This window comes from Meles meles, chromosome X, assembly GCF_922984935.1.
Source record: "Meles meles chromosome X, mMelMel3.1 paternal haplotype, whole genome shotgun sequence".
NCBI lineage: Eukaryota > Metazoa > Chordata > Mammalia > Carnivora > Mustelidae > Meles > Meles meles.
The window spans coordinates 35,769,800-35,911,206 of NC_060087.1; the positions used below are offsets into that span (position 1 = coordinate 35,769,800).

At 54.7% G+C, this 141,407-nt stretch overlaps 1 protein-coding gene across 14 annotated transcripts; it reads right to left on the reverse strand.

Annotated features, from left to right (window-relative positions):
- Positions 1-10,566: 10,566 nt before the first annotated feature.
- BCOR (BCL6 corepressor) lies at positions 10,567-100,768 on the reverse strand. 14 transcript variants are annotated; one of them, XM_045995115.1, is made up of 16 exons: positions 100,646-100,768; positions 41,438-41,563; positions 40,055-40,133; positions 36,212-39,052; positions 35,470-35,523; positions 34,799-34,985; positions 28,812-29,072; positions 28,069-28,413; positions 27,134-27,459; positions 26,598-26,852; positions 22,051-22,217; positions 20,727-20,872; positions 20,183-20,260; positions 19,832-19,988; positions 18,309-18,596; positions 10,567-10,660 (listed from the first exon to the last, which is right to left on the reverse strand). In XM_045995115.1, exons 2-16 carry the CDS (start codon positions 41,521-41,523, stop codon positions 10,639-10,641), a joined length of 5,292 nt encoding a protein of 1,763 aa, XP_045851071.1. In that variant the 5' UTR covers positions 41,524-41,563; positions 100,646-100,768; the 3' UTR covers positions 10,567-10,638. The 14 variants fall into 14 exon arrangements, with proteins under 14 accessions (XP_045851071.1, XP_045851067.1, XP_045851077.1 ...); XM_045995111.1 differs by lacking the exon at positions 100,646-100,768 and adding an exon at positions 61,593-61,643; XM_045995121.1 differs by lacking the exon at positions 100,646-100,768 and adding an exon at positions 60,783-61,582 and having other exon boundaries at positions 28,069-28,311.
- Positions 100,769-141,407: the final 40,639 nt, after the last annotated feature.

Below are 141,407 nucleotides of genomic sequence, written 5' to 3' on the forward strand. Positions count from 1 at the left end.
TCAGGGGCCTCAGATGGAATGATCCAGATGACTGGGACTCCTTGGGTATTTGTCTGTGCCTCTAAGCAGTATCCTAGCATCTCCACGTGCTCTGTCCAAGCGAGCTCTCTCTCCATCACAGCAGCCTCTGGGACGGGGGCTTCATACATGGTGGCTCACAGCTCCAAAAAGAGTGCTCTAGAGGCGCCTGGGGGGCTCAGTGGGTTAAGTGTCTGACTTCGGCTCATGATCTCAGGGTCCTGGGATTAAGTCCCATGTTGGCTGTCTGTGGGGAGTCTGCTTCTCCCTCTGCCCCCACCCCCACTTTCTCTCCCCCACCCCCAAAATGTATTCCAGAGAATAAGGAAGAAGCTGCCAGGCTTTTTCTGACCCAACCCTAGAATTTCCAGAATGTTGAGTGGACAAAATGGGCAAAAGGGGTCACAAGATACACACTTATAGTTATAAAATAAGTAAGTCAGGAAGATATAATGTACAGCATGGCAATAGTAGTTAATAATACCAATACCGTATTACGTGTTTGAAAGTTGCTGAGAAGTAAATCTTAGGGGCGCCTGGGTGGCTCAGTGGGTTAAAGCCTCTGCCTTCGGCTCAGGTCATGATCCCAGGGTCCTGGGATGGAGCCCCACATCGGGCTCTCTGCTCAGCAGGGAACCTGCTTCCTCCTCTCTCTCTGCCTGCCTCTCTACCTACTTGTGGTCTCTCTCTATCAAGTAAATAAATAAAATCTTTGAAAAAAAAAACTCAAAAAAAACTATAATAAAAAAAAAACTCTTCTAAGAAGTAAATCTTAAAAGTTCTCATCACAAGAAAAAAAACCAATTTTTTAAGAGATTTTATTTATTTATTTGTGAGAAAGACACAGTAAGAGAGGGAACACAAACAGAGGGAGTCCGAGAGAGAGAAGCAGGCTTCCCACCGAGCAAAAAAAGAGCCAGATGCAGGGCTCAAACCCAGGACACCAGGATCATGACCTGAGCTAAAGGCAGGTGCTTAACGACTGAGCCACCCAGGTGCCCCGACAAAAAACAATTTTGTAACTATACAAAATGTCACAAGATGTTATATAGACTTATAGCAGTTTCCACAATACATACAAGTATGACAGCTTTGTGTTGTACATCTGAAATGAATATAATGTTATTGTCAATTGCACTTCAATTAAAAAAAAAAAAGTTCCAGAAAGTCCCTTGTTCCATGTGCTATTGCTCGGGCAAATCTCTTTCCAGTCAGCCTGGTTACAGACTCTCAGTGAGGGACGCGTCAAAGACTGTGGTCGCAATGACTCTATCACAGATTTGTGGGGTTTTGGTGTTTTTTGTTTTTTGTTTTTTTAAGATTTATGTATTCATTTGGCAGAGAGATAATGCAAGTGGGGGAAGGGGCAGAGAGGGAAAATATCCAAGCAGACTTGCGCAGAGCACAGAGCGTGACACGGGGCTCCATCTTACGAGCCATGAGATCAGGACTGGAGCCAAAACCAAGAATTGGATGCTTCACCAGCTGAACCAGCCAGGCGCTCCGTGTTCCCCTTTATTGTACTCACTAGAAGCCAGCTACCAAGTCTAGCCCACAGACAAGGAAAAGAGAATTTGGCTCTACTTGTTTCTTTCTTTCTTTACAATTTTATTTATCTGAAAGAGAGAATGAGTAAGAGAGAGAGCATGAGTAGGGGGAGGGAGAGAAGCAGGCTCCCCACTGAGCCAGAAACCCAATGTGGGACTCGATCCCAGGACCCCGGGATCATGACCTGAGCCAAAGGCAGACACTTAACTGACTGAGCCACCCAGGCGCCCCTTGGCTCTACCTCTTGAAGGGGGAGATGTTAAAGCATAATTTGTACACGTATTTTTTAAGCCATCACAATTCTCTACCTGGACAGAAAAGCACGTAGTATTAATATAACGGATTAGTTGAGACCGTTTTGCCTCTTCAACCATCACATCCCAAAGCTCTCTTATTCAAACTCCCCACAAATCTTTGACATTAGTGATTTCACTTGCGCTGCACCGAACCTAACCCCCGATGCAGCTTTCTTTACCCACTGAGTACTTGGAGACCCTATACCTTCTGTGTGGAAATTTTATCCAAAATTACAAGTACTCATTGTCCAACCATTAGGCTCTTTTTTCGGTGTACATTTGTGACCCCCACAACTGACCCACGGACGGTTGCTTTTTTTTTTTTAAGAGTATTTATTTATTTGACATAGAGATCACACACAGACAGAGGCAGACAGGGAGAGAGGGGGAAGCAGGCTCCCTGCTGAACAGAGGGCCCAATGCGGGGCTTGATCCCAGGACCCTGAGATCATGACCTGAGCCGAAGGCAGAGCTTTAACCCACTGAGCCATCCAGGCACACCCCCCCAACTGTTGCTTTTGAAAGCAAGCTTTAGTGGCCTTATTCAGGGACACCTGGGTGGCTCAGTCTCTAGGGCATGCGACTCTTGATCTCGGGGTCATGAGTTCAAGCCCCATGTTGAGTGTAGAGCCTACTCAAGAAAAAAAAGAATAGAGACCACAGTTTGGACACTAGGATTTCTAAAGGGGCACAGAATGCCCAGAGTCAAGGCTGTGTAAGACTAAGTTCTCATCCATGGCATATAAATGGAGACGTTGGAGATGACTTCTGGGAGATAGATATCTTACAGGAGGCAGGTGTCACTCGTCCTTTTCTTTCCCCTGTTGTCTGAAACGTGAATATGATGGCCAGCACTCTGGCAGCTTCAAGGAACCATGAGGTAAAACTGATGTGTGGAGAGAGAGCCAAAAGCTGGTATGGCAATACAGTACTGCTTACCTCTATACGTCCTTGATGTTGAAAGAGATTTAAACTTCGATCTTGCTAAAAAAAAAACAACCCCAAAAAACAAAAAACCTTCTATCTTATTTAAGCCACTCTTATTTTATTCACATGCTGGTGTTGTTCACGCTTTTGGTTTGGGTCCTCAAATCCAAAGCTAGTCTTACTGTTAGAGCGTTGACTAAATACAACCTAGAACAATGGAATACCATGTCAACCATTTAAAATATTGAGAAAGAGGTATATTCATTCATACTGGAAGGTGTTTGCCACATACTGTTTTAAAAGCTGCTTATAAAGCACATAAAAAAAATTTTTTTAAAAAACCAGATGCGCAGAAAAAGAAAGTTGAAAGCGTGATCACGCAAACCTTGCCTCCCCCCACCCTCGTGGGCCTACAGTTCATCTGTATAATAAAAAATTTAAAATTTTTAAATTAAAAGAATTTTTTAAACTCCCGCCGTACACTGGATTCACTTATTTATTTATCAGGAAATTAACCAAGACCCCAGGCTCACGGGCCTCACTGCACTGTTTCTCTGGGGAACATTCGAGGCAGAGGCCCTTGAAGTGGTCTCCTTGCCCCTACGCAGGGGACGAATCATCCAGACCCAGCACAAATCTGGAAATTTTTAGGCCGTATTTTTGTGTGAGTGAAAAAAGCCTGCAGGCCATACCCCAGAGTCTGCAAACTGGGGAGCTCAGGGCCTCACCAGGATGCTTTTATTTGGGTTACACAGCGTTCTCATCAATGTCATGAACGACTGTGAGAGCCCACACAAAAACCCGGATCACTGGCTTCTCTTCTGAGAAGTCCGAAGACATGGCAACGGTCAGTGGCACCGGCTCCTTTCCCCAGAGTCCTGCTCAGCCCACGGGTCACCTCAGGACAGGCCCGCACGAGCACCGAGGCCCTCGTGCAGGTTGCTTTGTGAGACATTACAGCCCTCCAAAGGTATTTCCGTGAGGTTCCTTGCTTTCCACGCATTCAGGGATTTCCCACCTGCAAAGATTTGGAGGTGTGTGGGGCAGAGGAAGCGTGATGGCTTTAAAACATGCCTCCAAATTCTTTGACACTCTTCCCATAGAGGATGGAACCTAAGCCATCTCTCTTTTTTTTTAAAAGATTTTACTTATTGGGGCCCCTGGGTGGCTCAGTGGGTTAAGCCTCTGCCTTCCTCTCAGGTCATGATCTCAGGGTCTTGGGATAGAGCCCCACATCAGGCTTTCTGCTCAACAGGGAGCCTGCTTCCCTCTCTCTCTCCACCTACCTCTCTGCCTACTTGTGATCTCTCTCTCTGTGCCAAGTAAATAAATAAAATCTTTTTTAAAAAAGATTTTATTTATTTATCTGTCAGAGGGAGAGTGCAAGCAGGTGGGAGCAGCAGGCAGAGGGACAAGCAGGCTCCCTGCTGAGCAAGTAGCCCGATGTGCAACACGATCCCAGGACCCTGAGATCATGACCCAAACGGAAGGCAGCTGCCCAACCGACTGAGCCACCCAGACACCCCCTCTACTTCACATTTGGAAGCACTACCAAACTGTTCTCCAAAATGGCCACATCCTTTTATGTTCCCATCAGTGGCGCACAGGGTTCTAATTTCTCCATATCCTCGTTAACACTTGTTACTGTCTTTTGATTACAGCCATGCTAGTGGGGGCAAAGCGGTAGCTCACTGTGGTTTTGATTTGCATCTTCACGATGACTAATGAGGTTGAGCATGTTTTCTTGTAGTTATTGGCCATTTACATATCTTCTTTGCAAAGATGTCTATTCAAATCCCTTACTTGTTTTTTTTAAAAGGTTGGGGTTTTTTTTAAGATTATTATTTATTTATTTGACAGAGAGAGACACAGTGAGAGAGGGAACACAAACAGGGGGAGTGGGAGAGAGAGAAGCAGTCTCCCCACTGAGCAGGGAGCTGGATACGGGGCTCGATCCCAGGACCCTGGGATCAAGATCCGAGCCAAAGGCAGATGCTTAACGACTGAGCCACTCAGGTGCCCCAAAGGTTTTTATTTATTTAAGTAAGTTCTCTACCCAACATGAGACTTGAACTCACAACCCCAAGATCAAGGGTCACCCGACCCTCCAACTGAGCCAGCCAGGTGCCCCACCTTTACCCATTTTTTAATTGGGTAATTTAATTTGTCTTTTTATTATTGAGTTGTGAGAGTTCTTTATATATTCTGGATAGAACTCCCTTATCAGATGTATGATTTGTGAATATTTTCTCACAGCGTATGGGTTGTCTTTTCACTTTCTCGATGGTATCATTTGCAGCACTAAAGTTTTTCATTTTGAAAAAGCTCAATTTATGTTTTCGTTGGTTGCTCATGCTTTTGATGTCATATCTGAAAAATCATTGCCTAACCAAGATTGGCTCTTGATTTTTCCTTGAAGTTTTACAGTTTTGGTTCTCACATTTAGATCCTTGCTCCATTTTGAGTTAATTTTGAGATACGGTGTGAGGTGGGGGTCCAGCTTCATCCTTTGTGCATGGATTCAGTTTTCCCAGCATCATTTGTTAAAAAGAGTATCCTCTCCCCCACTGAACAGTCCCGGCACCCTTGCCAAAAGTCGGTTAACTATCTGTGTGAGTGTTGATTTCTGGGGCTCTCTATTCTATACTATTTCATTGTCCCATATGTTCTTATGTCAGTATAAGCTGTAACATTTGGGGGTGACCATTGTTTTATTCAACCAGTCCTTGATTAATAGTATGTGGGCTGCTTCCAATCTTTTGCTTTTACAAAAACTGCTACAGGGGCACCAGGCATCCTAAAATCCTGAAAACAAAACAAAACAAAACCAAAAAACTGCTACAAAGTATAGCTTTCTGCATATATCTTCTCATATATTTTACAGTAATATCTTTGGGATGAGTTCCTAGAAGTGTGATTGCTGGACCAAAGGGTAAAAGCATATATAAATTTGCTTGCTGTTGACAAATTTCCCCCTATAATGGCTGGACCATTTTGTATTCCAACCATCAATATATGAAAAGTCCTATTTCCATACCACCTCACCCACAGAGCACGTTGTCAAGCTTTTGGGCTCATGTCCATGTGACAGGTAAGAAGGGGTAACGTAGTAATTCACATTCTTCTTATTATTAGCAAGACAACATATTTTTGTATGTTTAAAGGCCATCTGCATTAATTTCTATGACCCTTCTGGTTACATCGTGTGCATTTTTCTTTCACATTGTTGACCTTTTTCTATCCTACTTTCAAAAGAAGGAGCTAACGTGCTAGAGGAGGACAACAGGCACATCAACAGAGAATTACAATAAAATGTAATAAGATGGGGTGACTTTTATGCATCTGTCATAAGTGGAACAGGGGCCAGCAGGAGGGGGAGAATGGGCAGAAAGAACAGAATGAGGGGCACCTGGCTGGCTCAGTCAGTAGGGCATGAGACTTTTGAACTTGGGATCGTGAGTTTGAGCCCCATGTTGGGTGCGGAGCCCACTTAAGAAAAAACTTTAAGGGGCGCCTGGGTGGCTCAGTAGGTTAAGCCTCTGCCTTCAGCTCAGGTCCTGATCTCAGGGTCCTGGGATCGAGCCCCGCATCAGGCTCTCTGCTCAGCGGGGAGCCTGCTTCCCTCTCTCTCTGCCTGCCTCTGCCTACTTGTGACCTCTGTCTGTCAAATAAATAAATAAAATCTTTAAAAATACAATATTAGAAGAAATCAAGTGGAAGATGGGGAAAGAGAAAGGCAGTGAAAGGAAGGAGTGACAGGAACCTTCCTTGCTTCTTCCACTGAAGAACTGAAATCCAAGGGTGTAACCCAGCCACCAGGCCAGCTTAGAAAGTTCACATCTTTTTACCCTGAAGCCTTTGGGTGGAAGCATTAGTAGCACTTAGACAGACCTTGCAAATTCAGCGGAGTTGGGGGGTGGGCAGAGGCAGAGGCAAAAGTTAAGCCTTGGGACAATTCCCTAGTCTCACGGTTGCCTCCAAAATGTGTTCGGGGTCGAGCTCCTGCCTGCCAGCAAGAGTAATCTGCAGAGAAAAGCCATGCAGATAAGAGATCATCGCAAACTCTTAGGATTTTCCTTCCGGGATTGTAGATGTGCCCAAAGACCAGAAATGGTTCACGTCTGTTATTTTAAGCACCACACAAGTTTTAATCAGAAGAAACTTCTGCTTCCAAAGTTCATATCCTGACCATGCTTGCTCGCTAACTTTCTCTTTCTTTCCTTCCTTCCTTTCTTTTCTTTTGTTTTTCTTTCTTTTCTCTCCCTTCCTCCCCCTTTCCCTCTTTCTTTCTTTCCTTCCTTCCTCTCTTTCTTTCTCTCTTCTCCCTCCCTCTCTTCTTTTTCTCCTCCCTCTCCTTCCCCTCCTTAACCCTCCTCCCCCATCTGGTAACCATTTCCCTCCCTCTACTGCCCCCCTAGGTGACAACTATCCTGAATTAGGTATGTATCACTCCTCTTCTTGTTTTTATATCTTTACTAACTAGTCAGAAGCCCATTAAGACTATAACGGGATTGTGCCTGTCTGCAATGTTACATAAATGTGTCATGCCATGCGCATTCTTCTGTAAATTACCTTCTATTTTGATCAGTTACGTCTGTGACATGCATCTGTGTTGGTTGCCGTAGCCGGCGTCTACTATCTTGCTGGCTGACTGTAAGCCAATTTATTTATCCACTCCTCTGCTCAAACACCCCGTCCCCAGAGAGGCCTTCCCTGGTCTGCCCATGCATCTCCAGCGAGCCAGCCTTTTCTTTCTTTTTCCTTTTCTTCCTCTCTTTAATATAAGCGTACGGAGGAAAAACACCAGCCTCCGGAAGCAGATCTGGGCCCTGCTAACCCTGGCCCCAGTCCTTTCTCATAGCATGTGGGACAGAGGGAAAGTGTGTTCCTTTAGGTCAGCCAAGAAGCAGATGCAAGGTGGAACGGGACAGGAAAGCGCAGACTTGGGGGATGAAGCAGGAGAAGGTGAGGGGAGGACAGGTGGGACACTTGCAGAGGCGGGGCGGGGGGGGGGGGTGACTATGGATGGGGTGCGGTTCCAGTTCAGCCAGCCCTTGGGTCATAAGCGCAGGTACCCATTGGAGGAGCCCCACGTCTTGCCAGAATGAGTCGGCCGCAGCCCAGCTGCTGTGCTCAGTCCCTGGATGGGAAGAGCCGACAGGAAGTGTGGAACACTGAACATGGGGCAGGATCTGGGAGGGCGGGCACCTTGGGGCAGTTGGGGACCATGCCCCCAGGGGCAGGTATGAGCAGAGCGCTCTCATGGAGGGCCTGCAGCCCTGACCAGGGGTTCGGCTGTGGCGGCCTGGGTGGAGCCGTGGAGGCCCAATCTATCCTCAGAAATCTGTTTGTGCAAACCAGGGGGCCCTGGGCAGGGGGGCGTTAGGAACTGAATATGCGTGTCCCCCGACTCCTGCCCAAATTCACCTGTCGAAACCCTACCCCTGATGTGAAGGTCTTAGGAGGTAGGACCTTCGGGGAAGTGACTGGGTCATGAGGGTGGAGCCCTCACAAACGGAATTAGGGTCCTGAAAAAAGAGGCCACAGGACTGGAGGGTTACTTTTCCACCATGAGAGGACACGGTAAGAAAACAGCCATCGGGGACGCCTGGATGACTGAGTCAGTGAAGCCTCTGCCTTTGGCTCAGGTCATGACCTCCGGGGTCCTGGGATGGAGTCCAATATTGGAGCTGGCTCCCTGCTCACCAGGGGCGGGGGTGGGGGGTCCACTTCTCCCTCTCCCTCTGCCCCTCCCCCTGCTCATGCTCGCTCTCTCACTCAAAACAATATTTAAAAAAAGAAATCTCTTGGGGCGCCTGGGTGGCTCAGTGGGTTAAGCCTCTGCCTTCGGCTCAGGTCATGATCTCAGGGTCCTGGGATCGAGCCCCGCATCAGGCTCTCTGCTCAGCGGGGAGCCTGCTTCCCCCGCCCCCCCGCCTGCCTCTCTGCCTGCTTATGATCTCTGTCTGTCAAATAAATAAAATCTTTAAAAAAAAAAGAAATCTCCGTTGGTGAGGAGCTACCACTCTAGTGTCCTCGGTTATTACAGCAGCCTGAATGAATTAAGACGGGGTGGGAGTGACTTCACCATGAGGAGGAGAGACATCCCCCTTCCCCAAATCCAGACCCACACCCAACCCCCCCCAAACTCTGAACCTGGGCTTCAGGAGGGGCCTTGGGGGAGAGGAACACGAAACCTCTTGGGCCTTCTGGTTTTGGCAGTATCCTAATATCTTTTAGAAAAAAGAAGAGAAGTGACAAGGTAATAAATGTTTTAACCTGCCTTTCTCTCATCTTTCCCTCAGGAAGCCACTTTAAGAGGCGTTGAAAAAAAGCTGAGATGAAAATTACAATTTTTTTCCTTCAACTTAATATTTTGAAAAATTTCAAATCTATAGAAAAGTTGAAAGAACAGCTTAATATACCCTTTACCTCGATTCACAATTAGTAATATTTTGCCATGCTTTTGTTATCTGTGTGTGTGTGTGTGTGTGTGTGTGTGTTTGTGTGTGTACTCTTTGCTGAACCATTTGCAGGTAAATTCCGGATGTCATGAAAATTCACCCCTAAACACCCTAGCATATATTGCCCCACACGAAGAACATTTTCTTACATAACCGCAATGCCATAATCACTAAGAAAATTTATGTTTATACTCAATAATACCCTCTAATTTATAGCCTTTCTTTCAATTTCCCATTTAAATCTATAGTGAGAAAAATCACATCAGTGGTTGCCTGGGGTGAGGGGATCACTGAAAGCAAAAGGGCACCAGGAAGCTTTATGTAAATTATACCTCATTAAGATTGATTTTTAAAAATTTCCCCAGTAGTCCCCAAAGTGTTTTTTTTAATACTTTTTGAAGATTTTATTTATTTTTAGAAAGACAGCAAGAGAGACAGAGTGCAAGGGGCAGAGGGAGAGAGAGAGAATTCTAAGCAGACTCTGCCAAGTCTTCTCTCCCTGATCTCATGACCCCAAGGTCATGACCTGAGCTGAAACCAAGAGTCAGACACTTAACTGAGTGAGCCACCCAAGTGCCCCCCCAAAGAATTTTATAACGACTTTTTCTGTCCTAGAATTCTAGCAAGTTTCATGTGTTGCATTTGATGGCCTTGTCTCTTCATCTTCCCTAATCCAGAACATTCCCTTCTGCGTTTGTTTTTCATGACATGGATTAAAAAATAAAAATAAAGGAAGGCGGGCACCTGGGTGGTTCAGTGGGTTAAAGCCTCTGCCTTTGGCTCAGGTCATGATCCCAGCATCCTGGGATTGAGCCCCCCATCGGGCTCTCTGCTCAGCAGGGAGCCTGCTTCCCCTTCTCTCTCTCTGCCTGCCTCTCTGCCTGCTTGTGATCTCTGTCTGTCAAATAAATAAATAAAATCTTAAAAAAATAATAAAAAAAAATAAAGGAAGGCTAGGCTAGTTGTCTCCACATTCTGGATTTATCTGTCTCCTCATGATAGGATTCAGGTTACACATCGATGACAAGAACACTATGGAGATGATGCCGTGTCTGGACTCAACACACGTGTCAGTCTGTTCCTCCACAGGCAAGACTCACTTTGTAGGCTCCTTGCTACAGACTCTGGGGCAGCTATTTCTTCAAGCAGTTCCTGGTTCTTGATGGAGAATGGTATTTAGAAACCAAGAACTTGCTACTAGATGTGCTCATTGTTACTGGAGCATCAGTGTTTTTTCAGACTTTTTAGTAGACAGAACTTAAAAATCCACATCATATTTGTTTTTATTTAAATCTTGAGTTGACAATTCAAATCCGACATCGCAAGGTACTTCCTCTTTCCTCCATTCTGTTCGTATTTCCCTTCTCACACAATGGTTTCCAACATCACCGATGTCTTTGCTTTGTCCTACAATGCACACAAAATACATTCAGAATGACAATACAAATACCACTATAGGAAAACTGCTAAGTAGAGTTCAATGTAACTGTGCAGTAATTTTCTTTTAAAGATTTTACTTATTTGACAGAGATCACAAGTAGGCAGAGAGGCAGGCAGAGAGAGAGGGGAAGCAGGCTCCCCTCTGAGCAGAGAGCCCGATGCGGGGCTCAATCCCAGGACCCTGAGATCATGACCTGAGCTGAAAGCAGAGGCTTAACCCACTGAGCCACTCAGACGCCCCAGTTTTAAGACTTTTTAAAAAAAATTTTTTTTTAAGATTTTTTTTTATTTATTTACTTGACAGAAAGAGGTCACAAGTAGGCAGAGAGGCAGGCAGAGAGAGAGAGAGGGAAGCAGGCCCCCCGCTGAGCAGAGAGAGCCCGATGTGGGGCTCGATCCCAGGACCCCGAGATCATGACCTGAGCCGAAGGCAGCGGCTCAACCCACTGAGCCACCCAGGCGCCCCTAAAAAAATTTTTATTTATTTATTTGAGAGAGAGAGAGAGAGAAGACAACATGAGCAGGCAGAGGCAGAGGGAGAAGCAGACTCCCTGCTGAGCAGGGAGCCTGACGCAGGGCTCAATCCTGGGACTCCTGGGATCATGACCCTGAGCCAAAAGCAAATGCTTAACTGACTGAGCTATCCAGACACCCCAAGATTTTTCTAAGTAATCTCCACACCCAATGTGGGGCTCAAATTTACAATCCCAAGTCACATGCTCCAGTGGCTGAGCCAGCCAGGCACCCCAAGTGTCCAGCTTTTTTAAAAGGAGGAAACTAGGGGCGCCTGGGTGGCTCAGTGGGTTAAGCCTCTGCCTTCAGCTCAGGTCATGATCTCAGGGTCCTGGGATCGAGCCCTGCGTCGGGCTCTCTGCTCGGCAGGGAGCCTGCTTCCCTTCCTCTCTCTTTGCCTGCCTCTCTGCGTACATGTGATCTCTGTCTGTCAAATAAATAAAATCTTTTAAAAAATTAAATAAAATAAGAGGAGGAACCTAAACATTTATCCAGTGCCTACTATCTATTGGGCATCGTGCTTGGTGCTCTACATATATTATCTCATTTAATCCTGACAACTCTGACAGATAGGTACTGATGTTCATTTAAAACATTTTTTGAACTTTTTTTTTAAGCAGGTTCCACACCCAATGTGAGGCTCGAACTCACAACCGCGAGGTCCAGAGTTGCATGCTCTATCAACGGAACCAGCCAGGTGCCCCATAAAAAAATTTTTTTATTGTAGAAAATTTCAAATATAACTAAAATGAGAAAAAGAGTATAATGGAAATAACCCCCCATGTACCCATTACCAGCTTCAACAATTATCAACTGATGATCAGGCTTGTTTCATCTATACCTCTTCTTTGATACAAATCCCAGATATCTTGTTACTTCACTTATAAATATTTTAGCATATAGTACTAAAAGATAAGGACTCCACCAAAAATGTTCAGTGTTTCTATTTCCCTGGTTTTCACAAATGTATCTTTTTAAAATTCTATTTAATTGTAACAATTTTATTTATTTGAGAGAAGGAGAGCAAAAGAGAGAGCACAAGTGTGGGGTGAGGGGCAGAGGGAGAAGAAGACTCCCTGCTAAGTAGGGAGCCCGATGTGGGGCTATGACCTGAGCCGAAGGCAGATGCTTCATTGATTGAACCACCCAGGTGCCCCAATTTATTTTTAAGTAAACTCAATGCCCATCATGGGGCTTGAACTCAGGACCCCCTGAGATTGAGAGTTGTGTGCTTATCAACTGAGCCAGCCAGGCACCCTGGTTTTCACAACAAATACTTCTTTAGTTTGTCTGTTCAAATAAGACTCTGAGATCCATATTCCACAACTCTTAGTTTTTATCTTAAGTCTGTTAGCCTGCAGACTAACATGTTTCCTCCTAACACTTTGAGGAAACGGAATCGTGTGTCTTGTAGAGCCTGTCTGACTTGTGCTGAATTCATGCCCATAGCATCCTACCATGTTCTTCTGCCCCAGTATTTCCTGTAAATTGTGATTAGATCTAGACCTGCATTGTCCAATATGGTAGCCACTAGCCACATGGGCTATCAAGCACTTGAAATGTGGCCAGTTGAAACTGGAAAGTGGTGTGTGTGTGTGTGTGTGTGTGTGTGTATGCGTGCACAAAATATACATTGGGTTTTTTTTAATGGTTTATTATTATTATTTTTTAAGATTTTATTTATTTGAGAGAGAAAAAGAGAGCACAAGCTGGGGGAGCTGCAGGCAGAGGGAGAGGGAGAAGCAGGCTCCCTGCTGAGCAGAAAGCCCCGACATGGAGCTCGATCCCAGGACCCTGGGATCATGACCTGAGCCTAAGATAGACACACCCAACTGACTGAGTCACCCAGGCCCCCCTCACATTATATTTCTATTGGGGACCACTGCTCTAGAGCCTTGATCAGTCTTCAGGTTCAAATTTTTGGCAAGACAACTTCAGAGGAGCTGAAATGTTTTCCCTTCGGGAGGCTCACAATGCCTGGTTGTTCCTTTTTGTACTTTCCTTTCTTTTTGGTAATTTTGGCATTCGTAAATGATCATTGCCCAGATCCACTGTTTCATGAAGGGTCGTAAACTGGTAACGTTCTGTAATTTCTTCAGATCCTGGCTGGGACAGTCATAGAACAAAACATTTCCTTTCATTTAGGAAAGGCAGGGAAAATGCTCAGTTCTTTCCCTTTGCCAATTTTCAACTGATGAGGTTCTCCCCAGCGGGGTTTGGGGGGGGGCGTTCAAGGAGTTTGGTTTTGCCTACCTTTATGAACTCAAAATGGGAACATACTCATGCTTATTTATATTCGTTGCAGCTATCCCCACTGACGCTCAAAGCAGCCCGTATTTATCCTATCGGGGGCTACTCCAAGTTGGCTGCTGTCTTCCTGATAAAGCCCCACCAGCTTATTGTGTAACCCATACTCCTCTCCAACTGTCTCCCTCCCCAAACTGCAGTCAACCATTGCTCAAAGGGAGCTCAATTCTTTGTAGTGGGATAAGGTATTTAGAAACCACAGTCTGGGACATAGTGGTGCCCATTTCTAAAGGTCATTTTTCCTGGGCCTTTTCAGTAGACAGAGCTACGATATATATTTTTGGCATGAAATATATTTCTTAAATATTTTATTTTTAAGTAACCCCTGCACCCAATGTGGGGCTCGAACTTGCGACCCTGAGATTGAGAGGCACGTGCTCTGCCAACTAGGCCCGCTGAGCGCCCCGATATATTTTTAAGATAAAATTCATCACGACTTCATAGTGATACTACTTCTAATTCAGCTTCAGGACTGTGTAATTTGTATTCAACCTCACCAATTGTACATTTGCATCTCCTTTCTCCCTCGCTGAAAATCTCAGCTCTCAACAACAGATACTTTTCTGCTTTATCTCACAACACAAACAGGACCAGCTCAGAATAACAATGCACATGCCACCACCAAGGATAGGATTACTGAAAACAAATTTGAAATGGTTTTTTTTTGCCCTTTTCTGTCCTCAAGGTAAATCCACAAAGGATTATATAATCAATTGATTGTGTTCTAAAGTCACTTGAAATCATTCTTTCCCTGTGTGGTTGTGCTACCAACTGGGGTTCAAGTTAGGTTTGCTTCCTCTTGCTTTTTGATTTGCAGGCATTGCTTACAGTTGAAAACTACAGAAACTCTAAAGTCAAATCTATACGATAAGGAAATTCAGAGATGTATAGCTCCCATCCTCTTTCACTTGCAGCCAGCTCTATTTTCCCCAGACGTAAGCATTTTTTCAAAGGTGTTTCATTTTTAAAATAACAGATAGGTGTCTAGGGTTAACTCTCCATTCCCAACTTGAATAGCAGGAAACCATGTGTACTTTTCTTCACCTTGTCTTTTCATTGAACCATCTACCCAGAAAACCCCGCTGACGGAGACTTGGATGTCTCTGGTCCCTTACTATGAATAACTATTAGGACAATTTGCCAATAGAGAACAAACTCAAAGTTCACACAGGTGGGAAGTATATGAAGGTGAGATTTGGGTGGAGTAGTAGAACAATTCAAAATTAACAGTGGCCTGGCTCGACATCATCACTTCCTTGTCTCCCACATAAAAGCCAGGCAGGGGAGGGCAGTTCTGTCACACCACAGCCTTGGGGACGCAACACATGGAGAATTTGACTCAGGTTCCAGCGGTCACAGCCACAGTCTACCTGGGAGAGGGAGGACAGGACACCTTCAGAAGCAGAAGGAACCATACCGCTGCCCTCTGTCCGGGGTGAGCAGTGAGTGACTCACTCTCCCTGTGGTCTCACCACAGCCACAGGGGTCTCCGTGTCTTACCCTGCATCTTCATGGTCTACACCCGTGTCCCCTTGATTCCCACAGGGGAGCTTCTAGACCTGTGCTATCTCCTCTGTACGCACGGTCAATGCTTTGGCCCTCCTTCATCCGTGTTTCCACACATGCTGGTGGTTCAATCCACGTTCCTTATGCTAAGGCTCCTCCAGCCGCGGGAAGCACCGCCTCCAGTGTTTCCTGAACCAAGCGCATTACTCCCCCATCCATCCCTTAAACTTGGGGCTCCCACCTGTTTTCTTGGCCTGATTACGAAAAATGTCCCTCATCTGGGATGGAACCTCAGCTGGCCTTGAGCCCTCCTTTGCCTCTGGCCCAAATATAAAACTACCTTTGTAGTTAGTTTAACCCAAACTATTATAGAGCTGAATGCCTTGGCATTCTTCTTTCCTTTTGTTTGGGCTCACTGGTCCTCTTGTGCTTAAAATTACTTCCAAGGGCCTAGGTGCCGGGTCTTGCTATTTGTTTTTACCTTTTTGCCACTCACCTGCTGTTGGAAGTGACGTCCTAAAACACAGTAACTCGGCAAATGCTTATCGGGTTGTTTGTGATAATTGAGTGGGAGATGGGCAGAAAAGGTGGCTGGGAGGGAGGACGGGAGCCTGTATTTTTGAAATGTGTGGTTTCTTTCTATCCTTCCTCCCTCCCTCTGTTTTTTTTTTTTTTAGAAGATTTTATTTATTTATTTGACAGAGATCACAAGTAGGCAGAGAGGCAGGCAGAGAGAGACGGAGAAGCAGGCTCCCTGCTGAGCAGAGAGCCCGATGCAGGGCTCAATCCCAGGACCCTGGGATCATGACCTGAGCCGAAGGCAGAGGCTTTAACCCACTGAGCCACCCAGGCGCCCCGCCTCCCTCCGTTTTTTTTACTGCCCAAAAGAACTTTATTTATGGGGGGGGGGGGCTTTTTTTTTTAAATGTTCAGTTAACTAGCCAAAGGCATGGATTGTTTTCTTAATAATGAAAGTGGATTTCTTTCTAAATGGAAGCGTTAATGATTTTTATTTATTTATTTGAGAGAGAATGCGCATGCACACGAGCAAGAGCAGGGGGAGAGGCAGAGATAGAAGCAGGCTCCCTGCTGAGCAGAGAACATGATGCAGGGCTCCATCTCAGGACCCCAGGATCAGCGTAAGCTGAAGGCAGATGCTTAAACCACCGAACCATCCAGGCGCTCCTGGAAGCATTAATAGATCAAAACCACTTGTTGGCTGCCTTTTGTCTTCAGGACCCATCCCAAATGTTATAGGTACTCCAAGCCTTCCCCCACAAGAGGCTCTCTCACTCCACACACCAGGCTATCCTATCCGATGGTGCTAGATGTCCCCCTTCCCAGCTCTGCCTTGCTGTCCCCGCCTACTGAGGCCTGCCGACGCCACCCTTTGCGCGCTTCGAGGCCCCACTCCACCACGTCATTCCCGCGGCCTCTTCCCAGCCCCCCGCGCCCCCGTCCATCTGCTCTACTTTTGCGTTCTCAGTATTCCATGTAGGCCCAGAAAGCACTCAGGGCATTCTAAGCACCAGCAGATTTGATGCAAGGAAGCACATGCTTACAAAATCTTTGGGAGGGACCCCTGGGTTCCATTACAATCCACCAGGGTTGTCATCCGGGCACTGGCAAGCGGCCGCCACAGCCCCAACTGCTTTTGAAGACTCAATGTTGGAAGGCTGGTCTAGTCACGCCAGCCGGCCAGTGTGTCTCGATGAGCTCTCCAGGCTTGTCGGCAGCTCCTAGAGCAGGAAGATGCCTCTCCCTCCCTCTGCCTTCCAAACCAAACAGACGCTGAGATCCGAGCTGCAAGGGAGTCTAGCAGCTCTCAGCTTTCCAGCCTCTGCAGTGAAGGAAGGATGTAAGAGGACATGGGACAGAAACTGCGCGCCAACCGAGAGCGCCCAGCGCAGATACTGCTGGAAAAAGAAGGGCGGCTGAGTGTCAGGGTGGTCAAAACTGTAGGTCTGGACTGCAAAAGGTAACAAAAAGACATGAGGTCTGGAGGGAGAAGGGATGCAACTCCCCCGGTTTCTGGAAGGATCGCTCCTTAAAGACGAAGGGTTGGCCACGATGAAATTATAGTTCGCCGTCATGGCCGAAGACAATGTAAGGGAGTCCCTGGGCATCAAGAGAAAAAGCTGGGAAGAGAAGGAGCCGAGAGACATCCAAATGTATTTAGAACAGGCCTCAAAACTTTGTTCTGAGTAAACTCCCCTGAAATCTTCCATCTGCTTTGGTTTCTAGGCACTACAGATTCCTCTGAAGTTCTCTGTGGGGGCCTGATCATCACTGTCGCTTAAAAACCATCTGTGACAACAGTAATGTTGTAGGGAAACATGGGACACAAGGTGCTTCCGTTTTCTCCTTTCCTCAACAGGTTTATTGCCTTTTAAGAAAATTTTTGTAAAATATAAATACAAAGGCAGAGAATTTACTTACAAAGTTAAAACACAGATTTCAAACATAAACACACAATTCAGAAAATTTTAGTTTTATGTACATTTTCAAGCAACCTCAACATATTATGTTAGTTTTCAATATTTTACAGGGTACAGAAAAAAATAGCTCAAAGTCTTCTTTAAATAAGAGCATAAAATGTTTAAACATATAAACAATCCGGTTTGATGCGTGAAAACTAATTTCACAGCTTTTAAATTAGGATATAAAAGTTTCATACAATTAGTTGTTGTGTGTGGCTATGGTCTGAATTTATATTACACGCTACTGGATTACATCCAATAGCATTTCCCTGGCCTGAGCAGGTACTCTGTAAACATAACATAAAAGTTACAACAATTGCCAAGTGCCTTCACCCAATTCACGCTCCCAAACCAACCACGGGGTTGTGGCCACACTTGAAACCATGGTGGTCGCGGTCACGGGAGCTTTGTGGGACACTGAGTCCAAGCGTGCAGCTCCTTTTCCTCATATTTTTGTTTTCCTTAAAAAAGAAATGAAAAGAAAACTAATGTTCCAAGTAGAAACGAACATATCCCAGAAGCAGGTGTGCATTTGAAAAGTAAAGAGACATTGTAACAACTTCATATAAACCGATGGAGAGGTTTAAAAAGGAGAAAACAAACAAACAAGAAAACAAGAGAAAATCAACACAGAGACAGAAACAGAACATGTTGCTAAGTCCTTCTGACTGTGGAGTTTCTCTTATATAAAGAAGAGATATTTTCCTATGTAATAGTGTCCTTTCTTTACAGAAATAGTCGTATTATGACACATATGCACAGAGATTGACACTATGACACACTGTACACGGCGGGCCCAGCCAGCTCACCAGTAGTCATCTGACGCCCCATCGCTCGGGTGCAGCCACTCCATGGACGAGCCCAGCAGAGTCTGCAGCTCGCTGGTGAACTCCACCAGATCTAAGAGCTCCTTGCTCTCGGGGTTAAAGGCCTCCAGGTCTTTGGAACAGGAGAACAGGAGACTGGCCGACACCTGCCGGTAAAATTCGGCCTCGGCGATGGTGACAACTTCCACGTTGGGGAAATTGCAGCGGAAGATGCGGGAGGACATTTTCAGCTTCTTGAGCACGTCCGAGAGCAGCAGCCAGTTTCGAGGCCTGCAGATGAGACAGGAGAGTGGCTCGAGCTTCTGGGCCAAGCTGAAGGCGCCTGGAGCTAGGAACCCCCACGCGGATGGGCCGGCCGCTCCTGTGGGGACCCTGCCGGGACCCCGCCCCTGGGTCTCACCATCCCCAGAAGAGCTGGTGAGGAGGTGGCATGTGTCTGATTTGTGAAGTGACCATCGAGAGAGGACCGGCCGGACGTAGACGGGAGCAGGGAGAGCACCTTGAAAGGAGCCTCATCTCGGGGAATCCTGGGGCGGCCAGAGGCTGACAGGCGAACACCTGCTCACACAACTCCGGCCACAGCTCTCAGGTGACCCTTCTCCAGGGCGAGCACCTCACTCTGGTCACTGAGGGAAGCCTTCTGTATCCCAGCCCAAGCGCCGCTCACAGAGGCCCCTCGGGTCTCTCCTGTCCTCTGCCCCGACCCTCCCGAAGGGAAGCATTATCAACACAACACAGAAGACAGAAGGCGGGCAGGCTGGCCTTCCCTTCCCGGCGCCTGCGCCTCCACCCCCACCCCTCGGGACTCCTGGGAGTGTCGCTTCTGAGAAGGAAGGTGTGACATTCCTCCCAGATACCCTGCCAGGCTTTAGGACTTCTATCACGAGTAACATGTCACTGAAGCAGCATGCGTGTTTACGACTTTGGAATCTGAGGAGGAGGTTACTCATTAAGCACCTGTGTCAACACGCAGCCAGAAAGTCCCCTGTCGCATACACACCCCCAAGGGACTGGTCATCTGCGGCCCCAGGGCCCAACCATCAGGGCAAGGCTGGGTCTAACCACATGTCCAAGGACACTCAAGATCCCAGGTACCACAGAATTTTCTTTTCGGTCTTACATGAGAAGGAGGTATTATCAGCAGAGGCCAACAGACCTCAAGTGTCTTGGAAGGTCCCTACAGTGGCATGATATGGGGGGCTCCCGAAGAGGACCCCTTTCCAAGTTTAGTGACTTAAGGATCGGAGTTGCCCCAACTCTTCTGTGAAATTCCAGTCACTGAATTCAATGTCTTGGGGGTGGGTGTCCCTGATAAGGGCAGTTAGACCATGCTATTCCCCCCCGCCCCACATAGCTTTTCAAGAAAGATCTACTGCATTATGGGGGGTTCACGGCATTCATTCACCCACCCACCTTCACCTGCTGAAAGGGGTTTCTAACCACTGCCCCTCCCCCCTCCCCCGAGCAGCCCAGCTAGTTCTCAGGCACGTGACAGCCATGCTCACCCCTGAGCGACGGACACTTGGATGTTGTAACACGGTAAGAGGGGGCTTTCCGAAAACTCAAATTCAAACACATCGCTGTAGGCCTCATCATCGTCATCCTGGTCCTCGGGTCCTGGGGGGTTCGCTAAAACATCATAGCCGCTCTCGTCATCTGGTTCTAAGGGAGGGCAGACGAGACAGAAAGATATCAGCAAGCAGCCATGAGAGGTCAGCTGTTGTCAAAAGAGGACTCTGAAAAACTTGCCCAACTCGGTCCTGCTTACAGCACCCACTGCCCGCCAGCCCTCGCCCTCACTAGAAAGTTCTGTAACTCATTCACTTGCCACTGAACGGAAAAGGACAACTGCTCACCACACACAGAGCTGCCGTAGAACTCCCAAGAGCCACTGGAGTCTTCGTCACTGCGACCTTGTAGGTCATTTAAATAATCTGGAAGGAGAAAAACAAGATAAAACCCGCTGTAGGGGAATGAAACGCTAGCCAAGGTAGGGGGCATTTCCCTGGGAGGGCTGGCATGGCCCTTCCTGTCTACCCCACAGTGCTCCCTCTTGGGCAATGCTTCCAATTAATTCCCTGTTCTCAGCCACGTGGGCCCAGACCTACATACCTGTCCACCTGCTTTCCGGACAGATGGACTACCCTCCCTGCCCCTGGCCCACCAAAAAGGCTAGATGGGTAAGCGAAGAATTTCCTCAGCCCTCATAGGCAAAGACAGTAACATATCTGTCCTCTGAATTACGTATCTGTTCTCGGACAGACTAACTTTCCCCAGCAGGTGTTCCTTAAAGTGAAGGAGAGTGGGCCCCGTGAGAGGGGCAGTCCCCAGACAGAAGTGTGTGAAGAAACCGTAGAAAACAGCTAGACTACTAAGACCATCTCCTGAACTTTGTCGTACCTGTTAAAAACTTTTCCATAAGTTCGCTGTGGGTCATTTTCATGATGGTTCTACCTGAGTACGTAGCCAAAGTGGGGTCAGCACCATAGGAGAGGAGCAAGCGGACAATTTCCAAGTGATCGTTCTCAACGGCATCATGGAGAGGTCTAGGAGAGATGCGTAGTAGGATTAAATCTGTGCTCACCACTGGACGTGTGCGCGTCAAGCCTCCCAGGCACCCTCTTCACCAAGGAGCTATGCCGCTGCCATTCGGGACAGGGAAATGGAGGCCCCGGGAGTGGCCCAAGGTCAATCAAGGATTTACTCTGCTATTTCTACACATAACCCTTTCCGAGGCAGGTGGGAGGGCCAATTTCAAGCCTAATTCCCAAATGCAAATCTATTTTAATCCAGGGCCCAAGGAGAAGCTCAAGCTAAAATGAAAGTATTTTCAATGAACTTGAAGTAGTGACACAGACTGGGAAAAAAGAATTTAGGGCGGGGGCGGGGTGGGGGTGAGGGACTCACACCATCATGGAAGCCAAAAAGCCAAGCAATTGTTCTACCATAATAATAATAATAATAATAAAAGTAATAAAGGGTAAATCCTACTCCTTTTTAAAAAAAGAAAACTAGAAAAAACTAGGTGAGAAGTGGGGCCTCTCCAGAAAGCTCGGAGATGAATGAGCCCACCTCTGGCCCAGAAGCAGACTCCCGGGCGGGGCAGGGGCAGTGAGATCTCAGGAGGGTACAGAGTCTTCTGACCCCTCTCCACTGGGGTCAGAACGCTGCCCACAGTCCCATCTTGGGGGAATCCTGTTTGGAAACCACGAGACACCAAATACCTTGCAGTTTGGCTAATTTTAGCCCTGTCAGGAAAGCCCCAGGCCCTGTCTCCCGGCTGCATCCCATATGGAACCAGCAAAGATGCTAGCACTGACTTCGACCTGGGCCTCTGACCTGAGGTCAAGGACAGGGTAGGGGACAGGCGTGGGGATGCCAGTGGACATAGCAGGTCCTACAGAGCCAGTGGCCGTTGGTCCTCCGTCTGTATGTGTTCCTGAAACTACCCATTCACACGTATTTCACACACGGTGATTTCACAGATGCTGACAAAGGGGGCAGGGGTTAAAAAGCGACACCCTCAGTTATCACACAAGCTCTGACATCTTCAGGACTTTCAGTCCAGGGCAGCCCTTAGTAATTTTTAGAGTTCCATCTACGTTTGCCACAAAGGTCTGCTTGATTCCGTTCTGGAAGACTCCACCATCGACGTGCTTAGGTTATTGCTCTCCACCTTCCCTTCTGGAGTATTCCCCATGCCCCGAGAAGCAAGGCCACTGACCTGGTTCCATCCTGGGCACTGCAGTTGACGTCCGCACCATATTCCAGAAGGTGTCGTACGATGTTGAGCCATCCCCGTGCACAAGCCTCATGCAGGGCGCAGTAGCCCGCGTTGTCTCGATGGTTCACATCACAGATCTTGTTCTCCAGGCAGTACAAGACCACCTCCTGTGGTGTTTGGGGGGGGGGGGGCAGAAGGGGACGCCATCAGACCCCTGTGCCTACAAGGGTGACCTCTCTAGAGCCTGGCAGTGCCCACTCTCAGAGGTGCACGCGCGTGCCCCTGGGTCCCTGAGCTCAAGAGCAGTTCGGGCCGGCGGGGGCCATGCTGGTGAAAGTGGCAAGAGCACGTATGGCAGAGTCCGTGGGTGCATTCAGTAGGTGGTAGTGGAGAGAAAAAGGTAAAAAGTGTGGATGACCGATGCACAGAGATTAAATTAGCCAGAGAACACTCCTTCACACGGAGAAGGAGGGGCGGTGGGTTAGGTTAGCCAAGTCCTCCCGTGCTCCTGCTTGCGGGGTAAGCAGGGTCCAAGAGAGAGGTTCTCTCTGCACCACTGCTGAACACCGAGAAAGGACGGGACACACTTCAAGATAACCCCAGCCTCTCCTTCACCTTGCGCCGCCCCACCGGGAGCAGAATCAATATGGGATATTTGCATAGCTACTTAAGTTAATAAAGACAGAGATCCGAAAAGCCGCACGCTACAACCTACGCGCCTCGAGAACTAAACAAAACAAGTCCGCCCTCCCCGCCTCCCCCCGCCGTCTCAGAAGGTATTCTGTGTCAACGGTCTGCGTTAGAATCACTGTTATTAATCTGACTCTTTGGTGTGTTAAAATATTAATATGAACCGCTCCTGGTAAGCAGAGCAGTAATTTATTCAATGTTTTATTACCTTGATTAACAAAGTTTTCAAACACACAGAACAGCGTCTGCCACCAGAAAACACACGGCCCTGCTCTCCTACAAGTCATGCCCAGCAGAGAGCTGTCAGGCTCCCAGAGCTGGGGCTGCGCGGGGCTGGCCTACACACGGTCTACTTGCCAAGGGGGAGCTGGATGGGGCCCGAGCAGGCCTCCCTGTGACAACTTTGAAACAACTCCTCTGTTAAACCCCAAACAGGGGTCATTCCAGCCACCCGCAGATGTAAGCTGGGATCTACAAACCTTTTAGGCCCTTCCCAGGCCCCATCCAAAGCGACCACTTATTTGGGAGCTAACTAGAATGTTCCACACGCTCACCCCGTGAACCTCATGTGGCATGCCGGCAGAGCTGGCCATCAGTGTCCTGTGGCTTCAGGTCACACCACAGCAGCTCCCCTCCAAAACAGGAGGCGGAAGAAAGAAGGCATGCCCACAGATGCGTTTCTCCGTTCGGGAGCCCAACCTGCCAGAAAGCCCACAATCCTCTGGGCTCCCAGGCCACCTGCCCCGAGCCCTCGTATCCAGGATACCGCATGAAGCTGCTGCTCTTTTAGCAGGCCCTCACTAGCCAGACTCGAGTGGACGGCTGCAAGCTAATGAGTTGTGTGCCCCAGCCAGGGAGAGGCCTCGTCACATGGCTCCGGGATCAGGTCCGGGCGCCACCGACTGCTGTGCGCAGATCAATTTACCCGGGTCCCCGCGGCCTGCCTGGTGTCCTATCAACCAGGGTTTATTTGCTCTGACAATTATGGCCTTCACCTGGAAACCCCCATCGCTACCAGGCTAATGTCGAGGTACCCTCGAAAGGTACGGCCAAGGTGATGGGTAGATAAGTCGACTCTCTTCTCCTGGAGGGCAGCAGGTAGGGCAGCAGGTGAGGCAGCAGGCTCCGGACAGCCACAGGGCTTTGCCCTCACTGCGCTGTGATATATTCAGCACTTGTCAGTTTCCCCCAATGAGGATGTCACCTGTTACCCCACAGTAACCTCGGCGACAGCCAGAAGGGAAGGTGGCACTGTTCTCCTTCCATACTTGGGGAAACTGAGGTCTGGAGAGATTAAGAGCCCCAAGTTCAATGAACATCACGTGTTAGACTTACAGCTCAAGTCTTCTGGCACCCGGTCGGTGGGGAAGATTCAGAAAGCCCAAGAGGGCCCCTGCGAGAGGGATGCAATCCAGCTGCGATGAGCAACCTGCAAGCCCCAGTCTAGTTAGGGGGTCAAGCGGCCTAACGAACTATGGCCTCCTCGCTGGGAGGGCAGCGGCCTATCACCTGGCCACTGCTGTCACCCCCAGAGGCGATGGTGAAGAGGCTGGGCAAGGCTGTCCACCAACACGTTCCCGGCTTACGTTCTGCACTAGAAATGGGAGTGTTTGAAGGGCAGTCCACCCATTTCCAAACAAAATTAAACTGTTTTCGTTGGACAATTCTCTGTTAAGCGGCTATAAGCTGAATGCCATTAACCGCAAAATGTAACCATAAAGGCCATAAACCCGACATTGTTAATTAATTAAATGCCTCATTAACTTTTTTAAAAACATGATTTATTCAATTCATAGAAAATTTAACCATCATCACCAAACGCACAAGCATGTGGTTGCACACGGGCATTTTAGCCTAAGAAACAGAAGCCTTTCTATTGGGAGGGAAAAGCTTCGAGTGTCTCCAGCCACGCAAGTGCTCTATTTAATGTAGAGGGTGTTTCTGAACCTTGAGCAGCAGAGAAGCCCAACCCAAAGCTCAGACACCCTTGTCAGGACACACAGCACCTCTAGCTACGCAAAAACGCATGGTGGCACAAACGAACTTCGGTAAGACTCTTCCAAGTCAGTGCTTTCATGACACATGCCTTTCCGGCGTTAAACGGTCCTTCAACTTTCAAAGATTCAGACTGCCAAATCTAAGTGGCCATCCCCACGATGTTTTAAATTCTCCCCAACGAAATCCCAGAAATTTGGGAATTAGAAGTCACTACGTACATGCTCAACGTCAAAACTGGTAATCTGTGCAACTTACATGCTGAACTCGCGGCGTGAAGGGAAGCCCCCACCCCCAATTGTCAGGACATAAACATTTCCAAGGGTTCAGTTGCCATCAGAGGCCTAGTACATAGCTTAAAAATGCACGGATTGAGTAAATGCTCCTTGGTCCAGGCCTCAGACCCACTGGTTCCAAAAGAAAATCAAGACGGAAACTTCCTTAGAGAACCAACAAGGGTCTCCCTAGGTCTCTGGGCCCAAATGGAGACTGCTGGAAATGCCAAGATCAGAAGTGAAGCGGGAAGCCCTACCCTCCTGCTCTCCCTTCTCTTATCCAGTGTTTGCCGGGAACACAGACCCCTTTTCTCAACCACGACTAGTCGTGACCCAAGGAGCTAAGGCCGGGCACAAGGGGTCTAACTAGCTCAGCGTCGGGTCGGGTATCTGCCGGTCATCCTAGGTGCTGCAGCTCTCAGTTCACGGGAAGCCAACCAGCTGCCACGTGGACTTCACCTCCCCTAAGTAAAAATCATTCCAGAGAGTTCTCTCCAGGCAATCCAGAGATCTCCAGAAGAGGAACAACACCAGAAAAGGCATCAACAATAGCACCTTTAACGGTCCACCAAAACTACCCTCAAACTAAAAAGTCACGGGTGCTCTGGACTTCCTACCAAGTCATGCCCGGAGAGGGAGATGGGGGATGTGTGTCTGGCTTGGGGGTCAAGGAGGTCACACCAGGAAGGGTTCCCCCACACAGCAGACGGAGCCACAGAGCTGGCCAAGGTACGGGGGCCGGGACGCCGGGCCCCTCCCCTGAGCCCTCATCCCGCAGGCCCTCATCGCAGCCCTGGGACACACCTCCACACTCAGCCTGCTGAGCCCTCTTTTTTCCACCATTCAACTCCCAGAGGGCTGATGCCAGCATAAAAAATGCCTTTGCCCTGTGGACTCTTACATCACAATTTCATCTGACAAGCGTGGTAGGGGAGCGCGGGGCAGAGGGGTAATATATCTCTCAGAGGGCAAGTCTAGCAGCGTGAGGCAGTCTGGGAGAGGGCCGTGAGTCTTAGGCACAGATTGAGTCCTCCCCCATCCCCCCCTCAGCACCCCCCCTTCCCCCACATCCCCTCTGGGAAAAAAAAGACTCTTCAGGTTTGCCCCCCAACCCCAAGCCCTACCCGGATATCTCCTGCCCCCTCCCGAAGGGGCACCGCTTTGCCCGGAACAGCACAGGCAACCCAAAATAGAGCTAATAACTTCTCTCTCCCTTGCTAATCAGAATCCAAAAGGGCTCATTAAAATTCCCCTAGTCGCCAAGCCCTGGGTTATGTCAGATTTTGTATCAGAGATAAGTGAGCAAGACTGGAAGATGCCGAAGCAGCCTACCTGCCCGAACATGACGTGAACATCAGAGAGGCCTTTCTCTTCACGTGGCGACTGAACAAACCCGCAAAGTGGCAGGAGCCAGGAGCACGAGCGGGGCAAACGCAAACACCCGCTGGAATACCAGCCCAGTCCCGGGGGAGGAGGTGGCTGCGTCTGGACCCCGCCACTGCCCCCCCACCCCCCCCCCACCCCCCGCCTCGAAGAGCCACGGCCAGGGCTCCTGGGATCCAGGCAATCCCCAACAAGGCCTCTCACCTCGTAGCCAAGCCTGGCGGCCCGCTGCAACAGGGTCTCGCCCGCGTTCTTATTGACGATGAGTCTCCGAGCTTCTGGAGGCATCGGGCGCGACTGGGTGGTCTCTGGAGGGGAGCTGGAGCGTGGCAGCTGTGTGGACTGGGAAGCTGGCAGCAACTGTTGCAAACGGTCGAAGGGCTTCTGGTCCTGCTTGGCTGGTGACAGATCGTAGTCGGAACTGGGCTCGGGCCGCTTCCGGAACCTCCGGACGGTCACCTGTCACAAAACCGGGTGTGCGCACAGTTAAGCCAGGCTTCCCTGACCCGCCTTCCCAAGTGACAGACCCGAACGAGAGAGGAACTTTCCCCCTTGCTTTTGTTTTGGAAAGAAGAGAGGGTTGCACGGAGGGGCTCTGGGGGTGGGGTGGGGTGTGATATTTTGGGGAGGAACATGGGGAAAGAGAAGCTGTGCCCCCAGAAGCAGAGAGGCGGCAGGCAGGTGGGGTTTGCTGTCCCAGGCCCAGAGGGGAGCGGGGGTTGGGGAGAGGCAAGAGGTACCTTGCCGTCTGTGTTCTCCACATAGTAGTCTCCCGCTAGGGATAAACCCTGCCTGGGCTCCTGCGGGATCAGATGCTTGGTTTTGCACAGTCTCTTCCCGGATGGTTTCTCGCTGTTGTCGGTGAATTTTTGCAGCAGGGAGGCAGCCTGGCAATCCTCTTCTTCGTCTGTGCACAGCACATCTGTCTTCTGGCTTTCTTTAATTTTCTGCTGTTTGGCAGGCGGCCTCGAGGCTGGCGTGCAGCTTGGCTGAGTCTGCTTTTTGCCGCTCGCATTGGTGGATGAAAGGCTCTTCATGGGCGGAGAGCCGGAGAACACAGGCAAGCCTAAATCCAGAGGGGGTGGCGGGCAGGAAAGAGGGAGGGGGAGAAGAAGCAGGCGTTACACAGTTGTAGCCAGTGCGGAAAGAAAAGCCCATTGTTAGCACTGATCACTGGAGCGGCTTCAGTTTTTAAAGATATACCAATTATGTTCCCAAAGCATTAATATTTTAATTATCCCACATTCAAATGGCAAATAGGTTAACCCACAAAACGCCAAGTGGCCCCAAGTTTCCTCAAAGGACCTGGACAGGAGGAGGGCAGGAGCCAGCTCTTCCAGATCTCCCACCCCCCCACCCATGGGGCCGGGTTGGGGGTGTGGTGGGGGGAGCTGGGTGCTCAGGACCTAAATGAGCAGACACAAGCTGAGGCTGGACCGAGGGTGCTGGCCAGCCCCATGGGGTCGCCCAGACGACAAGCTCCCTCCTGAGCTCCCCTCACTATATACTCCCCTCCCCAGGGCAGGGCGGGAGGTTGGAAGGATCTCGACACAAAGCACTCCCTGCCCACCAGGACCTGGTCCATCCATTTCTCTGGCACTCGGCTCCTCCTGGGGCCCCTGCCCACGGGAAGGCCGGTGACCCACCCTGTAGGAGCAGGGCGGCCTCTGCGTACCTTGTTCATTGTCACTGGATTTGAGGGACTCCTCCGACCAGCTTCTGTTGCCTTTGGCCTCAGCCCTTTTCCTGCCGGGTTTCTCTTCGGGGCTGTTATTGCCCTGGGCGGTGACCTCAGGCTGAACCGCCTGGGTCACTTCCTTCCTGCCCTGGCGGCCAGGTTTGCTCTCTGCTGCCGACACCTGCTGCTCCCAGCGCTCTCTAAGGTGCAGCAAGTGGCGTTGCTTTTTAGGATGGAGCCCTGTTAATTCAATGCACACCTTCAGGTTGGTCAGCTCACTATAATGTGGGTCTTCTAAGTGGTTAGAGGAACTGTTTGTCATTTCCCTCTCAGGCCAGTCATCTAATGGAGAAATAACTACAAATTAATCAAAAAGCCCCCTGGGGGGGGAACAAATTGTCTTACGCATCGCTAATAGGGGTAGGGGTGGGAAGGGGAGTGAGCGGTCCCTGCCTCTGCCGGAGCCGGTCACCAAGTCTCTCGGGAGGGGATTTATTCGGTATCTTTGGCCATCTTTGGGCTCAAGCTCCTGCATCTGGCTTTGGGCACAGGGGAGGCACGAGCAGCTTCCCCAGGGCTCCAGGGCGGGAACGGGGGACCGCCACTGCTCCACACAAGGGACTCCCCCTGGGCGCCCGGAGGCGAGGGCGGGCAGCGCGGTTCGGGTCTGGCCACTCCCCCCCCCCCCCCAATCGCGCGCCCCGCCACATGCGTAGGCAGCCGAAGCCAACTGAGCTCACCTTTGGAGACCCGTCTCCGCTTGGCTTTCAGCAGAGGGTCCTCGGGCACCTCTTCCACAGCCATCTCGGTGTGGCTGCTATCACCTGAGACTTTGCGCTTTCTGTCCAGCCGGAGGGTGGGACTGTGCGGCATGTCCACAGCCGCCTGGTCAGCAGGGGACTCACTCACAGGCTGCCTGTCCACGAAGTATTTCTCCACAGGAAGATCTTTGTCCTCTGGAGCTTCAAAAGGATCATGTTTGTTGCCAGCACTGTATTCACCTGGGGGGGAGGACAACGAATGAAGGCCCAAAGGTCACCGTGAGAACACAGGAACTCTGTGCCCATCCATGGTAATCTGCCACCCACAGACCCTTCTCCAGAACACCGGGGACCTCACACGTTGGAAGCACAAAGGCCACCAAGACAGAAGGTCCCAGAGCTAGGACAGCTAAGCAGAAAGCAGAGACATCTACGACGCTCAACTTTCTCCCTGCACCTTTTTATAGTTGGGGCATGAGGAGAATCGGAAGAGGAGGCATCAGCACAACTCCCACGGCGCTTAGGTCCCCTCTGGGTCCCTTCCCGCAGGGGGGCAGGTGACCTCGCAGCAATAGCCAACCAAGCCAGGGCTGACTGAAGAAATCTCTCGGGCAACATTTGCTGAGGGCATTATTTTGAAATAAAAGGAAGGCTGCGTAATAAAGAGAACAAATAGCTCCTACATGTCATCTGCAGAAGGGACCGCATCTGTGTCCCCTTGGGTCAACTGGGAGATAGTGAAGGAGGGGGGCTGGGGCAGAGAGTGTTGGCAGGCAGAGAAGCTGGGGGACCAAGGGAGATGGGAAGAGGAGCCTGGGGAAGCCAAAGGAGAGGCTTCTTGGTGTGCACACGAGGGTCAAGGGCAACTTGGAAGAACTCAACCTTATCGCTACGTGTCCCTGTCTTTCTCACATCGGGGGAAGGGAAAAAGCGGAAAGAGTGTATGTTAGTTGCCACCCCGTACACACATCCCGGTGACACCATGCACACCCACGGGGACGCCAGTTACCCCACCTGGCACTCCTTTCATGCCTTCCTTCACACGCAAGCACTCGAGGACATTCCAAACACCAGGCTCCGCCCCCTTGGCTGACAGGTGTGTCTCCTTGCACTGCTCCCTCCAGCGCTCCCTATGCCACGTGGGTGGGCTCCTCGCCTCGGACCTTTCCTTAAATCACCTCAGCTCAACATCACGCGCTGCTGTTTCTCCAGCCTAAGAAATGGCTCACCAGCGGTTTGGGTCACCTTTCTTCTAATACACACTTAATTCCCTAAGCATCGCCAGGATGTTAAGGAGCAGGAGCTCGGTATTCTGCGAACACTGAGCAGAACTGCGCGAGTCCACTCTTCATACGCCAGCCCCATTCCTCTTCCGTTCCCCACCCCCGGGGCTACTTCAAATATCCCTCCCTACTCCGGACCGGCCCACGTGGTTCCCCAACCGGCTTTTTCCTGGGGACATCACCACCATTTAGTGGTGGTCAGTTGCTTGTGTGCATGGGGAGGGGAGGCGGAATCGATCCCTGACCCTGGCTGGGCTGTGCTCTCAATGGTAGAAGGACCCAACCATGTGGGTCTACTGTCATGGCTGCGGGCGGACACAAGGCTCAGTGGCAGCCGGGACGCGCAGAGGCCCACGTTGGGCCTGGGGAAGCAGAGGGGTGGGCTGTGTCACGCCAGCTGCTCTGTGACCCTCCTAACTGCTCCAGCAGTAACAGCTCTACTCTACAACTGGGCCCCCTTCACTTGTAAAGTGGGACTATTACCGCCAGCTGCCTCCCAGACTGGGCTTCATAAACACAGGCCAAGACCAGTGAAGAGAGAGGCCGAGGAAATCACTGGAACGAACGGACCGGACGCCAAGACTGTCAGGCTAGCTTTCATGTTAGCCCCACTGCATAAAACCTGAAGACGTGAGCCCTCCCGGTTGACACCATTTGGCATCTCTGGTCAGCCTTCACAGAGAGCCCCGTGGGAGGCGCTTGGGATCAGTGCACAAATAAAAGAACCAGCTTATGCCATTTTCAAGTTAATTCAGTATACGCGTCGTCCCCTCCCCGAAGTAGGAGAGATGGATCAAAGCAGGTGATCTGAAAGCAGGGGTAGGGTCACAGTCAGGCAGCAGCTTAGCTGGTGTGGGCCCCTGGCGACCTTGGCCCACACCTGAGACGCGCCCTGATCCATTTACGCCTCTCTCCCTCCCAAGATGCCACTTCTGGATTTTACACTCTAACTGCAGGTGTCATAATCACCTGTATCTGTAACAGCCCTAGGTCCCCTAATGAGGCATGCCTTGCTCCGGGAGAAGGCTTTCCGTGCATCTTCACCCCAGCTGCAAACTTGCAAACCGTGCAGTTCAAGTCCGACCTAGGCTGCCCAGCCTTTCGCCGCGGTCAGCAAGCAGCCACCGACTGGAGACCTCGGCTCCCTGTTCCTCGCTGCACCACATTGTCCCCAACAAGTGGACAAGAGCCCTTCCACAGGTCTCCTCCAGGCTTCCCACCGAGAAGCTGCCGCCTAAGGGCAGAGGGCACCCCGTTACCCACAAGGAGAGGGAGCGAAGCCGCCACCCGTGCCCCCCCCAGGAACCCTCCTGCCGCTACAGTCACAGGTTGACAAATCACCTATTCACACGACATCACTGAGCTGCTGTCTCCCCTATTTCACTAGAGGCTCTTTCCCCAGACTAGGGTCCCCCATCCTTTCCACAGCTCCCTAGGCTCTCAGGCAAAGATCCCAATTGGACTGAGCCAAGACCTGCCTCAGTAAGAACCCTGAAGAGCAGCCACCATGAGTAACCAGGAGAGACACCGCCACCGGCTAAGGTTGGGGAAAGGGGAGACTCCACATCACAAACCTGACCCAGAGCTCGGAGATGAAATGGTTCTGGCCAGAGCTCATGGGGTTACCCTTGAGAGCGAAAGAGACAGAGAGCTGGACACACAAGGGACCTAACCACGGGTCGGCAACCGCCACGACTTTCAGCCCTTCTACAGGCGGGACCAGCACGCGCTCTTGGTCACCTGATCGAAGCAGACGTCAATGTGGCTGTGTGGTTCGTGGCTTAACACCTGCTCCCTGTGGCGCCAGTCCCGTGACTCAAGGGCCTCCCACAATTTGTCCTGATTGTGTCATAGCGCCACCTCACAGAAAGCTCACCATGACAACGTTTATGCCTCACTGGGGGCAGCAAAGCACCAACCCCCGCTGTCAGGGGCCAGTCCCCCAGCCCCCTCCCAGTGAGCCCTCAACAAGGTAGGAGGGTTCCCCATGATGGGAACTCTCTCCTCTGCATGTGACTGTAGCACCCCCGGTAAAGGCTAACCTTGTGGGGACTCACGGCCTCTACAAAAGGGGCACAGGGGAGCCTCTGGTCCCAAACTCAATGTAGTTCACCAACACGCAGGTGCTCGGCCTGAGAAAAGCTTCGTGAAGTCCTCTGACCGAGACTTCTTCCAGGTCCCGCCCAGGCACCGAGACATGGCAGATCCCGGGTCTGCCCCAGCCAAGTGGCTGCCGAGGGAGACCATCGCTCGCGGTTCATGGGGGAAGGGGCTGTCCCTGTCCCTCCCCACCTTCAGAATGCCACTGATGTTTCCTCTACTGATAAACTTCCAAAGCAGCAAAGCCTCCTAAGGCATCAGCTGGACTTTTAAAATAAAACCAACTCTGACCACGAAAAGCACATGAAAATCCCGACCGTGGTGTTTCTGACTACATTCGCTCCTATCAGGCCAGCCCCTCCCGGAAGCACCCACCATCTCAGAAGCTCCTGGGGTCTGAGGGAGGGAAGGGAAGTCGGGGGAGAAGGAAGGCATCTGGAAAGCATCCCGTAACCTCCTCAGAGCCCCTGCCCGCCCCCACCCCCACCCCAGCTCCCACATGCTCACAGCTTGGCTCTCAGCTACATGGACCCCTGTGAGGAGAAAACCAACGTGGAGCAGGGCCCGAGTGGGCTCAAGACACGAGGGCCAAAAGGACAAGACAACCTGTTAATTTGCAGCCAAATGGATCCAGTACCTGCTGTTCCCTAGTTGAGGAGGTGACAGCAAGGACAACGGTTCCTCCAGGTCACTCCTCCTAACCACAAACTGCCGAAGTCCGGAGAAGACTGGGGATGGTGACCCACCCCCTTCGTTGCGCCCATCTTTGAAAGTGAGCCTCCACCCCCACCTTCCCCAATCCTTCTCCAGCTCCCGTGATGACCCAAGCCTTGCTGTGTGTCCTGGGTGCTCCAGGAAAAGAGCCCAAGGGACTGAGCCTGGAGGGACTCTGGGGAGGGGAGGAGGGAGGCCTTTCTGAGTCATCTGGGCTCTCCTTCTCCATTGACCAGACTGAGTACTCGTCTCTAGGATCAGCAGGAAAGATGCAGAGGACACAAACTTCCCTGGGAAGGCAGCCAGGGTGAGTGAGATGGGAAGAACGGCAGCCACCCTGGGTCTGGCCAAGTTACTCGAAACCCAGACAAAGGGCAAGAAGACTCAAGGCTGCTTAACTTCCTGCTCCCTTCCTCCAGCCTACCTCACCCACTCCCTCTCCCCTCAGAGAGGCACCTACCTGTTAACTCAGCTTTGCCCATGTCTACCAGGTCTCCCGGAGAGACTTCCCCAAGAGCTGGCATTATGGGCAAGCCAGAAACAAAGGGCTGTCCTCGTTTCTGCTTTACTGAATAGCAGCTCAGACCCTCCATGCTCCCCTATCAATCCCCCTGAGGTGGAAAAGTAAAGAAATCTTTACTCCAGGCACATCAGAGTCCCCGCCGCTGACTACCAACAAAAACTCCCTTCTTCTGAGACTGAAGGAGAACAAATGGTCCTGGTGTGGCCAACCCAGAAACCTGGCCACAGGCCTTTGTCTGACCCCAAGGCTGACTGTGGGGGGCAGGGGGGGTGGTCTGTGCCCTCGGCAGTGAGAAGCGCCCTCTCCGGGGCCACAAAGTCTCCCCCAAACGCCATCAGGCACCAATGAACGCCAAACCCATGATGCCCAACAGCATGGAGCCCGCACAAATGAGTCTCCCATCCCTGCCTGCCCTGTGTCAGGAGGATTCTGCACCCTGTCTCCTTGACACTCAGCCAGATGCCCAAATTTACCCTCACCAGTGAGGCTTCCAAGGTCTGGAGCGCCCTTTGGGCCCCCACGTGTGCACATTTAAAAGAGACGGAAAAAGACCTTCTCCACTTGCCACCCACACACCGTGGTGGCCAGGGACATCTCGTGAGCAAATCCCACGGCCCTGGACCACAGCGGAGGACCCACTGCTGGGCCCGAAGAGCGATTTGAGAAAAGCCCTAGCTTCCTCTCCATTTTGGCCCCCCCAACAGAATACCACCTCTGTCTGGTGGTAAGGCCCCCTCTTTATACTGGTTTATTCCACACACCCCTGGATTGTGTTGTCAACATCTAACCGTGGCCAACAAACGTGCCACCGAAAACAATCATCTCATCTCTCTGGTGCCCTCAATAGACCCCGTCCCATTTTAACAAAACCTTTATCTCTGGAGGGAGAACACGAGAACCTTCCGTTCCATGGGAGGCTGTCACTGTGGTGGGTGGGGAGGCGCCTTTGGCTGGGATAATCAGCCCACTGGTACCGAAAAGAAGGGCAGGGCAGCTTATCTGCACCCACTACAAAACAGGACACAACACACATGGCGACACTTACGTCTCCCGTGGTCATTCTCCTGCTGGTACCGTATCAGAACGTTACTAACTACAGGACCGGTATTTCCCTAGAAAAGGAGAAGCGTCCCAGGAAGTCGTCTTCCATGGGTGCCTCGGTCCCTGGACACCACCTCATTCAAACAGACGATCGGTCCTTCCCTCTTGGGCCAGTGACAGCGGCCTGTTTCTCTGAGCAGCCCACAGGGCCACAGCAATGAACCGCTTCCCCGTGCCTCCCTGAGCTCTGGGAGCAGTGCCCCCCACCCCACACACCATGGATAAGCCGCTGGGGGTTTACTTACATCTCTCATTGTCATTCTGGTCGGCAATGGCCTCTTCCAGGGCGACCGACTTTGGCTTTTTGTCCTGATTTCCTTTCAACCTGTCCCAGTCGGCAGGGCTGAATTTGCACACCTCGGAGTCTTTGGCTGTCGGGTGGCCACCTTCTCTCTCTTTCATCTCCAGCTCTGAGAAGCGCATCATTGCACGCTAGAAAGAGAACGGAGACGGGGGAGAAAAAAAAAAAACACGACACCTTACCATAAAAGCTATTTCATTTGCCTTACCTTAAAGGAAAGTAGTTTCAAAGAAAAGTTTGCCCAAAACCAACCACAATTTATGATACGACTGAGATATTTTAAAACGTAATAGATAAAAACGTAAGAGTAGCTATACGTAAGCAATCACACAGTCTGTACTTGTGAAGCCATATGTAGAGAGAGAGAGAAACGCGCTGTGTATGTGTAGCCACGCATACACCATAGCACAGAGACATTCTCGTTTGGAGGTAAATAAAAACAAAACAGAAACACAACGCAAAGGAAAACAAAACAAAAACAACAGAAAAGAAAACAAAATGCACAATGAATAAAAGACGACCATGGCCCACAAACTTCCCTTTGTATATTTGGAAATGAAATTTAACTCAAAAGGTTTATGTAAGATTCTAGTAATAAAAATTTGAAGAACTGACCTCACAGTAAGCAGCGGGTAGACATAAAATACTGTCCTCTTGTAATCCTTCCATCTATGTAATTAAAATGGGCACTCAATGGATCATTTAGATAACTTCATCCATTTTTATAAGCATAAACCAATTTTTTTCTTCACATTGCAACACAATTTGGCTTTATTTATCTTTTAATTAAAAGTAAAATATCTTAAGGAAATTCCTATACAACATCTATCATTCACTAGCAAGTTAAACACATAACTCTATCCCTTTAAGCGAGGTTTTTGTTTGGGGGGGGTGGAAACAAAAAAAATTCCCCGAATCCCACAGACATGCGGCTGCCACACATCTCCACCAAGTATCACGTAAGACATTTCTAAGCAGTATTGCTAGGCATTATTCGTTAACGTACAGTAACGGCACAGAAGTCAAAGCAACTGATAGGGGACGTCATGCAGTCTTTAGCTAACCTTCGCAATCATTAATACTTCTGTTAGCAGCGTCTGCGTTGAGCTCTCTTAGCATCCACAGGATGATGGCAAGTGTCTGGACACGTGAACCTCCTAAGTGCTACCACTCACGTCCCCTTACTGGACACATGTCATATATTTACGTGACCATAAGCTTTCATTAACCAAAATCTGCCCGGCGCCCTGCCCTACCATACTCCCCCAATCCTCTTTCCACATTAACAAAAACAGAACTGACAACTGGTAAAGTCACTGAAATTTGGGGGTGGGGGGGTGGGGGGGGGACGACTCACCTGCAAGGCGCGCTGCTCCCGGCTGAGCTGGCTGGAATCTGCGTACAGTTCGGTAGTGACACACTTGAATCGGTCACCCACATAACCAGCGGAATTTGCGATCCTCTTTGCCAGCTTCGATGGCTTGGGTTTGAGAACTTTGCCATCGGTGGATTCGGCATCGTCGGCTCCGTCTTTGGTATAGGTAGGGGTGACGTCCACACTCGGTGGGGCGCTGCCCACGCAAAACGGTTTGGGATCCTCTGGGGTTTTCCCAAAAGTCACGGGTGGGCCATCGCTCGCCAGAGTCGGCTCCAGGAAGGGAGTGGAGACAGGCAGCCCCAGGTTCTCCTTGGTGGTTACCGCTGGAATGCTCTCCTTGCTTAAGCTGAAGACTGACTGGCCCGGGGCCTGCTTGAAAGCGTAAGCTTCGTGGAAATCACTGATGCGCCCCAACTCCTCCCTCAGGGCGACGAAATCGCGATGTGGCTGCAGGGCCGGCTCGGCCGGGGGCTTACTGGGCTCAGTGCTCTGGCCCACGCTCTCAGCCGCGAAGCCCGGCTTGGTCGCATTCCCGTCTGTTTTAGTGTCTGCCTCCTCCCGAAGGAGGTCTACATAGACAAGTTTGTCGCTCTTGACTACCGTTTTTCCTTGGTTCCAGCTGGGGCTGGGCTTCAGGTTCTTGTCAGAGGGGACTTCTGGCTGTAGCTTGGTGCTACTCGCCTCCAGCATCTCGGAAAACCGGCTCCGGAGGGCTGGGTCCTCATAGCGCCTCTCGTGGGAGCGGGACCTCCTCTCCGGTTTCTCCTCCTTAGTGATCTCGATGGGCGTGTGAGGTATCAACATGGGGTGCACCATGCCCAGCCCCAGCGCGTCCTGGTAGGTTACAAACTCTGGTCGGCCTGTGGGCAGCCCATAGGGCAGTCCGGGCTTCGGGGCAAGGTGCCCGGGGAATAGACTGCCGTTGGGCAGCAGGACTGGGTGAGGGTAGACGGGTCCCTTGCCGTGTAAGGAGAGGGGGCTTATAGCGATGCCCTCGGGCGCCGGGTAAGGGAGGTAACTCCTGGGGTAGGGAATTGGTGGGGACCTAAACGCCTCGTTTGGCGACAGAAAGATCGAGCTTGGCGGGAGGCCATTCTCGTTTGCTTTGAAGCTCGGCTCCGGGTTGCTGGCTTTGGCGCCCTTGCTGCTGGTGCTGCTGCTGTGCTTGGCAGGTGTGGTCGGGGGCTGGCCCACGTGCTGAATGACGGATGGCGTGGTGTCCATGGAGCTCCTGCTGGTCTTGCAGCCATCCGCATTGGCATTGGGGGCTGGCGACGCAGAGGCTGGGCGGCCGGCGCTCGAGACCGAGCCCGAGACGTTGGTGACCACAGCGTCCGTGCCGCCCATGCGGGGACACGACGAGCTCCGCTGCTGCGGGATCGCCCAGTCCAAAGCCTTGTTTTTCAGCGGCAGGCCTTTGCCGTTGTTCTCTTCATTAGGGCTCGGCCCGGGCACCACCCAGGACGAGGGAGCCGTGCTGATGATTTCAGATCTATAGATAGCACAGCCGTTTCCGGGAGGAGATAAGGTTTCTTTTGGAATCTCACTGCCAGACAGCACTAAGCCGCTTCCAGCTCGGCTGTGCACGAGGACCGTGGGGGCCATCTTCTTCATATGGTCGGCTTTGGAAGCATCCACGTCCACCACCTTCGCGGACAAGTCCAGTGGCTTATCGGTGACATCTTTGGTAACCGTCTGCTTCTCCAACAGAGGAGGGGAACCACCGTCTTTTCTGTCCTGGCCCGCTGCTTTCCGGGTGTGCCCGGGAACCGACTGGGCCCCTTCGGCCCCTTCCGGGCCCTTCGGGTACTTGCCGTTGGAGAGCCTGGCCGAGGGGAACTCGCTGCTGACTGTCATGTATGGCTTCGACAGAGTGACAGACGGTGAGGTGGAGATCCTTGCGTAGTGCTTATGAAATTCGGAGTAGGTGTCTGCAGCGGGCTGGGAGGGAAGGTGGACACGGGGCGAAGGTCGAGGCGAAGGGGGCAGCAGGAGCGCTGTGTCCCCGGGCAGACCGCTGGTGACCCCCTTGGTGGAGGGCACCCTCGGCTGCTTACTGTTCTGGATGTGGGGATAGGCATGGGACTCGACGGGATTCCCAGGACTGACACCCATCTTCCAGGGCAGGCTTTTGTCTGCGCAGTGGACCAGAGGTGGGATGGCCGGGGAGGCCGAAGGCGTCGTGAGCCTCATGGGCGAAGCCAGGGACGACGGGATGTGGGGACTGACGTAGTGAGGCGGCGGCAGGTAGAGAAAGCGCTCCCCGTTGGTGCAGACAGGAGAATACAGCGGCTGGGCCAAGCTGTAGGACTGCTGAGGTAGCAAGGCCTTGTACATGTTCAGGGAATACTTATTTGGCGAGTCGAGGAAAGGATAGATGGCTGGCGTGGCCCCCTCCATGTAAGGGTTGACCCAGGGCAGCCGCAGGTAACTAGCACCATTGATGTTGAGAGGGCTCTGTTTGTCGCTGGCAGGCCTGTCCAAGCCCAGCGTTTCTGCTGTGGGCACAGCACTTTTTTGTATCCCGGGGGGTGTTTTGTAGATAGCACTGAAGCCATTGGGGGCCTTTCCAGGGACAGCGGAAGCCTCCACCGTCTCAGGGGTGTTAGGTTTGAACTGCATTTCCGGATTTCTCTCGGACGAGAACCCAAGACCACCCAGAGTGCTCGTGGCAGCCTCCCGACCTTTCTCTGAGCCCAGTCCGCACAAGCTAGAATAGACGATGTTGCCGGGGACACGCAGCCCTTCCCGGATCAGGCCGGGGCGGTCCATGCTGAGCGCGGCCAGGCCATCGATCCGATGGGCCGTAGTGGCCTCCACCTTTGTGGAAGAAGAACACGGGTGTTAACTCGTGGTGCCCCCATCAAAGCTGCAGGGCCCGTCCCGAGGAGAAACCGCCAGCTAGGTTCATGTGACATCAGCCTCCACATCTGAGCACAAAGGGTTAAAAAGAGGGGCTCCACAGGGGCCCACCGTCCCTGGCCCACTTATCCAAAAGCCTTTGCTGCCTGCCTTCTCACCTTCCTTCAGCTAGTACCCTGAAAGCCTGTAAAAGGTTGATCCCTTTAGACTTGGGGCCTATACATTAAATTTAGTCATCTATTAACTCGGGAAAATTCACTTTCTCAGCAAAAATTCTCCGCTGCAACAGAGAGGACACCAGCTCTGCTACTCTAGGCACCGCCCTCATGGGGTATGAAGTGGGGGGGAACACACGGGACAGGGACAGGACACCTGAACCTCCCAGGCCCTTATGTTGGGGGGCAGGGTAGTGCTCACTGGGCTCCCTCCCCATCCCCCCAGGTAGGGAAGCATGGTGATTATTTAACATAACAAGCAAGAAACAATCTTTGGTGGGATGGCAGGGAAGGAGGACTTTAGCTGTCTCATTTCTAAATCAATAAAGAGGCCAGGGGTCAAACTGTGGTGGTGCCTTTTGACTTCCTCTCCCTGCTGTCTGAAGACGGGTCTGTGTTTCGTTATTTTACTGGAAAAGGAAACCCTAAGGGTCTACTTGGAGGCTGGAAATTTATCGAGCTTCAGGGAGCATGGAGGCAGCCCGTGGCTTAGCCAAGAAAAGGAGGCACATATCCCACCCGGTCACTAAGGGACTGACTCCGACACTCCTGGGACACAGCCAGCGTGTCACCGGGAGTGCAGGGCCAAACAGAGCTCCAGTGAGGGCCAGGTCCTGCAGAAGCAGCACCCTACTCAGCCCTGCCCGGCCCCGCCCCACCCCCAAAAGACCCCTTGGCAGCATACAAATTAATGCATCAGGGATTACAGATCGATGGATATTCAGACTGAAACCATGTCTCTTACCACGTTGTGGTTCAAGGGATTTTCTTCCCTCAGTTCCAGTCTGGCCTTTGAAGCGTCACCATCATTTACAGGAATTTTCCTACGTGAAAAGGACATACGAAACTTCGTGAAAGCATTCCTCCACTTAATCCATCTTTCACAGATCGCCCCCGAACGGACCAGTTTCTAATAACTCTGTTCCTCAAACCGCCCTCACCAAACAATTCCTCCCCAGCGGCCCCTATTGAAAGCTGGCCCCAAATGGTGCTTCAGCTGGGCTGGGAGAAAACAAAGGCAAGGCAGGGCACAACGGGGCCAGGGAATCCCAGACAGGGCCACCGCGGGAAACCAAGATCCTGCGCTGTTGTTTTCTCTAAAGAAGAGGCCACGGAGGCCAATCTGTAGCTCCGCCGTCCTAGCAGGGCCCTCCGAAGCCCTATCTGAGGTCAGACATCAGGGAGGACCAATGGCCAAAGGCCGGAGCGGAGACACAGGCTGCAGTCACAGGGCCAGCCACACTGGCCACTTCTGTGCTCCTCACCAGCGTGGGCTTTCAAAACTTTTCCCCAAAGTTAGGTACCGTGGTCTACAAAACTGGTTTCCCTGGTGATAATGAAGCCGTATGTGACTGCCCGTCTCACGGCGATGGGGGATACACAAGAAGAGCCTACAAATGTCATGTCAGCCGCTCCGGGCTCCAGAGCAAAGCCGCCCATCTGTGCCAGGCTGCCGTGGCCGTCCTGGGACTTGTTATCAGACAGCATCGATACAGCAAGTATGTGGTGCCAACTTCCAAATCCCCAGCATAAATCGCTGCAGATACCCCAAGAGCAGCTTGAGGCCCCCGCCGCTTAGCTGCTGCTACCCCACACTCCAAAATCACTGATTAGGGAGCCCAGCGGAGCTGTCGGGTGACTGAAACCAGGAGTCGATGGCCTCACCGAGTAGGCGGTAGAGGACACCAAGAAACTTGGGGCTTGAATGGAGTAAGGGGTGGCCATCTCCCCATTTACTACTGAGCAAACTATTTGTTTTAAAAGCACATCGAATGCCGATCCACCTGGGCCCACACTCCTGACATTTAGAGTTAAAGCAGCATATAGACTGGGATTAATTCTCCTTCATAAATATGAAATAATAAATTAAGGACGAAAGTGCACTGAAAGGCCGCTTTAGGGGCTAATCTTTTAAAGGGCGGCAATGCTTCGCTGAGCCGGGTTGCCTGTTAAAACTGTAAATCAAGGGCCGCCAGCTAGGCGGGAGATCATTCTCCCCCACCCCTTTTGGGCCCACTCTGGCTCTGAGAAGGTAAGGGGGGCTTCAGCAGGGCTCTGGAGCACGGAGTGTGGGCGGGGTGGCACCCACCCTCTCTCCCCAGGCCTCAGCCAGACAGGGCACATTCACCTGTCTTCGTTGATCCCACACATGCGGACCCTCTCGCTGTTCATCCAGCTGTGAACGTTCCCATACAGGGGGGTTGCTGAAAGCATGTCGTCTTCTTGGATGGCAGCTTTTCTTCAAGCGTCTAGTCTGTTTTAAAAAAAAAAAACCAAACAAAAAAAAACCCGGGAGGTTGAATAAAGAAGAGCTGAACAGGGAACCAGAGAGGCCCGCTTTCTAGGCAATTCATACAGAATGCAGACTCGGGAAGGCAGGCTGCGCTCGATGTTCTACAGATGTCTGGGAGTCAGGGAACACACCTGACCCAAAGGGTACAGGGGCAGTCCGAGACTTTCCTGTGGGCGGGGAGGGAGTTAAAGGGCCACGCGCCACACCATCCGTGGCAACTGCACACATCCCCACCACCACCCCTGGCCGCCCCTGCCTTGTCCTTCCCCAGCCTTTGGGGAACACGCTTGACAGCTTGCTGGGCAGCGATCTTGGGGGGCCACACGTTGGGGTGTGGGGGGAGGGGTGCGGTCTAAGAGGATCAGGGCTGGGGGAAGGCACAGGAGTCAGGTGTAGTAACCCAAACTACCCTGTGTCTCCGGGGCGGTGGTGTGGGCCGACTTTACAGATGGAGGGTTACACAGGGTCGGTGGGCCAGCGGAAACACACCCCACCCAGCCCTCGATCAGATGAAGCACTGACCCCGGGTGGTTTGGCCTGGGAGCTGCAGAGGGAGGCGGCTGAGTAATTCCATGATGCCTGCTCGCTGGGGACAAGAAATCATCAGTGAGCTCGGAAGTCTTAGCAGCCCAGACTGCTGGGCTGCCAGCCACTGGCAGGCTGGGAGCAGGGAAAAGCCACCGATTTTCCACCTACGGGGAGGGGGAGGCAGCCCAGGCAGAGGAGGGGAGAGCACCTCTCCCCACCCTTCCTTACCTTCTCTGCCCACCACCCCCACCCACATCACATTCTAGTTTGCTGCATGAGTGAAGGGTCAGGACAAGCTGCATTTTATTAACAGGATTATCACGGCGCGTGATTTATCCTCGTGCAGGATTTTAATTGCTCTTTGGAGGTTGAGCCGTTTCTTTTGACTGCGCTTCAGCCCATATCCTGCTGTTAAATGCTGGGTTAATAAGTAGGGAGCCTTTAATGCCTGGGACCGATGGCCCTGGGCAATTCCCCGGCACACAAACACCTCGTCATCTCCCTTGTCCGGCCCACGGGCCAGGCCATCTTTCCCCAGGCCCCAAAGCGGACTCTGAAATCAGCTGTGTGCGCAGTTCGTTGGGGGAACTTTTCTTTCTCCTCCTGCACACACCCACCCACACAGTTTCCGAAGGCCCAAATGTTCCCGAAGTCGACACATTTCCTTTGTTAGCAGGGAAAAATATGCAAATGCTTGCTTTCACACTTGAGCACAAGGAGCAGACTGCCAGGTCGGCCCGGCTGGAGGCTCCGGGGTCTGGGGACTCTTTCTCGGAGTAACTGAGGCTGGGAGTGGGGGAGCACCTGGGAGACCTGAATCCAAAAGCCAGGCTGGTCTGTCCTTCAGCAGTTCTTTGTCCTAAGTAGGCCTTTTGTCCACCAGTATCCCCGTCGGCCCCCCTATACACAGAACACCGCCTGTTAATCAAGAGCCACACACACAGACACACGGCACGGAGTTGGAGCCCAACAATGACTCGGCTGGAGGAGGAAGAGGAGGAGGAAGAGGCCTAACTAGGCAGTTGCAGCAGGCCTGGTGGGATTCAGAGAAAGCACCTTCTTCTCCTTCCAAGGGGCTAGCCACGGTGCCCTGAAAAGACCAGCTGGGGTCTTGAAGAAGGTTCCGTGGGGGCTCATGAGCTTCTCTTCCTTCTTCCAAACCTACAGATCAACGGGGTGGGGGGGGGGCACCGCTTAGTCCGGGAATGACCACAAGGCACATCCAAGGGAGACTGTCCCCTCCCTAACCCCTGCCGCCCCTTCTAACAAAAGGAAGACATTCTGGGTGGCCTGACTGGGAAGGTAGAGCAACATTCCTTGGTGCACAGGAGGCAGGAGGCAGGCGTCCTGGTCACCAGCTGCAACAGGGGGACCAGCAGTGGGAATGACCACATGGAACCAGCCTCTCCCGCCACGCGCCAGGAGGAAAAGCAGAAATTACACCAGGAGCAAAAAGCATCACTAGATCAAATCCTTAAGAAAATGATGAGGAAAGGAAAAACTCTGTGTGTGTGTGTGTGTGTGTGCGCGCGCGCGCACGCGCGCGCCCCTCCAAGACCTCAAACTTCCGCAGTCCCCAAAGTGGCCTCCCCTTAAACAAGCCATAACCTCCCCACCTCCTTTAGCCACCACCTTGTGACAAGGACCTCTGAGCACCTGAGTGAGGAAACAGGAAGGGTGCTGCCTTCATGCCCCCGCCCGGAAAAAAGGGGCTTTTCTTGAGAAGGGGCAGCCCGGACTTTACGGAAGGGTAAAGGTGATGTAGGGACACCTGGGAGCACTGGGTGCTTTCAAAGCCCTCCTCACCCCCACCCCACCCCCACCCCTCTGGGGCCCTTCCTGTGGACTTTTCAACATTAAAGCCACACACTTAGGTGACCTAATGAAGTGGCTTTAAGCGTGTGTGCACAGGGTCAGATGGAGTGGCGGGGAGGACGCAGAACACGAAGAAACAAGGGAGGGGGAGGTCCACTGCTGGATCCTGCTGACTACACACACACACACACACACACACAATCTTGAGCTGCCCCATGAACTTTTTGTGAACTGTTTAAAAGTGGAGGTCTGTTGAACAAACAGCGGCGCCACTGCCAGCCATAATTTCATTGCAACAAGCTAAAGACTTTTAACTCTTCAGGTTCCTGGCCAAAGATGGAGCCAAGCAGGAAGGGCCAGTGAGTGAGCCAGGGGCCGAGCTGTCCAGGAGGCCCTTCTGCGGGGTGAGAGAGGGGAGCCCCGAGGATCCCGCTGGGAATCCCCAGCAGGAACATCCTGGGCAGGCGGCCGGCCGGGCGGCAGAGGCCACACAGAGTCCAACCCCGCCAGCCAGGGTCGGGGTCGAGGCCCTGGGGACCTCTCCCCTGCCAACCTCTCTGGGATGTGGAGCTGAGGGGACGCCAGGGTGAGAAACAACAAAGAAACTGAGAGGCGGAGATACAGCGATGCTCATCCCACTCCACTTCTAGAAGGGGCTGTTGAAATAGTTGGGGTCTTTTTTTTGTTGTTTTTTTGGTAACTCTAAGGGAAAGTGCTTCAAAAACTGACTTCGCTGACCCTTGGGCCTCGGTGGAGAGGACAAATAATGTGATTTAGATGACAAACAGAGCAGGCACTTTGCCACTATGAGAGGCTTGTTTGCCCTTATTTCTCTCTGCGTGCACCCAGCCCCGCCCCTCCCACCGCCCTGCTCTTCCACGTGCAGACTAGAAGTGCCAAGATGTGTGAAGTCACTCAAGAAAAGCACTTTACAAGCACCAACCTGTTTCCACGTTAGCTGCTACAGCTACAACCTGGCTATGAGGTTTTAACCCTTTTTCCAGTAGTGGAGAGATGGGGGCCAAGGATGAAGGACAGGGATGGGGAAGGCAGCTGAGAGAGAAGAGGTCGGACAGGGAGACTGAGGGCGTCTGGTGGGTTCTGAAGAACAGCAGGAATTGTAGTGGTTGCCCACTGGAACACCCAGTGCCGGGGAGAGACCCGGCTTTGCAAAAGCCCCCTGGCCCCCGAGGGCGGACTCCGGCTCTCTGAATGGCAGTAACTGAAAGCACCAGTAACTGAAAGCAGGAGGGAGCATGGGTCTCCCACAACAGACGTGGGCAGTCACCTGCTCTGGAAGCCAAGGGTTATGCTTCGAGTACTCGGCTTGGTGTGGACACCCGTGAAAGGACATGACTGGCAGAAAGAGGTCGGAGGGACCAAAATTAGGAGCTCTCATCCCTGAGAAGAGGCACTGCCAAGCTTGTGACAGACAGGAGAGGCCCCCCGGAGCAGGACCAGTCACCAACATCCCACCCATTCTGGCCACGAGGACACCATTATGCCCTGAGGAGACAGAGAGAGCTGTCTGGTTTTTCTTTAAAGGCGATCTACCCAGATAGACAACAACAGGTTGGAAAGGGAAGCGGCAATGACGGGGAGTGGCTGGGATGCGCCGGGGGAGGGGGAGGCAGCATCAGACGAAGTTTGGCACCCTTCCTGTCTCTCCACTGGGCTCCTCCTGGCACCAGGCCACTTTTACTGCCTCTGCCCTTGAGGCAGTGCTCAGTTCGGGTCTGCACATCACAGGTGTCAAGTCACCATCAAACCATCCCAACTCCTTCGAAAGCGGTAATGGTGCCCCTTCCTAGGGTCTCTCTCACCTGGCGCCTCTTGCACCCATCAGGTGGTTATCCAGTCAGGGGCCAAGAAGGCCTGGGCGGATGTGTGTGTGTGTGTGGGGGGGGTGCTCCTGGCTCAGAAGGCCTAGCTGACATCAGAGAGCCCAGTTTGCGTGCAGGGTGTGCTGGGGAAGGGGACTCCCTCACGTCAGAGCTGGCTCTCTGTGGAGATCACGCAAGAACGCGGTCACCACCACAGTCTCCCAGCTCCCACCCTCATCCACAAGCGTGTCTCTGGGCAGGTGGCCGAACCTCTTCAACCTTGGTCCCCTCATCTGTAAATATTTGGCACCGTGTTTTCCAGAGGATTAAACCGCACTGGTGACGAGTTTCCCCTGGCAAGAGCTAGTGCCCGCCACGTCGAACCCCCTCAAAAGCAGCATCTGAGTCCACCAGGTATGCTGTGTGCCATCCCCAGATCGCCGCACAGTTTTTGCGTGGGAAGGCTGAGGCGGGGACACAGAGGGGCCCAGGCCAGGGAGGGGTGACCTTCAGCAGACTTGTGTGGATTTCATCAAAGCCCAAAGCGAACCCCGCGGGAGCCCTTCCTGGGGCTGCTCCAAGAGCAGACTGAGTCACGCACAGCAGCACTTCTCTCCTGGTGTCAAGGAAGGGAGGGGTGCAGAAGTTCCTATTTTAGGATGGGGGGAGGGGGACCGTGTGGGGGTAGAAGATGAGAGGAAAAGCTCTCCCGGATGTGCACGGTTGGGGACGGGTCCTCCTGGGCTGCTTCCCCCCCCCCAGACATGTAGCTGCGGGGGCGAGGGGAACCCCAAGACTGCCCCTCCCCCCCCACTTCTGGACAGGGCCACAGGCTTCCGGGGGTGTGGCTGATGTTGGTGGCTGGCTCTGTCCACCAGCCCTCCCAGGGTGTCAGAGGGGGTAGGGGTTTGGGAGGAGAGATCCAGCGGGCCGAGGCGCTCTTTGCACACTCCAAGCCAGGGCCATTGCCTCCGGGGGCGTCCCCACCCACGCCCCAAGTTTTGCATTAGTAACAGACTGAGCTGAGGAGCCGGAGGGGAGAAGGAGCGAGGAGGATGAGAAACTCGCGCGGCCCTGACCTTTCGAGCAAACCAGAACCTTCCCTGTCTCCTCCTAGGGCGCCTGGGTCGGAGCAAAGAGCCACTGGGGTCGGTCGGGGGGTGAACTTGGCCCTCGGCGGCGGCTGCGGCTGCGAGGGCGAGCGGGGGAAGGGCGCCCCCTCCCTCCCGCCTCAGCCCCGAGCGCGATCGGTCGGCAACAAAGGGATTTTCTCTCCCACCACACACACCCATGCTGCTCCGGGCTCGCCCGCCCCTCCTCGCGGATCCTCCGCCGAGGTCTCCCCGCGGGGGGCCGCGCCTCGGCAGACACCCACACCCTCGCGACGCTCCCCCGCCCCGCCTTCCAGGAACTCCGGCTCTCTCCCGGAGGCGGCCCGACCTCCGCAATCCCCAGTGTCCCTCCGTCCCCCCCACCCCCGTTAACCCCTCGGGCCCTGCGGCCCACGCGCTCCTCTAGGCTTCCCCTTTCCTGAGCCCCCGCTGCTGAATATCTGACAAAAAGGAACTTTGGGTGGGCGCACGCAGACCCTCCTGGCCATCATCCTGGGATCCTTCTGAGCAGAACCGAGTGTTATTCTCCGCAGACGTGCCCCCACCACCGCCAGCGCCCCGGGCTAGCCAAGTGTAGCCAACTGTAAAGTGGGAAGGGGTTCCAGGAGGGGAGGCCCCTGCAAGGACCCACGGGGAGAGTGGCTGCCAAACCGGTGGTGGGTTCCTGCCATGCACCACCACCCCCGACCCAAGGTCGGCTATTGGACCAACACGGGACACTTCCCCTTCTCCCCTGACACCGAGGCAAGCCACCGCCTAGGGTTTTTTGTTCCTTTCACTTTCTTTCAGGGTTGTCCCCCACACCACCACGTGGGCAAGAGAGGGCCCATCTGGAAGCTGGTGTCCCTCAACAGGAGGCAGCCCAGAACAGGAAAACCTGGGTGGAATGCAATTAATCACTCTTATTCCCCCCCACCCCGCAAACCCCCCCCCCCCACCTCCTCTGGGCTAATCCCACCAGAGGAGAGAGTCAGGTTGTCACTAGGGAGTCTGCACAACCTGGGGGCAAATCCAGAATAAACCACCCATATCCCAACTCCAGAGGGGGTGTTCATGCACTGCCATCTCCACCAGGGTCTTGCAGGAATACAACACACTCCATGCCTCCCCTCCTCCACCAAAGGGACAAGCTATAGTGTGAAGATAGTAACAAGAGCTATCAGGAGTACCTGGGAGGCACAAAGGAACTTTTTACACAAAAAAGATGCCTCACACAAGGCCCATGATCAGCACCCTGGGTTCCTTGGCTGACTGTGCACTGCCTGCGAGTTCTGGGAGGGCTGGGGATGAGGGTCAGAGGACAAGAGGGGGCTCCCACTTTCTTGCCGAGGAACAAAAGAAACCCCATGTCTGCTACTCAATCTTGGGATTCGGAACACCCCCCCCCAACAAAGCGGTGGAACCACGACGGCAGAGATGGGGGCCCGTGAATTTCTGTAGCTGTTCAGACCTTAATTACTCCTCCTTGATCCGTGGGACTAGACACGACACCGCCAAGGTTAAAATGCCCCGAACAGCGCCGAGCAGATGTGAGCGAGCTGGCAGACGCGCAAATGAGGCCTGCCTCGGAGCACGATAACAAGTGACTAATACATTGCATATCGTTGAAAGAAAATTATTTTTCTCTAATTTGCATTTGCTTGGGGGGAAAAAAAGCCAACCAGAGTCCCTCTTCACAAGCACGAGTCTAATCCTGGAAATACAGCCCGGCTGCTTTAAGAGAGCTGGAAGGAGGGAAAGACTGCCAGTGTTTTGGCGTTACAGGCTTGTTTATCTTTCCGCCTTTCCTCCAAGGCGAAACTCGTTTTGCAAGCAACATTCCTACAGAAAATGGCACACGTCATAAAAAGAGACCAATTTATAGAACTGGCACCGAAGTTCATGTATCACTCCAGAAGCATCTCCCAGCTCCCCACTGGGGAACCCAAACCGGAAGCAGAAGTCCACGTTAGGATTCAGAGAGGGGAGAGCTGGGGGCTGGGGGCAACAAACTCCATTTGCAGCTCTCCTTCGAGGCTGTACACCTGGGGACCAGAGTCACAGAGAAAGACCATGCTACAGAATTCAATCAGCTCTAAATGATCCTCCAAAGCCTGGTGGGTGGGGGGCAGGGCTGTGAGGGCTCCCACCTTGGGAAGGGGAAGGGAGCAACTCTGACACCCCTTTGGCCCCAGGACACCTCAGAGGCAGGCCCAACTGGGTCTCTGGCCATCCTGAACCCACCTGCCTGGGCCAGCCCTACATCTCCAGAACCCGCGTGGACAAGGGGTGACTGCCACCACCAACTGCTCTCCCTCCCACCCTGGAGCCTCCTCCCAGCGCCTAGCGGGCCACTGGGAGCTCAGAGGAAGCCCGTGGCTGGGGGCATCTAACTGATCAAGTCAGAATGGGAGGCGCCGTGGGCACACCTCAGGGCCACACCTTTGTGTCCTGAAGCTGAAGGCCAATGTGCTCTTGGAAACGGGAGGGCTTGCGAGGGAAGGTTAAAGGGTGTGGGTAATCAGAAGCCAAAATGCACCCCTTTCTCCACACCCCCACCCCAAAACACCCCCCTCTGGGTCCTGAACCTACACACACTGTTTTCAGCCCCGAGGAAGAGTGGTGAGTGCACAGAACGTGGCGCCCGCCTGTCTCTCTAACTTGTCTCAGTTAGCAGGGCCATTTCCGAGGGGGAAAAGAATGCCACCAGAGCGTCTCTGCAACTTCCAGAAAGCCTTCGGTTAATAACACATTGTTTCCAACAAGCTTCGTTAGGACTGCAAGTTATGCCCTACAGTCTAAAAAATCGGGCCTCCGAGCACCTGAGGACCAAGGTCCAGCGATCCTGGCCACACCCCTCTGGAGGGACACTCGGGGCCCTGTGGGCCCTCTCTCCCACCACCCCTGCGGGACAATCCCCCTAAAGCACGACACACCACACACCAACCTGAACCTCCACACTGAATCTGGGAGCCATCAAGGTGTGTGTTGGGGCGCACGGTGGCGGGGGAGGAGTGTTGCGTGGGGCGGTGAGCCGCGTGGCTGACTTTTTCCCTCATCAGAGGATGAGGATACCGTGGCCAGAAAGCAGCAGCCACCTCTGCAGCCGTCCGCACGCTGCTCGTGCACCAACAGCTGTCACATTATTTGCACTCGCTGTAAACAGCCTTCACATTCCCCCCTTACCGCATAGTTAAAGCCAGACTAACAATCCACAGTTCGAGATCAAACCAACAACAGCAGCATTGTGTCTGCCTCCACTGCCTTCGCACCAAGCCCAGCAGCTGGCAGGTTTCTCCGGAACAAGGGGACCCCCCCCTTCCCCCACCCTTCCAGCTCCAGCCGAGGCTAGCCAAGGCAGTGTGCACTTTGTCGCCGCTGATTGTAAAAGCGAAATAGCACAGCCATGTCGCCGCGATTTCGGTGTGGTTTATCAGCCCTCTCCCAGAGTTTGCCCCTCCTGGTGGCTGGGGGGGGAAGCACCCCTCCCCCACACCTTCGGCTGGGAAGGAGGTGGTTCAGACTCCCAGGGTCGCTTTCTATGCTCAGCAAAGCGTGGGCTGCCCAGGGAGGGGTGGGGGGCCGCGGCCGGGCTCAGGGTCGGGGCAGGGAGGCCAGCCGCTCCCTCAGCCAGGTCGCAGAGGCCAGGCGGCTCTGCACTTTCTGCGGCCGGCAGCCCCAGGCCCTCGGGCGCCTCGAAAAAATGGTCCAACTCTGTGCGTACTTACTGGCCGCCCCACTGATCAAAATGTCTCCTTTATGATTTTTGGTTAAGTCGAACATTTCCATAATCGTCATTATTAGCGCAAATTACACGCCTAATCGGTCCTTAAATAGATTTTAATTAAATAATCATACAAGGCTCATTTTATGACTTAAGAAAGGCATTACTTTTCGTTATAAACTTTCCACCAGGATATAGACTCACGATAGCAGACAAATACTTATTCTTTGAAAATCTCCAGTAACTAATGGGCAGAGAGAATCCTGAAAAGATACTGTTTCACCTTCTGGAATCCCAGCAGAGACCAGACATAACCACATCTGTGCAACTTCCCTCTCGGGAAGGGAGAGAGGATCTCCTCCTCCAAAGGCTCACTTGAGCTGTCTTCTCCTTCGGGCCAGCAGAAAGCCCCAAACGCTATACTTTTCCCTTACCCAACTGCACAAACTCCTCCAGCTAGCCGGCTCCTTTAGGGACCACCCCCCCACCACCCTCCATCCAGGCCATCCCCCCTCCCTGGTCTGCCGAGAGCGAGCTGGGGCGCAAAGCGGGCACGGCTGTGCTTGTTAACTGCTGTGTAAAATGCTGTTAATAAAATAATAAATACAAAGGACGGAGGCTGCTGGTTCCACGGCTGTTTTGACTGGAAATGCCTTGGCACTTGTCATGTGTTTATGGGAGGGCAGACAACTCCAGGATTTGCATAGTTTGGACATTTCTGTACTTCATTTATTCTGTCCTAAATGACGTAGGCCTAGAGCTATTTCAAGTTTGCATTTGTACAGAACTGTTGAGTGCCTAAGAGCTGCTCCAGTGAGACCAAGTTTTAAATCAGACCCAAGGCCGGACCGAACCTCCTCTCTGACTGGACCCTTCTCCACCCTCTGCCTCCGTTGCCCGAGAAAAACAAACAGACCCTCAACGACAACCCCGGGAGTCTTGGCTCTCCCCACGTTCACTCCCTCTGGGGGCACCTAGGGTACAGGTTAAGGTGTCTTCAGATTACAGGTAAGGCCTCCTGCTCGATTTTCTATGGAAACCAGTGCAGTTAGGCGCACCGTGGCCATACTCTTAACTCTAAAATAGTGAGCTAAGATGCGGGGAAAAACTGCTGGCCTGGTAAAACCCACTGTTCACAAAACAATGTCAGCAAAGGCTGGAAGGCATTCTTTAGAGAGGGACCAGGGATTCGTGCCTACTGAAGCTCTTTCAGCACAAAGGCTTTTAGGGGAAGAAGGGAAAAAGAGGGGGGGGGGGAGAGAAGAGAGAGGGAGGGCTCCTGTTTCAGAGCAGGCATCCCCTGAGAGTCAGGAACCAAGTGTAGCTTCAATCAAACGCTGACTTCCCCTCTGGGAGTCAAGGAGGAAACCTGATCACAGTAGCTTACTACCGGCCTGGATCCATACAGGTCTGGTTTTCTTCTCATGCTGGTAATTTTTAAAAATACATATCGATACACACACACGCACATAAAGCAGCAATCCCTGGCAGACTTTATTGAAAACCACACTGAGACCTCGTAACATCCGGGCTTAATCCCTATCAAACCAACCACAGCACCTCTGGCCTCCGCAGCAGGCCACCCCCTCACCTCCTCCAACCAGGTCTCTCCCCTCCGGCCACTGGCTCCCCTCTGCCCTGCGAGAAGGACGGGGAGGCTGGCCAGAGAGCACCTAGATAGGTGCCCGGTTCTGGAATCAATTCCTAACCATATAATGACCCCACTTAGGGGAGGGGGGATAAAAAGCTCCAAGCCCTTTCATATGGAACCCTTTAGAGCGCAGAACGCAAAGAACTACAAAACAAAGAGCAGCCCAAGAAGGCAGACCAGAGGAGAAGCCTCGGAGGTGAATTTAACCTGCGTCCCGTCCCCCCACCCCACTGGCCTAGGCTGGTCTCAGGAGCTCTCCAGGGCAGCGGGGAATGCAGGCACAACCTCCAGGAACACCACCAGTCATTCAAAGCACTCCCTAAATCCTCAGGGCCTACTATGTGCCAAGTAGTCTTCTTTGATCCTAAAGGTAGATAATTATTCCCAGTCTTACAAATGAAGAAACTTACTGAGGCTCAGAGGCCATAAATAACTTGCCCCCAAGGTCACACAGCTAGTAAAAATGGGCCACGGTCAAACTCAGTCCTGGAGTTGCGGAGAGGAGCCAATTATTGGTCTTATTGTGCCATCTGAGATCCCCACGAATTTCGGAAAGCTTCCTGAGCACTTATATTCGAAGGCAGGGTCAGAGGGAAGCACTGAACAGCTATGTAACTTAGTCCACAAGGAGACCAGAACCCAGTTTCCCCTACAGCCAGTCATCTCTTAGTCCCCTTGCAGTCTTTTCCCCATTTCCGACACTTCCTACCCATCTCCCTACCCAAAAATACCCTGGTGTGAGGTGAGGTCAGGGCTTCCAACAAAGCTCCACTTCCAGGACCCCAGAACAGGCAAGGGTAGGTGGGCGGCTCCTCTCAGAGTTCTGTAAAAAGTGCTGACTCCTGGTACTAGGGTTGGGCCCGCCACCCCAGTTTTGCCACATAAGGCAATAAATCAAATTATCTGGATAGAGCAAAAGCTCTTTGAAAAGAGTGCCTACACCTACCTTTCCCAGGGTTTTAGGGAAAAACCCCAGGGACCAAAGTGGGGTGGGAGGAGGAAATTAAGAGGGAAGTGGCTCCTAAGATACCAGGCCCTACTGGACCCCACAAAAGGCCAAGCCCTGAGCCAAGCGAGGAACTGGGGTTATCTTTCATTTCTCCAACTTATCTCAGAAGCGGGGGTCTGGGCCTAATGTCGCCACCCGTCCCCATCCCCAACTTCCAGATCTGCCCCAGGCTTTCAGTTGCTCCGGAACTCTCCATACCCGACGACCCAAGCTCCACAGGGCCATCTCCCGCTTGGCTCGGTGGCGACCGGGAAGGGCAGGGACACCGGACAGTCGGCAGCCCCTGCGGGCTTCTCGACTTCGACCCCGTGGCTCCTCCAAGAGGCCGAGGCTCCGGATGTGCGAAATGGCTCCCGGAGCGACTGGGCGGGCAAGGGCCTCGGTAGCTGGAGGGATCAAGGCAATGGCGGCGCCGGGTCCTCACCCCACTAGCCAGCCAAACACGCCCCCGGCCGCCCGGCCGCCCTGGCTCCCCGCCAGTGGCTCTGTCTCTCGCTCACTCGCTCTCTCTTAAACTTTCTGGTGTTGGCGATGGGGGCAGGGTTTCCAGCCCCCGCCCCCCTCCCCAGCTCGAAGCAGGCCCTTCCAAACCTCCGGGGAGGCGACCCCCGCCACGGCTCCGCGACACTGCGGCCCCGGAAGACCCCCAACACACACACCTTGAGCCACCTGGAGTCACCTGGAGCGGGCGGCTTCCCAAAACGATCGGCGTCCGGCCGAGCGTGGGGCTGCCGCGACCGGGGAGGAACTCCCGCAGCCGCCAACCGTCTGGGCCTGGCCGCGACGCGCGTGCAGTGCGTCCCACACTCGCGCGCTCTCCGACAGAACTTACGCAGGGGGGAGGGGAGGGAGGGGGGGCGGGAAGGGCCGTGGGCTGCTGCTGCTGCTTCTTCCTTTTTTGAAAAAACTCTTTAGTTGCAAGAGTTTCGGGTGTCCCTGGCACGACTGCGAGCTCTCGGGCAGAACAATAGAAATAGGGGCTTGCCGGAAATGGTGCAGGAAGACCCCTATAAACCTCTCCTCTCCTCGCCAGTTACTATTAGCATTAAAAGACCCCAGTGCCTTCAATGCGACGGTGCCTGTTTATAACTTTTTCCTGTGGGTCCCCCTACCCTAAACAAGTCCCCCTCCTCACATTATGAAATCACAAGGGCAAAGATCGCTCCCCAATCAGTGACCTCTGGAAGCTCTGGGACTTTCACCTGCTCTGCCCCAGGCACCCCGACCTGACTCACCCCCTCCCCCAGTAGTTTCTCTGGTTTGCACCTAGACAATAAATTTAGTTTAATTTAGCTTCCGGTCTTTAATTTTAGCAGGTCTCCTTTTTGCATGCAAATCAATATGGCAATTACCATCTAAAAGCTCGCCCAGCCCCGGGTCAATGTAAATTGATCATTGTCCGCCTTCCACAAAATAACACCGGGAGTCTGTGGTGCATAATGAGATTATACTGGAAACTGTCTTTTAGATCACAAATTATATTTTATGCTGTCAGGATCTTCCAGCGGACTTCCCCGCTAGTCTAATCAAGGGGAGCGGAGCCCGTGGGTGCTGGGGGGTGGGGAGGGGATGGTTGGCTCGGGGAGACATGGCTCAAAAAAATAACCAAGTTAGGGACTCCCGTTTTGGAGACCTCCTCGACCTGGGACAAGCACAGATGAGCTTGGGATGGGAAAGGGGGAGCCTTCTACAGAAATATTGCGGAAATGCATCGTTCATTATTTCCCATCCAGCACAAAGTCAGATATCCCTTCTAGAGGAAACACGTTGGGGACAATCAGCAAAAAGCCGTCGGGCCGGGCTGGTGGCCGGTGGCCGCGGGAAGTCTCCGGCCAAGTACTCGCGCTGAAGACGGCTGGGCTACCAGCGGGACAGCCCAAGGCGGCAGTCCACTCCTGCCCCAGCAGCTTCTCAACCCCGCCACCGCCGCCACCTAGGCCCCAGCAGCACAGCCTGCTCTGCAGACAGACGGAATCCTGACGGCCATACACGCCCGCAAAGCAGCTGGGGCGGGCCTCGGCCTCCCCTACCCGAACAGTGTGAGCGGGAGGCCGAGGCCTTGGAGCAAGGATAAGGTCCTTTCTGGCCGAGAGCACCGTTCTCCCGCCCCTCTGCGGCCCCTAGGGCACGGGTGTGACCCTGGGGCCTAACAAAGGGCCTTCTGAGCTCCTTTCGGCCTCGGGCTGGCGGGGGGAGGGGTGGGGCCGGCGGGAGGGAGGGTGGGGCTCGGCCGCCGGAGTGGACCTTCGCGTCCCCCCACACACCCCGCCCCCACCGCGCCTGGCTACCTCGGCCAGGCCCGGCGCCCTCGAGGAAATCACCGAGGTGGCATTGTCAGGGCTGCCTCGCGCTCCTGAGGACCGTCCCGTAGTTGGGGCGGCACGGCCGCCTGCAAGCCTCCCGCCCAGCCCAGCCCTGCCCCGCCCGACCCGGCGCGGGCTCCACCCGAGTGCGGTCTTCCCAATAAAAGCTGGAATTCCCGGCTGGGCTCAGACAAAGAGGGACCGCGGCAACTCGACGCCGCGGGCAAACCCAACCCTAGCCTGGTTTACGTGAGCGTCTGGGGGTCACAGAGGCGCCTGCTAATCCACCCTACACAGGCCGTCCCCGCAAGGTCTCCTCCAGAAAAGGAAAAAAAAAAAAAAAATTAAAGCATACCAAAATGAAAGCATACCTCCTCTTTATTCCTCTCGGAGGCCGAACTTCGCACTTCTTTCGGTTCTATCTTTATCAGTCCACCAGGCTGACAGCCACATTAGCAAACAGGACTTAAGAGCAGGGCCCCCATCTATCTATTCCTCCCGACCTACTCCTCTTTTTCCTCCACCATCCATCCACTCAAGGTCAAGAACTCAAAATCTCTCAGAGATCCTCCTATCTGCTCCACACAAGCCCTGTTCCCTACCCCGAAAGGGAAGAAACTATAACCAGAAGTCCTGTTAGTGAGCAAGGGCCATCCACCCTTAGCTAGGCCGCTTTGCCCTCAGTTTCCTTCCAGCCTACCACACAGTTTTTTCCCCTGCGAGGGAGTGCACGAAGGTGGTTGAGCAGCCCACACTTCCGCGCTCACACTGTCCTCCCCCGGCAGGAAAGTCATCCTCGGCCCAGGAGGAGTTTTTGTCATTCAGCCCGTGTATCTAAGCACGGATGTATGCATATGAATGCTTTTTGTGTTTCCAAGTGACCCTCTTCACACCTTTAAATGGGCTTTTGTCTCTGGAACGCACTTACAGAAATTCTGCCCCAGTTTCCAGCTCAACAAAGTCTGGATTTTCTCTTAGAATATCACTATAGATCCCCATATTTGCATACCCGTGTTTACATTCTTCTTGGCCAGTTCTTTATCTCTTCTGTATCTCTTGTTCCATGTGGGCATCGGAGCCCGAGTGTCTTGATTTGTCTCAGCACATGTCATCTGGGCCCACATCTTAATCTGAACATTCCTGTCTAGCGCCTACACCTCCCCACTACTTACATTCTTGCTTTGCCAGTAATGTGTGGCCCGTTCCCAGGCTAGACCAACATGGGTTTGCAGTTTAAATATAACTAGAGGATCCCCTGGACCACAAACCCTAAAAGAGGATGGGGAAGGAGGCAGAGGTGTGTTAACTATTTATTTATTTATATATAAGGTAACCCTTATTATATATAAGGTAACCAATTTCGACCTCTAGAAAGAACTAGACTACTGTCTGTAAAGTTGAGTTTAAATTTCTAGACCGGTCCAAGACTGACCCCATGATTGTGCATACAAATGCCCGATCTTGTACACATCCCTACCCAACTCCTGTTTAGAGGTCATCTCCTTGCACATGTCTGATTCGAACTCCCCACAAGTTCATGGTTAAAAGTGTATCTATTTATGCAGACAACTCAAGGACCTCTTTGCTGTCTCCAATGCATACCTGTACCCATTGGCCTGGCATCTCAGCCTCAATTCTTCCGCTACAGCAGTCTTGGTCAGAAGCCCCACCCCACTACGGCTCTGAGCCGACCTTCCCGTTACTAGATCGTCTGCACAAATTCTTTTGGGGAGGTTTACCTCTGCATCTCCCAAACTCAGTTCCTTAAGTGAGGGGTGCCCACTGTGAGTGTTCACGCCTCCCTCCCGCTGAGAAGTCCTGGGTCAGACTAGATCGTCTAGCAGCTGTGTTTGGTTTGTCGAAGAATCGAGTCCAATACACCAGGATATGAGCGTGCAAGCACAGAAGAGAAAGGAAAACCCCAGGCCCAGACTACCGCCCCGCGCCCTCCCTGAGGGGGTACTGCCTCCAGGAATTTCTACCAGGATTTTTGCCCCCCACCCCCCCATCACACTCCCCCACTGCCTTTAAAGGGTTAAGAGAAATCCTCACAGCCTTCCCTCCACCCTGCTCGCTGGGCCCGCAGGCTTGCTCGCTCACTCGCTGCTCACGGGAGTCTGCCGCCGCCTCCGCGGCCCGCCCCCCCTTCCCGTCCTTCAGCCGGGAGGGAGCCTGCATGCCTGTCTAGACCGATCTATCACAGGCACACCAACAACACCCGCGAGAGCGCGGAGACCCTGCCCAGGTCCCCCTGCTCGCACGGTTCCCAGCGGACGGAACCCAGGGAGCGTGACCGCGCCTGCGGGGTCGGGGGTGGGAGCCAACCGGCGCGGGCCGCCCCAGGCGCACCGCGGGTTCTTGCCGGCCCTGGCCCCCGGCGCTCCCGCCAGCCCCGCTGCCGGGGCAGTCAGAGCTCTGCACGCTGGGCAGTCCTATTTTTATCTTGTCTAATCCCAAACTGGGCGGGGAGCACAGGCGTCGTGCTTAGAGAACAAGAGATAGGCGAGGGAGGCGGGGAGGAGCAGCCAGGCAGCGACGCGAGCAGGAGCGAGTTAAAGACACAGTCGAGGCGACCGAGAGCAGGAAGAAAGAGCGGGCTGCGCGGGCCTCGCGGCGCCGCACGCAACGCGCAGCCGGGAGAAGTTACACTCGCCTCTCCGCCGCCCCTCGCTGCCGGTCCCTCCCCACTTCCCAGCCGCGCTCTCCGAAGCCCGGACCGCGGGGCCCCGGCCTGTGTGGGAGGCAGAGGCCCGGCTGGCCCTGCAAAGGGCTGGGGAGAATCGCTAATGAGCTGTGCGGCCCATTGATCCGGAGAACACTTCCTAATTAACTCTCAGTCACCTACTGGTGACAGCGCCTCAAAGGACAGCGCAGGGGCCTTGCGAGCCCCAGCCCCGACTTGCCTGCCGAGCGCCTGGCGCCCAAACCCCGCGCCCTCCCCTCACTACCCCAGGCAATCCCGGCGAGGGGCGGCGGATACCCGCACACTTAAGGCCAGCCTCACGTTAAAGCTGGACGGCATATTAATCACCGCCATCTCCCCCCCCCCCAACCCCCGGTCCCTCCACGCGGTGAAATCGTGCCCAAAATAAACACGAAAACCGACACTGCAAAGCCCAGACCAGATAACAGGTCTGAATAGGAGTGGGAAGGGTCGAGAAACAAGCGTATTCTCCAAGTGCCCACGTAGAGAAGTCTCCGAGGCCGACAATTAAAATGCCTTCCACACAAGCAATTCCGCTGGCAAAACCGAATCCAACACCTCGTAAGGATTGATTTCGGCCCGCGGTGTCCGTTTCCAGTGCCACAGGAAGTGTCAGATGGCTAGAAATACCCAACTCTGTCTGCGTTCGCCACCCACTACCTTTTGGGGTGGGCCATTTCCTCCCTGTTTTCACTTCTAGGCCATTTTTCAGGATTTTTCGACAAGAGGCTATCCCTAGCACCGAATACCACTACCCCTCCTCTCGCCTTCTCTTAAAAAAAAAAAAAAAAGAAGAAAAAAGAAACAGAAAAGAAAAAGAAAAAAAAAACCAGCTAAAACCCTGAGTTGTCTGGTCTAGACACAGAGAGGCTGTGAGAATACCTATTTGAAGCGCGCCGGTTTCTTTTTAAGGTTTGTTTTTAAATACACATAACCCTCCCCCTTCCTTCGCTCTTCAATTCCCCCAACCCCCACCCTTCAGATGCCGGCGGCGCGCGCCCTCGCGCGCAGGCACTCACAGCCTCTAGCTGGAGATCGCGGACTTCTGAAAAAGATTCATTAACAACAAATTAAGCTTTGCCCGGCCTCGGCCTACATGCGGCCAGACTCCGCCGTCTCGGGGACCCGAGGAAGTGCCCACTCGAAAGTGCGAACGGCGGGAAGCCCGCCGGGACCACGCGTGCCTCGAGCCGCCCGACTCCGCACACAGCGCCCCAGGGCTTGCTTGGTAAACAGCAGGCGTACATCGCCGCCGCCCTGAGCCCCCGAGTTGGCGGAGGCTCTGCGGCGCAGCGGCCCGCCTGCTCCGAGCGCGGGCCCCGCGGCGCGGCGGCGCGGCGGCGCGGCGGCGCCTCGCCCTCCCCGCCTCGGCGGAGGATCGCGCCCGGGTGCTCAAGTTCCTCTTCGCCTTCAGCCTCTGCGCCGCACGCCCTCGGAGTGGGACCAACTTCCTCCGGCCGCAGACACGCACACGCCCAAACAGCTTCCCCACCAGACTCCCCGCTGCCCAGTGGAGGGCCCCGGTCTGCCCCCCCCCCCCGCGCTGTCCGCGCCCTCCCTTCCCGCCGCCGCCCCCGCACATTCTATCCCCAACCTCTCCGCCCCCCCCCCCGGGCTCCCAACTTAAAACCTACCCCGCAACGTCGGGGAGGGCGTGGGAGTGGGAGGGAGTCGCGGATTATAATTTCACAAGAACATTTTAAAAACAGAGCGTCTGACCTGGCGGGCGGGCGGGACGAGTCGGAACCCCTCGCTCGGCTCGATTTCCTAGTAGTTTCTTCCCCCCCCCTTTTTTTTAATCCACGTGATTCGCGCCTTGGGGCAAGCCAAGAAAAAACCCGGGACTCCCCTCCCGAGCTGCGCGGCAGCGGCCGTGGCAGCAGGTCGAGCTCGGCTCGGCCCGGGGCGCCCGCCACACACCCTCGCGCACGCACACGCCGTCGTTCCACTAGGAGGAACGACCGGCCCCTGGAGAGGCGAGACCAGGCGGCGACGGCTGGGGGTTTTTACAGTTCTTTCCCGAGTCGAAAAAGAAAGCAGACGGGAACCCGCCGCCCTCCCCTTCCTGCTCGCGAGCTAACGCCGAACCGAGCTTCCCAGCTTCCAGCCTAGCCGCCCCCCCCCCCCCCGCGCCCGACTTGCGGCGCTCAGCGGCGACCGCGCTCTCGCGCACACAGACACACACGGGCTGCAAACTTCCACTCCGCGAACTCCCTGCTCTCCTCCCAGCCCCCGGGGAGGCAGCAGGCCCCCTCGCCGTGCCCCTCCCTCCCCGGGGCCCACGCGAGGCCGCTTAGGGTGGCTGCATTTTTAATAACTTACAGCTAGGAGATAAAACGAAAGCGAGCCAAGCAGCCGAAGGGAAGCGCGAGACGATAGCTTCGAGCTCCACGGGGTACGCGAGAGAATCGGAGGAGCGACCCGCTGCGGGCGGGGGCCCCGAGGAGGGGACCGACTGCAGCTCGCGGCGCGCCCGCCCGCCCGCCGCCCGCGCTGCCTGCCTCCCCGGGTAAAGGTGTTCCCAGCACTGACCTGAAATCCCCGGCCGGGGAGTAGGCAGGGAGTCTGCGATCCGGCGCTTTGAAGTTTTCCTCCACCCCCCCCTCCACCCTCCTCCGCGAGCAGAGTCGAGGCGGCGAGGAGCGAGGGGCGGATGGCTGGGTGGGGAGAGGTGTGCGGGGTTGAAGGAAAGTAGGGTGGCGACGTTAGCTAGCGGAGAAGGAGCCGGGCCGGGGAAGCGCGGCAAGCAGCAAAGTTTGCCGTCCCCGGCTGCCCGCAGCCCGCTCGCGGCGCCGCGCTCCGCGCTCGCTCCTCTCCCTCGCCGTCTGCTGCCAGCCGGCTGCCCTCGGGGTCGGCCCCGCCGAGGGGTGGGCTCTGGGCCGGGTGGGGGCGGGGCGGGGCGGGGCGGGCTCAAAGCCTCCGGGCAGGTGGCGACGGCCCTGCGCGATCCTCCGGGCTCCCGGGGCTGGGCCGGGCTCGACCGGGCTCAGCAGCTCCCGCGCCGCCGCTGCTGCCGCCCGCGCTCGGGCAGGAGCCCCAGCGCCATGTTGACGGATCGCCGCGAGCGCCCGCTCGGGCTGGGTGTATGTGAGTGTGCGAGTGCGTGTGTGTGTGTGTGTGTGTGTGTGTGTGTGTGTGTGTGTGTGTGTGAGTGTGTTGGCCAAGTCGTCCCTGCGCGGCGACAGCGCGGCTTGGGCTCCCCGCCCGGCGGCTCGCGGGCTCCCCCTCCGCCGCCGCCGCCCGCCTCGCTCCCGCTCTCGGTCGCGGTCTGGGCTCCGGCGCGTCTCCCCCGCAGCCGCCGAGCTCGGCCCGCGTTCAGCGAGGAGCGTAGCTCTGCCTCACCTTGCCGCTGGGAGCCCGGGCTCCGTCTGCCGCCGCACGCCGCGATCCCAACGCGTCCCCCTCCTCGGTTCCCTCCTCTTCCTCCTCCCCCTCCCTCCGCCCGCCCTCCCTCCCTCCCTCCCTCCCAGCAGCCGCCTCCCCTCCCCCCGCAGGCGCAGCGCTCGGGCGACAGCCGCCCGCCCGCCGCCGCCGCCTCCAGCTCTCGCAAGTTTGAGCTCCCCCAGCCTCCGCTCACCCTCCGCTGCGGCGCCTCGGCGGTGGGGTTGCGGAGGGGTGATTCCCCAGGAAAGGTTTGCCCGAGTTTCCCCAGCCGTCATCGATTCCCGGCCGGGCGCGTTTCGCCTCTCTGGGTCCGGAGCCCGGACCACTTGGGTGGCTCCCCACCTCGCCCCTTGCCCTCCCCTCCCCCGCTCGGACCGAGTTGGCTGCGCACACCCAGCCCGGGCGCGCGTCCTGGGCGAGCCGGAGACCGGCTCGGGCGGCGGTGGCGACGGCGGCCCGCTGATCCCGAGCGGAGGGGATGGGGGGCGGCGGGGGCGGCTCTCCCCGCCGCGCGCCGAGACTCCCCTCGCTACCCAGAAGGCCAGTGGAGGACCGCAATTACCATAAAGCGCCTCGCACTCCGCGCAGCCAAAGCTGTCAAACCCCAGCGGCAGCCGCCGCTGCCTCCTCTCGCCACCAGCGCTGCGCTCTCCCGCTCGCGCGTCCCCTCCGAGACCCGGCAGAGGCCGGCGAGTGCGCGTTGGAGCCCACCCTCGCCCTGGGTCGCTCCTTCCTGCGGGAGGAGCCTTGGCCCATTCTGGTGTCCAGAGCTACCTGGAAACACCGCGCCGGGCCCCGGTGGCCGTTTCGCCCGAACTCCGCACCCGAGTTCCCCGGACGTTTCAATTGTGTGGGAATTGTTTGAAGAGGCGGGGGTGGGGGCGTGCGGTGGGGAAGGCAGTCCGTGGGGCACAAGGAAGCGGGGGTGGGGGCGGCAGGGGAGCGGAGATCCGCCAGAATTTCTCCCCCGTTCACGGATATTTTCGTAGTCTGCACCTCTGATGGTTGGATTCTCCGTCCTGGCCCCTCACCCCGGCCTCGGGAGATTATCTCCCGCGTTTTATTTTCCTTGGCAGGGAGCAACTTTTGGCTTACACCGTTCGCCCCATAAATTTCCACTCGGTAATGTCGTGCTGATCGTTGCTCCGCGGCGGCGTACAGCCTGCGCCCGCAGCAGTTCAATTCAATTGACACGTATTGAGCTTCTCCAGCGCACCCGGCGCGGCGCTGGCCGCGGGGGGAGGGCGGGGACCGGCGGGCGGGAGGGGGAGGCGGGGAGGCTGAGAGGCTGAGAGGCGAGGTTCCGGCCTCCCCGGAGCGCAGAGCCTCTAGGGCGAGCCGTGCAGCCCCAGTTCGTGAAGCTGGCGGGAAGGGGTGGGAGTGGGGGAGGGGTGTTCCGGCCTAGCCGCACCCAGACCCGCGGCCCGGACCTCACCGCAAAAGGTGATCCTACTGGGTTCTTCGCTAGAGTCTTTTTATGCTGAGGGTGGGGGAAATCTCTTTCTGCCTAAGGACAAGATGGTGCAGGCTCGATGAGAACATCAATCCGAAATGGAGGTAGCTTGTAAATCCACACGGAAAGTTTTAAAATATCCTGGAGTGTCTCCATGCCAAAAATAATCAAAAGCATCTCAAGTTGATTACGAAGTCAAGGTCAAGGCCAAAATCAGCTCTAGCTAGCAGAGCCCTTTCAAAAATTAGAGTTAATACTGACTGCGGGATTGGTGTTAGGTGCGATGTTATTTATTCTGTTTTAGTTCTCAGTACATAGTTATAAAAAGAGCCCCTTTCAAAGCAGAAGTGAAACATCTCTACCGTTTGAAACCCGAAACTTCGGGCCGAATTAAATCTTCATGCTCCAGAGCTGCTTATAACAACTGATGTAAAAGACAGGCGGGCAAGTGCCCCCTGAGAAAAGTGCCCAGCCCTGCTGGGCCGCCACCACTTCCAGGACCCGCGCCTGCATAATGGCATGCACGCCTTTTTCTTCCCGGTCTTTCTGGAGGTGGATGTCTCTGAAAGCTAACCCACACATTTTTTTAATCTCCGGTAACAAGCAGAAAGACACCTGGACTATTATGCTGTAAAGCTATTTTTTATAAAGACATTTTAGGGCCAGACATTAAAAGTTATTAGACTGAACGCATGCAAGTTACAGACACAGCTGGAGAAAAGGCCTCTGGTTGTGTGGTGTAGCAACATTTCTTTTTGAAGCGACTCCTTTTATTCAAAACAAGTCTAAAATAACTGGGAAGGCTGAAGTTGGGTATTTGTGGGGAAAGTCTCTGAACGCGGTTCCAGGCGAGGAGGCCGCCGTGCCACTGTGGACTGCTCAGGAGAGCTGGCCTGGGTGAGTGTGGAACCGTGCCAGGCTCTTCCGGCTCGGTTAGGCCGCCGCAGAGACCCTGGCACCATGCCCGGCCACCTTCTCTCCCCTTCCCATGCCTCCCCAACTCCCCCCCCCCGCCCCCCAGGCACAGGCTTTTCCCGGAGTTGCATGTAACCGTCCAGAACTTTTGGAAAATCCAGGAACTAAGCGAGACGCGGAGCCTGCAGCCTCTCAGAACCCTGTGGCCTCCTGGGGCTGCTGACAAAGGGGCCTGTTTGTCTAACTTTAAAAGTCCGAGTTAAAATGAATGGGGGGGTGCGGTGCTGTAAATTTGAGGGGGCCGCGAGGAGGGCTGACTGTGGGAGAAATTTGATGCTGGAGACAAACAGGCCAGTAAATTCGCCTTTGACGTAATTTGCAGTGTTCACCACCCGCAAACCCCCCCCCCCGACTTTTTTTTTAAGGAGCAGAGCCTCCCTGGTATCCCCGTGCGGGCTGGTGGGATTAAAGGGTTTTGCTTCCATCTCTGAGGGATACATTTTCCAACTCTGTGGGATTTTAAAAATATCTTATTAAGGGAGTCCTAAGAGGCACGAGTCTGGGGGGGGGGAGGTGGTTCGTGACTCACTGGGAATTAAAATGTGAGATTTTCCGGAGGTGCTCTAAGGCAGGGAAGGGTTGGGAGTTTACACCTATTGGCCTGGGTAGTTGGAATTGTTCCAGGGAGGAGGAGACGAAAGCTCACACAGGGCAGTTCCATCCTGCGTCCCCCATTCAGGAAGGGACTCCTGGAGCTGGGGACACCTCAGAGCATGCAGAGTGTCATGCAGCCGTGGCCTTCCAGGGCTCCCTCCTCCCCTGCCCTCCCAGGAGTCCCCTGGGAGCTGACCTGGGGGTCAGGCCGCTATACCCAGCGCTCAGCAACGGGAGGATTTCAATGAAAGCAGAGGAGGAGGCGGAGAGAGGCCGTGAGTGAGTGCAAGGGAGGGGAGGCAGCATGGGCTGTGGAGAAAGAAAGAAATGGGCTCCGAAAGGAGAGGCACGGGGCTAACCCTCTCCCACCTGCCTCTTGCCCCCTTGAAAAGTCTCTCCTGGTTAGAACATATGGTTCGACCTTGGGCTCGCAGGCACTCTTCTGGTGCAGATTCTGCCCCACCTCTGCAACTAGGCAAGCAGGTCGGTGCCTCAGGGAGCAGGCCTGGAGCCTGGCCACACTTTTTGACCCAGGCTGATTGTGCAAGACCTGCCAGGACCCCTTCAACACCATCAACCACTGCCCAAGTCTGGGGGAAAAGCCACACATCCCGTGGTGAGGTCCTTACCTGGTATTTGGGGGACACTGGTGTTCCAGCATTGTGGGTGCGGTTCATTTGTAACCTATGCATAGGATCTAAAGCATAAGGCTCTGTAGGCCCCCGGTAATGCTCTTCAGAGACTGTTCTCACATTTATGCTGATGATTATTGTGATAGGTGGGATCTGGGTGATCACAGATAATGTATTTTCACTTCAAATGGTATGAGGCAGCCTCTTAACGGTAACTATTTTCAACAACACATACTAACAGTCTTCATTGATTCTTTGTGAAAGAACTCTGGCTTACCTAGGGGCCTGGGAAGATTCACTAGCCCACCCCCTCCAAGCACAGGGCATCCTTGTTCTGGGGAGTTCAGTCATCTGGAAACATCTAAAGGTAGCTGCTTTCCGTGCAGAAGTCTCCTAGACTTAGGGGTCCCCAGGTTGAAGATGGCTATTCTTTCTGCCTAACCTTTGAGGGGTCATTGGGCGTTTCAGGGTCCAAGAGGCAGGCCCAGCATGATAGCACCAACTAACCACCTCTTACAATTTCTGGTCTGGGCTTTATTAGTGGCAGGCTCTGGGCTCCTCCAACCCAGGCTCCCCTGAGTGAGCTGCCCTTTGGTTTACACTGAGGGGCTCGCTGAGTTGATGGGTGTCAGAGTAATGAGCAGAAATACTGGGAGGCTTCAATGAGGCCTTGTCTTGAGCTCCACCTGGACCTGGCTTAAGAGCCCTCAAAGCCATGGCGCGGGGCGGATGCTCCCGCAGATAAACCCGGACGCCGTGACCCGCCCCAGCTGCTTACTTAGCAAGTGGGCCTCCCGCTCCTATTTGACCCGGCCGGGTGGGGGGGGGGGCAGTGATTGGGAACAGCGAGGTAAGGGGGCGGAGAACCATCAACTCCTTGGTTGCGGACCCAGCAGGCTGGCTTTCCTCCCCAGCCATTTTGTATCCAGCTTCCCTCCTCCACTCCCAGGGGAGTCCTGCGGAAATGCATCCCCGGGAGCCCCAGTCCCTTCGCGGGCATCACCTGGGGACTGGAGGGATCTGGAAGGCTCCACCAGCCTCTCCCTCAGGGCAGAAAGGGAATAGGGCCCCGCTTAGGGAAGTGCAGCGCTGATCTGTCTCTAGAAACCTGTAAGGCCCCCGCAAAGTCAGGCACGGAGGTGAGTGGCCCCGGGTGGTGGCTTCGGGGAAGGTCAGCCGGGAGCAAAGCTTGGGGCCAGCACCAGGAGGGGATTCCACGCGGCCTGATCCACAGCACTTTTTACCTGCTCCCATTCCCCCGCCGGCCCACTCAGCTCTGCCTTCACCCCTAGGGGCCCCCTCCCCATCCCCTGAGCCCAGTGCCTTAGCAGCCGCGCAGCCCCTGGCCATGAGCGTGGGGGGAGGGGGGCACAGGGTGGTTTGTGTTTCGAGGCCTGACAGAACCTTCTGTGTGCGGCGGAGGGAGGAGGCTAATGCATAATGCACAGCGCCTGGAAGCCCGGCCATTAGCGGCCTGTCGGTGACACAGACAAACGACTGAGAGAGAGGGAGGGGATCCAGCTCGCTCTGGAGTTTAAATATACCAGCGTGGAGGGGAAACGCCATGATTTAAAAGTGTGTGTTTGCAGACACTCGCATATATTTTAATGATTTCCAGCAGGCCATGCGTCCCAGTCTTGCATCCCCCTCCCCAAAAGGGGGGTGTGTGGGGGGAGGAGGAATGAAGGCAGAGTGAGAGGCCTCAACCTGAGACCCACCGCCAGCTTTTGAGACAAGGGAAGGAGAGGCTGGTAAACGGAGCACCAAGAAAGCAGGGCCTAGGGAAAGCCACACCACCCAAGGCCATCCCCAGAATTTTTTTTTTTTTTCATCTGGCCATCAAAGCCTTCCATGCTGGACTGGACCCTCTAGTTGTACTAGAAAGGCCTGGAAGAAAGAATAAAATCCTGCCACCCTTGTTCTCCCCCCTCCTCCGCCCCAGGCGCCCACATTTTGAATCTTGCTTTTCCACTGACAATCCCGAGACCTTCTTCCTCCCCATTTAACACACCAGTGTTTTTTAGCAATTAAGGCGAGAAGGGGGTGGGGATAAAGATAAGCCAATTTTTTTTCCGCCATGCAAGTGTGAAAGATAAGATAACGCTAAGCTGGGGCAAAGCAGCCGCTTACAACCTCCCCTCAGCGATTTTGATCGGTCACTTCTTATCTCGAAAAAATGCTTTCGAAAACTGCATCAAAAAAAAAGAAAGAAAGAGAGAGGGAGAGAAAGAAAGAGGCTGAAGGAAAGCATTTTCATTTGGAAGTGACATTTAAAACCCACCTCCTCTACACCAGCAAACCCTTCCCCGTCTGCGGGGCTCCTCAGGAAAAGTCGCACCTCGACTGCAGGGTTTCAGGCTTTCTCGTGGAGGGGTAGGCAGGATTACTAGTGTAATTAGTCTGAATAAAACCAGGGATACGTGATGAGGGTTTATCCTGCGTCCGACCTCAAGCTCGCAGCCCGGCTCTCTGCTCTTAGTTACTGACCAGTGTTGTGTTTCTCCGTCGCGCTCGCGTGTTGAAACTAAACAGGTAGTATATTTGGGAGGCTCATAGACCTATGTCGACACGAAGTGGTTGTTAATGCGCAATGATAAGACACTCTGCTGGGTTTTGCAGTCCCCCATCAAGGAAGGAAAAGGTTATCATATCATATCATATCATATCATATCATATCATACTAGAACCCGAGAACTCTCAGCCGAACCGGACTCTCGGGGAGTTTCGTAAAATCCTCCCCACCCCCCACCCCCGCACAAATATTTCACGAAGGGGTTTCCGGAAGACTTTGTATTTGTTTAGGGAGGTTTCGGTATTGAACTCCAGGCTTTCAGGGCAGCCTGTAAACTCCCCCCAGCCCAGGCGCTGGGTCCAGATCGCAAACATCAAGGCGGGCGCCCCCGGTCGAGTGGCTGAGCCACGGTGCTCATCTCGGGCTCAGAGCTCCTAGGCTCCCACCACCTCTCCCTCCATCCCGGGCTCGCGCCTCGGCGCCGGACAGCACACCGAGTCTGCCCCCTCCGGGCCAGGCTGTACGACCTACAGCCCGGGGCCAGCCGCGGCCGGATTGTCCCCCGGGGAGCCGAAACCGCCGAGCGGGGAAACCCCTCCTCTCGCCCTTCCCCGAAAAGCCTGGCCGCGGCGTAGGCGCCGAGCGAGCGGGCATCCGCTGACAGCCGGGCCTCACGTAAGGCCTACACGCGTCCCATTAGTCAGCCTGAGTTCCCCTCGGGCGAGCCGTCTGGCGCGGCCCCAAGGCCGGGTGCGAGCGGGGAGGGGTGCGGGGCCGCAGCGAGCGGGGAGCGGGGCGGGGGCGCGGGCTCTGCGGGACCCGGTCGGGCTCGGTTCCGCGTTCCTGGGCCGGCGGGTAAGCTGAGCCGCCGGGGCAGGCCGCTCCCTGGCTGACGCCGAGGCGCCGAGCTGCGCTTCACGTGCCCGCCATATCAGCGGCGGCGGCGGCGAGGAGAGGGGGCAGGGAGGCGCGCCGCAGCTCCCGCGGGGTCTCCGGCCCCCGCCTACTCCTCGGCGCTGGGGGGCTGGGCCGGGACCACCCCGCAGCCCCCGTCCCCGCTCCAGCGGAGAGCGGCGCTGCGGGACGCCGAGAAGCTCCTAGGGCGCTGCTCCGAAAGCTGTGCGGAGGCAGCAGCCAGGGGAGGGTGCTCCTCGCGGCCGCCCCGGGAACTTCCCAGCCGCCCCGCCGCCGCCGCAGTCACCGGGACCGGAAGCCCTCGCGCCGTCCCGAGCGGCCTCTGCTGGCCCCCAGGGTTGTTCCAGACGAGGGCTGGCCGCGCGTCACCCTCATCCCTCCTGGCCCCGGGCGGCAGCTCTCGCCCCGGGACATCCCCAATTAAGCCCGGAGGACCCTTCTCGCGGTCCAGGGAGACCTCCTTCGGTGACCGCCATAAGAGCCCCCCCCACCTGCCCCGCCCCCAATCCCAGCCCCGCAGCTGGGACGGGAGGAGCTCGGAGCCGCCACTCCGGCCGGGCAGGAACACCTGCTCCCGGGGCCCTGCAGCTGGGCGCGTGGTGCCGAGAGAGGCTGCCTACTGTTGTGTGCAGAGATCGCGGAGGAGAGAGCACGGGGCTCCGAAGGTCTGGGCCAGGCGCAGCCGCGTCTCGGCCGCCCCCACCTCCCACCCCTTCTATGCGATCACGCTCGAAGCCTGGGGGCTCGGGTCTCCGGGGCATCGAAGGGCCGCCACCCCTGGGATCCGACTTCTGTCCTTAAGAGGTCGTTCGCAAGACAGATGGGGCAAAACCTGTTTTGGGAGCCTTCCCGGTGTCCGCCCCCGCTCTCCAAACCAGACACACTCATCTCCCCTCGGCCCCGACTCTAGCCTCCGGCGGGGGACGAGAGTAGGTCATGGCGGCACCCGCACCTCCTCCCCCTCCCCCGAAGGGGCTGGTATAGGGTTCGGACTTCGCCACTCAGCGTGGGGAGGGCGGATAGACCCTCCGCATCTTCTCCGTGCCCGGAGAAGATCGGGCGGCCGAGATGACCTGCGCTGCTTGCCCTGCCTCACCCCCCCTCCCCCGTTCCGCCCTCCCTGGCGCTCCTGGCCCAGGGCCCGGCCGGGGAAGGCGTTGTTTTGCCAGCGGGGGCCGAGCGAGTGCGCAGAGAAAAGCCTCCTTGCTCTAATGAGAGTGCACACAGCGCTGCAGCGAGGAGGATGATTACCCGGCGGGCGGGGGGGCGCAGGCCCGGGCCGCGGGCGGCGTGTGCGGCGGCCCCGCGGGCCCGGAGTCCCCGCCTGTCTGGCTGCTAATCGCACGCTTTCTGCTGTTACGGAGGCAGGCGGGAGCCGGCGGCCGAGTCCAGCGCCGGCGACTCGGCGGGTGACACGGAAACATGGCGCGGCGCCCCTCCCCCGCCCGCCCTCCCCGCGCTCCCGCCTCCCGCCTCGCACTTCCTCCCGCCCGCGCGGCTTTTGCAGTTCTAATGCTCTGCTGTCGGCCCGACACCATTACGCTAGCAGCCGCTTCTCGGCGGCCCCGCGCGTCTCTTTCCCCTTTGTTTTCCGGGTCTATAGAAAACGTTTGCTTTTGTCCCGAGCTCTCGTTAAACCAAACTTGTGGTGGCAACGGAAGGCGGTGCGGGCGGGGAGGGGCCCGGGGATTTTGGCAGAAGCCGACCAGAGCGTGGTGGAAACTTCTCTCGCTGGGTTCCCCGCCACCCCGCCTTTCCCTCCCTCCCCCCTCCCCTCACAGACACAGGCCAGCCGGTCTGCCGACGCTTCCCCCTTCTCCCCTGAGAGGCCTCGGCGCTCCAGGAAGGAGGTCTGGGCCAGACGGTGACAGGGGTGAAGAGCCTAGGGTGCGTGTCTGAGAGCCCCGAGTTTTGGGGCACTCGGTAGCCTGGATCCTTGCAGCCCTGATGGGCCTCTCCCTCCCTTTGGTCATTCGGGGCTTTGTATCAGCCGGCGGAGAGGAAGGGGAGGGAAGAGAAGAAAGTGGTTTGTGTGTGTGGCGTTTCTATTAAGGGTTTGTTGGAATCTCTCACCCCCAACAGTACAGCCTCCTTTATAGGATCTAGGGCGAGAAGGAGGGGGAACGGGGGCTCCACAGGGCAAAGGGTCAGAAACCTAGGCCTGGGAGCTGGAACGTACTCTACTGGCCAACTCAGCTACACGGCCCGCACGAAGGGTGGGACGACCCTGCAGAGTCGTGGACAGGAGGGCCAGATCCCTGGATCCAGGAAATGCGAGACCTCCCTCCCCTGGGCAAGAGAGCAGGTCCCGTCCCCCCTCCCCCCAGCGCGCTCCCCAGCCCTGCGCGCACGCCTTGGCTCTCCGCACCGGATCTGCTCAGGCGGCAGTTTTTTAAGCCTGCAATTAAGCGAGGCGTCGCCGTGTCCTCTGCTAGTGTCGATCCTGTCAGTCGCACATGGCCTTGGTGCTCCGGTCCGAGGCCCCGCGATTAGTCACAGGCTCGCTTCGCTCCTTCCCTAATCCGCCTCTGCAGGCAGCCTGGGGACGCGGCCGACTTGGCGGCGCTGGCAGGGAGCCACCGCGCGCGGGGCGGGCCGCCTGGCCAGTACCAGCCCCCTGCGCCCGAGCGGGCGCGGGCCCCAGGGTGCGGTCTTGGGACTCCCTCCCCCTCCACAGCCCCCAGGCTGGGGCGGCGGCGCCCCTCCTCCTCTCGCCCCACTCCGGGGCCTGCGAGATCTATTTGTGTGGTGTCATTTGCATAAAAATAGGACAAGTGTTTCAGTGCGTTCGAACGCGGGAGGCGAAATCCTTATTGATGTGTCTGTGTGGAGCCCTCGGTTGTCGGAGCGGTTTGATTTAGGGTGTTTGTGTTGCTTTCTGCGAGAAATGAGAGGAAATCCTGCGCAACGCCTTCCGCGGCCGAGGCCCCCCAGAGCATCATCCCCCCAATGCGCGGCCCATAAAGGTCTACCGCCTGGACCCCAGCGCGCCGAGTCCACAGCGAGCAGGTTGAGGGCCAGGCGGGCGGCCCATTATGACTCATAAAACCGGGCGGCCTAATCACCAGCTGCCAACCCGTTTACGTGTGGCGCTTCCCAATGCTCCCTTCGCCTGGCCCGGGCCTCCAGCGGGCTCGCCCGGGACAAGGAGAGAGCCGCTCAGTAGAGGCTAATCAAGTGGCCGCTCTTCTCGTCGGCAACGCGGCTTCCCATCCCCGGCGACCCCCGCTCTCCCGGCCTCTGCGCCCTCGCCAGCAACTCCTCAGCTTGGACAAATAGCTGGGAGGGCGCCGGCCGCGCGGAGCCAGTAAATCAATCATTAACTCCCCGGCGAGGCCTGGCCAGCGGAGGGAGGGAGCAGCGGCCAGAGCCGAGGGCGCGGGGCGAGCGCAAGGTTCCCCGCCCGGGGCTGGGAGCGTCCACGCGCAAGCCGCCAGGGTGCGTGGAGGCGGGTCGTCCCCCCCCCCCCCCCGCCTGCCGGGACTCTCACGCCCGCACCTTGCCTCGCCGGGCAGGTCGGGTTACTGTGCGGCCCCGGGGCGGGCTTGAACATTAACGAGGCGCCCGGGGCCTCGCGGCCTGCTCTCCCCAGGAGAGCCTGCCCGCGCTTGGGCAAGCTCCTCAGCTTCTGTTGGGCTCCTCCATACTCGGGCTTGCCAAATCAAACTGATCGCTCCCGTGCCGACCAGCCTCCCCGCGGCGCCCTCCCCACGGAGCCCACCGTGGGGCGGCGCGCAGGGGGTTAAAAGCTCGGATTCGCCCTGGCTCCTCGGCGGCACTGAGGAAACGCTGATCAAAGTGCTTACGGGGAAGGAAACACACGCACACTTGGGCTTGGGTCGAAGAAGGCCGACTGGAGAGACGGCTGGGGGCCGCCTGCCTCGACCCGCTTCCCACACTCTCGGGAACGCAGTGGCTGCGGCGGCGGCGGCGGCGGCGCTGGCCCGCGCGATCCTCCTGGCGGAGCTCGGCGCGGCGGGGCCGCGTGGACAGCGGGGGGGGGGGGGGACTAGGGGGCGGGAGGCGAGCCCGGGCTGCGCGCCAAGAGGCCCGGAGCCGCAGATTAGTCACCGCTCGGCTCGGCACTCACGGCTGCGCCCGGGAAGCGGGAGGGCAGGCGGCGGCCCCGCTCTGCCGGGCTCCCGGGGCCTCGGCGCCGCAGCGAAGGTGCCCCTGCCCCCACCGCCCGCGCGCGCCCGGGAAGGACTCGGGGGCCAACGCTGCCGAGATCCACTTGTCAGTTCAAGGGCAGGACAGAAACTCTGCAAGCGGAGTCTTGCGAACAGGAAATTTCTCATTGACAAGGTGCTGCCCCTCCCCCACGCCCGGCTTCAAAACAAAACAAAAACCCGGCGCGAGCGACCGACTAGGCCTGCACCCCTCTGCCGCCTCGGCGACCCCCGCTTCTCGGCCCCGGCCGGGGAAGCGGAGAGCTCGCCGAGCCCCGGGCCCCGAGCACAGGCGGCGACTAACGAAGAGGCCCAGCGGGCGGCTTCGGCTCGGGGCCCGCCGAGGGCGCCCAGCTGCCACTCTCCGGGGCCCGGGCAGGGTGGGGCGGGGGCGCTGAGCCCGGAAGACTCCGCACCTTCTCGGGTTCTGAACCCGGCGGAGTGGTTCCGCGGGGCTGGGGACCGCCGGGGCAGCGGCTCCCCTAGGGCGTGGGGGGCGGGGAGGCGGCGCCGCCGACAGAGCGAATCCCGCGCGGCGGGGACCCGGGAGGGCCGCGAGCTTGGCCTGGCAAAGTTCCTGCTCAAACTCCATGTTTAGAAACTCCAGCGGCTTTGCGGGAGGAGGGGGAGAGCCAGAATGCGCGGAGCGTGCGGGGGCGGCCGGCACCCGCCTTTCTCTCCCCCGGAAAGTGGGGGGAAATCCGCGCTCCACCGCCCCCCCCCCCCCTCCGCCGGCCCAGTGGGAAGTCTGCCCGGAGCGCGAGGACCGCCGGGTCCCCGGGCTCATTCTTTTGTGTATGCCCCTCTTCTTCCTACACACGCTAAAGGAAATTTCTAAACCTTTGTCATTTATTGAATTCAGCCAGGAGAGGAAGCCCTTTTTAGGGACCCTGATATTCAGGGTAATTTCGTATTTGACACATGTAAATACTTAGTACTCTCAGGTAAGGTCAAATTATTTATCATCTTAATTTATATTTCAATAGGCCTACAATTTGGAGGCGCGAAATGCCTCCTTATGAATCATTATGGTCTATTAGGGGAAGTAATGTATAAACAGCACTATTTGGGAGGGAATCACTTATGCTGACATTTAAATGGCTCTTCAATAGTTAAAAAAAAGACATTTGAGTGCCTTTGATTAAATATACAATTTACAAGACCATCAGCAAAGCCATCAGGAATATAAATTCTTGGGGTTTTTATTTATTTATTTCTGATTTTTTTTTAAGCCTTCTAGGGCACACATGTCATTTAATCCCTATGGGAAAATGTAGAAATTTCAGGCAAAGTATCATTCTCCTCTCCCCAGCTAATGTTTTTTCCGGAACCCAGGGAACCATCGGAAATGTGAGAAAACTCCACCAGCAGGCACCCCAGTGCGAAGTTTGTAGATCTTTGTACCTCGGAAACAGAATCAACTGCTTTCTAGCAATATTGCAACTGATTTGTGAAACACAGTAGCTTCCCTGCTGGAGTGGAACCTTCCTTATGGCCTGTGTCCATCTATCCATCCACCCATCCTGGTGCTTCCACAGCACCCAGGACGGGAACTCATACCATTTTAAGTCATCCTTCTACACCTGCTAAAATATCACAGCAGAGCCTCTTCCTGGCCGCCCCCTCCCCCAACCCTATGCACTCTTTTATTGAATTATCCTGTTGTATTCCTCCCCTTGAAGCATCTCCCATCTTCCGAATGCCCTTCCTGAACCCCACATCTCCTTCCCAGGCTCTTTTCGCATCCACAGCTGTACTTCTGTAAAGAGGTGTCTACAGAAATGTGGACTTTCTATTTCCCTTACCTCGGGTGCACTCAAGATCTCCTAGTTTTTTTTTTTTTGTTTTTTTTTTAAAGATTTTATTTATTCATTTGACAGGCAGAGATCACAGGCAGGCAGAGAGGCAGGCAGAGAGAGAAGGAGAAGCAGGCTCCCCGCTGAGCAGAGAGCCCGATGCGGGACTCGATCCCAGGACCCTGGGATCATGACCTGAGCTGAAGGCAGAGGCCTTAACCCACTGAGCCACCCAGGCACCCAAGATCTCCTAGTTTTGAAGCCAGTCTATGATTTGGGGGAAATTGTAGCTTTGTTTGTAACAGCATTAGATTAGACACAGCCTAAGTGCTCAGTGATGACATTGATGGTACCTGCATAGGATGAAATATTCTGTGGCTATTTCAAAAATTAAGCTCCCCTCCGAGGACTAATACAGAATGACCCGGAAGGTCTATTGTTAAGAGGAAAACATAAGGTGCAGAAAGAAGCAATGTGCATAGTATGTTACCATTTGGGTATGTTACAGTTCGTATAAAAACAAATTGGGGGGGGGGCGCCTGGGTGGCTCAGTGGATTAAGCCGCTGCCTTCAGCTCAGGTCATGATCTGGGGGGGCGCCTGGGTGGCTCAGTGGATTAAGCCGCTGCCTTCAGCTCAGGTCATGATCTCAGGGTCCTGGGATCGAGCCCCGCATCGGGCTCTCTGCTCCGCAGGGAACCTGCTTCCCTTCCTCCCTCTCTGCCTGCCTCTCTGCCTACTTGTGATCTCTCTGTCAAATGAATAAATAAAAATCTTTAAAAAAAAAAAAACAAATTAGGGGGGAATATAGATACATATCTGTACATGCAGGAAACATCTTCAGGCTGCTGGGAGCACCCCACCACCACCCCTTTCTTTGTAATATGCTTGTCCTCCTCCGTTTTATTTTTAGAAATGGGCGTACATTGGGCAAACTATTTTGTATCTTACCTATGAGATTTATCACTACATCTTACAGATCATTTTCTACCAGCACAGGGAGATGGGTCTTGTCTGTGCCAAGGTTCATGGAGTTTCACTGCCTCTAGGTACATCATATAGCAAATTCGTCAATCTACACCAGCCTCCCTGGCCATTCTGCAGACCGCGCTCAAGATCACTGCTGCCAGTGATCACTTCCCTGTTGCCGGGAATGGGGGGGCATTTTCCCAATCCTTCCTTTGGCCTCAGAAGCACTAAATACCCTTCACTATACCCAGTCGAACTGCTCTTAGCTTCCCAGATGCCCTACACACATACACACACGGTTGTCATCCTCCTTCAGTCTCTTTCTAGGTTCCTCTCTGCTTTACTAGTCACTTTGGGCCTGGAACCTCCCACCTCCCCCTCCCCCAATCTCATCCAGGCCCCTGGCTTTAAACGTCACCTATTTGCTGATGATTCTTACACACACCCCCCATTCCACACCATCAGATAGAGCTGCAGATCTGACTTCTCCACTTGGCAATCTCCGTCCGGTTTAAGAATGACAATAGCTAACATTTGCATAGTGCAGGCTCCTGTGAGCACTTTATGTAAATTGACTATTATTAATCCTTATCCACATTTTGCAGATGAGGAAACTGAGAGGGGCTATAGAAAATTACCAAGGTCACTCAGAAAATGTTGGAGATAGGATTCAGTTCTATCTCCAGAGCTCATGTTGGCAGCCATTCTGCATCACTGACTCCTAGCATCCTAGAACTGAATTCTTAAAATCACGAATTAATCTACAAATATGGGGGGCAATTTACTAAATTCCAGGCCCTGGGACGGGTGCTGCGAAAGAGCGGTAAGCTGGACAAACTATCCCTTAAAGAGAATGTGCTCTTTGCTTGAAACCTGCCTTTTGTCCCAATTCCCTCCCCAGTTGCAGAAAATGTTTCAGCCACCCAAGTACTTAAAGCAGAATGCTGGGGTGGGGAGATGGGGGAGGGCGGGCATCACTCTTGACCTATCTCCCACTTCACCTTCCAGTGGCAGAGCTCTTCCTACTTCCCAATGTCCTGTCCAGTAATCCTACTTCCCATTCTCCCACATCCACCTAAGGCCAGGCGACCATCTTTACTTGCCCGGATGATAACCAAGGATTCTGGGACACCTGGCTGGCTCAGTCAGTAGAGCTTGGACTCTTAATGTCAGGGTTGTGAGTTCAAGCCCCGCACTGGGTGTAGAGATGACTTACAAATAACATTAAAAAAAAAATTACAAAAGATTATTATTCCGGGGCGCCTGGATGGCTCAGTGGGTTAAGCCGCTGCCTTCGGTTCAGGTCATGATCTCAGGGTCCTGGGATCGAGTCCCGCATCGGGCTCTCTGCTCAGCGGGGAGCCTGCTTCCCTCTCTCTCCCTCTCTCTCTCTGCCTGCCTCTCTGCCTACTTGTGATCTCTCTCTGCCAAATAAATGAATAAAATCTTTAAAAAAAAAAAAAAGATTATTATTCCACCCCATCTCTTTGCTGCCACTCCCAGCCCGGCTCTGACCAGCAAGATGGTATTGAGTCAATATTCTGTATCATGACAAGAGAAGAAACCAAGTTTAAGAGAGCAAGACAACTGTGGGTGTGTGCTAAAAGAAAAGGGAGGTACCTGGGCTTGCAGGGAGGGGCTCTGTAGTTCTGGTGAGAATTAAGGCCGAAGAATTTGAGAAAGGGCAGGATAAAGCCAGAAGAGCCATTAATGTCTGGGGAGGTCCAAGGGAGGCCCAAGGGAGCATGGGATGCAGGGACGCATGTATACAGGTCTTTGTCAGAGAAGCCAAGGTTCCTGCCCATTGGGGGGAAGGCCTTGGACATACTTTTATCCGTTTTCTTTTTTCTTTCTTTTTTTTTTTTTTGAAGATTTTATTTATTTATTTGACAGAGACAGCGAGAGAGGGAACACAAGCAGGGGGAACTGGAGAGGGAGAAGCAGGCTTCCTGCCGAGTAGGGAGCTTGATGCGGGGCTTGATCCCAGGATCCCGGCATCATGACCTGAGCCGAAGGCAGATGAATGACGACTGAGCCATCCAGGCTCCCCAGTCTTGGACATCCTTTGTATCCTTGCTAAGTGCCAAAGAATATCATCCTCAGGAGATAAATGAGGGGCAGCCAAGAGTAAGCCAGAAACCCAGAATCTCTTTAGAGTACCTTGCCTATTGCCAGTCATTTGATCCTTACTTGGTGGCAAAAGATGGAGACTGTCTTCCTATCTCAAAAACCTTAAGAGTGGGGGCGCCTGGGTGGCTCAGTGGATTGAGCCGCTGCCTTTGGCTCAGGTCATGATCTCAGGGTCCTGGGATCGAGCCCCACATCGGGCTCTCTGCTCCGCGGGGAGCCTGCTTCCTCCTCTCTCTCTGCCTGCCTCTCTGCCTACTTGTGATCTCTCTCTCTGTCAAATAAATAAATAAAATCTTTAAAAAAAAAAAAAAAACAAAACCTTAAGAATGGGTTCTGGCCACCCTTGACCTTAAACAACTGGAATTCTCAATTCCATGCCATTTGACTTCTAACAGTAACTGCACCGCGGCGATGCATTTGGTAGCAAAGCAAGTCTTTTTTAATGATGAATAATTCCTATGGGATAAAAATAGCTCCTGTTTACCGAGGGCCGCCGCTCCTTGCAGTTACTTTATTAAGTGCATTTCCAATATGTTTGTTTATGTTCCTCCCATGAGCCCCCAAAATAACCCAATGGGTAAGGTATTATGATTCCCATTTTATAGCTGGGGAAACAGAAGCTCTTACAATTGCCCTCTAAAAATACATAGCTAATCTAGCCAAGCTTGGCTATGGGGATTCTACCTGCCTCCAAATCTGGGCTCTTTCCAGCAAAGTATACTGCTCGCCTCCCCGACACAGGCACTATTCCCTCAAACCTTAAACTATTTCTGGGATCGGATCCTACATAGCTTCTCTAATGGTGTCCTTCTGGGGTCATCCTGGCAAGTGGCCAACTGCAGTAACTATCACAAAAGGAGTTTGTTTCTTTCTGGGATCGGCAAGTCTCAGTTGATCTGTTGTGTTCACCATGGGAACCTAAAAGTTTATCATCTGAATGAAGAGTTGCCTTCTTCCCGGCTAAGCTTTGAAAAAACTGCGGGACCAAGTTCAAGGGAAGGCCTTCCTCCCCAGAACAAGCAGATTCTCTAGCTCCATTTGGAAAGCTTCTGCATGCCATAATACTAAATTATGGTTTGTCAAGATCATTAACCAGCTGCCCTTTCATACTTCCAGGCAACATTTTGGGGGGGGGGGTTGTTTGTTTGTTTGTTTCCCTCCTGCTTGGAGCTTTGATAAACATTACTCTGCTCCTAGCATGGGGAGAACTAGAGCAGGGGAAGATGATCCAGAAAGAACCCACCACACAGCCCTTCTGAAGCTGGACAGCTCTTAAGATTTGGGGAGAAGAAGGTCACTAGCTTTCTCCAGCTCCTAGAAAAACAATAGCTAGGACTTATTAAGAGCCTAGTGTCCGCCAGGCACACAGTTCTAAACATTTTATACGCATTAGTAATCTCATTTCATATTGAAAACCACTCTATAATAAAGGTGCTATTATTATCCCCATTTCACAGATGAAGAAACCGAGACTTTAGAGGATAATTAGCTAGCCTGCTTGCCTGGACACTCATCGCCTGATTCCTAGAGCCCAAACCTTTCCCCACGCAGTCTTTCAGACTTTCCAGGCCCCTGTGGTCAGCTTCGTTACTCTGCCAATCGCACAGGCTCATCCTAATTGGGTGCTTTAGGCAGATCTGCAAGGAAATGGCCTTCACTGCATCCTGGCATGCCAGCGATGTCCCCTGAGGACATGACGGCAGTGAATCTGTCCCGCAGGTCCCTCTGAGGTAGGTGCTTCTTCTCTTCCCTAGCTTTCCAAGATGAGGCCCCATTCCGGGCGAGCGGAAGCTCTGGTAGGATCCCCACGACAGAGCGTGGTCATCCCCGCCCTGCTCTTTGACAAAGCATGCTGGTCAGTCCACGGGTGCCCTCGCCGGTTCAGTGCCAGTGGCTGCACAGGGACCTTTCTGACCTGCTTGCTGGCACAGGGAGCGCAGAGGAGGGAAGATCAATCACCAAGATAATTTAGGTTCTGTCTTTGCTCGATCCAGCCTCTGTCCTCTGCTCTCGGGCTGACGACTATGATTAATGCGCCACCAAGTACTTCCTCTCTTCGGCTTCTTCCCTGCTTTGGGGTTTATTTTACAGCCGTTGCCAAAGTTTCTCCTCTGAAGAGAGTAAATACTCAGAGACTGGAGCACAGCCCTTGGTGTTACTCAGAGAGCGTCGCCGGCGGCAGGTGGCACCGGGCCATTTCTGGAGTAGGTGATGTTGTGTTTGGGGTTCAGTGCTCACCCACTACTTCCACTGACGTTAGCCTAATCTTTTAATTATTCTGAAAATACCAAGAATAAGGATTGCTGGGAAGGCAATTAATAGGATCACACAGCCTATGCCTCATTTGTAATTATATATTATTATTTTTCACCCTACTTTGTTCCAATAATGATTTAAGGCTGCTTCCAAAGATACACAAAACCCAGCAAAGATAAATACAAGAAGTGGGACATGAATTATAATGTCACTCCTGCTCACAGCATCTTTGCCCCGGTCCACAAAATAGAACCAAATTCATAACGCCTTTCAAAAATGAGGTAATTCAGCTGTTTTGGTGGCAACACAGGGCTCTTTGTAAAGGGAGGGGGGGGTGGTATGCAGGAATAGAAAGACACATGGAGGGGACAAGAGATCTGGTTTCTAGAGCCGGTGCCCTCCGTGTTGTGACCTTGGGCGAGTCACTGGCCCTCTCTGGACTTTGGATTCCAAACTTCTCAAATGTTTCCGCCAATCTCAATCTCTGGGGCGCCCTCCTCCCTCTGTCTTACCTCTTACCCCTGCCATCATCATGCAGGAGGAAGCCAGCTCTGCCCAGCTGGCAGAAGGCCCCCTAGGAATGAAGCACACTTTCTCTCTCTCTCTCTCTCTCTCTCTCTCTCTCTCTCTCTCACACACACACACACACACACACATACACAAAATGAAAAATGTTCGCAGACACTGCAGCAATGAAACTTCAATTGTCTCTTCCCTCAAGGCAAGGACCCCACCTCCTTCTAATCTTTAGCTGAAAGAGAGACTCCCAGGAGAGCCCCGGGAGCCTGGAGGACATCCTTTAGGGAGGCAGGAGTCACGCCCCCGGCCCAGACCTTCTGTCTCTCCCTCCTTCCTGGCAGGCGTGAGTTACTTTCTTTTCTCCTCTTGCCCTTGAAGACCCTCTTACATATATAGCCTGGCCCAGCTCTCTGGATCCAGTCCCATCTTCCGTTCATTTCCTCCTGACCCCATCTTCCCCTTGCAGCACCTAACCCAACGCTTAGCCTATCTTTTGTGCCAAACAGCCATGCAGTCCTCGCCCACCCCCACCCCGAGTCTCCGTGGACCTTCTACTGCCTCTGCTAGGGATTCTCCAAGATTTCCTCAAAGGATTCCATAGGCCAGAGGAATCTCCAGAAGCTCAGCCTTCATTACCCCTCTCAAGTGGGAGGCCGCTCGGGAAGATTCTTTTTACAAAGCAAGTGCGGGCAACGTGAAGGCACCCGGTGAAAGAACAAGCATGGGAGGATTCCGTGGTCATCAAATTTGCAAGTGGGCCAAGCCGATGGAACAGTGGAAGCCAGTCTAAGGTGTCAGAAGTCAGCGTAGGGGCTACCGGGGAGAGGACGAGCACAAGGGGGACTTCGGGGGAGGGCCTCCCCCCACCCTGCAGGGAATATTCTGCATCTTGATCTGAAGATTGCTCACTTGGGTGTGTTGGGCTTGTAGAAATTCATCAAGCTGTACACTTAGGATGTATACGCTTTTCTGTTGGTGCGCTGCCCTTCAATAAAATGTTCACAAAATTAAAAAAAAAATACAATAAAGCCAAACGGACAGAAACAAAGTGGGGAAGAGTAAGGCTCGTCATCATATGGGAGCTCTGGGTGGGAGACCCTGTGGCAGGAGGCTGGGGGCGGCGAGGGCGCTCTGGCTTGGGGGGGGTGGGCACAGCAGGGTGGCTCCCGAGACAGCCAGGAGGCGCGGAGTGAGGTCAAAATCACGTGACCAGAAGCCAACTTGCTGGCGGAAAGCAGGCCCAGTTGGCGGTGGGCCAGGCCTCCACCCTGGCTTTCCTCTTATCTTCCTCTCCTCTACAGGAACTTCCTTCCACTCCAGCCAAGTTGGACTTGTCACTACCCCCACCCCCCAACAGGCACAGTTGCTCTCCACTGTTGCATACAGGCATCCTGCTCTGGGAGCCCTCTTTCTCCCACCCTCCCTCTCTCCCTGCTTCCTTTGGGCCTGGCCACTGACCACCTGCTCATGATATGCCCTTGAGGCATGAACTCCAGGCACCTGGGAGTCCCCTTTGCCCACAAAACGTCTCTGGACCTGGGCCCAACCCCTGGCTTTGCAGACGCAGAGATGCTGCTTAGGAGGAAGGCCCGTGTATCCTGGGCTCCCGGGAAGGCCACCAGTTGCCAGGCCGCAGATCCACCCATCTGGTTGCAGGAAGCCAGGGTGGGCTCTCTCCTTTGCACTGGGAACCTCCTGTCCCCTCTGTATGGCTGTCCTTGCTTTTATCTGTAACCTCCAGTAGGTCCCTGTGGTAGGTCACTGTTGTCCCTCCTCAGAGGATATATTCCTTGAGGGCAGGGTGGGCTTATTGGTGGGGGATTTTTTGTGTGTGTTTTTCTTTTACTTTATTCTTTACTTCCATGCCTGCACACTTCCAGTTGAGGGCTTCCCAGAGTACCAGCCACCCCATAAGCTCCTACCTCCCGTGCCTGGAGGGCCACAGAAGTCAGGGGGCATTAACTGGCCTGTGGTCAGATCTGTGGCTGGATATTCTTAGCAGCCTTTGGCCGCTGATGGCGAGAATGTCAACCTCCCTGTCACCAGGGCTTAGATCCCTCACCACCCGAGCAGAGATGTTTTCTAAGCAGGCAACTGAGTGCAGAGCGAAGCAGACCGTGCTGTTTAAAAAAGGCCCAGAGTCTGGGGCCAAGCCCAGCATCACACTTAGCCTGTTGCTACCCACGGCTGCCCCAAGACTGACCGACCAGCCAGACGGTTTGGAAAACACATTCTGCCTTAGCAGAACTGCTCCGCGGCGGGAGCTCTAGGCCACAGCATGGCAGTTTCCACGTCTGACCTCGTTCCCGGGCCCTGGGGCAACTCTGAGGCCTGGGAGTCTCAGACACTTGCTGACCTTCCTTTTAGAGGTTTCAAGACATCTGCTGTGGGTCAAACAGCGACTTTTACAAAATGGGTCATGGGGACCAGAAATCCCCATTCTGTCCCTTTCCTGAAAACCCTGCAGGAATTCCTCTTCCGGATACACGTGCTTCTCCCACTCGGAAGGGGATGTCACCAAGCTGTGTGTGCAGCAGTGCGGTGGGGACGGGGTTGCTAAAGGGTCTCAGGGACCCTCCACCAGAGCATGGTGGCCTGGGGAGGGCTGTGTAGGCTCAGTAGGGATGCTGTGGTCACTTCTGCATGATTTATGCGGAAGCCTTCTGCAAATTCACCATCAGCTCATGAGGGCGTTCACGGACAGAACTAAAATCCTCTGGCCTACTGAGCTGCAGCTCTGGCAACCCAGGGGGGCTCTGTGGGCCTTCTCTGTTAGGTGCCCCCATCGCTGTGTCTCTGAGCTGCACTGGGCACCCATCAGGGCTGAAAGTAATTCGGCATTTGACCTCCCCCAACTGCATGCCATTTCTCCTCCTCGTCTTCTTCCCCGTGTTCTCATGTCTCTCGGCGTGGCTGCACCTGCTGCTGTCTCACTTTCCTTCACTGATCTTGCTCTGGAAGTGCAGGGGCGCAGCCTGAGAGGAGATATTGCCTGGGGCGCAGGATGGCTTCCCGGGATGTGTCTGTGTGCGCGTGTGTGTACATGCATGCATGTGTGTGTAAGGAGGTTCAGGGGGAGCCGAAATGCTTCCTCTCTCCCTGCACCACTGTCCCATCAGGGTCCTGGGATCGAGCCCCACATCAGGCTCCCTGCTCAGTGGAGAGCCTGCTCCCTCTGTTTCTGCCTGTCTCTCTGTCTACTTGTGCTCTCTATCTCTCTGTCAAATAAATAAATTAAAATAAAAAAATAAACACCCCCTATGTGTAAGTTAGGCGTTATGGGAATGAGTCTCCATGCTTTCAAGAGTGAATGCCCTGGAAAAGACACTCCAGGAGCCCTAGGGGAGGCGACCAGTCAGGCATAGGGTGGAGGGGTATGTTGGGCGAGGGGTGGGGGGTGGGGGTGATAAAGGCTGTTGGGGCCAATCTGGCTTGTCCGGTTCTGGGAGGCCGCCCACATAGTCCACTCAAGGCCAGCTGAGCAAGTGGGAAGGTTGGTGGCCAAGACGGCTGAGGTCCCTACAGCCTGTTCTCAGCTGTTGGGGGCAGCCACCCTGGGGAAGGCACGTGATTACGGGAGAGGGTGAGTCTGGGGGTTTAGGACCTCTGGTGGAAGTATTTCCTCACTAACCTCACAATGCAAAGGTAATAAAATAGTAACACTAGCAGCTGGCATGCGTGAGCGTTTGCTATGGTTGGGTACTCCATAATCGTAGATTAAACACGGCCCCCACTTCTCTGGAGCTCCTTCCACCAAGGGGTTGCGTCATGGGCTGAGTTGTGTCCCCCAGAATCCACAAGCCGAAGCCCTAACCCCTAGTACCTCAGAACATGAGTGTGTTTGGAGTTAGGGTCTTTAAAGAGAAAATAAAATTAAAATGTGTGCATGAGGGTGAGCCCAAATCCAGTCCGACTGGTGTCCTTATAAAAAGAAGAAATATGGACACAGACCCAGCCAGAGGGAAGACCATGTGAGGATACAGTGAGAAGGTGGCCATCTACAAGCCCAGGAGAGAGGCCTCAGAAGCCAACGCTGCCAATACCTCAATCTTGGACTTCTAGCTTCCAGAACTGAACTGTGAGGCTGTACATTTCTGTCCTTTCAGCAATCCCCTCCCCTGGGTGTGTGTGGCACTTGGTTATGGCGGCCCAGGCAAACTAAGGCAGGGTGGAATCTAGAATCTACGTCCCATCCCCTAGATGGAGAATAGGAGATGGAGAATCTCCTAGATGGAGATTTGGCCTGAAGATGTGCTCTGGCCAAACAGGACACAGCAGAAGGGATGCTGTCCGACTTCGGAAGCACAATCTTGAGAGACCCTTGTGGCCATCTGCTTCATTCTCTCAGGCAGTTCTGAAACCATCACCACCACCCCACCCCACCCCGCCCCGGAAAGAAGGGAGCTCAGGTACCAAAGGATGTTAGGTGACAGGGAGGAGAGCCACTTTTCACCCCAAGCGGGAGCCAGCCGCAACCACCAGACTGGGCAGGGGGCCGCAGTGTGCCTCCCCGTCAATGTCATCCCCCAGACTGGCGACCTCCCCCCACCCCTGCACCTGTTGCAGCAACTAGCTATGAGCAGGAACCACCCACCAGTGAGTAAGAATATTGTGGTTTTCAGCCACTCCCTAGCAGGCTCCTTTGTTACATAGCAGCAACCCATTGATACATTGCATTGAAACAGTAGAAAGGTTTCAGTCCAAAAGTTTTGGAAGAAGGTATGTTTCCTGTATACTTTTCAAAGCCCTCAAGGAAATGAGAAAATCCTTTATCCAGAACTGTTTCTTCCCTCAGAGGCTCCCAGCTCCCTCTGGGTTGCGCCCCCCCACCCCCATACACACTGCAGCTGTACCTGCTGTTTCTAATCCTGGGGCATAGCAAGGGGTACCTCTCAGGCCGGTAAAGGGATGCTCTCTCTGAGTCATCAAGGGAGGACGACCTCTGTTTCTGTAACCAGCCTCTAGCAGTAAGTGCCCCCCTATGCCAGTCAAATCCCTGAGCGTGGATGAATCAGACACCTTCTGGATACACAGCTGTAGCACCATTATGAAAAGAGCCCCCATTTATGAAGCACCTACTAAGGACCAGCTGCACATTGACTGCTCACTCCTATTTAATCCTCGCGGGAGTACAGTCAAAACAAGTCGGTAGTCGCAATTATCATCCTTCTTCGTAGATGAGGAAACTGACTCAAAGAAGTTAAGTAGTTCTCCTGAGGTCACAAAGCTGCTGGACCGGCACTTCCAAATGGATGGTCTTTCCTCTCCCCGGGGGTCTGAGGCTTAAGGAGAATGGGGATTTGGGCCCAGGGAGTAGAGATAGGAGGAGCTGGGTGGCCACTGGGGTGAGGGAGCAGCAGGACTCCGTGGGGGGCCCGGGCCAGGCCAGGGATGGCAGGAGGTAGAAGGATGGGTGCAGCTGCCTGGCAATGCCTCAGGGAGAGGGTGAAGCAGTCTGGAGGGAGGGAAGGAGGAGCTGGGAGGCTTTGGGGAGCTGGGGAGGGGTGGAGGAGGGGCCCAAGCTCCTCCACTGTCCTTCCCTGGAGGCAGGAACTTCCAACACCGGGTCTCTGCTCAGTACTGAACCCACCCCAGGAGCTGACTGCCCCTCCAGTGCCCTCTGGCCTCCTGGGGGCTTCTCCTTCTCAGTGACCCCACCATCCCTTGCTACCCCTCCCTTCGTCCCCAGCTCCCGCGGAGGTAAATCCCTACTTGAAGACCCACCGGATTAAGGGTTCACAGTGCCTAGCCTGTGCTTATCTGCACCCCCACATTTCATCCTCATGACTCCCATTTTACAGATGGGGAAGCTGAGGCACGAAGCCCCAAGCGGACAGCAAGCCTGCAGTCTGGCCTAGCCTGGTGACTGTGAGGGAGTCCTCTCCAGGCCTCCCCAGTCCTCCGAGCCCTTCTGCACTCACCACGGTTTCCTGAGGCACTTAACGTGTGTGTATCACTCACTCGGGCAGGTGGTGTGTATTCATCGACCTGTGCTCCCCGGCCAGCATCATGGAGGCCTGGGAACCCTCTCTCGCCCTCAGTTTGGTGTCCCTGTGTAGAAGGAGCCCAGTAATGTAAGCTCCGGTGGTTAACCTGTTGGGTCCCGGTGTCACTCTGAGCCTCTCACACCCCCTGCTCTGAATGACAGTTGACAGTTGGCCAACATGAGGCTAGTGGTAATGATGGGGGAGGGGAAGGAGCCCCAGAAAGAGAAGCAGGAGGACCAGACAGAGCAGCTTCCTCACACCGCCAAACACAGGCTCCATTGCCTTTTTCTAGAATAAGAGTGTGAGCCAGAGGGGTAAATGGGACCCTTCCTTAGCAAAGGCTCTCAACCACCCTGTTCCCAAATGACAGCAGATTGTAGCACATACATAATGGCTCTCCGTCCTCTGTCCTGCCTTCCCAATCTCCCCCCTTTAAAAAAAGAAAGATTTTATTTATTTATCTGACACAGAGAGAGAGATCACAAGGAGGCAGAGAGGCAGGCGGGGGGTGGGGAGCAGGCTTAGACAGGCTGCCGTGGGGGGCTTGATCCCAGGACCCTAAGATCATGACCTGAGCCTCTGGGAGCCTGAGAGCTGGCCCAAATTGTTTCGCATTGACTTCCTCAGCCCCCTGGCTCTCTCCAGACCTGGGGCAAAGAAAGCAAAGCCAGAGAGGGACCCGTTCTTTAACATGAGGTACAGGAACCGTCCCCACAAAAGCTACTCTCCAGTTGCCACCCAGTTCACCATCCCAACACAGCTGGGTCTCCCGAGGGCCCCACGCCAGTGTGTCTGTCCCAAAGACACGGTGTCCTCAGCCAGTGCTCCCATTTGGAGCCCAAGAAGCTTCCAGTTGAGACCAGGCATATGCGCAGGGTTGATATGGGGTCACAGGGAACTGCGGGACACCTCGTGCGGCCAGTAACCCCCATCAGAGGATCCGAAGGCGCCCCCACTGCTGCCCTGTACCAACTATCCAAAGGGACTGGAAATGACTAGAAATCAAGAACGACTGTCCCTTCACCTGGTCCGACAGCCTGGTAGATACAGACAATGGCAACTGGGAACATTCCCACCCCCACCACTGACACTGACCTGTGAGCTCTGGGCCTTAGACTAGAAGGGGAATCCACACTGGCCAGCACTTCCAAGAGATTAGCTTATTTCATCTTGAAAACAACACCATGAGATACACAGAAGCAAGTTACTGACACTCTTCCCACCGGGAGTCGATGTACCTACTCCCAGAAATCTGTGTGGGCTCATGACTGCTTTGAACACCACAGAAGCGATGCCATGAGACTTCCAAGGCTAGGTCAGAAAAAAAGCTCTACAGCTTCCTCCCGGCTCTTTAGGGGTACCCATTCCAGGAAAAGTCAGAAGGAAGTCAACCACCATCCACAGCCCCACCAAACTTCCAGAAAATGGGCCACATCAGCTAGTTGCCGTGTGAGCAGACAATCTTGCACAAGATACCCCAAGTGGGAGCCCCCCCGGAGGAGCCCTTCCTGGAATTCCTCTTGGCAAATTACCAACAAATCCCGGGTAACTCATTGCAGTGGAACAGCTAGCCCCATGGTGTTTGTTCCCACCGCCCAGAAGAGAAAACTGAGGCTTGGAGGGGTGGAGGAACTCGCCCATGGTCACACCTGTGGTAAACGAAAGAGCTGAGACTCCCACACCGTCTCTCTGAGCCCAAAACCTTCCATTACCGCCCCTTCTCCCCACACCCTCTGACATTTCCTCATTTTCTAGAAGAGAACATCCTTTTCAGACTCAGCCAGTTTCCCAACCGGTGGTCAGCCACGGCGAGTGTTAAAAGGTAGAGAATGCCAGGGGCGCCTGGGTAGCTCAGTCGGTTAAGCATCTCACTCTTGGTTCTGGCTCAGGTCATGATCTCAGGGTCACAGGATAGGGTCCCTTGTTGGGCTCCTTGCTCCGCAGGGAGTCTGCTTGGGATTCTTTTCCTTCCCTCTCCCTCTTCCCCACCCCCATAATCTCTCGGTCTCAAATAAGAATAAATAAATCTTAAAAAAAAAAAAAAAAGGGGAGGCGCCTGGGTGGCTGAGTGGATTAAGCCTCTGCCTTCGCCTCAGGTCATGGTCTCAGGGTCCTGGGATAGAGGCCCTCGTCTGGCTCTCTGCTCAGCGGGGAGCCTGCTTCCTCCTCTCTCTCTCTCTGTGTGTGTCTCTGCCTACTTGTGATCTCTCTCTGTCAAATAAATAAATAAAATCTTTAAAAAAAAAAAGACTTGTTATATATGCTCTATCTGATGGATATCTGCTTCTTCCCACCCACCCCCACCTGCCTCTCTGCCTACTTGGGATCTCTCTCCCTCTGTCAAATAAATAAATAAAAAGTTTAAAAAAAAAAAAAAGGGTAGAAAATGCTAGGCCCTACCCCAGGGCTACTCAGTCCAGCTTCACGGAAGTAGCCAGAGTGTGAACCAGCCCCATGAGCTCTGAGGCTCAGCCAGGCTGTCCTAGACAGTCAGAGGAGACCACAAGCTTTTCCGCAAAATACACCCAGTGTTGGGAAATCACTCATGATATGTGCTCATCTGATTATATTCAGACCTTCTGGACCCTAAGGTCGCAGACAGCTCGTGTGTTTTGGCCCCTTCCTAGGCTCTGTGGTCCCTTACAAATGAATCAAGGAGCTAAAGATACACCGGAGAGGCCAGACGACACGTTTTGTGGCTGTGACCATGAGCACAAGGACATCCGGGATGATCAAACCTAAGCCAGTAGTTTGCGAGGGGCTCTGCAGAGGAGATGCGGCTGGAGCCGGGCGTCAGGGAGAGGGGGGAGATTGCTCTGGCCTGGGGACAAGGGGCTGAGGCTCCCTTGAAGGGCAGAGCAGGCAGAAGGGCGTGGGTGGGCATCTGGAAGCCTCCGGCCGCCTGGTGAGTATGCTTCTGGCTTGGGGCAACCAGTGCAGAGGGGGACCAGACTGGGAGAAGGGGAGCAGGGGCTTGAAATTTGATCCAGATTTTTTATTTTCTGTTTCTAAAAGCCACCATCTTTTTAAAAGATGAAGGACCGCATTGCAGATTTTCCTGAGGACAAGAAAACCACAGGCGCGCTTATGTCCCAGGGCGTCAGCTAACATTTTCCCCATGTTGGTTTTATGGGAGACACTTGGGAGAATTTTCAAGGAAGGAAGTGACTTTGAAATCTAATCAGGTCCACTGGACTGCCTAAAAGGAAAAAGAAAATCCTAAGTGCTGACAAGGAGAGCTCTCCTACTCGGTTGTAGGAGTACGAATCGGCCTGACTGCCTTGGAAGACTCTGGCAACTTGGAGTCTGGAAAATTCTAGTTAAAGCTGAACGGAGGCCCAGGTTATAGCCCAGAAATACAGCCTGTGGGTATACAGACAGCCCACAGTACCGTGTCCATCTCTTCACTGGAAGGCAGGTGCACAAGTGTTCATAGTGGCACAATTAGCACCACACCAGAGCAAAGCTGCCCAGGTGCCCCTCAACAATAGGACAGTAGACGAATAAATAAAACGTGGTGTCTTCACACTGTGGGAGATCACACAGCATAGAGAATGAGCACACCACACTAGACACACTGTGGGTAGAATTCATAAGCGTCCCGTGGAACAAAAGAGGCTGGACACAAAAAGTTCACCTTGTAGATGCCGTTTCTGTCCAGCACCGAGTCAGACAACGCTCATCAATGCTACTAGAAGTCAGGACAACAGGGGCGCCTAGCTGGCGCAGTCGGGGGAGTGTGCGACTCTTGATCTTGGGGTTGTGAGTTTGAGCCCCACGTTGGGGGTAGAGATTACTTTTTTAGAAAATAACAAAATAATTTTTAAAAAAGGAGAAGTTAGGATAGCAGTTATCTTTGGGCCTGTAGTACTTGGAAGGGGAGCACTAACTGATTTCTGGGTGCTGGTGATGTTCTGTTTCCCAACCTGGGTGCGGCCATAAAGCTGTACACGAACGTGTGGGCTTTTCCGTGTAGCTAGTTTGCCTCAACAAAAAGTGAATCATCGCCATCGTCATTATCATTATCCAATGGGGAGCGAAGGTTGAAAGCACAGAAGGGCCTCTGGGATAGAGCTGTGAAGAGATTAACGCTTCCAGTGACAAAGAAACAAAGCCCAATGAGGTTCAGACATGGACAAGTTCCAGAGAGACCCAGTTAAGTCGAGCTACCTTGCCAGTGGAATCGGAGACTCAGCTGTAGGGTCAGGAATGGGCCCCCGCGCTCCACAATGGTGGTGACTCTGAGAGGTGATTACATCCAGCTGGTCCCCCTCCCAGTCCTAGGCTAGGATTAGTTACAGAAGATGGATCACCTCGCACACCTTCGGAGACAGGAGCCAGAATTCTCCCAAGTAAGAGATGGTCGGAATCCCTATGGGGTCCTACCATTAAACACCTGCCCCTGGGCTCCATTATCCTTGCTTACAAGATGTAAATCTTGATACTGCTACCCTGAATTTTTATACAGTGGATTCCTCTGATTGGAATCGCTTTGGCCAAAGGCGATTAGATTCCATTAGCCATCGGAATCAATTGGACCGCAAGCTTTCCTTCCTAAAGGGAAGGGCTAGGTTCCAGTACTTGGCTGACTGCAGAGCCCTGGAGGAATTCACTGGAGAGAGGCCCGATTGTAAACATCACTGCTTTCTGAAGAGACCCTTAGGGATCCCTCTCATGTTATTCAAGGATGGCATGAGAAAAGGGAAGACCAGCCTGGAGGGAAAGGAGTCGCAAGAAAGTTCTGGGATCTTTGACCTATGCCATTATACAACGAACACAAGAATATGTGTCCTAGATAGCCAACAAGACTAGCTAAACCTCTAGCTGGTAGTACAGTGAGGCTCCGTGTGACACACCGGGGCCCATTCCAGATTTGCGTCACTCCAAGACATGCTTGGAGGCAAGCAAAGACACTTGCTGGATCTGGGGGTGTCCTCTGGTCTTTCCACCTGCACCAGCCCTGCAAGGGAAGCCCAGCCAGGAAGAAAATTCTCTAGCTTTGCTTTCTCTCTGAGCCCTGGAATGCTCTGTGGTCCATCTTCCCAGGTTTCCTGAGGTTTGTGGCCATGACCCAGAAGCCTCTGGTCCCATAATAAACCACCTCAGAGATGCTAATGCGTAATTATTGCATGGATTTATTTAAATTTAATCTAAAACAGAAAATTCCAGCAAAGGCGGTTATATGATTTGATATATGTATTTGTATATACAAATGCCATAGGTGGAGATACATAGTTTGGGTTTGAACCATCTGTTTCAGATTGCGTTACTGTTCCCAAGTCTTCACCCCGCCCTGTGTCCACGCCCTTTTGTCATGTGACTTTGCAATTCCTCCTGCTGGAGGTGGCTGTACCTCCCATCTATCCCATCGATGCCAGGCCGCAAATGGTCTTTTGGCCAATGGAAGGTAAGCAGAAGTAACAGAGTATGAGTTCTGAGACCAGGACTCAGCAGGCACAACCCGGGTCATCCACTCGTCCGTGGAGGATGAGAGAGACATGTAGGGGCCTGAACCCGACCCACACTTGGAGTCAAGCTCAATGGAACACAGCCTAGAAGAGCTAAACATAGGTGACTCACAGACACATACGTGAGAAACAAATGCTTATGGATGTAACTACCGAGTCCTAAGGTGGTTTGTTACACAGCATTACTATGGAAAGCACTGACCGATACACCCACCACGTAAGCACGTGATTCTGTCAACCCCAGACTCCTAATGCCCAGTGTGTCATCAAGAAAAACACCCTACCTCTCTCTAGCCCCTTACCCTTCTTAATTCTTTTTTTTTAAATTACTTATTTATTTCTTACAGAAAAAGAGAGAGGGAGCAGGGGGAGGAACAGAGGGAGAGGGATAAGCAGACTCCACACCAAACGTGAAACCCAACTCAGGACTTGATCTCATGATGCCGAGATCATGACCTGAGCAGAAATCAGGAGTCAGATGCTTGCTTAGCCGACGGAGCCACCCAGACACCCCACCCTTAATTCCTCATAGCACTTATATCAACCAAAAGTACGACATACGTGTTTGTCATATTTATTCTCTCTCTCTACAGTGAAATGAAGTTTTACGAATAGCCAAGACACTGTTTTGTTCCCTGCTATAAATGCCCAAAGACTTGGTAGGTGCATAGTAAGTGTTAAATTCTGTGCAGAATGGGGGTGCCTGGGTGGCTCAGTGGGTTAAGCCTCTGCCTTCGGCTCAGGTCATGATCTCAGGGTCCTGGGATCGAGCCCTGAATCGGGCTCCCTGCTCAGCAGGGAGCCTGCGTCCCCCTCTCTCTCTGGGTGCCTCTCTGCCTACCTGTGATCTCTCTCTCTCTCTGTAAAATAAATAAAATCTTTTTTAAAATTCCGTGCAGAATGGATGAATATGGTCCTTTTTGTCCTTAGTTAATATGCCCCTTATCTAATTTATGTTCCCCTATGAAGCTCAATGATTTGGTGATAGGCGAAGCAGAGGGAGAAGAAAACATCTTGGGGAGAAAAATCTGCAAACAGGAGACCTCCTCACGTTGTCCCTGATGAAGGATGAGTTATTCGTCCTCAAGGAGCCACTCACAGTGGTTGGGGCCCTCAGAAACCACAGCAGGCTTCTAGAACTAGGACAAGTTGGCCCATCGCTTGGCCAGTGCCATCCAGTATAACTGCAACACAGCTACATATCTGTACCCCGGATCGGGGGCTGTCCTCAACCTTAGGGGGTTTCTCCGTGTGCTGGTTCACTATGGGGGGAACTTCAAAGGGACTTACATGGCTTCCAAGAGCTGTCAGAACGCTTGACTCTCTGGCATCGTGCCAGCATCACACGTTAATTAAATTATATGGCAGAAACACTACAATGTCAAGGTCAGATATTACAGCCGTCAAAGCCTAACATTAGGCACAGTATTTTATAGCACAGAGCAAAGTATACCTTTAAACAAATTTCTTTATCTTTTCCACGTCCTCTCTTGCCTCTGGCTGTGAAGACATCCACCACTCAACCATTCCTACGTGAAGAGCATCAGGGAGAACTTGTCTGAGGGTCCGCAAGACCCTCTCTGGCTTATCAGACAGGAGGACTCCCGGGATCGCACCCACTAGCCTGTCTGACCCTCACCTTGGGACGGAAGTGGGCCTTTTGTGAGCCTGAAACTCCCTGAGAGATAGAGCGAGAGCGAGAGTGAAAGAGAGGGAGAGGCAGGCTCTTCCTGGCTTTGCCCCTAAAGTAAATGCTGGTTCTCCGAAGATGTTTCTATCAGCAGGGCAGTGGCTAGCTAGACCAGAAAATGGGGGGCGGGGGCTTTCCCTCCAAATGCCTTTTGAATAAGCACGGCTAGACACTCTCCACGAGTGTGGAAACTGTCCACGGAAAAGCACTTGGGGCTCATACACCGCTCCGCCTCGGCTCGGAGCACAGCTGAGCTGGGTGATGCTCTCAGGGGGATGATTATGCAGCCGCATTCCAGGTTTCCCTTGCCCTCGCCAATGAACTTGGGGCCAAATGACTCATGGGCAATCACCAAAGCAAAGTTGATACCAAATGCGTTTCAGCGTCCAGACTCCCCCGTACCTATTGGGCACCTTCTGTACATGCCAGGCATTCTTTTTAGATTTTTCTGAAATCTGGTGTAGGACTACCCTCCATGTTAGAAGGGCAAAGGGAGGCCCCAAGAGTGACTGCATAAAGCCACGCAGTAGTCAGGTGACAGAGCCCGCTTTCCAAGAGAGCAGTCTTGGTTCCACCCTGCCAACTACGGTGTGGTCTTTGCTGTTTGAACCCCAAAAGATTTATTAATGGCCCACCATGAACAAGGCACCCTGAGATGGTACCAGGGGCTGGTGGGGCAGGGGGGTTGGCACAAGGAGAAAGGATGGGCGAGCGATGTATCTACGAGGGCAAAGTATTCCTAACTAACACTGGAAGATAAAGTTAAATTAATTCAGATCTTTGAAGGGGTTTTGAATTCTTTCCAAGGGTAGGCGTGTTGAATAAATATAGCGCTTTTGAAAATCTGCCTTCCTATATGGGTGTTCATTGTACTGTTCCTTCGATTTTTTGTGGGTTTGGGGTTTTCAAAAATAAAATAAAATAATTTTTTTTAAAGAATTAGCCTTCATAGACGATCTCAGGGAGGGTAAGCAAGAATTCAGGAAGCAGTGACACCCCCCCCCCCCACAGAGAGACAAACTGGAAAGGGGTGGGAGGGGCTTACTTTCCCTTGGCACACCCTTGATATCTATCCTTAGAATTTTGGGGCACACGCAAGTGTTCCCCCTAACATCTGCCGCTAACCATGACCTTGCCTGGGAGGAACCCCAGGAAAGAGAGCACAGAACTCCCCATGCCCCAGTCCCCGTCCAGCGGTTGGCAGCTCAGAGTTGGGGGGAAATCTCTGGTTTTCCAGCTGTAAATGGAAAGTGGGCAGAAGCACGCCATCCGCCCTTCGGCTTGAACAATATATGCCTGAGGAGGAAAACCAAGGGCAGCTCTTTCCCCTGGTTTCAATTAGTGTGAGCACAGTGACGTTTTTGGCTACGTGGGGCTTATCTCTCTTGGGGGGGATTGTAAGTTCTCTAAGGAGGGGCCCAGGGCCTAGGGTTTCCCTCAGCCACCCCCAACGGGCACAGATGCAATGCCCGACCAACAAGAGGGCTAGGTGTTGAACAAACGCTCACCTCTCAGAAGGGCCACGGGCCTGACGCTCTCCCCATTATATGTGCATGCGGGTACCTCTCAGAGCCTTGGGTGTCACACTTATCACAAGTCGGCACACTCAATGTGCTACTTTCATGGCACCCCAGGGTCAACAGCGGCCAAGGGTCTGCAGCTGCCCAGGGTCGGCAGCTGCCCAAGATGTCTGCTCAAAGCCGGAAGCTACCCGTCAGGGGCCCTGAGCCACCCCCAGACGCACTGGGCCACCCCAAGGGGCTGGCCGCTGGCAACCCACTCCCTCTTGGGAAGTTCTGGGCTAAGGGGCTGGGGGGGACCGCGGACTGGCACTGGAACTAGCACCCTGAGTGGCGAGAGGGAGGGCTGAGAGGACCACCGGGGCTTGGGCTTGGTTTGAGGGTGTGCCCAGGTCTGGGGGCCAACGAAGGCCTGAGTGGTGGGCTGGAAAGGGCACGCTGCCAGCTCAGGCTGGCCCACAGCCAGGAAGTCTGACTGAACTTGGGCCAGCCCTGTTGGCCCACAGACTCTGTAAGCTGAACTGCTCCCCGGAGCTCCTTGGCCTCTTTGTTTTCCCTTCCCCGCAGATCTCCCTTAGTGTTTAGGAATGTGCTTTGAAGGTTCCAGCATGTTTCGCCTCTGCTTAGGGAAACCAAGAGCGGAGGCTGGGCGGAGGCCAGATGGCTGCAGGGAGGGCACCTGTGATCACACTGCGAGCGCCCCAAGGGGCAGGTGGAATCCGGGGGGTACAGACTGGGGGGCACTTAAGCTGGCTCCCCTTCTCTGCTGGGAGATTCCGTTTCCAGTGCTAAACCTTGGAGAGTCTCGGGTTTGTTTTGTTGAGGGAGGCAGTATTCCCTTACCGGCTCCCCCAGAGAGCCTACATTTGTCCAGGAGCTTTTGGGGATAAGCTCCACTTCTCTATTTGTCTAGAGTAACAGAAAGAACTCCAAAGAGCACTCCAGCAGGGAAAGTTGCCTCCCTGATTTGCATTAGACTCATGCTCTGGGCAGACCCCGCAAGGAAAGTGGAGCAAAGGGGCCTGATCTAGATCTCCTCTCTCTCACCTCCAGCCCTGGGAGGACAGTCTCACACCCAGGCCACCCCACTGTAAACCTCGTTGTGGGCAGCATATAAAAGCAGACCCCTGCGAGTGGCCAGCTTCTTTCTTCCCTTCTCCAGTTCTTCATCCCTTGTCCTTTAAGGCCTTTGTTACCAGGCACAAAAAAAGGACTGTGGCTTCACTGTGTATTCCTTGGAGGGCTCATAGCACCGGGTCCTCCTATGCCCAGAGTAGGGCTTTGTACACAGCACGTGCTTAATACATGCTAAATGACTAAAATCCTAGGCCTCTGCAGTGACCAAGAGCACCCTGGATCTTCCTCCAGCCACCAGTCACCCTCCTCCTCGGATTCTGTCTCCCAAACCAGAGAGCTCTGGGTTCTGATCTTACTTTCACCAATAGTTACTTCGAGCAAGCGTTTTGTTTTCTTTTTTACCCTCTGAACCGATTTCTTCAGCTTCAGCAAAGTGGAAGGGGGGCTCAATGAAAGCCCCCGAGCTTCCATATTCTAGGAGAATGTGCATCCCCTCCCCTTCACGGGCTGGGGTGGGGTGTGAGGGTGGGAAATGACCATGACCCAGGTCACGCCATTTTGATCCTGCCCAGGCTCAGGTTTTTCGTGGGGTCCTTGGCCTTCGGCTGAGGATTCTCCCCTGCTTTTCCACGGTCTGTTTAGCTTCACAACACACACCTGGTCCTTGGGCTCCTGACACATCCGTTCCTTTCAGTCCTCACAGCCATTTATAAATACAGCTGTAGCTCCCGCGTACGAGGGGGCCAAGGCACATGAGCAATAACTCCAACGCCGCAAGGGCACCCGAGTCATTTTTCTGCAGCCAGTATTGTCTCTTTGGAGCTATGGTAGACCTCCCTCCTGCCTGGTGGTGACACAAGGCCCTGTGTCCTTATCCATGGGCTCCGGATTTGCTCTGTTTTCCCCTTCCTAATTTCCATTTCTCCTTGATTTCAGCAAGCAGATGCTCTGCTGAGGGTAAACAGAAAGCGTGATCGGTGGGATCCTGTCCTCCTGGCTCTCAGAAGATGCACTCTGTCTGCCCAGGTAATGACCCCCTTTTCTTCCCAGCTTCCTCTCAGCCTCCGTATATTTAGCGCACGTTGCCCTGGATAGAGTTTAATTAGGTACCAATGCACCCACGGGCAAGAAGCAAGGACCCTTCTCCGGTGGAGCAAATGGGGCCCGGCCCAGCACAGGAGCCTGCAGCCAGCACCCCCACTCCCAGGTAGAGGTTGTCCTTTCTCAGCTAATGATCGCTTTAGGCACCAAGTGATGGAAAATCCAGGCGGGCTGGTGAGCTGCAGGGCACAGCTGAGGGACGATTGTATGGACCAGTTTAACATGGGTGGGGGAGGGATAGCAGAAGGAATACTGTGTGTGTGTGTTTCCTGGTCTCTTTTTTCTCCCTTCCCTGCTGCCTTTCCTTCGTTCTTGCTCTCGATTTCAGTTTTCTGTTCTGTTTCTAGCCCACGCGAGTCGAAATTAGAAAGGTCTTTGCATTCATTTATTTGTTTTAATAAAGGCAGCATTTTTAAGCGGCATATTTGCAGCAATTGAGTGTTAAACTAAACACCAAGCCGACTAAATGTGTTAGGGGGAAATGAAAAGTCGGTTTACAAGAAACATATAATTAACACGTTCTCTGACTTTCCCTAAGCCTTTGTCTGGCTGGGGACAAGGCAGAGGAACCATAATCAACTTTAATAAAATGAAAGATGGTGTCGAGGCAAAAGGGGAACGAAAAAGTTTGGAGTGGGAAACAATTCTCAAGAGGGAATTCCTGAGTGATAATAAAATATGTTTAAAAAAATGAATCTCCTGTTGCCTTGTTTTAGTCAACAGCCATGTTCTCCTTACCACGACGAAGGCTCCAGAAGGCTCTAATTTGTACTGTACCTGTTAGCCACTGAAGCTAAGACCTTGGGGAGGGGGGGCAGTAGGGAGGGGGGACAGAAGGGGGAAGAGGGATAGGAGGGGGAGGAGGGTACGAGGGGCAGGCAGGAGATGCAGGGGAGTTTCCGGAGGCTGATCTACCCAGGCTAATGGAAATTACTACTGCACAAACACCAGAGTCTTCACGTGGTCTGACTTCCAATAAACTGTTCCCCTCCTCACCCCTTGGAGAAAGTGAAATAAGACATTAGACTTTCAATAATCTCATATGGTGATGATCAATCAAAACCCAGAGGAGAAGGCCAATTTATAGAAATTGTATCTGCTTCACTGGGCGGCTGCAACCAAGGAAAGGCAAAGAACGCCGTGCTTGCCTTTGATGTGTGAAGTTGCCTAAAAATGACAAATGCCAAAAAATATCGCCTGTTCACACGAGGGCTTTTCAAAAGGGAGAAGGTGCCCGGGCGAGGCTTGTTTGAGGCAGCTGGCGGCAGAGACCTGCCTGTTTAGGGCACATCCAACTATTTTTACTGTCTTTTGGCCATTTTCAGCTGGCGGTTCCATTTTTCTTGTTTGTTTTATCACCAATAAAGTTTATTTACTGATTAACTTTTAAATAGATCCTCTACTTTATTCTTCAAAGTTGGCTTCTGGGACTTGAGCCTTTTTAGCTAGGACCTCTCCTGCCTTTGTGACCAGCTCTCACCAACCTCCCCTGCTCCCCCACCACACACACCCCATTCCCAATCCTGGAGGTGAAGGGCTCAGCCTGTTAACTCCTTGCCGGCTGGTGTCTTTTCTCTGTAGCTACTAATCACCTCCTTTTGATCACTGCCAAGTTCTCAGGTTGAAGGAAGGAGAAGACCTCTTGACCATTCTGGCTGGCTTTCCACATGAGCCTGAAAATGTCGACAAATTTGAAACATCTGCCCGGCTGCTTTGGTCTGATTGCTAAAATATGCCGACCTCAAGCCCCCTCCCCCCGCCCCTTTTAATCTGTTTCATATTCACAAATTAAGCATTTAGTCTGGGTAATAAATCAGGGCGGTTTACGAGGCTCACACGAGACAAACAAGCGAGCAGGGCACAACAGGAGCCCCTGATAGCGGAGTGCGCGCGGAGCTGCCAGGAGTCGGGAGCTCCACGCGCTCGAATGCCGGGAGCAGCCCCGGCGCGCCCTGACACGCCGCCAGCACCCACACTCCGGCGGGTCCCCGAGCGGGCGGAGCGGAGGAGTGGGGCGGGAGGGGGGCTGCCCCAGCCTGGGCGCACACCCCTCCAACCTTCCCGAGAACCCGCGGCGCCCGGCCCGCCCCAGCCTTGGGCAACTCGGCGCCCCCGCCCTGCCAGGGAGGGGCTGCTGGCAAAGGCGACAGCCTCACCCCGCACACACCCAGTGGTGGGCCCATTAAGCCTCTCCCAGCCGAGGAGACTGGATGCCCCCTCCCCCACCTCTCCCGTCCGGCCGGGTTCGGCCTTAAAGCTCCCAGGCCCACTTTCGCCAGAGAAGCAAACGATCCCCTCCACATCCACGTGTGACCTCCACTAAGCCAGGGCGCTAGGCACCGCCCCCCACCCCATCTCCCCGCGTTGCCTCCTCCCAGGTTTTCTGTCCCAGAAGCCACAAAGCTACTTTCAGATTCAGAAATGGGGGGGTGGGGGTGGGGAAGGGCTCTCCTTTAGAGTGGATCGAGGCTTAAGAGAGGCAAGCGGAGGGGAGCAAAGGGACAAACAGGACCCAGGCCCCCGCTGCAGAAACCCTGGCCCAGGCTTTAGCGACCACCCAAACTCAGGGGGGTTCTAATCTTGGCGTTTCCCGCCCTCCCCGGTGCACCAGCGAGAAGCGGACCTGGACGGGGGAATCTCTGGCCAGTCCCAGCCTAGGACCTTGGGAGACCCCGAAGGGGATAGTGGCTCCAGGTAACCTCTTCCGGGCCTGCGTCGCCCTTCCATGCTCAAGTTCCCTATCGACTGGCGTTCTCGACGCTACCGTGGGACGCGGCCGTGGAGAGGCGGAGGGCGGGAAATCGGGCAGCCGGAACCTGCAGCCCACCCCAGACCCGGTGGGGGAGGCAAAAGAACGATTCCCCCACCTCGCAACAATGTACACACATCGCCCTTCCTCTCTTCTCCTAGCACACATTCCGACTGCGAAAGCCATTACCGCCGGCGCGCGAGAGACTTTTTAAATATTTACAGCCCGCTCTCCGCACGGTAGCCTGATCCATCTTGTGGGCGCGGAGGCGGGGCGCGGGGCTCCGCTCCGAGGGAGGTGCGGACCCAGGGCGGGGGGCGCCAGCCGCCTCCCCCGCAGCCCCCGGGTCCTCCTGTAGCTCCCCACCTTGTCGCCCCCCCAGATGGGGAGGGGGCCAGAGACGGCGCGCAGCGCGCCCGGGGCGCTGCCGGGGCCTGAGCAGGCGGGGGGGCAGCGTCGGGGAGGAGGGAGGGCCGGGAGGCTGATTTAGAGGTTCTCACCGGGAAGCGAGCGAGGCACAGACCTGAGAGCCGCCGCGCGGTGAAATCCGAGGAGCTCTCTTGGCGAGGAGGGGCTGTCAGAGGCCATTTATCTCTCGCCAGAGTGGAGGCTCGGCTCCCACACCGCCCGCGAGTAACAATGGCAGCGATCAGCAGCTCTGCACGCGCTTCAGTGCATGAATGGATTGCGGAAGATGCCTGCGCTCCTCTCCGCTCAGGCGGCTCTCGGAGCGCCCCCTCCCCGTCCGCCGCCCCCGCGCCCCCCCCCCCCCGCCCCGGCCTCCTCCGGCCGGAGAGCAAGCGGTGCGCCTCGGGGTTCGCGGGTCCGGCCCCGCGGCGCGGTCACTGTCACCCCGACCCCGGCCGCCCTTCCCCCTGCCGCCGTTCCCAGGGCCTTGGCACCTTGCCACCGAGTGTCATTAGGGGCTGAAACTTGACACAAGCCTTCCCGACGCAGACACCCCCGCCAGCCCCCTCCCGCCTCTGCTCCCCTCGCGGCAAGTTTACTTTCAAGGAGTTAGACGCAGTTTCCTCCTCCAAGGCCGACAATGTGCTGGCCCACGGGGAGGGGGTGGGCTCGGAAGGGTGTCTTCACCTGTTCCGCGGCCTAGGGTGTTCTCAGGCCCCTGGCTGGCTCCCTAGCCCGAGCACCCGAGGCCAGTGACCCCTCCCCCTCTTTGTAGCGGCTAATCCACCGAAAGTCCCTGCGATCGGCACAGGCACACGCAGTCAGGGCACCCCTACCCGGACCCACACGTCTGGCCACCTTTGGGGTCAAAGACAGAACCCCGTAGTCAAATTTTCGGTGGCTTACAGTCTCGAGAGTTTGGAGAACGCCACAGATGGCGCAAGGTCGGCCGCTGAAGAGTTCCCCCTTAACTCTGCAAAGTGGGTCTCATAAAAGCCCCCTTTCAGCTGCTGTCTAGGGCTGGGGGCATCAGGAAACGCAGTGAGGGATACTCCGACCCTCTTTGGTTTACTTTGGCGGAGCTAAATCAGAACCTCGGGATGTTTCAGTCCGGGAGGTCGCTGAGCCCGGGACACGTCGACCTGAGCTGGGGGAGGGGGCATGAGGGGTGCACACTCGCAGGGATCCCAAGTCAGTGCCAAGTAGCCAGCGGGAAGAGGCCAAGCTGAGCCCCCGGGTAGAGGGAAGGGGGCCACACGGGCGCAAAGAGCTAGGCAGCATAAATGCCAAGATGCACTCAGCGAGGCAGAGCCTGACCAGCCGACCCAGGAGACTGGCGAGGGCAGGCGAAGAGCTGGCAGCGAGACAAAGCGGGAGGAGAAAGCCGGGGAGGCTCAGCCGCAGACCCGGAAACGCAGGCAGCAGCAGACGCCGGAGCCCGACGCGGAGGCATGCGCAGCCAGGCCCAGCCTGGCATACCCCTGGTGGCACGCCTGGGGGACAACGACGAGGACTCCCACCGGGGCCTACTGCCAGAGCTGGTCTCCGTTGGGCCTGAGCAGGCTTGGCGAGTCAATCTGGACCTTCCTCGGCTGTGGGGAGGTCTTAACCAACAGGGACCCCTCTGGTCTCCCCCCCTCCCTGAGCCCCAGACAAAGGTCTGGATTAGAGAGTTTCAGCCCCTTCTCAGGGCTCAGAGCATGGCCCTTGGAGAACTCATGTCTCCGCCCTGGGCCTCGGGAAACTGTTTACCTGACTTGGAGGCGGCTGGAGGGCCGCCACCGTTCACCGAAGTAACATTTGGGCTTCCCAATCTTAAGACTCTTATGACCAAGCCCACGCCCTGACTTTCCAACCAGCGGGAATCCAAACTGGACTTCCCCCGACCGGGAACAGTGTAATGTGGCAAAGAGGACCCCAGCCTCAGGTTCTTGGCCACTCCCTCCCACTGCCCGCACAGTGAGCCCAGCAGCCCCCGCACTGGGCCAGCAGCGGCCCCAACTCACTGCTTCCCCCAACCCCGCCAACCCCGGCAGCTTCCGCGGAGCGCGACTGTCCTCCCTCCAACCGAGAAGAGCGCTTTCCCGAGGCTATTGGCCATGAACACACTAGCTACACCCCCCCCCCCCCACGGTTGCTCTGGCCCTTCCTGTCTCCCGTTGGGCGTCCTCGAAACTTGACTGCCCAGTCTGAGCGCAGAGCCACGCTGAGCCAGGAGCCAAGGAGAGCAAGTGGATGGAGGTGGCCAAGGGAGAGGAGGCGAGCAGCCCATAATAGAGGAGGGGGCTCCTGCCTGAGAGAAAGAAGCCAGCCGGGAGACACAGCCTGCAGGAGAGGGGGCGTATAAAGGGAAAGCCAACACTAATCCCTCAGCTGGCCTCCGGTGGGGCCTGACAGTCTGCAAAAGCCTTTTCCCTGAATATTATATCATTTGCACCAGCCTCGCTGCCGCTCTGTGAGGGAAGCCAGGCAGATACAGCATTACCCCCATTGGCAGAGGAGGAAAATGGGGCCCAAAGAGGTTAAGAGAGTCTGTACCAAGGTCATAGAGCCAAGGATAGTGGAGGAGGCCCAAGGCCTGAGTTTCCTGCCCCCAAGTTCATTTTCCTGTTCAACAGCTCTGTGTGTGTGTGTGTGTGTGTGTGTGTGTGTGTGCGCGCGCGCGCGCGCGCCTGTGTGTGTTTGGGTGAAGATCCATGTCGAGGGGAAGGGGGATGGCCGGACGAGGAATGCACAGTCCAGTCAGGGAAGTGCAGGAAGGAAGGACACAGCCCCACACCTCTTCCTCTACCCAGGTCTCACGGAGCGGACCACTCTTTCTGAAGCGGCCTGAGAGCTGGCCCCCAGCCCACCTGCCCAGGGGTGAGCCGCCAGTGTCCGGCCATGCCTTCAGCATGGCTACTCCAGAGGTCTTGCAGCTTTGGGAGGCCTGGCTCTGCTTGTCTGCTCAGCTCTCCTCTCGGCCTGTCATCCCCGCCCCCAGCCTCGGCTGCAGGGCGCCTCGCGTCCAACTGTGGTTTCCGGGCAATAAAACAACTATTAAAGTCTCAGGCACGGCTGGTGATTTGCATCACATCCTCTCGTGCATGGATTCAATATTTAATACACAATATTGAATACGGATATTAAAAATCAATAGCTGAGGACCCCTGGGGAGGCGGCACAGTGCGATCCTGCTTTGGGAACACCACCAGCTCCTTTAAAAAGACAGGAACGGCAAGTTCAGCCAAGCCGAGCCCAGCACCAGGGGAAGTGAGGACTAGGGGATGCCTCTCAGCTTCCTGGTATGCTTAACTGTACGGAACCGTAAGTCGAGCCCAGCGAAAGGGAGGCCGAAGGGATTGTTTGTCCCCAGGCTTTCCAGGTTGTGGGGTGGGGGAGGGTAGGATTTGTTTCCGAGCCAGCTAGTTGGTGCTGGTTTTGGGGGTTTGCTGTTTGCATTTTGGTTTGGGTCAGGTCTGAGTCCTGCAGGCAAGCTCTCAACTCTTCCCACCTTGAGGGCTCCTTCTCCTGGCCCTCCTGACATCCATCACCATAGGCCCCATGGGCAGCTCTTGGCAAAAGCTTTCAGGGACCTGGAAAAGGAACTCCAATGGCTCAGGATATTCTTTGCACGGGGAAAAGAAACATGAATGCCTGCTACCAGACTCAGAGTCGCAAGGCCTTCTGAGGCACCACCAGCCTTCAAGACAGAAACCCTCTAGCCATGTGGTCCACTCAAAGACCTGGGGATGGCTGGGTGGCAACAGAGAGAAGGGGATGACAAGGAGGAGGCTGGGACACCGAAGCACTCCTGCTCCAGAACAAGAATCCAGATTGTCTGTTAAACAGCCAGGAGAAGAGCAAGCTCCCAGGACACATAATTATCTTTTTAGGCCCGAAGAAGAACACAAATTACTCTCTTCTTTATCAAAACACAGGAATACACTTTACCCTGCACAGAAACAAGTTTCTGGCAGACTGATAGGATACGGGTGAAGGAGAAGAAACATCTTTGAGCAGATTCTTTTTTCCGCTACAGAAAGAGAAGAGAAACTAGCAGTGGGGAAATACACTTCAATCATCTGATTGGAAGGGCCTGGAGGCTCTTAGATGCCAAAGAACTAGGTGAACTTGACCTGCTGAAGTGCCATTCTGGACACCAAGTTATATTAATCTTAGAGTCCTTTTTTTTTTTTTTTTTAAATCATAGCTCAAATCAATATGGACCGAGTTGGAAATCTTGCTCTGGTTATAAATAGAGAGGACACCTCAGGGAAACCCCAAAGAGGGGATCTGGGTAAAGTTAGAAGGGAAGGAAAGAGGTGTTAGAAAATGAGCCAGTGGCCTTGCCTCTTTGTTCCTTAACAGTTGCCAGAGAACCGTCAAAGGGAGGGAAAGGGTGCCCTTCTCAGAGCCATCACAGGCTAAGCTGCTGCTTTCTGGCTGCTACAGGTCTCCTGGGTGGTGGTTTGCAGACACCCCCCACCCCGGAGTTTGCCTGTGTATTTAGGCGTTTCCAGGCTGGGGGTGCAGCCACTTCTACAACATCGGCCCTGGGCCTGTGAAACCCACCAGCAGAAAGTTCTACTCAGAGGACACATCGTTTTAAGGGGGATGTTGGATATAGGGCAGTGCTCCCTCCGGCATCACGAACAGCGTTTTCTTGAGTCCCTCAGTACTTACTATTGGACTGCCTCACTCCTTTCCCTCTTGGCCATTAGGCCAGGCTCTAGCTCCCCTATAGACCCACGCAGAACTGACAGTTTGCAGACCCCATAGTCTGCACCAAGTGGGGACATGTGGCTAGACCAGGGAGGGGGCCAAGCAAGAAGGGAGGCTCAGCTGGGGGGACCCAAGGCTCCGGAGGGCCTGTTGGCACAAGCTTAGAGCTGACCCCGCTTGGGGGAGGTGCACGTCCAGAACCCACTGAGGCTGACAAAAGCCCCCTGGACCCACCGGGTACTTCAAATGGCCCTGTCCTGTTGGGGAAGGCTAGGCCCGGGTTTAGGAGAGCTCTGCTGTAGCAAGTCCCAAATGCTGAGAGGGACTGGGGCGGGGGAGGTGGCAGGGCAGGAGGGAGCGGATAGCTCGAGCTCTCCCAACGCCCCCACCCCTCAGTAAAGTCTTCCAGGAATGAACTGTAGTTTCTACTGGAATTGCTCCTGAAGCCCCTCGGGGACTGTCACTACTCCTGGGGCGAGGCAGCGAGCACCATGGCTTTCTGCCGAGAGGATCCCCTGGATAGTATTCGCGCTCACCAAAAAACGAGCCTCAGATTTTGGCGCAAAGCCTCACTCTCCGATAAGACTCTACCTCCCCACGCCCCGCAGAAAAACACCCCCGAACTGCTGGGGTGAACTGAGTCTGAGGCCAGGGTCAGCGGAGGGGCGTCCCCACCACCAACAAGTTGCCAGCCGAGATAACAGCTGTGGGAGGGGGAGGGGAGCCGGAGGCAGCCACGACTGAACGGTTGCGATCTAGAAAATTCAACAAGAGGCTGCCGCGGTGGCGGTGGCGGCGGCGGCGGCGGTTCCAATTAGCAGAGCCAACTGGGAAGGCAGAGAGCGAGGCGGCGGCCCCGCCGATCGTGCCCGGGGCGAGCAGGCGGGCGAGGGCACGGGGCCTCCGCGCTGCTCGGGCGGCCCTCGCCCGGCCCCTCCCGTGGGCTCTCGGAGCGCGCCTGGTGTTTACACACTGTCCTTCCGACACGGGATCAAGTTTCAGGACGCGCTGGAGGCGCCGGGGGCCGGCCACAGGCCCGGGAGAGGGGAAGAGCTGGAGCGGGATCTAAGGCAGCACTGCGCGGACAAGGCCCAGCTCGCGTGGGCACTGTTAGTGCCGCGGGCCTCCCGGTGGTGGGGCGAGGGGAAGTCCACCGGGCAGGGTGGGGCTGCGGGGCGCTATCTGCAGCCTGAGGCAAATCCGAGTCTCGGGAGTGGAGAGCTTTGCTCACTCCGGCCAGAGCATTTACTCCCAGGAGGGGAAGGGCTGCGGAGAATCCTGGCGCTGGGACTGCTCCGGGCGCCCCAAGAGAGCTCTTCACCCTTTCCGCCCCCCCCCCCCCGTCCCTTTGATATGCTACCCGATTCAGGCCATTGTTGGGGAGAAGGGGACGGTCTGTGGGCCAGACGAGGCTCGCGCGATTGGAGACCTCGAGTTTACCCGCGCGCCCTGGCTCCAGGGCTGCGGAGGCCTCGGGCCGAGTGCCGGAGGGCTCGCCGCTCCGCTCCTCCTCTGAGCTGGCGGCGCGCGGGGGCCCCACGCTGTCAGGCGGCGGTGGGCGAGCTTCCCGCAGCACAGGCACACTGTAAACAGCTGCGTGCGCGCCCTCCCAGCCGGGGCTGGGAACCTCACCCAAACACCATGTCGCCCTCTCTCCGGCTCCCGGCGGAGGCTGGGGCGCGGCTTTTGTAGTCGAGCCTGAAGAAAGGGGGCCCCCACCCCATTCCCAGGCCGCCGGGGCCCGGGAGCGAGCGTTCTGAACCTGCAGGGGTGCGGGGTGCTGCGGGGAGGGGAAAGAGTCAGAGCCTGCCCCCTCCCCACTGAATGTCTGCTTTGTTCCGGAAAACAAGGGAAGCATTAGGCTGCTGCCCCCGGGGAAACACAAAACTTCTTTTTGAATCTCGGGAAGGGTGGTTGACTGCGCTACGGGGCTCCCGAGACAGACCGAGGAGGGGAAAAGCTGAGAGGGCGGGCGGAGAAAGGGAGACTCCGGAGAGAGGACGACGGACAGAGCGGGGGGTGGGGGAGCCGCTCAGGGTGACTGGGCGGGAGACCCGGGAACCCGACTCGGCGCGAAGGTGCCGCGCGAGTTCCAGCGACCAGCCGGCCCGGCCAAGTGGCGCCGGCCCAGCCGGCGGCCGTGCCAGCTTCCTGCCCTGCCCAGGACCGCGGAGCAGTCGGGGACGCCGCCGCAGGCTGGCTCGGAATCGCAGGAGGACAGCGGGGGTGGGGGTGGGGGCGCGAAGCCACAAGTAAAACCTGACTAGAACTTTCTACACACACACACACACACACACACACACACACACACACACACACACCCCCAGAGCGGGCCCCGACCCCGGGCCTGGGGCGGGGGAGCTCCAGGCTTTACACCTTGGAGGAGGAGGAAGGGGGCAAAGGCCCAGGGAACTCCCCCGCAGAGGGTGGGGGGGACAGTCTGAGGTGTCTTTGGTTTTATTTGGTGACCGCTAATCCGATCGGCTCCCAGGCCCGCTGTGCCATTCCGAGGGGGCGGGTCAGTTCTGCCCTAGTCGGTAGGACCGGGCAGGGGACGAGCCAAAGCAGACCTGGAGCTCACTCGCTCCCTAGTTCCCTGTCCTCTGGCCGCGAGCCCTCACTTTACCTCCCCGCATCTAAAGGAAGGGGAGGGCACCCAGGCTCTGCCCCACCCCCCGCGGGGCGCTCCCCTCCGCCTGGGAAGCTCAGACCGAGAGCAAGGGTTTTCCCCCTTTCCCCTGGGCTCGCTGGGTTTCTAACTTCCTCTGAACCTCCCTCCTCGCTCCGAAAAGCCCTGAGGAGAGGAGCCGAGAGGAAGCACGCCGCGAGTGTGCGAAATGAAGACCATGTGTGGGGACGGCGGCATCAGAGTGCAGCCGCCAGGGGTGAGGGGTGGCGAAGGCCCCCGCGCAGTCGGAGGCTCGGGGCAGCAGCAGCCAGCGCCTCTGCTCGGCGTTGGGGACGCGGAGCCGCAGCAAGCAGCAGCGAAGAGGCTGGGCTGGCCTTGTGGCCGGCAGCGGGGAGGGGGATGCGGGGGCTGCCGCGCCGTGGGGGGCGGGGACGCAGCCCCGGCTTCCTGGGCCGCAGCTGCGACCGAGGGCTCATGAGCAGATCGTGCTCGGCGGCGGCGGTGGCGGCGGCGGCGGCGGCGGCGGCGACGGCGGCTCGGGCCCGCCGCGCTCGCAGCTGAGAATCAACAAAGGGAGGCGGCAGGCGAGCGGGGGAGGGGCGCCGCCGAGCGTTCGCTGGCTGCTGTGGAATAATAAAAAATAATTAATAATGATAATAAGAGAAAAATCCCCGGGCTTTCATAGCTCTAGGTTTCCGTGTGGCTGCAGCGGGAAGCGCGCTGTCCTTGAGGCGGCCTCTCGCGCCTGGTCTGCCCGCCCCTCCCCCTCCCTCGCCCCCTCCCCTCCCCGGGAACCGGGAAGAGAAAGGTCTGCAGCTGACAAATATTATCCATTCTCCCCATCGATCGCGGAGTGTACAGATGTGAGCGCTTGATGTGCCCGCGGAGCGGCGGATCCTCCCTGCTCGCTCGCTCTCGCCCAAGCTCCGCTCACCGCCCCCCTCCTCCCCCTTTGTTCTCCTCCCCTTTCCCTCTCTTTAAATAGATTTCAGGGCGCTGCCTGTTGGAGAGCAGCTGGCGATCTCTCCCGAGAGAGGGAGCGAGCGCAGCCCGAGGTGCCCTGTCACTAGCCTCCCCTCCCCCACCTCGCCTTCCCAGTGCGGGCCCACCCCCCCCAACCTTTCTCCAGTTTCCAAAACAGAAAACACGGGGAACACCCACGTCCACTGCACCGCGAGTCTCTCGGAGCCTTTAGACCCCTCGCGCTGTCCCTGTGTCGGTGTCTTTCGGTGCGGGGAAGGGAGGGGGCGCAGGGAGGGGACCCGGGGACATGCCGGAAGAGCTGAGGGTTGGGATCTTTCGCCAGCAGGAGCGGGGACGCAGCCCCGGTCACGCTGAGGGGGGACAGTTTATCCATTAGGGAAAGTCGGCGGAGGCGGCCCTTTTATTCCTCTTTTGCAGATGGCAGATTAAGCCGACAGCGTCCGGCCTCAAAGGGGCCGGCCGCTCGGCGAAGGGTTAACCCGTCAACCGGTAATCGCGGGCAGGCGGGCGCGCGCGCGCGCACACACACACACACACACACACACTCACTCACACTCACACACATACACACGCGCACGCGGCGCGCCCTCCCCGGACGCCCGCCACAGCCCGCAGTGCGCCCAGGGCTGAGTGGGGGGGCACTCAGGGGGGAGGGGCGGGGCGGGCTTAACCAGGCCGCTCGACTGAGCCGAGGCCACCTCGCCGTCTGTCACTTAAATGATTGTCCTCCGCTCTGCTCGGTGCGGTCAGTACGGGCTGTTAACAGGCAGTTGCAATCAGTTTCCGAAAGGTCAGCCAAGGTCCTCCGGCTCTCGCAGACGGAAGGCATTACGAAACCGCTTTTGTATCTGCAGGCACTTTAGAAAAAGAGGCAAGGAGGGGCACACCGCAGCGCGGCGGTGCTCTGAGCCCCGAGAGAGGGGCGGGGCCGCAGGGCTTGGGGGGGGGATCTCGCCCGCCCACCCCGCGGCCTGCACCCGCGGTGGGGAAACCACCGGGAGTGACCCAGGCCCTCCCGATTTCGATGGGGAAGCAGGAGAGATTGAGGGGGTGGGCAGGCGGCGAGGGAAGGAGGAATGGTAGGAAGTGGGAGAGCCGTCCTGGCTCCCGTCCTGGCCTGGCCTGCGGCCCACACCAGGACCCGGACAAGGGCGGGCGGCCTTCGGTGCCGCAAGACCCCGCTTGGACTCTCAAGTCCTCCTGACGCCGGCAAGTGTGCGAGGGGTGGCTGGGGGGCGGGGTAAGAGAGACCCTCGCAAAGCAAGCGAGTCCCCGCACGGTGTCTGAAGACGCTGCTGCTGCCGCCGCTAGAAGTCGTCCATCAGCAACCAGTCCAACCTGCCAGTGATAATGTGCGATCAACACCAAATCACCCCCGCCAGGCGCGATCCATCATCGCTGCGCGCCGCGGGCTCGCGAGAGGCTGACTTGGGGCTGGGGGCGGGGGGGGGGGACGCGTGCGGAGCAAGAAGCGGTCGCCCAGCGCACCGGGATTCCCGGCGCACCTACCTGCCCCTCTGGGAGGCCTGCATAACTCTCCAAGTTCCCCAGCCGCAAAGCGCAGACCGAGTTCCCGGCGCAGGTCACTTAGAAACCCGCGCATCCCCGGCGCCCTACTACCCGGGTCACACCCAACCAAGCCATCCCTTCCTCGGAACTGCCCTGCCGGTCCCTTCCCCCTCCTCCGAGAAAGCCTGGCTGGCGGGAAATTAATATTTAATATCGTGAAATTGATTAAAGGGCTGGAAGCCGGCGATGGGGTGGGGGGAAGGGTAGGGGCGTAATTAAAGATAAGAGAGTAGTGGCCATTTCTCGTCTTCTGCCCCAGCCGCACGCTGCCTTTGTGAGGCCGAGGAGGGGTGGCGTAGCGCCAGTCTCGCGGTCCCAGGGCGGGGGCTCAGGCAGCCCAGGTTCCGGCCGGTGCCTGAGGGAAGAGGGCAGAGGGCAGGGGCGGCAGGGCGGGGTCTGACTGTCCCAGCGATGGCGAGTAACTCTAGAGCCCCTGGAGGAGCTGCCCTGAGAACGGCACCTCCTTTGCCTGCCCGCATTGGGGGCTCATCTCCGCCGCAGATGCCTGAGGGTGGGGTACTGCAGCTCCTCGCTGCTAGTTCAGCGCAGAAGCGCCTTACACGCCCAGGGGGTACCATGAGGCCGCGTCCCTCTCCCCGGCTCCGTGACTCCAAGGTCCCCAACGCATCCTCACACTAGGCCCGGTTCCGAGGCCGCCTCTCCAACTCCCGACGGGGGTCTTTCGGGCCTCTCACGCAGCCCTTGGAAAGACAGGTTCACCCAGTTATGTAACTGGGGGATCCTGAGATCGAGGCCGCCGGGAGCTGCCGCTGGTTCGTTCTCATCCGGGCCCCACCCCAGGCCGCTCACGCTGGGGGCAGCTTAACTCGTTCAGCTGCACTGCAGATGGGGCCTGCCGCTGGAGGCTGCCGTCTCCGGGAAGTCGTCACCAAACCTGCTCGGTGGGCCGCCTGTCGTGCCTCTTATGATTACTGCGCCTTCCGGAAGGAGCGTGGGGCTGGATAGGGCTGGAGGTGGGTGCGCCCAGGCCACCGGAGCTGGTGTTACTAGAGGAATTCCGTGGGCACATGGTCAGCGGTAAACCCGTTGGTGCTGGCTGTGGCTTAGAAAGCGGAGGATTGGCTCCCCGGCAGGATTGACCCCCAGCTCCTGGAGGCCTGGCTTCAGTGGGCCGCTTTGAACTTATTCTTGCATACGATTTATTTTTTGGTAAAGTGTGGTATCTGAAAAGTACCAACAAGTGTGCAGAGAGGTGAAAATGCACATAAACACAACAAGCAGCGCCCTTGGCCCTCCTGAGTTGGGGAGGCTGGTCCCTCCAGGCCCCAGCCGCTACAGGGAAGGTCAGGACTAGGGAGGGTTAGGTCCAGTCTTGGGTTTACTGCCATCTTTGAAAAAAGTACAGGGAGCTGCCTAAACTGGGGGAAGAGAGAAGTAAGATTACATGAGGGGCTGCAGAAGAAAGGAAAGGCTGGTGTGGCTGTTGCTTCGGTGGGTGGAGGAAGTGTTCTGCATACGAATAACAAGCCCGTGCAAACCTTATGCAGAAGGGGTTTATTTCACCAAACAAAGGCAAAAAGTTCACGTTCAGCCTTTCACACTGAACTGATAAGCCACCTGCAAACTTTGGATGGAACCTTGAACTGATGGGAGGTGCCAGCCTGAAGTTTACCGAGGACAATGGCAGCTTTTCCAGGTACATCTCCGTTCCTAACATTGTGATTCTACCTGCATCAGCTGCTGGGGGGGCGGGGCGGAGGGGGGAGGGGCCTCCTGACCTCCCAACCTGAGCCCGAGGCGATCACTCAGAATTCACCGCATTCATCAATGCCATTTCTGGTAAATTGGACCTCAGGTTTTGGAGTGTCCTAGGAGGAAGGCAGCCTACACGATGCGCATACCGATGCCAGAGCTAATGTGACGAGCCGCACACGTTCTGTAGCCTTTTCTAGATGATATTACGAATTTCACAACCGGATGTATCAGATTTTCCAAGAGAATTCTGATTTCAAGAGCTCTGGTCCCTGTGTCTTCATCGGGTATGACCCCCCCTTCCCCTCGCTGCGGGCACTGGCATTGCGCAATTGTGCACCGAAGGTGTTCCAAGCCCTACTGGTTGAGCCGCCGAGGCGGGCGGGGGGGGGGGGGTGACGCCTGCACTCAGTGGTACCCTCTGGTCTTGGGTCCACATGTCTACTCCGGCTGCCATCCTTACAGACCTTTCAGCCAGGGACTAGCCTCCCTCCTCGGAACCCGAGTATGAGGAAGTTGGTTGATAAAATGTCCCTTTAGGGCCCGTCCAGGTAGAGCGCCTGGCAGGGTGCCTGTCTGGGAAGTCGCAGGAGGGAGTCCTCGGGGGTCCCTGCGGGCCAAGGAGGAGCGGTTTCCCCCCACCCCCGGTGAGGAATACACAGCCGCCCGTACCGGCTCCCGGAGTTGGGGAGCCGCGCGCCGCCCGCCTTCCCTGCCACACTGGGCGCCAGAAGCCCGCGCGGCGGCTCGCCGGCCGCCATCTTAGCCCGGGCGGCGCGGGCGGCGCTGCCCCCGGCGGTGGGACTGCAGAGCCGCAGGCCCGGCCGCGGGCGGCCGCGCGGGCGTTCCCGGGCAGCGGGGGGCGGGGCGCCGCGCCCTTCCCCTCCGGAGTCCCCCCTCCGCGCCGCGGGATACGGCTGACCCCTGGCCCAGGGCGGCCGCTCCTGCTTAGAGCGTGGTCTGAAGTCGCCCTCGCCGCACCGCCCGAGTGAATTTCAATCCCTAGAAACGACCTCTCGTTCCCGGAGTCCTGCAACGGTCAACACGTTGTCACCTCTCCCGCCGAACTTGGGCTGCTGTTTCCCGACTGCAGCGTGCGGTGGCTGCTCCTGGGGCGGTCGAGGGCCGTGTGTGGCGGGGGAGCGAGGCCTGCAGCGCAGTTCCCACCGTTCAAGAGATTTCGCAGTCGCTTTCGGGGCAAGAGAGTATTGGAAAGTTACCTCCCTTTAAGGGATCTTGATTGGAGAAGACTGCCACTCTATCTGTCCACTTTTTTGACATTCGTTTATGGAGACCTTGGTAAAGGCAAAGCACTGTTGGGTCCTAGGGGAATCCAAAAGTACAAAAGTGAATTTTTTTAAAAGGCACCCCAGGCCCTCGAGTGATTTACAGTCTAGGTGGGAAGGGAGACTTGTAAGTGACTAACTAAACACAAATAAAAGGCAACGTGAAATGAATGTAGATAAAAGGCATAAATCCTGTAGTAAATGGCATGGGGAAGGGCCAATTAATTATTTTAAAAATAACCTTTACTTTCTAAAAATGTAGAATCCATTCTGGGAGGAGAGGAGAGGAAAGGATAAAAATTTACCGACACTGGCTCGTTCCAGGGTTCCAAGGGATAACAGTCATCACTTCTGAAAGGTTGTTTAGGAAAAATGGTGAAAGTTTATTTAAATTAAGCAAAATACCAAGAATCAGAAACTTGGGATTCATTTCTTAGCTCCCGACATTAGCTGGATGGTAGAGTTACAATTTTCTATCAAAACACAATACTCCCGTTTGAAATCGGTAAAACTCCCGCCACACTTCATACAGACGAAAGGGGGGTTTTTTGTGTTTTTTTTTTTTTCCGAAGAAAACTTTTTAAAAACAAAACTAAATGGAAGCTTAGAAACTTCTAGAAAGCTTTCAGACTTAAAGATAATGGGAGTTAAAAGAAAACACACAAAGCAAAATAGGTCAGCCTATTTATTTGAAGATGGTCTCCAGGATGTGAACGTGCAGAAAACTGTCCCAAATGATTTGTACAGAGGTTGGGGAGTGTGGGAAAGTTAGTCATAGGTCAAACAAAATTAAGCAAATTAAAAACTGAGGCAATTATTAACCCCAGGGGGGGAAAAATATATATACAGGAAAGGGAATGCAATCACTGAAGCTCATTTGCCTCGGCAATAAGCAATATGTATGTGGTCGCAAAGTAAACACTGGATATGAATTTTTTAAAGATTTTATTTATTTATTTGACAGAGATCACAAGTAGGCAGAGAGGCAGGCAGAGAGAGAGGGGAAGCAGGCTCCCAGCTGAGCAGAGAGCCCAATGGGGGCTCGATCCCGGGACCCTGAGATTATGACTTGAGCCGAAGGCAGAGGCTTAACCCACTGAGCCACCCAGGCGCCCCTATTCTTTTAAAAGATTTTATTTATTTATTTGACAGACAGAGAGAGACACAGGGAGAGAGGGAACAGAAGCAGGGGCTGTGGGAGAGGGAGAAGCAGGCTTCCCGCTGAGCAGGATCCCAGGACCCCAAGATCATGACCTGAGCTGAAGGCAGCTGCTTAACCACAGAGCCACCCTGGTGCCCCTGGATATGAATTTCTTAAGAAATTATGATATAGCTCTATTGTAAGAGTAGGAGAGGGGACGTATGATGCAGAGAACTAAAATCCTCCTCTCTTATACTAGGAGGTCAACAGATGATAGTTATCGTGGATTATTTTTTTTTTTTAAGATTTTATTTATTTGACAGAGAGAGAGATCACAAGTAGGCAGAAAAGCAGGCAGAGAGAGAGGGGAGGAAGCAGGCTCCCTGCGGAGCAGAGAGCCTGATGAGGGGCTCGATCCCAGGACCCTGGGATCATGACCTGAGCCCAAGGCAGAGGCATAACCCACTGAGCCAGCCAGGCGTCCCTATCGTGGATTATTTAAGAGAAGGCCACATCAAAAAAAAAAAAAAAAAAGAAGGCCACATCTACATATTACTTAGAAAAATGATGGTATCTACCAGAAGAAACAGGCAGGACAAGGGAGGTGTCTGCTTTTTTGTATCAAGACTTTACATACTATTTGGCTTCATAAACTTTGGGCGAACAGTCCTTCGTGAAAAACTCCAGTTTTTAGAAAAACTAACACATTCTGAGGCACCTGGGTGGTGCAGTGGTTGGGCAACGGACTCTTGGTTTCAGCTGGGTCATGATCTCTGGCCTAAGACTGAGCCCCTGGTTGGTCTCTGCGCTCAGCAGACAGTCTGCCTGAGATTTTCTCTCCTTCTCCCTCTGTCCCTCACCACCCCCAACCAATGTACTCTCTCGCTCACTCCTCCTCACTCAAATACATAAATCTTCAAAAATAAAATAAAAAACAGGAGCACCTGGGTGGCTCGGCCGGTTAAGCATCTGCCTTAGGCTCAGGTCACGATCCCAGAGTCCCAGGATGGAGCCTGGCATGGGGCTGCCGCTCAGCAGGGTGTCTGCTTCTCCCTTTCCCTTGGCCCCTCTCCCCAGCTCCTGCTAGGGCTCTCTCTCATGTAAATAAATAAAATATTTGAAAAGAATTTTTTTTAAGACACATGATTTTGGGGGCACCTGGGTGGCTCGGTTGTTAAGTGTCTGCCTTCAGCTGAGGTCATGATCCCAGGGTTCTGGGATGGAGACCTGCATTGAGCTCCCTGCTCAGCAGGAAGCCTGCTTCTCCCTCTCCCAGTCCCCCTTCTTCTGTTTCCTCTCTGGCTGTGTCTCTCTCTGCCAAATAAGTAAACAAAATCTTTAAAACATATATACATGAATTTTTTAAAAGAAGATTTTATTTATTTATTTATTTATTTATTTATTTATTGAGAGAGAGAGAGAGTGCGAGCAGGTGGGGAAGCAAAGAGAAAGGGAGAGAAAGAATCTCCAGCAGACTCCTTGGGGAGAGCCAGCCATTGCAGACCTTGATCCCACGACCCTGAGATCATGATCTGAGCTGAATCAAGAGTCAGAGACTTAACCAACTGAGCCACCCAGACACCCCATCTCCTCCACATTTAGAAGAATAAGGCTGAGAACTCTCAGTCACGAGGATGTAACTAATGTCCTTCAAAACTGTCTTTCTTCAACATACCCAATTCAAATATCCAAAAGTGTGGGGGGAAAAAATTGGGGAGGGAGGTGAATGGATTTGGGGCTCCCAGACTACACATTCCTGGTTAAAAGGGAAGAACAAGTCCTCCAAATTTGTCCTTCTCAAGAGAGACCCCGTTTGTGGCTTTATTGTGAAAATACCTTTCCAAGTATTCATGGAATTCAGAACACCAATACCATCCACTACAGAAATGAACCAGAGGAACAGGAGTAGGCTTTCCAGGCCTAATTTAGAAGGCTTTCGCTAGCAGCCTATTGCTGACACCAGAAAAGTCCCTCTTTGGAGCTGTTTAATTTTGATTAGGAATTGCTTTATCTGGGCGATCTTACACTTTTTTTTGTTTTTTTTAAAGTAGGCTCTGCATCCAACATGGGGCTTGAACTCATGACCCCGAGATCAAGAATTGCAGGCTCTATGGAACCAGCCAGGTGCTCTGAGCTTCCACTTTTATTTATTTTAGACATTTTTGTTTTTAACCTTTGTATTTTTTAAAGTAATCTCTACATCCATTGTGTGGCTTGAGCTCAGGACCCCAGGATCTAGAGTTGTATCCTCTAGGACTGAGTCAGTGACTTTTATTTTATTTATTTATTTATTTATTTTTAAAGATTTTATTTATTTATTTGACAGACAGAGATCACAAGTAAGCAGAGAGGCAGGCAGAGAGAGAGAGAGAGAGAGAGAGGAGGAAGCAGGCTCCCCGTGGAGCAGAGAGCCCAATGTGGGGCTGGATCCCAGGACCCTGAGATCATGACCTGAGCCGAAGGCAGAGGCTTAACCCACTGAGCCACCCAGGCGCCCCAGTCGGCGACTTTTACATGTAAATTATCACAATCCATTACACAGGAGTGTGAATTTTCTTTCACAGGTGACTTGTTAGGATGTCAAACTCCATTGTACGGGCTGTTAGGGTCTTACCCTCAAAGGCCTGAAGCTAACAACATCCCTTAAAGTCTTCATGTTCACAACCAAAGAAAACATGGCACCCTCCCCCCACCACCCCCTGCCACCCTGCTTGCTAAACAAGACACATAAATAGAGTGACACCCCTGTCTTTTTTTTTTTTTTTTTTTAAACTCCAAATAAAGCCTAGGAGGGAACCAGTAACTTAGAAACACCGGCCCCTGCAGATGACAGAGCAAAGAGTAAGTCAGTAAATGGGCCTACTGTTCCAACCTGCTGGGTCAACACTGGCTTGGTCTGCAGCCTTAGGCAGGCCCACTCTTCTCCCAAGACGCACTTTTGACCCCTATCCTGCCCTGTGTCACTGTTTCTCTTGTCTTCTTGATCAGAGAGAGAATGTTTCTCCTCCACCCTGAGAAGAGAATGGCCACTAGCCTCCTGGGTGACTTTGTAAGAAGAGGGGAAAGGTGCCCTGGGCCTGAATTCCAGCCCTCGTTCCCTGTCTTGGCTGGGGACCTTCATGCAAGGCACAGCCCGAGAAACCCCGTGTATTGGACCCTGTAGCCTGAGAAGCCCGATGACTTTAGGAGTCAACATGAATGTTGCTTGGCTCTGACCTGCTGGGTTCCTGCTGAATCTGGGTTTCTTTGGCTTCCAGAAGCAAAGCAGCCAGGCCCACACAGACCAAGATCACCTGAAGGGAGGCCCCGACGTCCACCAGGTACATCCTGGCAAGTCGGGGTGAGGTCAGGAAAGGGGCAGATGGGTCAGAGTTCACCCAGAAGCTCTCTGCTAACTCTGGGGGACTTAGTTTTCATGGAGATCTCAAACATGAGCATCCTGCCCCCAAAGCCTTTGCTGAAAATTAAATATTTGTGAGCAAAAAGGAAAGCATGCCAGAGGGGGCACATGCCTTTTGGATTTTCAAAAACGGGGAAAACGATTCGATTTCAGGTTTAGGGAAGGTGTGTCACGTTAAGGGAGCCAGAGAAAAGAATCACTGTCAATTCCAAGGCAAAACAAAATCATGTTTTTCCACCACGTTTCCATCTCTGTCTCCTAGTTGAGCCACAATGAAACAGCGGATCAAGGAGCAGATCAAAGGCAGAGGCAAATACAATTACGTTGCCTGTGAAACCCCTAGCATGAAATTAGAAGTCAAACTCTCCATTCAGGGGTTAGAGACAAAGATAATGAGAACCTGGGGCCCTAGAGATGTACACAGCCCCAACACTCTTCGTGCTGGATATTGAAAACCACACCTGAGGGTAGGGGACAAACATTAAATATTAGGGTAATTTATTATTAGACTAATGTATTATTTTTTTCCACACTTACTTTCGGAAATGCATTGACTACATCTCCAGCTTTGTACCAACACAGAGATGCCCATATGCTGGCGGCGGGGGGAGGCGATTTGTAAGCAAATAGTACATAATCCTGTGTTGTCCGAAGCAATGAAGGGCTGCCACAGATCCCCCAAAAGCGGAGGGCGAAGGATGGGGGAAGCGAAGTCCTGTGCCCTACCTGCTTTCCCTTTCAGTGCTGCACGGCCTAGAACCCATCCGATCCCAGCACACAATTCTTCTCCGTCCTTCCCAGGTTTCCCAAGCTCACAAGACAGAGCTGTCCTCGGATATTGTCAATTTTTTCATAAAATCCATACTTGCTGTACAGACCCATTTCTTTTACCCTGGGCTAATTTCAACCCTCTGCCTCCCCACCCCTTGTATAATATTTTTAAAAGGATTTATTTGTTTGTTTTGAGAAAGAAGGAGAGAAAGGGCAAGGGGGAAGAGGCAGAGGTAGAGAAACTCAAGCTGAATGCACTGAGCATGGGGCCCCACGTGGGGCTCGATCTCACGAGCCTGAGATCATCAGACCTGAGCGGGAGTCAAGAGTCCTGATGCTTAACCAGCTGGGCCACCCATGCGCCCCTACCCACCCCCTGTATAATTTATGTGGCTTCTTGAGAGTACCAGTTCCTATTACAATATAGACCATTCTGTTTAGAGCCACTGTTCATTAAGCTTAGCTCGCAAGAGTGCTGGGCATGCCCCCTGCCCTCACCATGGCCACAAGTTCTTTGCCACTCCTCCTGATGAAAGGTAGGGTCTAAGTCCTTTCCCCTTGACTCTGAATGGGCTTGTGACTCCTTGCAGCCAGTACAATGGAGCAGAAATGACACCACGTGACTTCTGAGGCTGGGTCAGAAGACATGATGCGGCTTTCTTCCCATTTGCTGGCAGGCTTGGTCTGGGAGCCTCAAGCAGCTGCTTTGTGACTTCAAGGCCTACCATTCCAAAGCCACCATACCCTGTGGAAGCCTAGGCCACATGGAGAGCCCCGTGTCTGTGCGGTGGGACAGAGCTGAGGTCCCAGGCACCAGCCAGACATGTGGGTGAAGCTGTCCCCAGATGATTCTAGCTCCCAGCTGTTGAGACTTTCCACCAAATCTGGACCCACAGAACCTATGAGCAGAAGTCAGTTGCTTTGGAGCGAGCACCCCTGCAGCAGACACGCGATGACCCCTGTTTTTGTGATAGTAAGTAGGGACAATCATTGTTAAATCCCTAGAAGAACGTGAGCGGGATAAAAAAAAGAAGTGTCGACGGCAAGACATTTTTGATCGAGACTCAAATCCTCCACCTTCGCTGACACAACTAATCTCTTGTTCTTTATGGAATCCCTGTAGGACCATGAGCCGTCTTCTCAAATCTCATCTCACGCTTCCCTAAAGGACCTGGTTGAAGGAACTCTATCTGTTGTCCCCTCCTGACCCACACTGGCTGCACGAGGGACCTAGTTCACTGGGCAGGAGACAGGGACCAGGCATCTCCACCCGGCTGGCTTTGCTCTCCCAGCTGTTCTCTTCTCTCCCCACCTTCCTCTGGCCTCTTCTCGAAGGTTCTCCTATTGGGGATGGGGAAGGAAGGAAATATGCAAGGAGTGTCAGCATCAGGTTCTTCCCCACAAACCACATCTCTCATTCCCTGTCTGCAACTACTCCACTCGCGTCACCCTCCAGACTTGTGCATTTTCATCCACAATACTCAGAGTCATAGTGGCTAGGCCGTGCACTCATGGAATCACCCAGCAATGCGCTTTGGCCTGACCCTCCCTCCGCCCCGCCCTGCACGGACTGAATTCATAGCCGGCCCTCCTGGGGGAAAGAGCTGAGCTCTGAGGATGAGTCCTGGGGAGGGACTGCAAGAACCTAGCATGTGGAAGACTAAGGAGGGGGATGTAGGGACCCCCAGGGGCACCCCCTCACCCCCCACAAGCAAGGAAGCCAGGGAGCAGGAGAAAAGAGGCTGTGAAGTGAAATTGTCAAACTGTGCGTACAGTGGGGTGGGGCGGGCGTGAGAGGTGGGGTGCTGAACAGGCCAGAAAAGACAAGCAGCAAAGAGAGGCAGGTAACGTTCCCTCTCTGCCAGCCGAAAGCTGAAGAATGAACTTGTTGAAGATAAAATACGGCCATGAAGCAGGAGCAGAGGTCAGGTGGAAGGGACAGCCCCCCCCCCCACCCCGGACCACAGAAAGCCAGCACCAACTGGGATCTGCCAGTCACTCAGCCCAGGAGACCTGACCCTCAGCACAACCAGGGCTCAGTCCCAAGTCAGCCCTGCAGAGGAGAGCCCAAGGGCCTGGGACCTAACCCCTTCCCCAGAGCATGAGTCTGAAGGCTGGCATGGCTCCCAGAGCTCACGGTGGGGCTGCCTGCCTCTGGACAGTGAGGTCTCATGGCTCCGATTCACAGTGCTACTAGAACTGGAATAATGAAAGATTTTATTTATTTGTTTGAGAGAGAGAGAACACAAGCAAGGGGAAGAGCAGAGGGAGAGAGAAGCAGACTCCCTGCTGAGCAGGGAGCCAGACATGGGGCTCCATATCAGGACCCTGGGATCATGACCTGAGCTGAAGGCAGAGGCTTAACCAACTGAGCCACCCCAGGTGCACCTGGAACACTTTTTTTTTTTTTTAAGATTTTATTTATTTATTTATTTGACAGAGATCACAAGCAGGCAGAGAGGCAGGCAGAGAGAGGAGGAAGCAGGCTCCCTGCTGAGCAGAGAGCCCGATGTGGGGCTCGATCCCAGGACCTGAGATCATGACCTGAGCCCAAGGCAGAGGCTTTAACCCATTGAGCCACCCAGGTGCCCCTGGAACACATATTTTAGAACCAACAGTCTCTTCTGACCCAAATCCCAGGCCAGTGAGACCTTTACCCAGCCAGGGCCTTGCAAGAAACTTCCTTCCTATACTCCAAATAGTATCAGCCCAAACTCTCTCTCACTCTTTCAAGAACTAGGGCACATTTATTAAAATATTATCTTCCTGGTGTTTTACGTGCAGTTATTTCACTTAATCTTGCCCCAATCTTGGGATGTAGGCATTCTCATACCCATTTCACAGATAAGGAAACTGAGTCTCAGGTTATACAACCATTGGAGGGGGCAAAAGTTCCCACCTTAAGTCCACATGTGTCTTGTTCCAGAAGTTTCCACCATACCTGCGACGTCCCAAAACTTTTAAAAATGATTTTATTTATTTATTCGCCAGAGAGGGAGAGAGCAAAAGAGCAAGGGCAGGGGGAGAAGCAGGCTCCCCTGTGAGCAAGAAGTTGGACATGGGACTCCATCCCAGGACCCTGGGATCACGACCTGAGCCAAAGGCAGCTGTTTAACCAACAGAGTCATCCAGGCGTCCCCTAAACATTTTTTTTAAAGTAAATTTTACACCTAACAATGTGGGCTGGAACTCACTACACGGAGATCAAGAGTTGCATGCTTTAGGAACTGAGCCAGACAGGCGCCCCAATCTCCCAAACATTTTGATCATGTATTTTGTGCCAGGCCCTGAGGTGGGCATGCAAAGAAAAATAAGACCGCCTCGGCCCTTAGGGAGTCAAAACACCACAATACAGTGGCACAAGGGGGCGGGGGGGGGGTGGTCCATGAACCCTGGAGCCCTTCTGGATATTCTGATCATCACTGCCTTTCCAGCCTTCCTTTGGTTCCTTCTCATAGGCCCCTCTTGTCCTTCCTTAGGCATGAGCTGCTGACTTCCCTCCCATGTCTGCTTTCTCCTGTCCACAGGATCTGTCCCCGCATACCTGGCAGGGATGCTGGTACCCTACTTGCCTTGGAGGGGCCATAGCGGTTGAATAGTTGTCCTTGGCTTCTGGGGGATCCCAGAGAAGGAGCTAGGCATCCCCCCCCCCCCCGCAGCCCCAGGCTTCTGCAGCTGGGAAATGGGCACAGGGGCCCAGACACAGCCTGCTAGTAGGCCCTAGGAAGGCTTTTATTGAAGCCTGTTAAAGGGCTTTGGGCTTCCTCTGATGAAAGGCGCTTAAGTGCATCTGGTTTTGATTACAGGGGAGGAGAAAACCAGGCAGTCTCTAGGGGTTGGACCAGTCATCTGGCTCTGCCTTCCTCTGGGCAGAGCTGGCTGCTGGTGAGGCCAGGAGGCCAGGTGTGGGGGGGGGGGGTGGCAGGCAGGAAGCAGAGCCAGGATAAGAGCCCCCAACTTTCCAAGGCTCCTGACCCCAGCCCCTGGCTGAACCAGGCAGGACTCCTGGAAACAGCATGGTGGCGCAAAGGTGCCAGGATCCTTTGAGAAAGTCAAGTTCAGAATGGCTGCTGCCCACTCTGGACCATATAGCTCTTTACTGATCACCGACACCTCAACTTCAAAATCCCATGAACCCCCCGAAAGGTCCAACAACCTTCTCAACGGCACTGCTCTCCCTCTGATGAAGTTAAAATAGACTTGTGCCTCAAGGGTTTGCCCAAGTGATGAAAACTAAGGAAATGAAGACTTTTAAAAGTTAAAACCCCCTCAACATTTTCTTTCTCCTTTTTGGCTGGCCAGTTATCATTTCCCATCAAACAGATGAGGCTGAGGAGTCCACGTGCATGTAACTGACAACATGCTGAATTAAAGGAAGAGATTAATATTGAAATAATGTGGCTGGCCCAGAATGTCACCAGGCAGTCCCCAGCTGCTAAGTGCCCATCACCTGTCCCTGGGCCGGACTCCACGCGGGTACAAAAAGCTCTTGGGGAATCGGATGGGTTAAACGGAGCCCGCGGTTCTAGAAACGAAAATGCATTTTCTTATTCCCGCCCTGATTTAATCCTGCTGCGTGTTATTATTGTCAAGTCTCTTCGCACCACCGTTTCTAAAAAGAAAACCCGTGGGTCTGTGCGGCCCTTCGCCGCCTGCTCGGCTTTTATTGTGCACGCAGCCCGGTCTGTCTGCGTGGATTCAGCACGTCGTGACCGCTTCGCAGGCGCGCACGGACACCCTCAGAATGGCATTTCGAGAAGAGCTGGGTGCATTGTCTCTGTGGCGAGACACACACACACACGCACACGCACGCACACACACAAAGATAATAAAGGGCTACAGACCTCTGGCCAACCCTCCTCGCAACCCATAATTAGAGATGACCTTTGCGAAAGGCAATTAAAATATGGTAATGATCGATGCGTTTCCCCCTTTCCAAAAAGGGAAATACACAGGTGTGGGCTTCAGGAGGCTCCACCTGGCCCGGCCAGGAGGTCTCCGCCAGCTCATGAATGAACTCTTTCTCTGGGGAAGCTTCGATTCCCCGCTACCTACGCGAGCGCTGGCTCCCCTCCTCCCTCTCCCCTCCCCCACCACTGCTCCGGCAGCCAGGAGCTGGCTGGCGGCGGCGGGGCTTTGTCATCGGAACGCACACACAGACACGCACACGCGCGCACCCGGCCACCACGGGACCGCGGCGGCCGCTGCGCTGTGTTCTTCCTCCCCGCGCTCCCCTCCCCGCCCCCCGCCTTTTTTTAAGAGCTCCACGGAACCCTTTCTTCCGTCCTTTATGTATGCGGTCCTTTCAACCGAGGAGCTCGGGAAGCATTTTAGGGGGGCCTCCCGCGGGGAGCGGGACGGGACTCAGGACGCGCGCGGAGAGGACGCGTGGGCAGCCGGGCTTTGTTCTGTCCCTTGTCCGGGTCCCGAGGGCGGAAAAGTCTCCGCCGCGCTGGGGCCCACCGGCGAATAGGCGGCGCCTAACACCAGCAACCCCCCGCCGCCACCAAACTGCAACGTGAAATCCCCTCCGGAGTTCACTTCGGACTCGGGCCGGGTGGGGTGCATCGCCCACCCGGGTCCCCGGGGAGGGTCTCCGGGTCCACAAGTGGCTGTCCCCGTACAGGCAAATGTGCAGTGTCATTATGGTGGCTCCTGTTGCTTGGGCCCCGGGGTGCTCGGGCAGCGCGCGTACCCCATCCCTGCACAGGGTGGAGGGCGGGAGGGGGGGGCCCTGGAGCGAGGGCTCCCCGGGGGGGCTGCATGGAGGAGACGCCGCGTCGGGCGCTCCCGCACCTTCCGGCTGCCTTCTGAGACCGCGAGCACGGAGCCAGGGCGGCCTCTCGCCTTTCATTACCCGGCCTACGAAAGCAGCAGCCCAGGCAAATATGTAGCTATTAAAATTAATCGCCCTGCGTTGTCAGCTGAACATAATGCAAATTATTTATGGGCTGTCTGCGCAATATTTATCATCTTGCAGGCTCCAGGCGCTTCGTGCCTCCCGGCCTCCCCCGCCCGCCCGGCCCGCGCAGGGTGAAGGCGCGCACAGGCTGCGGCGACCTGGGGGCTCGGGGCACGGGAATGGGGTTCCGAAGGCGAGGCCGCGCGCCAGGCTGCCTTCCAGGCCGAGCGCCTCATTTTAGCTTTTGACATTCATTCCACATGTGTTGGAGGCCTACTGCGTGCAGAACTGGGAGGGCTGGGAAATTGGGGAAGGGGGTAAAATACCAACGGGGAGCAACCGTAACCAAATACACAAGCTCAGGCCCGAGGGGAGATGCAGACGGGCGGCTCCTCCGCTGCCGAAGTGAATTTTCTGTGGCTCAAGTCTGTCCTCCCACCCGCGAAACATGTTTGTGGGAGCCGGATTCCCAGTTAAGAGAAACCGAGTGCATCAGACGTGCCCACCGGACGGGAGCGCGAACGTCCCTGCCAACGGGAACAGGAATTCGGTGTCCTTCGAGCCTCAAAAACTTGTTTGCAGATCGCAGATAACAGATTAACTGCTAATTGGCCGAATCGGCCAACCATTTAGTTTATCACTGCTGGGGGCCCGGTGGTATTCACTGCACTTTTTATCTGTAAAAACAGCCCCGGTACCTCCTAAACGGCTTTTGTTTCTCTTTCAAATACTGTGTTTTAAAAAACAGCAGCAACACGCCACCCCACCCCCCTCTCCAACCAGGCCTTCTCGTTAAGTAAAAAAAAAAAACACCCAGGAGGAGAAATAATCTATAGGACAATCCCCCCCTACTGGTCGGCGCTGGCGTTGGGGCTTTTTAAGCAGATCAGTCGCCCTGGGCTGCGGAGGTAAACAGGCTTTCTGTACCGCGGCTAAATGAATCACGAGGCGGGAAGAACGGGGACGACGGGGCGTAGGAGGCCTCGGGATCCGGGCTCGGCGCCAGGGAGGGGAGGGCGCCGCAGAAGGGGCAGTGGGGAGGAGGCGAGCTGACCCTGCCCGGAGGCCTCAGGGCCGGGGAGGGGAGAGGAAGGGCGGTGGGCGGTCCAGCCAGAGGCCCCCCCACAAGCAATCTGCTAGGCTGGGTGCAGGGCACAGCCTGGGCCTCTGTCCCCAGCGTGCCTGGGTGCCACCTGGGGCCATTCAGCACTGCATCTGTAGGGAAGGAGTCCCCCGGGGCACCCCCTCCCACACACAGTTTCAGCAGCTCTGGGCCTTCAGGACCCTGAGGCAGGCCTCTGTCTTCTGATGTTCATTTTAAGCGTATTATTACCCTTTGTCACTATCCCCACCCTGAACTCCAACGTCACCTCGTCCGTACTTAGATGACCCAGCCAGAGTCAGGGCTTACTTTCAGGGTCCTGAGGGATGGAGTGGCTGTCTATGGCATCTGCTCTCCAGAAGAACTGAAGGAGCTAGAAAGCTACTTTGAATTTCTAGTCTTCATCCGGATTTCTCCTCACGATGTGGCTGGATCCACTTCGAAGGTCCTTTCTCTTTCCGTTTAACCCCTCAGTTGGGACAGAGCTTTCTCTTACAACATTCCAAAGCTTCTCCCATCACTTCAGAAACTTAATTTGAAGTGATGTAAAAGAAAAAGAGGTTCAAAATATTAAGTTGCTTTTGGATTCCCTTGACCTGGTACATTCCCATATGGATTTGAGGAACGGCTGCTTTTCACTCTGTTTTGTTGTCCACTGATCAAGTCACTGTGTTTTCTAGGGTAAGAGAGGCTGCACATTGATCCCACTGAAATGGAGGGGGCATGCCCCTTTAACAAAGCGCGTTGACACTTTGGGCCTCAGAATTCCACCTGAGCTGAGGGGGGGGGGGGTCACCCTTCTTGTTCCCATCTGCCAGCAGGGGAGCCTGAGCCCCTCCTCCCCACCAAGTTTTAGGGATCCAGTCTGCCTCACAGAACTAGGGCCAGGATTCAGTTAACACAGGCCTCCTCCCGCCTGCACACCCCCCCCCCCTTCTCCAAATCAGTGCCCTGTAGCAAATGCTGCATCCTTTTCTGAGCTCTGTCTGCTGGGTCCTGGGCCAGCCACTCTCCCAGCTGAGACAGCCCCCACCTCCCCCAACTGGGGCAGCTACTCCCCAGCCTGCAACCCCCACCCCCCATCGGCCCTTACAGCCTCCTGTTTACTCACTTGCCTCCGCCGAGTCAATTCTGACTGCAGACCCGGGAGGACAATTTTAAAGTGTTTCTGCAGACAGACCCTCTGGCCGCGCCGGAAGTGTTTTATGGACCCGTGAGCCCAGTTAATCCCAGGAGGGGCGGCAGGATTAGTCCCTAGTGTGGGTGGGGGATTCCTGTTTTAAGGTTTAATCCCCAGGAGAGGAGAACAGATGGGGAGGGGAGAAATCGGGTGGTTTTGGTAACGTGAGCCCCCTCCCCATTAGACTCTCCGATTTGGGCGGAGGCCCATGGAAACTGAGGCACATGGCCCTGGACCTCGATTGTTGGCCAGGAGAGGTGGAAGGAGCCCGAGCGTGCCTCGTGCCGGCTCACCCAGGGAGGCCAGCAGGGACGTGGTGTGCGAGTGGAGCGCAGTTGTGTTTTTCCCCAGGTTTTATTCTCCCAGCCCTGTGGAAAGGAGGCGAGCCGCAACCCGGGGAGGGAGCCGGAAAGAAACACTTAATCACCGGCGTCTCGCTGCTCGTCACGCGAAGATGGCAGCGACTCCCCTGGGTTTCAAGGTTCCGGGAAAGGCGTGTGTTCTGCCTCGAGGCGCGCGGGCTGCGGCGCTCCCTCCCCTAGCTCGGCGGCCGGCCGGGGCTCTCGGAGCCGCGCTCATCGCCGGCGAGTGCGGCCAGGCGGGCTAGCCTGCCCTTCTGCGGACCCCGATGGTGGGGAGGGCAGCGGGGCCACGAGTCCTCGCGTGCTGAAAGTAGAGGCTCGAGGGGGTGGGGAGCTGATCGCCCAGCGCCAGCTCTGACCACGAGCCCCCACCCAACACACATACCCTCACTCTGGCCAGGCATGCAGGGGCGTCAAGCTGGTCCAATACAAGACGTGCCAGGTAGACCCCTAGGAGGGGGGATGGCCGGAGGCGGACCAGCCTTCGCCGGAGAGAGGATTCATCGCCACCCCCATCGACGAGCTCACCCTACTGCCTGGCCCTCTTCTTTGGATCACCCCACCCCTCACTCCCCCACCCCCCCCACCCCCCGGCAAAGAGCCATCAGGAAACGCGGCGCACAGATCCCCGCCAACCACCGCCACTTGCCGGGAGGGGGTGGGTGGGCAGGAGGTCCACAGGCCTGGCTGCAGGCCCCAGGGGTGCAGCATGCGCACTGTCCCCGGGGAAAAGGAGGGCAGCTCGGCCCCTCCACCCTAACTCCCCCACAGCCGCCCTAGCGGGAAGGAGGAAAGGAAGGCAGAGGCCTGGGTGTTGTGCGCTTGGAACTCGCGCGCGCTCGCGTGTGTGTATGTGCTTGCGCGCACACTCTCTCCCGGAAAGGGTGTCCCGTGTTTACGCGAGGCGGGGTGGGTGGGAGCAACCCAGAACCAGCCGTCCTCAAGAGGGAATGACTGGCTGGCCTCTCCAGCTACTGCCCCACCCCCACCCCATCCCTCTGCCTCCCCACCCCCCATCCCTCTGCCTCCCCACCTCCCCCCCCCCACCCCCGCCATGGGGCTCCATGCCCAGGACTGGCCGTTCAAGAGGAGGGGAGCCAGGAGCTGCGGGCAGCGCTATGACATCGGTCCAGTTCTGCCGGAGGAGCAGAGGGACTGGTGTGGCCCAGCCGCCCCACAAGCATCTGTTTAGCTCCGCCTCCCAGGACCACTGACACTTGGTGATAAGGAGTTCCTCCGCAATCGGCTGTCCCCAGCCCCCAGCCGCCTCCGCTGGTCGTGACCACCGGATGCTCTGCGGCAAGGTGGGGCATGGGGCCTTTGCACTGCCTTCTCTGACCCCTTCTCCAGCGCCAGCGCAGAGCCACAACAACGTGCTTCTGTATGAAGCCCCAGAACTTTCTTTTGGAAAACAAAGGCCAGATGTTGGGCCTTCTCATCTTCCCATAACTTCTTCCTTTGGAAGGTAGGGGTTCAGGCAGTCCCCCTTAAAATATCCCCCAAAAGGGCTTGCCTTCACTACACAACACTGGACAACAAGCAGCACAGCTCTGCCTCCCCAGCTCAGGACCCTTCCTGCCCTATCCTATGCTGTGTTGCTTTAGGCCAGTTGCTGAACAGTTCTGAGCTTCCATGACGAGACCTCATCTGTAAAACTAGTTTGCAACTAGGCCAACAAGTGTCTAATTCATAGGGTTGTCTTGAGGATAATAGAAGTTAATATGTAAAACACCTAGAACACTGCTACAATGTGTGTGTGTTGCTATGATTTGGTACTCTCTTACCTTTGGATAGGGAGAGGGTAAGAAAAAACCAGCCAGGTTCAAGTTCCCAAAGGCTGTATGGAGGCAGGGGTTGGGCCAGGGAGGAAGAACACTAGTACCCACCAAAAAGGGCCAGAAGGCAAAATGGACTCCAGCTGTCTGAACTACACTTTGCCTTAAAGGCCTGTGTGTGTGTGGGGGGGGGGTGGGGGGTGGGTGGTAGAGATGTAGGAAGGAAGGCGTGCTTTAATGGTGCTCAGTTAGACTGGATTAATGGGAAGCTTCTGCCATGGCTCAGGCACCATTACCCACCACCCTCTCCCTGAGGCCTTGGGTAAACAGCACTGGGGGAGAGAGGACCTCCAGTAGACTCTCCCAAGCCACCTTTTTTTGATGGCTCAAAGCCACCTCCTATAAATCAGCTCTTGGAGGTCCGCTCTCGGTCGCACTTTAGCCAGAGTTTAATCCCGCGTTAGGGCTGGAATGTGGCAGGCCTCGTTCCTGGGCCTGATTTTAGGGATACATAGGTACACTACTCTTAATGTCGATAGAACTGGCCAGATTTTGAATTTCAAGAAGCTTCCCATTCCCTTTGAAACAGGGTCTCCTGTTGATGGGGAAGAGCTGGGGCGAAGAAGGTTCTGAGGAGGTCTTGGCGCCTCTCACTCCGGGGCTTGGCCTCTCCCGGGTCACGCATAATTCATTAGGTGGGACAGCCTTTTCCTTCTCAGAGACAACGCAAATGGCCCTTCCTGCCGCGGCTGCAGGCATTCGCCTCGACACTGAAATGTGCTGGCGGTGCGCTCCCGCTCTGGGTTGATCCTTATCGGAACTGTGCGTGCCAAGTTGCCAGCCCCGCGGAAGACAAAGACGCGGCTGCCTCCAGGATTGCTCCCGAAACCTCAGGGTCACCTACGGGGCTTCCCCTTTACAGCTTCCGGGCCCCCAAGCCGCTGCCCGGGACATCACCGGAGCCCGAAGTCAGAATTCCAGTTCTCGAGCGCCACCCGGAGAGTTGACATTACCCCTCTTTCGAGGCCGCGTGGTGCGCTAGCGAGAGACTGAAGGTGGTGGCAGCACAGGGCTGGCTGCGGGGGGCGGGGTGGGGGGCAGTTTCCCCACACCCTGCTGCACGTACGCGGGGAAAGAAAAAAGCCCGGTACGCGGGGAAAGAAAAAAGCCCGGAGGTGGGGTGGGGACGTGGGTTTTAAAAGCCAAAACCTAGGGCAATCTACTACTCGGTACAATCCCAGACAGGAGTTTGCAAGGACCCAGCAGCCTCCAAATAGAAACTACAACTAAAATAAATCCCTTTTTAGAGTTATATTCAGAGTCCTCCAAGGTGGAGTGCAAGGGGGACCGCGCCTTCTTAGGACACACACGGGTGGTGCCAAGAGACATCGTGGTCAGCCGAGCCCCTTCTGCACACACGTTTAATACCAGGCAAAAAAGCGAGGTTCTCATTCACATCTGATTAACCAGTTCTCATAGTGCTTGTAACTGACTCAACGTGTACTCGATTAAAAAAAAAAAAATTCATCTTGCTTGAAAGATACACGGACAACCTGTATTTAGATAGGCTAAGTTCCCGCAGCTGTCTGACCACATTTGTCTAGTCTCTCTAAGAATCCACGTTTTTCTAGCCCGGGAAGGGGCAGGCGGCCCTCCTGGCTCCCCCTTCGGCGGTTTCCTGGTGAGGCGCCCATCCTCCCCAAGCACCGGGAACGGAGGCGGCCGCATTAATACTCGCGGGCAGCCTGCTCTGACCTATACTGTCATTTTTTCCATCGGTCAGAATCGGGCTTTGGCGGGGGGGGGGGGGGGGCCGGTGGGTTCTCCTCCGAGGGGCTGTGCACGGATGATTGGGTTTTCCCCAGCGAACTTAACACGGAGGCGAAAGGGGCAGATGGAAACCAGGCCTCCGCTGGCCCAGCGCGCGTAAGCGCCGCACTCTGCAGCTCGACGCAAAGCCAGGGCTGGATTTTCGAGGGCCGGGCCCGGCGGCCTCCCCGCGCCGGCGCGATCCTCTCTCCCTCGGGCTGAGCAAACGTGCTCGCCTAATTCCGCCCTGGAGACAGCAGCTGTGCGGCGAGAGCAAGGGAGGGCGGGGTGGGGGGGGGCGCAGCAACTTTTCCAACAGAAAGTGTACGCGCACAGGAGAGGTGAAGGCCCACCCCGATTCTGTGCACGTACCGACACAGCATCTAATCAGTGTCACTGCCAGGAATACGCTTCCGCGGCGGGCGACACCCCCGCCCCCGCCAACCTGCAGGAGGGAGGGGGGAATGCAAATGGCGTCTCACGTCGTCCCCGACTCTGCACGGCTCCCGCTGTCCCGCGATCCATAGCAGACGCCGCAGCGGGCCAAGCGCCGCCACTCTGGGGACGCGAACACACTGGCGGCCGGCGCCCCTCTCCTGCGCTTCGGTCTCGAGAAAAGGAACTAGCACCGCTCCCCGTTCCGAGGCCATTCCCCCTGCCCCCACGTCCGGAAAAGCCGCCCTTCCCCGACCGGGGGTGGGGTGGGTGAGGGGACGCGGGAAACTTTGCGAGACAATTGTTCCGCGCCTTCCTCGCGTGGCGCGGGAGAGGAACGTGGGTGGGTTTCCCGTCCGAGGCCTGCCCACACTCCCCCACTCTTCCAGGCCTCGGACCTGAACCTCGTGGGCTACGGCGGTGGTAGGAGAGGTACATTTCAGGCCACCGGGTGGGGGGAGGACACCAAAGTCAGGCGTCTTCACAGGGTCTGGCGGGCGGCCAAGTTTGTGTCCTTTCCCTCCCACGCTGGAGTAGCGCGCGCCGCTTTGGGAAAGCGTGAGACTCCTCACCCCTGGCCACGAGGCCACTCCTGTCTTCAAGGTGGGGCCGATGGTTTCTCTACAGCACTCTCTCTCGCTCTGCGGCCGCCGCAGGGCTCGCACGCCCCCGGGGAGTCCCCAAAGAGCCGCCAGAGACGGCCCGCGCCTTCGCTCGCCGGCTCTTCCGGGGGAGGGGGGAGACGTGTGTGTCGTGTGCACCCCGGCACCGGCTCACCACCCTCCGCGGAGCCACCTCGGCAGCCCTCCCGGGCCACGGCCTCAGCCGATCCCTGCCCAGAGTCGCCCAGCGGGATGCAGCCGCCCCCACGCGGAATGGGGCGCCCCTGGGACGCAGGCAGGGATGGCTGTTCCGGTCGTTTCGGGATTTGCGTGCAAGAAGAAAACAAGGCCGGCGACTACGAGAGTGGCGCCTCCATTCTCGGGGTTCAGACGCCCGCGCGCTCTCCGCGTCGGTCCGGCTAAGGCCACTCCGGCCTCGGGGACCCGCTTCCGCACCCCCGCCCCTCCCCCCAGCAATTCCTCGTTCCGCCTGTGCCGCACAGCGCAGAGCTCCCAGCCAGCACCCCGGCTCCCACACCAGCTCCCCCCGCACACCCCCCCCAACCTCCCCGTAACTCGCGCGCCTGCCTCGCCCCGGGCTCCGGGCGTCGCTCGCTCTCAGCGCCCGGAGCACGCCGGTTCTACCGCCGGCTGCGAAAACCGCCACCCCCGCCCGGCCGGGCCCTTGTCCCAGCCTGGCTCCCCCGCCAGCTGCGCCGCCACCGCCGCACGTGACCCGCCCCCGTCGCGGCTTCCGCTGAGCTGCCTGTTCCGGAGCACAAACAATTTCTGCTCTGACGCGGGGTCTCTCGGTCCCTGGCGTCCTCTCCTCCCTGCCCCCCCTTCCGGGTACGAGAACTCAAAACAACTCGCTGACCTTCGGGCCGACCAGCTCCGGCTTCCACCGACTCCGGCATTCCGTGCAAACCCAGCAGCCGCGGCTTCTAAGATTTCACTCCGCGCTGGGCTGGGGGAAGGGGGGTGGTTTCTCCAGGAGGGGGTGTCTCAGATCGAAAGAGCCACTTTACGCTCCTTCCTCTCCTCCGAAGTGAGTTTTTAGACTATCCGGAGGCCCTGGGGAAACGCTTGCAACCGCGCGCTAAGAAAGCACCCCCGCCCTCCCCACCACGTATATGCCGCCTTGACTAGTGTCTGACCCCATATCCAGGGTCACAGCCCAGCCGCAAAGGACCTGGCCAGCCTCAGAAATACCATCCAGCGGTGGGCTGTGGCACCGAGCAGGGCTGGGGTGGTGTGGAGAGAGTGCGTTAAATAATTAATAGTAGCTCCCACTTCCGCTTTGTGCTATTTCTGAAGTCTTCCAACTTTGCAGATCAAGAAACTGAGGCATGGGGCGCCCGGGTAGCTCGGTTGTTGGGCGTCTGCCTTTGGCTCAGGTTGTGATCCCGGGGTCCTGGGACGGATCTTCGCGTGGAGCCCCACATTGAGCCCCAACGTTGAGCTCTGATCGGGCTCCCTGCTGGCCTGGAGGACTGCTTCTCCCTCTCCTACTCCTCCTGCTTCTGTTCCCTCTCTTGCTATGTCTGTCAAATAAATAAAGAAAAGAAATTGAGGCATAGAGAACACTCAGTTACATAACTAGCTCAGGGTCACCCAGCTTAGTTAAATGACTTAGGGAGAATTTGAACCCAGGACACTCCAGCCCAGGGTGGTTAAACATTCTGTTATGGTGCTCGCCTTGGAATCAAAAGTACAGACCCGTGTGTTTGTAGTGTTCTCTTGAGGGCTCTCTTTCTCTCACGAGGCACTGTGGCTGGCACACAGTAGGCATCAAATACTGGTGGAATGAATGGGGGCCTGAACGAGTGACTGATGGAATCGGTGATGGCAAGTGATTTTGGAGAAAGCAGCCCCAGCTCTTGATCCTTCTAAGATGATGGTCCTACCTCAATAAAACCTCTGTTTTGGAGTGTTTGCAGGTAACAGGAAACTCTTATTCAAAAATACACTAACCTTCTTCCTCTCCCTCCCAGCCAATCAGCCTGGCAGCATTTGAACTTGCTGGGGCACATACCCAAAGCGGCTTTTACTTGGTGTCAGCCCTTTCTTTCCCAACCCTGTTCTTTCTCTGGAGGCTTCTGCTCAGGGTCAGGGAGGCTGGAACTGCGTTTGAGATGATTCAGAATGTACAGCAAGAAGGAAGGAGTGTATGTCCCCCCAGACACGGCCCATTGGCTTCGCTTCCACAGGCGAGCCGTGGGGAGGGGGTGGGGAAGCATGGTTTACAGCTCAGTGGTTCTTTTTTTAAATTCACGGACCACATCAGGACCACCACCATCCTGCAGCCAGCTTCTGTCACAGCCCTCACCAGCTGTAAGGCCACATCTGTCCAAATATGAGGCTGTCTACCTTAGCCAATAGCGCTGAGACGCTGATCAATAGGACCCTATCTGCCGTTTGGAGAGCTGCCGCTGGCTGTCTGTGCTGTCCCCTCCTTCCGGTGGCCCCTGAGAGAGGATGTGATTAAAAAAAAATTCTTCTATTTAGAGAGTCCGATAGAATGTACTTTTATACCATATTGTTAGTTTTCCCCTCCTCATTTTCTGAACCTACCCAGTTGTCCCTTCTGTGTCACTAATTGGGCAATCTGAAACGAGGACAAATTTCACTTCCAGTTACCTGAAAGCAAACTTTCTCCTCTCCAGTTTGATTCCTCCAACATCTGTTGCCTATGCCTCTGTGGTGGAAGTCACTACATTGGGCAGAACATGGAGGAGGAAAACTCCTGGTCTCTGTTTCTGATTATTGGTATAGTCTGTTCTCCCTCCCTCTCTCCCCCTGTCCTTTCCTCCCTCCCTCCCACCCATCCTTTGTGACAGTTGTCTATTTTGGCTCACGTTCCTAAGATTATTAACCAAGAAATGAAAACGTTTATTTTCTCTTGAAGTAACAACCCAGTCTTGAGTGTAAGACTGGGGTTTCGGCGACCTCTTTTACAATCTGGTCTGGAATGACCAGCAGGACCCTGTGACCTCGGCGTGGCCAGTCCAGGTTGGAAGCATCAGATGATTTCCAAAGAGGCCACAGGCCTCCATCCCACGTGGCCCGATTGTAGCTGAGAACAGCCTTGCCGAAACTCACTTACCCCTTGTGCCGGGGGGACGGGTGACAAGTGATGTTGAACGGGAGGTTCAGGATGCTAATTTGATTTATTATCTGTGTACAGCCTGGGGAGGAGAAAAGGCTCATAAAAGTGTTCTAGGCTGGTCATTCTGAATGTGAGCATTTATTTCTCTGCAAAGCTCCCGAATGTCCCTGCAGGAAGTCTCCGGCCCAGCAACCCGACTGCACAGACAAAAGTCTCCCCTTTACACAGGGCTGCCCTCATTGTTTCCAACAGCTTTGTGCTTTCCCTGGGGGAAGATGAGAGTCACAGAGCGAGTTTTCTTCCTCTTTTCTCACGCTGCAGAGGAAGTGATGTTGTGGAAACAGTCACTTTAGCTGGGTCTGCAAACCGCATCGTCGGAGTCGGCGTTGGGAATAACGCAACGCTGGGTGGCATCCCTAGGACTTGTCTCCCCTGGGCCCCAGGCAACCTGACCTGGGTCTGAGCATGGGGATGGCAGGCAATTGCAGGTGGTAGGAAGCAAGAGAAGCAATGCTGAAGAATCATTACTTCCCCGGGGCGCGGATGCTCCTGACCCCTTGAGCCCGCTTCCTCTGGGAGCATTGTTCATTTAGTCTCTCGGTTCATGTATTGGACCGCATTTCGGGATCACCCGCTCTGTGCCGGGCATCCTGCGAGGTCTGCGTATCCAAAGGTAAGCCCTGCCCTCGCAGAGCTTACATTCTACTTTGCTTGGCATACAAAAGGTGCAGGATATGGTCCCCACCATCAAATCGTGTGGATCCTCCCCCCATAATATCTATCCTGCGCTGACTCACCAGACTGCCTCCATTCAGATCCTCTAGGACTCTTTGCCAGGCAACTGAAAGCACCCTCCCCCAAACTGCCCTGATGGTGAAACTCACGGCTTTAAAATCCTTCAAGCAGCAAGAAGGGGAGGGACAAGGGGCACAAGGGACGGCCCCTTCCATTTGAGTCAGCCTCCTTTATAAAAAGATTTCTCAGAAGTCTCACCCAGTGATTTCCACGTCTGTCTCATTGGCCCCCCTCTTGCTGCAAGGGAGGCTGAGAAGTGTTACCTTCTAGCTTGGGTGCCTTGGCGCCTCCCATTACTAAAGGAGGAGGAGGGACAGCGCACTGGGGTGGGAACGGGCCTCCTCTGCTCATCTATGCATGGAGAGTATGTGGCAGATAGTAGGAAAACACTTGGTAGGTGGTAGGAGAGGGTTCAGGAGGGACCGTTGGGTCCCTGTTCTTAGCTCACATCCCAGTTCTCTGGGAAGTGGCCCTTCATCTCCTCCCTGCGGTGGGGTCACTGGCAGGCTCCTTGTTTGCTATAGCTCCAGGGGGAGCCTGACCCTGGCCGAGACCTTTCTGTTCTTTTTGCTGGGAAGGGCAGATCAGGAGAGAAAGCCGGGTCCGGCAGGTCAGGGCTGGCTCCAAGGTGTGTGACCACTGCAATCATGTCGCCCCCTGGTCAGAAGGGCCCCACACTCAGGGTTCAATGCTCTGCAATTGTTGACCTTGACCTTCTGTAGACTATGATCTCTAAATCGTGTTTGGTAGGTGAAGCCGAATGGGGCAGTGGAGCATGAACCAGGGGCATGGAGACTGGGGTCCTACAGGGCCTGACCTCCCGGTTTACCTGCTAATGTGGGGGTGGGGCAAGGGGGCAGCCTTCCCTGCCTGGGCTGGGAGGGCCGCAGCACGGTTGGGTGGCAACTTGGCAGAGTCCTCCCTCCCATTCACCGCGGATCCGGGCACAGAGTGTGTCCCAGTGCGGTGGCTGTGATCTCTTGGAAGCCACCACCTGCCATGGGTGGAGGTGGTAACCACGTGGGAAAAAGAGATTGACTTCCCTGCCCATGACTGGGGCCCTGCATTTTAATTTTGTTCTGGGCTTTGCAAATTCTGTGGTCAGCCCTGCCTGACCGTGGGGCCGTGGTGTTCCGGCCCGTGTATGCCAGGCCGGGGAAAGCCGGTCTGCAGAAAGGCAGAGAATAATGAAGAAGTGCAGCAAGTAACAGAGCACCTTCAGAAACACGGGGTCCCAGAGAGGGCAAAGATGGGTTCCTGGAGGGGATTCAGTGCCCAGGTCCTGACCCCGGGGAGGCCTGGCTGGGCTTGTGCTCCTCTGTTCTCCTTATCAATTCTCTTCTGTTCCTTGTGCTGCTATGAATGGGTTTCCCTGATTACCAACTACAAGTTCCCCAAGCAAGATTTAAAAAAAAAAAAAAAAGGCTTGGTTTGTAGTTCATAGTATTGGGCTCCAGTCCCAAACTGGCCATTTAACTAGCGATACTGGACCAGTTAGTTACTCTCTTCACGCCTTCACTTTGTCAACCTTCAAAAACAACCAGACACCATGGGACCAACATCGTAGGTTGCTATGAGGATTATCTGTGCCCCTCCTTGTTAATAGAGGGACTTAAGGCACACAGCCCGCAGGAAATTTAGAGTGAAATGACTTCCTTCTTTCACTGTTTTCTCAGTGCTTAAAAGCTGCTTATTTGAATCTGGTTAACTCAAGTGGTTAGAATAGGGTCAACCAAGAGGGTTGTAAGAGGTTCGAGCGCGAGACGGGTTTGCTTAGCACATTTCCATGGCGGAAGACGGACCGCGTAAGGTAGGGATCCCAGTTATCCGTGCACAGTGAACAGCCACCAGACTTGGTATTTAAAATAACAGCCACATTACTGTATCTCACAATCTGGTGAGCCAGGAATTAGCGCAAGACTCGGAGGGGCACTGGAGTGCCTGGGTGGCTCCGTCAGCTGGGCGTCTGCCTTCGGCTCAGGTCGTGATCCCGGGGTCCTGGGATGGAGCTCTGAGTCAGGATCTCTGCTCAGAGGGGAGTCTGCTTCTCCCTCTCCCTCTGTCTCTCAAATAAATAAATAAAATCTAAAAAAAAGAAACCAAAGGCGAGGATGAATGAGTCTTCTGCTCCATGTGGGATTGACTAAGGTCTCTAAGTGGTACCAGGTGGTAGATGATCCAGTCTGGCAAATCCAAGTTGGCTTCACATATATGAGTGGCGCTTTGGTGGGGATGGCCGGAAGGCTGGACTTAGCTGGGACTGTAAAATGTGGCTCCCATCTGTGGCCTCTCCAGCGTGGTGGTCTTAGGAGAGTAGTCCTTGTTATATGGTGTCCCAGGTCTTGCAGGGAGCATTCCAAAAGAGTAAGGCAGAATCTAGAAAGCCTCTTCTGACTTAGCCTTGGATGTGATGCAGTATCACTTCTGCCCATTCACTTAGTTACCAGAGAGTCACAAGTTCACCCAGATTCAAAAGCAGGGTGCGCAGAAGGGCGTGAGTGAATACCCAAACATGCGTCATGGGGCCATCTTTGACGACCAGCTATCACTGTGGACCAACCCTCAGACATGTGCGCCCTCAGTCCTGGGAGGCAGAGTGTGAGTACTCAGATGGAAGAGCCCAGATCCATCCCCATTCATCATCAGAAGGTTCTGGGAGATCCTGAGCGAGGAGCAGGAGATGGAAAGTCTTTCGGGAACATTAGACCCCACCGAGCATCTGAGAGCTGAGTCCCTGGGCTTTGGATGTTAAACCCTAGTCCTGCTTCAGAACCAGCCTCTTGGGCTCTTGAGCTTATAAAAGAAAAAAATCTCAGATTCGTATGAGAGAGTGACTATAAGTATCTCCATTTTCTCTATGAGGAAATGAATTAGATCACCTGGCATCCCAGTTAGAAAATAGTACAGTCGAAATTTGAACCCAGACATATCTAAGGCCAAAGGAAGTTACTTTATAGCTTAAAGTAACTTTCCAGGGGTCAGCCAGAAAAACCAGAAATACAGTTTAATACTCATTTATGATATGAATGGTTAGTAGACTTAGAAGAGAATGGAAATTCCTTTATCTGAGAAAGAGTATATATGTGCAAAACTTACACCAAATGTTATCCTTAATGGTGAAATATTGACGGACACCTGAGTGGCTCAGTCATTTAAGCAACTTCTGTTAAGCGACTGCCTTCAGCTCAGGCCATGATCCCAGGGTCCTGGGATTGAGTCCTGCTTCAGGTTTCTTGCTCATCAGGGAGTCTGCTTCTCCCTCTGCCTTCTGCTCGCCCTGCTTGTGCTCTCTCTCTCTGACAAATAAATAAATAAATTCTTCTTAAAAAATGGTAAAATATTGGAAGCTTTCCCTCCTGAGATCAGGAATGACAGAAGGACACCTGCTATCACTCCTCTTATTCATTATTATTTTGGAGGTCACAACCAGTGCAATAAAGCAAGAAAAAGAAACAAAAAGCATCGTAAGTGAAAGGAAGAGATGAAACCATCATTCACGGGTGACATGACTGTGCACATACAAATCTGAAAAAATAATCCTACAACTATCCGACTTAATAAGGGAATTCAGCAAGGTCACTGGATTTAATGTAGGGCTCTTGTGAGCCTTTTTTTTTTTTTTTAAGAGAGAGAGAGAGCGAGCAAAGTGAGTGAGAGAGAGCACAAGTGGAGGTGGGGGAGAGGGAGAGGGAGAAGCAGGCTTCCCGCTGAGTAGGGAGCCCAATGTGGAGCTCCATCCCAGGGTCCTGGGATCATGACCTAAGTCAAAGGCAGATGCTTAACTGACTGAGCCACCCAGGTGCTCCCTCCTGTGGGGCTTTAATGAGAAATTGATATCAGATACTAAACCCCTACCTATTTATTTCTCACCACCACCCCTCTTTGGCCTGTGGCACTGGCTACGCTTCCTCTTTGACATTCCCTTTACTCCAGCTTCCTTGACACTGCCCTCCTTTGTGTCCTGTCCTTTCCCTGCAGATCTTTCTCCCAACCTTCTCTTTTGGTATCTGCTCTGACAATAGTGGCCTGGCTCAGAGTTCTGTCCACAAACAGTGCTGGGCTGAGCTCAACTCCATCAGGGTCTACACGGACTGCACTTCCCGCGATTGTCTGACCCCCTTGTACCATTTCTTCCCTGGACTCTCTCACTGACCTAGTCCTCGACTCTCCCATCTACAATCTTTTCTCCCCCCCCACCCCCCATTTTTTTTATTGTGGTGAAATACTCATAATATAAAACTTACAATCTTAAAAGAAAAACTATCTTAACCATCGTCAGTGTACAATTTGGTGTATTTTTTTAAAGATTTTATCTGTGTATTTGAGAGAGAGAGAGAGAGAAAGCACAAGCAGGGTGAAGGGCGGAGGGAGAGGCAGACTCCCCACTGAGCAGGGAGCCGATGTGGGGCTCGATCCCAAGACTCCGGGATCCTGACCTGAGCGGGAGGCAGACACTCAACTGACGGAACCATCCAGATGCCCCAGTTCGGTGGTATTGAGTACATTTGTCTGCTTGTGCAACTCTCGCCACTACCCTCCTGCCTCTGCTCTTGTTGCTTTGGCATCTGTGTGTCACACGGCCCCGGGGGTTACCTTCCTAAAATGCAACCTTGATCCTTGCCGTTCTTTCAAGATCTTGAGACACCTTGTTAGATCCAGTATTCTCCAAATGGTGTGATATAGCCCTCCGTGATCACTATCCATGCTCTCTTGCTTCCATTCCTGTCTTACTTTGGGTCTTTCCAAAAGCTGACCCCAAGCCAAGGATTTGGGGGCATAAAAGCTGTGATCTCAGGAAGCACAGCAGGAGAGCAGGAATAGAGACAGACCAAAAAGGGTGCCTTGGTGAGTAGGTTACCAAGGTGGGCGGGGCGGGTGGTGGTGGTGGCTGGAGATCCTGCGGATGCCTCTCTGGGATCCCATGTAGCACACGCCTCGGAACTGTCCCAGAGAGGGGTGAGGAAGCTGGAGTATATCTATCCACCAACTGCCATCCAGGGGTGTGCTGGTAAACCAGCTTTCTGGGAGGACAAAGAAAGTCTCAATTTGCAGTGTTTGCCAATTGCCATGATATAAATATTCCCACTGTGGCTGATTCTAAGCTAGCGATGGTTTAACAATTGGCTTGCAGATTTTCTGAATATGTAACAATCAGGCTCTCCAGAGCTAGTACCACAGCTCCAACACACCCCTGCCCCCACTCCGCATTAGTTGAGGGTTATTTCTGGGAAGCCAAGCACTTAGGATCTGCCCACACATATGGTGGCCAGCTGAGCACGCTTCAGAGGCCAGAGGACTCTCTCTGATGGAGTTTCAGGAGGTCCTCATTGTATCTGGGAAGTCCTTTCAGGTGCCTTCCGGGGAGGAGGAGGGACATGAGTGGGGCAGCAACAGAGCTGCTCAGAATGCCTGCTCCCTCTCAGCACACCCCTGAGCTGCTTCTGCTCCTTCAGCGCTCAGCTGTGGAGTTACCACCTCCGTGTAGCCCTCCCTGCATTCCTACAAACCGTCCTCGCTCTCATGACAGCCCCAGAGCATGCCCTTGGCTTCTGAACCGTCCCCTGCCTTTCTCGTCATTGGACTGCA

Excerpts from the sequence above, each read along its gene's own strand:
- BCOR (XM_045995115.1), bottom strand. The coding sequence starts at position 41,523 with ATGCTTTCAGCAACCCCCCTGTATGGGAACGTTCACAGCTGGATGAAC. Across the intron at positions 40,134-41,437 it reads TGTGGGATCAACGAAGACAG|GAAAATTCCTGTAAATGATG; the intron begins GTGAATGTGCCC and ends CTTTTCACGTAG. Across the intron at positions 39,053-40,054 it reads ATCCCTTGAACCACAACGTG|GTGGAGGCCACTACGGCCCA; the intron begins GTAAGAGACATG and ends TCTTCCACAAAG.